General features: G+C 27.1%; 2 protein-coding genes across 2 annotated transcripts; both read left to right on the top strand.

The window, feature by feature from the left end:
* Positions 1-14,799: 14,799 nt before the first annotated feature.
* LOC111032946 (diuretic hormone receptor-like) lies at positions 14,800-66,106 on the top strand. Its single transcript, XM_022313439.1, has 12 exons — positions 14,800-14,983; positions 48,001-48,106; positions 48,282-48,444; positions 51,097-51,295; positions 51,379-51,466; positions 52,653-52,746; positions 52,974-53,054; positions 62,938-63,002; positions 63,080-63,214; positions 63,337-63,525; positions 64,675-64,832; positions 65,842-66,106. The coding sequence occupies exons 2-12, from the start codon at positions 48,068-48,070 to the stop codon at positions 66,038-66,040; spliced, it is 1,410 nt and encodes a 469-aa protein (XP_022169131.1). The 5' UTR covers positions 14,800-14,983; positions 48,001-48,067; the 3' UTR covers positions 66,041-66,106.
* A 14,749-nt stretch (positions 66,107-80,855) lies between these two features.
* LOC111032949 lies at positions 80,856-102,287 on the top strand. The gene is made up of 11 exons (XM_022313447.1): positions 80,856-81,016; positions 93,261-93,328; positions 93,404-93,467; positions 93,556-93,666; positions 94,063-94,577; positions 95,318-95,494; positions 95,553-95,696; positions 97,169-97,432; positions 98,684-98,776; positions 99,769-99,964; positions 101,923-102,287. The coding sequence occupies exons 2-11, from the start codon at positions 93,275-93,277 to the stop codon at positions 102,054-102,056; spliced, it is 1,752 nt and encodes a 583-aa protein (XP_022169139.1). The 5' UTR covers positions 80,856-81,016; positions 93,261-93,274; the 3' UTR covers positions 102,057-102,287.
* Positions 102,288-118,868: the final 16,581 nt, after the last annotated feature.

Here is a 118,868-nt window from a genome sequence, read left to right as displayed (position 1 = left end):
TGCTATGATTTTATTCAGTTTTACAAAACTGACGTAACTTCCGATTTAACTAGTCAAGTTCTATCTTTAAAGGAATTTATAAAAAACACTGATATGAAAACAATTAAAGAATTATGTTTATATTTAATAGAAAACGACCTATCATCTTTGTATAGTGAAGTTGTTACATCTTGTATTATATTTTTAAGTTTACCAGTGACTGTAGCATCGGCCGAACGGTCATTTTCTAAACTTAAACTGATTAAAAACTATTTAAGAAACTCGATATCTCAAGACCAACTAACAAACATAAGTATATTAAATATAGAAAGAGCTCGCACTGAAGAACTTGATGTAGAAAAATTAATTATTGACTTTGCCAATCAAAAAAGCAGAAAAAAAAATTTTTTAAAGTAATTTTAATATTATAAATATGTTATTATTTTTGTAATGTAAATGTTTTTATCTAATGTAAATTTGTATTTTTTTAGTTAAAAATAAATTTAAATTGTGGTGGATACTTAACGTTTACATATATAAATATATTTTTCATGAAAAAATGTTGTAAAATGTTGGTAAGTAAGGGGCCCTATTATTTGGTATTGCACCTCGGCCCTATTAACCTTAGTTGCGGCACTGAATTCACGTCATGGTTCATAGAAAAATACTATAATTCAATATTTTATTTTTGTTCTAGTCATAGAACTCAATAAATTGTTATAAAGCTACGTAGAGAATATCCTGTCAGATTGGAAGAAAATTAATTACTACACGAAGACAATTAAATGGCGAAAGAAAAAAAGACATAAAACTGAAATATAAAAATATATTTTTTAGTGCATCACTAATGCGTAATGGTTTTAACTTTTAGAGTAGGTATAAGTAATAGTAGTTATAATGAAATGTTTTTTTTGAAAACTTATGACATAAAAAATTCTTAAGGCTAATTCTTTTTTTTTTTTTAATTTTATTTATTTGAAGAAATCTACAATCTATACATGGTTTTTGTACAATAAGTAGGTTTGGTGAGTGACAAGTAAAAAAAAATAATATGGGTAATTAGATTAGGGAAGATACCTAGTGGTAACACCCTATGATGGCTAATACTTAAAATTAAATTGTAGATGTGATACACTCAATAAAAATATTTTTGTATTTTTGAGAAGCATTAAGAAAATTAAAAACAACTGTAATTAAGTCATGATCTTTATTTAACTATCCATTGTTTTGTGGTAAATTTTCACTTAATACGGTCTCAGAAAGCATTTTATGTATTTATGGTTTGATTAATTATTAATATCAATACAGTTATACGTTCCTTTAAAGTTTAAACTTTTAAAAACATCCGGCTATACAGTGACGCTTACCAACTATCAACCACCAGTAGGTTTCGCATTTTGTATATTTTTTCACTTTTATAGATTATAAAAAAGCCAGACCACTTATATTTAATTAGTAATATAATAAATATTTCATATATTATTTTGCTTTTGAAATAAAATTTAAAATGTAAATACCAAAATGTTTTTTTTTTTTAGTTACTTGCTTTTAAAAATGTATGATGTCAGTGAACAATAATTAATTCGATTATTGTATACTTGAAAAATGTGCTTCAGAATAGTAAATCAATAAGCTGTTTTTCTCTATTTATTAAATTTTGTATAGTAATTTAAGTTAATTATATTAAATGCTTCAATTTTTACATGTGGAAATAATTTGATTGATATTAAAAAGGTATAAAATAATAATAAGAAAGAATTACGCTTTTAATCTCTGCATATTTTAAACCCATATAATATCCTATAAGTATCTATCTAAACTAAAAGTGATCAATAGTCAATTATTTTAACTCTATAAAACCTATTTAACATAATATGTATAAGTATTGTACATTCTTTAATATTATTTATTTATGTATGCAATGTTCTTATATTGTCAGTTTTTTCATTATTTTAGTTTTTTAATACATATTTAAGGTGTTCTACACAATTACTTTACAAGTAATCAAAATAGTTATAAATTATAAAACATGCACTTAATACTCTTTCCAAAAAATCAAATTCAATTACATTGTAATAATTCGGAAATAATACAAATACAATAGTCTTTAGTTTAGTACCTATTATGTTTTTGATGAAGTATTGAAATATTAAAATGTTAAGTTAATTTTATTTGTTTTTGTTTGTATACTTGATATTTTCTGTTTTATCTTATAATATTGTAACATTAATTGGTTTTAGATTTTTTTAACAGTTTAATGCATGCTCTGACTCTGCTCTGTAATAAGGAAGTTTCTATACTAGTAACCATTTAAACTTTGTTCATAGCTAAGGGAAGCTGGTGGATACAAATTTGTTTTCGTTCGGTGCCAAACCACCAGCTTCCGAAAAGTTGCTATTTTAATCCTGTCTTACGATCGATATATATGGTACTAGTCTAAGACTGTGTATTATCATTTACCATATTGTCTATTGGCTATTGCTGTAGATGCAGAGTCCAGAAACGAAACATTCTGTTCAGACCATGAAATCTCGACAGTACTACAGTAAATTGTCTTAGTTAATCTAGTAATGTTTGACTTCGAAAAATATTGCGTATAGTACACTTTATATATTAGATAATATTATACTTTTTTAAAGAAATTGTAATTTTAAAATATAAAATAATTCACAATCTAAATGCGATTTACTGATCTTACATTTCCGAAAAAAATATTTGATACTTGCCTGTCAAAAGTATTACTAATCAAGAAAATTCTACAGCATTAAAGTATACTATTTTTTATTACATCAATATTGTAATAATTTCAATAGTAAATGATTCGTTATAATTTATACAATACAGGACAAATTATACAAAAACAAAAAAATAGAGTTTATTTTATGCTGACTTCTAGACATTTCAAGTACTTAAATATGATACCATACACCTGTCGAATATACTACAAGTCGTAATTAAAAAAATTTTAACAATAAATCTATGAAGTATTAGTGGGAATTGAGCAAAATGAATAACTAGTTCTTATAGGCCATGCATACAAAACGAGTGCGATGAACAAAATAATTGTTCGTATTATAGAAATCCATCTTCCAGACAAAACCAGGGATGTCGCTATTTTGATATGTTGTTGGCAGGATTAATGTGTGCATGTGCGTGTCCAACTACATAAAACAATTCTTCGTTCTAACGTCTATATCATAAAATAAAAATATCAGTTTAAAAAAACTATCGTTTACGATATTTGGCTAAGAAAAACTGCTAATTTCGGCACAACTCATCCATATCGTTATTATATCTTAGTACTGACTACTGGAAATCATTTTTCATTGTTTCATAATTTATAAAATGTATTTTTCCTGTGTTGCGTAAGCAGTTATCTAGTAGATATTAATGAAGTGTATTATAAATGCAATTACCTACTGTTAATACGTTTGATATTATGTATACAAATTAAAAATTGAAAATTGTAACACATACCAAATAGCGTCCAGGCTCTGTGCCATGGCCAATCATGTTCGATATTAATGAGTGCCCTAATGGCCATTGATAGAGTTATGAAACGTTAATATTGAATGAGATACATATAAATATATAATGAGATTGAATGCAACTAGTTGTCTTCCCGTTATATTTCCTGACCACTCATGGTATACATTTCTTTATAAGTTAAGGAATAAATTCCACTTTCATTGGCAATTCAATTTGTAAAAAACGTTATTTTCGTTATTATTATAATATATTCTTTTTTTTTTTTAATTTAATCACAACGGAAAACTTTTAAAATATATAAGAATAAGAAATAAGAATATAAAAACTTAATGTATAAAACGTTTGTTGATAGAACGGAATTTTACAGAATATGACTAGTTACTAGTAAGAACAATAATTGTTCATAAAACTTAGATGGGTCTATATTTTTAATATTATTAAAATACTACTAGGTAGGTATATTATAATAAAAACATTTATGACGGCACTATAGATAGGCAATTTACGACCATATTTTAATCATAGTTATTTCATACTGTTGTAAAAAAATGTAAACAAAATATTTTTATACTTTGTATGAACAACGTTCATAACTCCTCTGAGTAATAATTTGTTGTACATAATATGTGATTATAACTTATAATGTATTAATATTAATATATTATTTAGGTATATAATATGAAACAAGTTCTATGACCATTTTGAAATATATTGGATATATTGAGTTAGAATTATTATCACATATTATAGATATTACTAGAGCATATAAGTTAATTTATTGATTTTACAAGCTACTTTTTTAGACTACTTCGATTTTCATCCTTGAGAGATTTTTGTAATGAAAATTCTTATATAATTCTTTTATAAGAGGTCAGAATTGAAAATTCCTAGTATTTTTCAAAATAGCTGGAAAAAAAATTAAAGAAAAACAAAAATACTGAAAACCAGTTTTCAACATTTAATTTCATTTATTGATGTTCCTAATTAAAAATAGTTACCTTGACATTTTACCGAATGTTTATATTAACATTTTCAACTTTCAAAATATTTGAACTCTTTTTGAACTATTCATCAGCAAGATAAATTTTCGATTTTTTCCTCAAGTACAAAATAATAAAAATGAGAAATATTTTTTAAAATAAAAGTAAGCCAACGGATATTGAGAGCCTTGTTTGCAGGCCTATTTTTTCATAGTCTGGTACATAAATGCATTTTGCAGACTGTAATAACTTCAACTAGGGACGCAAGAAGAAAATCACCATTACCCAAATGTTTTAACCATTATAAGACACTAAGGCTTTCAGTTAGCCCTAGGGGTCTTGTGAATCTACATGATCCGTGAATAATGTTAGCTCAATGTATAACTGAGCGTTGTGGTAACAAGTGTTCGCACCCCAAAAAAGCGTCGCCAGTCTGACTAGACTATGATGACAAATGCACGAAAATAGTACATAATTTCTTTGCTCAACAATTAATAAACACTATTCAAATTACCAATTTCAATACATGTGTTACCATTATTTACAACACAACCGCTACAGTCTATACAAGGTTTAGTCAGAACTGGTTGGTTAAAACCGACGACGAGCGAACAAACCAAATAAGAACTCTGTGACCACTCTGGGTTCAACTGAGGGTCATTACTCATTAATGTTTTATCATTATATTATCAAACAGACGCCAAAAAAATTACTGCCACTTATTACACAGGTCGTTGATTCATTGATAACTCCAAGAAATTTGATGTTAGTGAAAAATGCAATATAAAATGATAGGATTAAATATTTCACCATACTTTTTCATTAAAAATTCTCAAGTAATTTGTTCGATTCATTTTTCTCTAAAGTTTTGAGAAAATGTAATGTCATTTTTTCACGAATCGCTTATTTAATTATAATAATCTTATTATAATTTATTTTATTCATCTGAATAGGCATATTGTAAATAGTTACAAAGTGCAATAAACATTTTTTTGTATTCATTTGATTTGAAAATAACATTAATTGTACCTTTATGCATTGTATATGGTACACCTAAAAGTTTATAACTTATCATTTTTAAGCTTAATATTTTTGAGCGTGCAATTATTTTTTTTTAAGTTCATACTTCTAAACTTAAATTTACCTGCAACGTTTAATGGCCAGTTATTGAGTATGTGATGTGAAACATAATAAGGATGAAATGGGAATCAAATGAATTCAAATACATATGCCAGTAGAATGGGTAAATACGCTGGACGAGCTTCCGAGGACGAAAGAATGTCGAATGCAACAAAAATCAGAAAATAACTTGATAATCAAACAATATTTCCAGCTCTTAAACATAATGTTAGTTATTTTACTGTAATTCAAAAACATTATCTGTGGGGTCTTAAAGCTTTTACCTGTATTATCGATTTTACTTCACTCAATGACATTTCATAAATATTTTGACATATTTTAAGCTATTACCTATTTATACCATGAACATATTCAAACAATTCTACGGTAAGGTTGTATTTACTCCAAAGTAAATAACAATAATATAATATAATATAAATATTCACTATTATAATAACTTTTTTTTTACATGACAACATATGCAATGTTTTCGGGAAAAATTAAATCAACCTACCATAATACATCTAGTAAAACAAATTAATTTAAAAGCAATATCAAAAAAATACATATCATGAAAATTTAATTTACTTGATACAAACTGACATACCGTCTCCGCTAAGAATCATTTTTCGTATACAATGATGATGAATCATTGAATTCAAATTGAATACATCCATTACAGTTGACCCACTCGGCATTTACTGAACACTAGATACACCAGAGAGTACTCACGTGCCCACTTTTCTTTTTATAATTTTGAGCCGGAGGGCAATATTCGCAAAATTATGGGCTGTCTCTGCTTAGAATCGTTTTTCGTATGCAATAATTAACCATATAATTTGTTGCAGTGACCTACTCAATGAAGAGATACATTCGAAACGTAGGTAAATCTAGATGCAACAATGAACAATGTAACGTCTGAAGTTACTAATATTTGATTTACAAGATATTTTTGATTATAAATTGTTCGGTTACTGTGGTTAATAAACATATATTATCAAAAAATAAACTATGGCACCTTGGAAAATTATTGTAATTGTTATCTTGTAATGTACCTACATATAAATACACATAATATGTGTATAAATTAGTTAAGGCTATTTTACTTAAAATATTATATCAAGTATAATATTTTCGATCTATTGAAATAAAATATAAAATACTTCATAAACGTTATATGAATGGGTCAATTTTAAGGTGAGATCATTGCATTCTATAATATGGTCACTTTTTTACATAATACGGAGGTAACCTATATTATTTGCATTTATCAGAGCTGTGAGGTAAACTTTACCATTTCTTTTAGACTGCTATTTGATGTATTAAAAGCTAATGGATTTTATATTATTTTAAATGTAATGACTAAAATGTAAATAATTTTTGTTTGAACTAAACAAGCTTTGAAGTTTATGCAACATGTGATTTGATTTATTCCAGAGTTCAACGTTCAATATCGAATTTAAATGTTGACGATTAAAAAACCATACGAATCAAATGAGAAAATTAATATGTAAAATTAATTGTTTATTTGATATGTGGAATGTATCTTATGACGTAATACTCAGAATTTTAATGTTTTTGTGGAATCAAACGATTTAAATATTCGATTTTTATCAAACACTGCTTCGCACAAACAAACATTTTTGTCAAACTTAAACCACTTTTTTCATGATAGATTTAGGTTAAGTATACTTGCCTACTTTACTTTTACTATGATCGTCCATTGATTATTCATTACTATACTTTATTATTATTCATCAATGAGTTTAGATTATATATTCAGATGGACTGAGTTAAATCTATATTTTATAATATTATAATTTATAATTTATATGTATATTTTTCTGTATTTATCTTGCCTTCCAAAACGACTAGACCGATTTTGATGAAATTTTTTGTGTCCCTATGTGTAAGTGGTTCCCTGGATGGTTTATATTCACAATTATACCCGGTAAGTCCAACTCGAAGAGTTCCTCAAACAGGAATTTTGAGATTTATGGAAGAAATTTTTGCATATAAATGATCGTTGTTGGTTATAGAAGAAATAATTGGGATAAGTTAGTATTTTTTTTATATATTGGTTGCCAATGTTTAATCGGGTAACAGCGTGGCAGTGAGTCTATAATCACAAGCGTGTCTACAACAGGTGGATTGCTTACCTGATGAACTGCTCGCATAATGACAAGCGAGTCTCAAGGGCAACGTCGGATGGGATAGCTATACATTGAGTCATTAAGATGTAATAAGACTTAAAAGGACATTGCTTTCACAGCGAGTTATACCAAAAAGTAGTTCAAAATCACAATTTTTTTTCCGGGCTACCCCGGGTAATTCATCTACTAGATAGTATTAATTAATATTTTTAAACGATCGAACGTTATAAACATGAATATATTGTTCATAAACTTAATTAAACAAATTCTTATAAAATTGTCACCTTACTAATTATTAAAAAATGTAATGTGTAATATAGTTATAGTTATAACGTTTTTCATATAGCTATTATAACCGATTATGCTGAGTTTATTTTTTTTAGTTCATATTTGTGTTTACCTACTTAGAAATATCAACAACGATATAAAACTATACAATTATTTATAAGTTCTGTACAACTTATGAGGGAAATAGAAAATAGAAATAGAAACTCATTTAATTACTAATAATATTATACCAAAACTTTTCGTTCCGATATATAATATTGTTTTTACATAATATTCACATGTCATTTGCAGCCGAGACATTCGTTTATAATTTGGAATTATTACTTAGCTTAATATACTGCTATAAGCGCTAATGTATTACTAAGCTTTCATAAGTTTTACTTTGATCTCTTTGAGGTCAAAACTTCAGTTAAAACGATGGTCTTCAACCTTTTATGATTCATATATTACTGAATTTCGGGTAAGTAGGTACTAAAATGCTTTTGTATGTGAAACTTACAGAAAAACAAATCGTCTATTGTCATTTAGATGGTAAAATGCTGTATGTAGTACGAAATATAATAAGTGAATTAAGATTGTGCTACTATAAATCGTAGAGTGAACAACTAATTACTAAAAAAATACTTATATAGTCACTCAAATTAAAAATAAAAGAATTACATGTATTTAGTGAGTAGTGACTCAGTACTAGATTTAGTCACAACAAACTAGTCACGACCCATAAGTTAAAATGTCAATACATTGAAACGCATACTATGCACTCTCTAATAAGGGTTTTACATCAAACGTTGACCAATAACTTTTGGTTTCAATACTAATTACATCAAATAGATGTTAAGTACATCTATAAACATATATACCTGATTTATATAATATATACCTATTATACTACTTATTACCTATAGTACTTAAGTATTATGCTCTTATCGTAATAGGCAAAAATGGCAATGCATAATTGTTCAATCGAATTAATTTCGTGTTTCGTTCGGATGATGTCTGAGTGTTGAGTAATACTGTACGTAATAATATCCGACATGAGCAATATGTGCATGGTCTGATCCATATTACAGCCTTGTTATACTACCGCTGTAAATTCACTATAATAATATCGAATCAATGTAATGAATACCAATATAAACATATTATAAAATATTAAATTGATCTACACCAGTGTAACATTTAAAACGTTATCCAGTTTGAGCGTTCTAAATCGTGTTTAATACGATGCACAGGTACGGCATATTGTTCGTAATTGTTTACCATCTAGAACTCTCGAGGATTATAATTATATTCTCGACAAGGCTTTATAATTATTATTCATATTTTCCGCTTAACACGAATTGTTAACTTGACTTTATTATAAAATATAGGTTCTGTATGTATACCAGGAAGGACTCTCGCCTGCGATTCGGTTGCTTATCTGTTGACAAAGACTAGTAAATTAAATTCACATTGACATTTCAGTGTGGCTTCTAAAATGCCGAATACCCTCATATTGAATGGTACATCAAACGTTCTGATTCAATACTCATGAATTAATCGAATTTAAAAGGCTATCCAAGAGTTGCTGATCACCGCACATCAGACAAATTATTACCCAAACAAAGCTATTATAAACACGTTGAAAATCATATTAAATAAACTACTAAAATCATATACCTAGACAATAAAATATGATATGATTTATTCAATAGTGTTGAATTGCTAGTAAGTGATAGGTAATTTTTCTTTTTTGGTGCTTAGTCAAAATCTGATGAGAATTTCACAATATTATGTGTTATGCCTTCGATTACAACAACGAGTGTCAGTTTTTCAGTCGATTTTTAATCAGTACCATGCTGCAGAAAAAAAACGTCTTAAGTAGATATCGTTTATTACTCAAAAAATAAATTATCCACTACCCCTTCTCTGAAAAAAAAATAACCTCATACTTATTAAAAGGCTTGCAATGTACATAACTCAAAATAAAAGTTTCCTCCCAAATCTAGAATGTCAACACCGTTATGTCTTTGTTTATGTTGTATTATTGTTAAATATAGGTATAGTACTTAAACTAAGTTTCAAACATTACAGGTGTTGTACGCATGCACGGTAGCATATTATTATCGATACACACACAACCATAGAATACATAACAATATTATTGAGATTATACGTACAAACATAACAAACATTTCCTCTGTAATTAACTAATGTACCTACCTATACCACAGTGTAAGAACGTTTTGGTACAAACGAGCGATTGCGTTAAGTGCATACGTTACAAGAACTCCGCAGGTATATTATATTATATTTTGCTATTGAACTCAAAGTTATATTATTACCAAGCATGTTCTTTTTATGTGGTCGGGTGCTCCATCTTGGCATTGCGAGCAATGATTGTACACAAGGCCAATATTGTTTACGGGGCGATAAGTTAGATTGGCAATTATTATAAAAGTTTAACTGCATAGAAAAAATGCGTGATATCTTAGGTTAGGATAAATTTAATTTAATGGCCATAATGGGTTTATGACAATGAATGTTCTTACTAGAACAAAATAAATTATATTACCTATAACTATATTATGATAGTGTAATATTGTGAGTACTAATATAACTAGAAAAATATTAAGTCGGATATTAAAAATAAATTAACCATGTATATTAATAAAGATTATGTCAATCGTATATATAACTGTCAAAACTCTAAGATTGTAAATGTTCTTGATTTGTTATACAAGAGAAAAGATATTTAAAGCTATAGTAAGCTACTGTTATAACTTATAAATTCCTTTTGGTGAGACTAGACGTTTCAACACCGTCCATAAATATATCTAGTTAATATATAGTCCTGGTTAAGAAAAAAATGTATTTTGTTTATTCCTTTTCACATATTTTTAGAAAATAAAATTCGCTCTAACACAAATTATTTTTATTCTAAATTGATGATAAATAATAATTCATTATGTGGTACAACATAAAAATAACTCTAATCTTAAATTGTATTTTTCTGGTAATGCTTACTAAATAGATACCTTTTGAAACGAGATGTCTTAAATTAATTTTATGTCCAAAATTAAGGTTATGAGTTGAAATGGTTTCAATTTATATACATATTTTATAATGTATTTATTAATTTGAATGGTCATATTTATATTTTTGATTGAATTTTTGAACTAATGCTAATACACTTAAACCTACATTTATTCTCGTTGAAATGTTAGCAAAATATAGCTAAAACTGATCTACCTTTTTTGAAATTTAAAATTTAAAAATTACAAAATGTAATGATACTTTTTAAGTTTTATCACTTACGACATTGAAAATTCAGATAATTTCGAAAATCAATTTATTTAAAAACTATTTTGATTATTAGTAATATGTGAATTCAAAATATATCTTTTATACCGAAATATCTCCTAACTGTTGAGTTTTAAATAAATATTACTCAAATCAATTTATTTAATGAAAATCATAAACTATTTTATAAAATTATGACGAAAAAAATATTTATGCAGTTGTTCACCATTGATTTTAAATATATAGGTATATACGGAGAATTAAGAGCGTAACATATTTGTACAAGCAATGGCGTATTTATATTAAAACCATTGGTAATGTATGCAAATAAACTTTTATTACTATGTATACTATTTTACGGACGTAAATATTATAAAATAAAAAGCTTGTGATGTAAAACCTCATTAAGCATTTCTTCAATTTGAATTATTTTTAAATAACAAAGTCATATTGAAGAACATTTATAGATAGTAGATATACACATATAGTTCTATAGTAACCGTTAAAATTCTATCCTAATAACAATACTATAAGCGAATCACAAGATAACAATTCTTGTTTGTTAAACCTTTCATGTATGTATTTAGGTAGTCATAAATAGTGTAATATAAATTAAAACGTTTTCAAATGTTGAATATTTATTGATTTACTTAAATATCTTACAGCCAAATTATTAGAAGATAATACGCACAACGAAATATAAGGATGGAGGTAGTTTTACAAAATATTTTAAAAGCTATAATTTTACTCTACCTATTAATTTAACTACTGACATAATACTATGCATTACTATTTATAGTACTTAAATTTGCAAAAATACGTAGTTCAAGTATTCAAATATTTTACTAGTGTTTAATATTGATAAATCTAATAATCACTTCAAATGTATGTCGAAATTTGAATCTGCTAACATAGTAACAGCTATCACTTAGCTGAACACAGGACGTGTTTAAGTCAAAAATGTAAGAAAAATAAAATATTTACTCAATAAATAATAACCAACTCGCATAGATTATAGATTCTACAAGTGAATATAAACTGCTGTTTAAAATGTTAGTTGATTTTCAAGAAATTATTGTTATTGTTACTGTAGCCACTTAAAAAACAAAAACCGTGAAAAATATACTAACCTAGGTGTAACCAAATTAAAATTGAAAATATGTGAATTACGATGAATTAATATAAACATACCTATAGGCTATAACTAATACTGCATTAACCATGAGTCCTTCAAGCTTCAATACATCATATTTTAATAGCAGGAAATAATAACTGCATCATTCCTTATCAATAAATCATACGCAGGCAAACGGTGGATGCGAAATTAATATCCGCTGCACCCTTAATATTGTGAAGAGTAAGCACGTTCAGCATTGCATGTTTCATAGTTTATGCGTCGCGCCCACGCTTCAGATCGTTGTATTAATTTATTTGCCGTATTTCGGACGCGTCCCGTCGATCTTTCAGTACCTATGTAATAATAATTTTTTTTATACGTTTTATGGTTGATTTGCAGTTTTTGATGAAACATGTTTGGACCGTTAAATAAAACTTAATCCTAACCCAAGAACATATATTGATTTTAGATAAAGAAAAAAAAATAATAATGCTTTCAGACCTACCCCGTTTAGGATAGATGTTCAAATTAACCCTTGTCTCCCTATCAAACGCATAAAGCTCTAGTTCCATTTCAACCAAGCTCGAACTCTAGTTGCACCAATGTCATTATTTTTCCCATCAGATGAAACAGTGATTTGAGTATTGAATGATAATTAAACGGTGGTCTACCTTTTTTATGTGAATCGTAAAAGCAATGTGATTACACTAAAAGTTTTTTTCGTATATTTTATATTTTCATGCATAATTTATTTGATTTTTTTTTAAATGTATAATAAGAGAAATTCTTTGTTTTTTTTTTTCAAACCATCTAATACTGTTTTTTTATTTCTTATAACACTTAACTTTAATGAATAATTTGAAAATAGGTTTGTTGTCGGTAGTTGGTAACAAGTTTGACAGATCTAGATGTAGTTGTATAAACTTTATCAGAATACATGAAATAATTATTTTTATCAGTATTCCTGACCACGATAATTATTTTGATTGAATATATTTTGTTAATGTGCTCATATATACATGTCATAATGTTTTCAAACTTTTCTATACACGCATATTAATTATATTTTATCAATACTCAAATACGACAAATAGTCCATTCAAATCTACTCTCTACATAAGAATAAAACTACAGAAACCAATTTGAAAAAGATAAAACAATAAACTACTTACTCGTACATAGTTTATTTGAAAAATCTAGTCTGTGTATGTATGAAATCTACTCAGTTGACCTATTAAAATTATTAACCAGTCAACCGCTAAATATTGTAAAAGTATTTTGCTTGGTATTACGCGCATACACGTTGAACAGTACAGTTTACTTTTTGAAATATTATTAAGATACTGTCATCAATAGTTTTATGATTTTGTTATTCTGTATTTTTTTTTTCGGATGTTCAATATCGAATATGTTGAGGCTACTTTTTGGTTTTAGTGATTTTTATGATCTAGTCTAAACGTGTATCGTTTGAATAATAATAACCGATATTATTTTGCTAAATGTGGGTCAACGTTAAATATTATAGCCATCCATATTATCTATAGGCCATATTATATACTCTACAATTATATAATTTCGTTGAATCAAAACAAGTATTTTATCGTTTTGTTTATAGCTATTGGCATCTAACGATGTATTATTAATAATTACATACTACATACGATACTGAGTGACATTGAATTTTCCCCTCTAACTTGGAGTATTATTCGTTCCACTAAAATGATTGAAAAATGTTATCAATTATAGTACCAACATCCGGTTTGATATATATATTTTATAACAACTTTTTTAAATGTATATCAATACATTTTAAGAGTTTGTGTTTACATTATTTTATAATATACCTATAATATAGTAGATACCTGTTAAATATAATTTAAATTATAAACAGACTATTATTATATAATATAATTATACATAGTATCTACTTAGTGGAATTATTTAAACATTATGCATCTAAATAAATTTGTTATAGCTAATAAATAATAACGATAGTCAAAAACTGAAAGTCAAAACACTAACACAATAAACATTATAGATATATACCAACCAAAACTAATATTATAAGGTTACCGCTATAATTTAATATGATATCTCACAAAATTCACCTATAAATTCTTGTATTTTTTCCCCCCCGGTATGAATTATAATTGTTGAACTTGTGAAAAATATTACAAATTTGAAATGGTCAGCTGCGGTGTTAATGTTTAGTGATTTATTATACGGAAAAATGGCAAACCAACAACGTGAATCCTGTCGAACTTGAAAACGTGAAACCGGTCGCAATACGCGTTATAGCAGTAAATAGCGTTTTTATTGTGAATGGTAGCAGGGGGGAGAGCCGTTCGTCTAAAGTTAAAGAATAATTTTAAATTCAATTTGAATTGTTGATCAGTCGTATCGCGTGTACACGAGCTAGGCGGTTTCGCATTGGTTCCGTGAGGGTGTTTATTTTTCATCAAGTGCGTTTTGTAGTCTTATCGCCTCACGTTTAAATTACCCAAAAAATATTTCCAATAAGATTTTGTGGTGTTATTGAAGTTTGGGATGCGAGACAAAACGATACAAAGAGTAGTGTAAGTCCATGATTTATAATATTTAAATTTTTTAAATGAAATTCCAGTGCTTGTATATTGGTGTGCTAACGAATATTTTCGTGTTTGAGGTGAGGGGGTGTTGTAATTATGAGGAATAATTTTATAAGTCACTATAAAATGTTAAAACATAAACTTTTGATCCCCGTTATAATAAATGTAAATTTTATCACATTACGAATTAATAAAACCATCAGTATGGACCAAACAGATGAAACATAACTGATTTTAAAACTATAATAAGTACCTATATCATAATTTTATATAATGACATACTTTGTCTGCATCGCGATACCAAATGTACTGAATACAACTATAATATAAATATTTTTTTTTTATTTTTTTATTCTTTAAAATTCAAGAAAATGTGTAGGAATATAATAAATTCCCTGGAACGGCTCTACACCAACCCCTTGGAAATACGTCATTGGACAGGTGGATGGGTATCATATTATAGTAAGTTTATAACCTAATTTAATTCTATTACGTTGTAATAGTAATCGCTGCCCTGAATGGGTTATTGAGTAGTATTTATTGAATCGCTATTATTCATTGGGTTAATATGGGTGTTAAGTACTAGACCAATACTGAACTAGGGTCCAGGCAAAACATTATTTGAAAACGTTGTACCTTAGACACTTAGAATATTATATCGTTGCCGTATTAGGTACTAATTAGATATACGTCTAAATCAAAACCAGTTTATTTTATTAAAAAAGTAAAACGTATTATAATAAGCACGTCGATTATGACTATCGAATAAACCATGAAATAAACATGCAAAAAAGAACATAATACTCCATGAAATACTTTTAAAAAAAAATTAAAGGGTTACGGTTTATTCAGGCGTTGTGGAAAAAAATCATTCAGCTAATATTATGGGTTTTTATAGATTCCTGTTAATTCAGATGCAAAATCTTAACACAATTTTTACGGCTAGAGGAGTATGTTCACTAACATAGCCAAACTGTTTGTACAAATTATGATATTAAAAAAAAAAAAAAAATACAAATCATGGAAATCTCATATTTTTTATTAATGCTCTGGTTAAATAATTCTTGGGTCAAATTAATATTATAACCATGATAAATACTAAATATAAACCTCAAGCATGAGTAGTAACTTATAATATAAGTACGATATTAAAATGTGTTATGAATACCGTGACATACACTCAATACACATTTAAAAATATATAATTATACGTTAAAGTACAAAAGTGTTTGATTTTTATATAATATTGTATATCTGTGTAAGTAATGTTATATTTATCATTCTTTAATTATTATTCGAAACGAAACTTAAAGTTCTATCTCACTTTATATTATTATTGTAAACATAAAATCATATTTAATTAATGTACATAATAAGTTGATCATGAAACGATATGACGTAGTAATGTTCAAAATAATTATAGATATGAATTCAAATAAATGAAAGACGCTGAAGATTTGTCATTTATTATTATTTGTTGTATTACCGAGAAGCGCGATGAAATGTGTATAATAATGTTATAGAAACTGGTTTTATTATTACTATACCTAATGCTAAGTATATAGGAGGAAGATAATACTATTCGCAGGTATCAAAATGAGTAAAAAGTATACACTGAATAAAATGTCTATACTCCGTGGTAGTAACTGGGTATTGTGTCTAAAATATGAGCCAACGTTGAAGTGGTAGGGTTACAATGTATAATGGAAACGTTATGTTACCCCACTAAGATTTTATCTGGCTCGTATACTTAGTGAATCACCCAATAATATATGAATGTTTAAAAAAAAAAATTTGAATTTTCAACGCTGATAAAGCTTCATCATCGCAGAACGAGTTTGGAGGAATGAAACGTGCTTAAATTTTGTAAATATATATCTTACTGCATTCTGCACTTACTTGTAATACTCGTAGGTAGATACTTTGTACAATTTGTATCTAGTACCTACTACTAAGACGTTAGGATACGAGAATACATAGCCTAAATCTATTTGACGGAATATATGTTACCATAACGACTCTACTTATTCTCGTAACGACTATGTTTCATCGCTTGTGCATTCAACGGTTTCATACACAGCAACTAAAACCAACTCTATAACCACACACACATTAAGAGGACAACATATTATTATCCATATTTCAGGTCTTTGTCTCGCATATGTGCAACAAAGTTAAATTATTTACCAAATTAGTATTATTGCAGTTTAGTTTTAGTTAATATTAGAGTGAATTTAACTATGGATATAAAAATAATGAAAAGAGGAGAACATTAAACGTACTCTAGAGTTGTGTCTATTTGTTTTATATTATTATTACAAGTTATGAATATTTTTTCTTTATAAATAAAGAACTTATCTGTGCACTTTTAACTGGTTTTAAAATGTTTAGGAAAATGCATAATATGCTTAAACCCAGTTCACAAATATAGTAATTTATAAATATTTACAAATATAAATAACTTTTTAACTGTATTAGTTATTACCATTAATACAATAATGTTTATGATAAAAAATTAAAGAAATACATTATATAAAATTATTATAATCCTAGGTGTACAACCAATTTTTAGTTAGCTGAATTACAAAAAGATTTCAACTAAAAAAACTATTGGATTTAAATAATAATAAGGTGTTTTTGTTCTTAGACCCAACTGGACAATAGGTACATAATGCACATGTGCATATATTACAATAACCATCAATATCAGAATATTTGATGTATTATTTGTAGTTAACACAAGTGAAATATATTAATATGCTATATATAGATTATAGATTCATAGTAAAGTAGCAGTCAATAATTGTAGACATAATAATTCGATGTAAATAAATCAACCCTAAGAATATTTCCCTAATGTCATTAAATTTGAATTAAAAATAAAATTAAATATTATAAGATAAGGGTAGAAGTTGTACAATTTTTGAAATTTTTTTTTTAATTCACTAAAACATTTTGTCCAGCTATAATCTGGACATTTTCCAAATGAAAATTTTTTTTATCGAAACTTTTAGTAACATTGAAAAAGGTTTTAAAAATGTGGGAAAGTGGGTAACCATTTTGCTGTACAGTAGGGTTTGAGTATCTCAATAAGTCACTGTGAATTTGAATTCAACGATAAATCTAAAATTATTGCATATGAAATTCAATTCTGAGTTAAACATTGCTATAAAAATGTATGAAGAATACAAATTTTAAAATTAAAAATTAAAATTTTTGTATAAATAGCCCAAAAAGTGTTGAAACATTTTGTTTTATTATACCATTATATTCAGAAAATGCTAATATACACATTTGGTGAACATTTCAAGTTTACCTACATGGATATTTATTTTAATATTAGGCACAACAACAACAAAAAAAAATAAAACAGATTTTGTCGACAACTAGTTGGGTGAAAATATTCAAGATTCCCTAAATTGTTTTGTTCATTATTTTGAAAAGTAGAGACTGGAGAATTTTCTATTTTTACCTCAAATCAGTATCAACTGAATCCAATATTTATCTTGAACCACCATCAAAGTTGAAAATCGAATAATTGTTCTACTATAAATCATGTAGGTACACATACACAAAAATTACTTCACACTCTTAGTAATATCGGTTCATTCATCGCTCCACTCAGAATCTAAAATTACATAGTTAATATATTCATACGTATTAATCATTGTCATTTTTCCAATTTATCGGTTCTTGAGGAATTGATTTAGCTATGTGATCATTTTCGAGTAGATTAATATTTACTCAAGTTTACAAGTGATAAAATTACAATTTTTTTTCATCCATATTTTATCTTTCGTTGTCAATATGTTTCAACGTTTACCATATTAAGTACGTACTGAATTATGTATGATTGTACAGCGTATTGTATTGGATATTCGGCTACCTACTGGTTTAGAATATTTTACTGTCATCAATCAATTTAATATACTTATAATTACTTTAAAACATAGGTACATACGCAGATAACCTGTAGTATTTGATTTAATTACCAAACATTTTAAATTCATTAGTGTTTTAAAATACATTACAGTCCAATTATCTCAAGGTCATGAATAATCCAGGATAATTACCATCTTTTATACATGATTAATAATTATTTAATTATATAAACATGATTTATTGTAATTGCTTACACATTTTAGTTTCAAGCACATAGCACGTAGTTTTATTTTTAGATTATAAAGATGTCATATGAATAAATAAAGTTATTGAGATGTTTAATACTTGCTAATATAAATTTGATTTGCATTCACTTACGCACACGCATCGATACACATAAATAAAATATAGGTAAACGTTATTAATATTTAATTAAATAACTTACATAAAGAAATAAGTTTTTTTATAAATCCACAATATAACATATATTTTCAGCATGCATTCACTAGATCAATAATTATTAATTTTTTTTAAGGTGTATCATTCGGTTTATACCAACAATGACTATTCCATTTTATTCTTAACATATTTATTTAAATTGACTTATTCTGTGTAATACACAATGATACACTTCCTAACCTAACCTCAAATCATTTGAATATTTTTTTTCCTTTATTTGAATTACACAATCTATAAAATTTAGTACAATAAGCGTAAATGATAATACGAATAAATATGACATGAAGATTTGAGTTGGAGAAGCCGCCCACTGACGACACTCCTTAGGGCATTATGCTAAAAACATATACAAGTGTAGGGAATTAATTAAAAAGAAGGTCGCAGCACCATTTTCTTTTCAGCCTTTTGGGGGGGTTTCCAGGGATAGGTAAAGCCAAATCTTTTGCTAGGACATTTGAATGTGCATTAATATTCAATACTGCTTTTTGGAATTTGTACACGCGTAATATTTATTATTTATGTTCATTCATTTCAGATATTAATCTGAATTCCATAAAACTGTATCTTCGACAAAAATTCACATTTCAATTGCTAATTTTTTGCATTTTTCAATAACTAAACAAATATCATGTCCATTACACAAATAAACAATATAAATGTTAAAATGGGGACTTTCTTAAACACCATATCTACTCTGAACTTAAAGAATTTATGGTTGATTATGTTTGTCATGATTATTCTCTTAATTTTTGCTCATTAATAATGATATAAAATATATTATCATAACAAAGTACATACGTTTCATTACTAGTTTTTTTTTTTTTTTTTGATACGCATCTCCCGCGTACTTCATTTATATCGTAGTTCTCCACTAGACCAAAATATGATTATAAAACGTTAATATAATTAAGAAGGTAAAAAATATCGTGACTAGGTCATTGCAGATTAGTACTGTAGGGCTAGAAAGCAGCCACAAAGGTTAATTTTTTAAATCACGATAGCTTTGCTGGCAATTTTTTTCTTCAAACAACTATATATATATTTTCTTCTTTACACATTCTAAAATATTATCAAATAATTAAACGCGCTAAAAATAAACGACGTTGATCGATAGGCAAACGAAACAATATTCTAATCGACACAAAACTGGTTTTATTCTTTATAGTTAAATACCAACCTAAACAAATAAATGTAGAAAAATATATTTCTCATTGTCTTATAATATACATTATCAACAATCAAATTATTTATAATTTGTTATAAATTGATTTTTCACTAAAATTTATTTCATTATGTATGGAGCATGTTAAATTGATTCTCAGTGATTTTTGAAAAAAATTGAACACTAGACTCTTGTGAGTATAATAATACACTCATGTCTTAATAACTATCGAACTTAAAATTATATTTTTGCACATATAAGCAGTTTGTAAATAATTTTCTTTAATATAATAATATGCATATGGCCGAGAGCACATCGGTTCCCGATTATTTTTTGGATTTTCTTGTATACAATTTGCCGAAACAAATAATATTCAAGAGTTGAATATTGTGCTTGAAAGACGAACATACGTTGATGCTTATTTCTTACGATGAATAACTTACAATCTAACATATAAAATCTGCGTACATACAATTGCTAATCAGCCGTAAAGTACTTTTACGTTTATTACTATCATAAGCGTACTTATATTTGTGTTACAATATTCAACAAAATTAATATAAAACGTGTCGGGGTCTCCCATTGTACCTACGCCCGGATATCCGACACAGTGGCCATATTTTGAAATTGTCTATTTTTGTTTAACCGTATAATATTTTATGTTTTTATGATTATCTACAAAATATTCAACTAACTAATTTTCTGATAAATCCATTAATAATACAATGTAACAAAATGTTTAGTAGATAAACACAGTTTTGCTCAGAGCCTGATTGATATTTTAGAATATTCTATAACAAAAAACCTCCACAAAACACCACTAATCCATGATAATGATATTCAGTGTTATCCACAAAGTATTAAGTTGACAGTTATGTATAGTACATACAACATTAAATACTTCAAACATAGACAGTAGTACAGTACAAATGTACAATACTAAAATAGCTAATGCACAAATTAACATAAAGGTTATCATCGTCTACGACGGAGTTTTGGTGAGATTTTTTTGTATTATTTTTCCCTTTACGATTTCGGAATTGGTTGCAAATAATAAATACCATATAGGTACCTACTCGAACTATTGATTTTCATGCTTCTTATTCCTTTCAATGGCAGTAATTATCATTAAATGCCGTAATGGTTCCGCAATCTTAATATATAGATATAATGAGCTACGCTATTACATAGGTGCCGAACAATGTGCACTATAGTGCACTCGACTTTTGATTTAACGTATACTATATAGGTGCATACAGAAAAGCTACACAGACATTATGGGAAGCGGTGATTCTAATCACCAATTCTCAATCATCGGCTCGTATAGAATTCCCCGTATGCTGCAACGACTATAAAGCCTCGAACGATGATGGTGATGAATGATGATGATTATTTTGATCACGATGACGTTATTAATAACATAATGTGTTGTTTTTATTATTAATAAAATAATAAATTAAGAATTTAAATTGGAATTACGTCCCTATACAAGTATAATGTATGGAATATTGAACATAAAAATGTTGACTAAAACACGCATCACAGTAAAAATTTTAATTAAGTAAAAATTATTTTTAATTTAAAAAATATCAAAACAATCGGGAACCCAATCGGAACTACCATCTAAGTCTGCGTTCTACGTGTTTAATTATTTGTTACGACATACGATCTATGAAACCCCGAATGCGGATATAAGAACAAATACATATGATATTATAATATTTTAATATAACTGAAGGTACGCTGCAAAGGCTATGGGATATAAAGACGATTAAGTTTGTCGAGTATGCACATTGCATATAATACATACACATTGATAAACAGTGTTATGTTGACACTACGGTTTGTATATACACATCTGGCACACACTATCCGTCGCATACAATTTAAAACTTACTATTGAAATATACTTAATGAAAATTAGCTATAGTTTAACTTTTTAAATATTCACCGATAAATAACTACTACTATATATTAAAAAAATATATAAAAGGATATTATAGAGACTTTAGAAATCCAAAGTTTGAGAAAAATGCATAAATAAGTAGGACTGAAAGGTAGAACAAATTAAAATTATTCTTGAACGTAATAGAAGACAACCGAATATTAACGGACAATTTATATTATGAAAGAAGATGAAAAATTATTGCGAGCATACTAAGGCATAGTGACGAATTACACAGCTTAATAGCTGAAAGAATGGGGAAATGAATTAACGAAAAAGATTAAAAGGAACACCCTGAACGAGGTACAACAGTAAAAAATAAAGGACGTGGGAGTTATTTCCTACAAAGAGCTCAAAGATATGAAAAACAGCAGATAAATATAAGGGAAAAATCATAGTCTGCTGTAATTTAACATGACATACCTATACCAATCTTCAGATTGAAAAAAATAGTAAATTAACTCTGCATACATTGACTATCTCTAACTAATTGTTCAAAAAAGCGAAACCATGATTTTGTTATTTTTTTATTTTGAGGTCACGTCAGTTAACCAAAATATACTATACATTTTAATAATAAAATTTTGGACATCTCCCCGTCTGAAAAATACTTTCTAAAATTATATTGCAAGAATATTAAATGAAAAAAAAAATCTTTTGCTTGTGCTAATTCAGAGAGACACTGTATCATATTCCATATTATTTAAGTCTGATGAGCTGGGCACGGTCGTACATACACAAATCAACTCGTGTAACGAATCGCATTGCTCGAGCAGGTATGTGTGGCAACATATTATAATAATATATTATACGGCATTAACGAATTAAATTAAAGGGTCGGAAACACTGTACTTCTTATGGACGTTTAGGGGTAAGTTATCGTATGCGATTTATACAGTATTAGCTACATAACGTTGTGCTCGTGTACCGATGAACGCATTCGAGTACAAACATTTTTTTTTATACGAGTGAAAACTGCGCTCTCTGGTTTATATCATTTTTAAATACATAAATTATTATTTAATTATACTTATACAGTTGTATATACATATGAATGTAACATAATATATGTACCTATATATTATTTGCAAATTTATTATATTTTCAACTATTATTGTCGTTCCATGGAATTTACCTAAATGTATACTTTCGATTTAATAATACTCATTTAAATTCAAATTTGATTTAAGCGTCATGATACTCTTCGACAAAAATCGACAACCTCGGCTGTGTATAACGTGTGTAATCCCCCTTGTAATTTCTTCGCTGGCATTGCATTATAACATTATGTAGGTATAAATTTCTAATGTAAACTGTACACCTACTATTACCTAAAAATTATTATAATTTTCAATGACTTTCTGGTTACTGCAAGTCGCATAATAAAAATGTACAATCCTCTCAAAATGTGTGACGCTCAGCTCACCGTTGCAATCTATTATAGGTTCAAAAAATAATCATTGCGCACGTGAATACAATTACTGATAAAAGTAAATGTTATAGAATATAAATAGATAGGTATTAATAATATAAATATTTCAGTAATCTGCGACGGAATATATGATCGCTTTGCTTATGTACTAAAATTAAATTCAATGTACCTACCTATACAAAAGTAAAATTTATTGGCGTGGAAACATCTACAACAAATTGGTTAATTTAGTATTATCATATTCATATTTATATGTTTTATGTAAATTTGTAATGATATTCTTTTCTAATATTATAATCCTTCATTATGATTAATTTTTCGTAAAATAAAAATACGAAAAATCTTTTACTTTTCTTGTTTTTATTTCAATATCCTTAACAAGTTATTGATTAAATTGAACAATGAACAACAAACTTACAAAACCGCTAGAATAACCATGGTTATCAAATTATTAAATGTATTTTGTTCTTAAAGTATAACGAATAGTCTATAATTAAGTTATACGTTGAAAGTTAAAACCATCCGTATTATTATACATCCTGTCTAATAATATTGACCTATTAGAAATGGTTTTTAGAAATAATGATTATTAAGGCACGTTATAGTTAGTTTACCATATACTATGTATGCCAAGAGTTTTTTTATTACAATGAGTAGTATTAGTCGGATGCAGTATAAAATTTAAAATATTAATAATTTGATTTGCCGATATGGTACTGAAATACTATTGATCTTTAAATAGGTTACCCAAATACAGTTTAATTAATATTTTTTTTTTTTGTATTATTTATATAATTGTTTATACCATAATATCGACACAATCCTACTCAGGTATGATTTTATTATGAAAAATAAATTATACAAAAAAATATTATTATTTTTAAACTGTCTATTTTCAATTTTTAAATCATGGGTTGAGCGATGAATGTATTGATTTTACAATAATGTGTGTTTTTATTTTTATTTATGAAGACACTTTTTCAATGAAAAAATGTTCCATTCCAAAAGAAAATAAGATAATTTCTTAACGTTGTAGTATCATTATTTAAATAACTGGCTCGGTAACCATGGTAGTTATAATAATAATAACAATAATTATTACTGAGTTTATATTATTCTCCAATAGTAATTCAGATTAGTATATTAAAATTAAAACACTTTAAAATATATGGATACAACGTTTTTGGAAAAAATTAAATTTAACATATTAATTTATTATACTTTACAATAATACAAAGTGGTTACATACTTATTGCCACATTATTTTATTTTTCTTCTAATTATATTTTATATTAATAATATTGATCCAATCACATTCAGATGTATTATTTTTATCACCCCAAAGGTGAAAGAGGTAATGAGAATAACCTGCAGGCTGCAATACAATGCTACAGTATAGAGTAAATTAAGGTTCTTACATAAACAATAAATGACAATATTGATTTAAATTACTAAATTATAGATAAAGAATAACTTAATTTAAATTTATTAAATTTATTTTAGATTCAATATATTGTGAATCAATAAAAAAATTAAAATTTTTAAAAGTATCACATGCATCTAGAAACCAGGTCTCTGGACTGAATATGATTTGAATTAGTTAATATATTATTATTATGATAAAAAATATAATATATTTTTTTCAAACAATCAATTTTTAATTTTTTTAATTTATATATTTTGTTCTATTTTAATCCAGCACGATATTTTGAATATTTTGACCTTGGATATTTTAGTACTGAAATTTGATCTAGATTCCTACTATTTATCACTTGTTAATTTGCTTACTTCATTTGCTAACGAACTTCAGGGACCCTGAATACTAAATGAACTTGAAATTTCACCTATACAACTATATTTTCTGCTGATTTCAATTTTTTTTTTTATATTTTACTTACATTTTTAACATTTTCGTGTATTTAGTTAAAATAAATGTGCATATGTATATAAGAACCGTTTTAGTTGCTAATAAGATTCCCCATGCGAAGGACATTGGATTTAAATGCTGTCAAAATCATACTAAAATATTTATTTCGTGACATAATTCTTTTCCTTACTTTTACACTTAAAACCCGTAAATGTATAGTAATATGCAAATAAACACAATGTATTAATATTAAAAAATAAATGTAATTAGTTACATAACTTTTAATTGTATAATACTTTAAGAGATTATAATTTTTATACACAATTATAATGAACAAAGTAACAGCCTGATCACAAATATTTACAAATAGCAAAAACTTTTTGACTAGCTCAAATACTTCTTATCATATTATAATTTTAAATCAAAAATCAAAATACATTAAAGTTTATTTACTTTAAATAATAACAATAAACTATAATGGTTTTAAAATAGAATTCAAGAAGTACATTTTTAAATAATATTTTAATACTTTAATCCAAGAAAAATAAATAAACAAAAATAAGGAATTACATATAAACTCCTAGATTTCTAGTACCTATCGACTTTTAACAAAATCTTGACCATTTTTTAGTTAACTAATTTACTGATTAGCACACACACTTAAAATAGTTTTCCAGATCACAGATTTATTACACTATATTGAGTAGTAATAACCAGTTGCACATTACTATCTTGTTTAAATAATATTTTTTTATTTCCTTGAATCGCCTTGAATAATTTTTATATTATATATAAGTATAATGCCTTAATACTAAATCATCTGTTAAAATAATGAATAAGAATGTCATAAAATATTGCCTATACGTAATACCTTTAGTCATTATACCCACAAGTAGGTACATCGATAATATAACCTACCGTTTAAATAATATTTAAAACTGGTTTCTCATACATATAAGTAAAGGTACATGTAAGTTGTAGCATTTCATTATCCCGAGTTCAGAATTACTAATCACAATTTATTTTGTGAATAGTGTGAACGTTATCTAAAAATCTAAATTTTAAAAAAAATTATGGAAAAATGATACATGTCATAAAAATATACGCCTGACCAATTTATGATATTCAAAGAAGATAATCTATGACATATAACCTTCACCTTGATAATATATATTATTATCTTTAAAGCAAAAATCTATCGCAACATTTAAATAGTTTAAGTTGTACAAACAAATAATGAAATCACATAAACGAAACGTTGCATGTATAGTATATTTAGGCATATTTCATAAAATCTTAATTTAACAATGTTTTAGAATTCCTATAATATTTTGATGATTAATGATAATACATTTTAAGATCCGAGCCTAAAATTGCAAACATAGGTAATAAAATACATTTTTATTTCTAATTAGTATGATTATTATTTCATCGTTTATCATTCATAATTCCGTAAATTTTAAATGTCAGTTTCTTGCGAATACCTACTAATTTTTAAATGCTCTGGAAATTTAATCGTGTGAATTAAGCAACTGTGTGTTATGCATTAGTGAAAAATGATAAATGCTCAAACTGCCAACTTCAGTTATTTAGTTTCAATATAGATACTTATACGGTTTATCAAAACAAACACTTTCTTCGCAATTTGTTCGTTTAAAAGTTTAGCTGTTCTGCGCTGAAAGTTGATTTCATAATAATTATTTTTTTATCAAAATAACAGACTAAAAATAAATTTCAGTAAAATCAAGAACACATTTAAAAGTATTATGAACTTTTTTGCCTTATAATAGTAGGTACCTACTACAAAGCATTAAGCAATTTTAGATTTTTTTTTTGTTTTTCTACAAACCTTACGTGGGTCGTGAAAAATGTAGGCAATTTTTCCTAAAAAAGTGGGTCACGAGTCCAAAAAGATTAAATACCACTCTTCTAGAGAATATTCGGATTTCGTAATTTTTTAGATTCTGAGCGAAGCGATGAATGTATTGATTTTACAAATTGTGTGTGTTTCTTTTTTAACTTTGTTTTTTTTTGTCGGTACACAAGATAATTGTTTAAGATGATACATCAATTTTCAACTTCTAGAATGTAGCTGGTGAATTCAGGAGGTCATAATTTAAAATTCCCTGTAGTTTCCAAAATCGCCGGGAAAAAACAAAAAAAAATCATGTGAAACGGTTTTGTTTAAGACATTTTCTATTATTACTAATTTGTTTTAAATTAATATCGATTGTAAAATGTTCGATAGGTCCAAAATCTTGAGAATTCAATACAAGGTTCCTCATGAGATTTATATACCGGGTTAAAAAAAAAAGAAGAATATTTTTGTACAATATAAGCACAATTTCCACAAGCCACATAAATTAATTTTACACACTCGTATTAACACGTTTCTTAATAATAGTGAAAAATAAAAAATAAAATAAATTACATAGCAAAAACATTTGTTTATATACGAGGGGGGTCAAACTCCAAGAGCCAAAAGCGGCGCCCTCAAACACTCGTTACTATAAAACGTCATAAAATGTTTACGTTACGGTCTGTGTGAACAGCTCCGCAACAAAGTGTTCGCCGTACGAATCTCCTTGTCCGGCTCCACAGTGAGCTTCGGGGTCTACAAATAATGGTTTCTATCATATTACGCCGTACACGATCGTCATTCGACAAAATTGTCAGTATACTGTCACCGTACCAGATACTAGCTTCCTCGATCTCATCAACTTCTAATGTGCCTGGCGGAAATGTTCCGCTACAGACGATCTGGCTGACGGCGAAACCGTCGAAACTTGAAACTCTGTGGATTCGACCCGCGGAAACCCGATCATGGTGACTTCTCCGGCAATGCCACACTAGGCATAGAATTATATCCTCCGTGGGACTACAAACTCTTAAAATCATACCTTTTCAAAGTTTTTGGGCGATTTTCCCTAAGGTTGTTAAAAACCTGTAACATCATTTTGGTCTTGGACAGTTCTTGGGTCTCGGTTACATCGCCGGCAGATTTCATGTGCAATACCACATCAAATACATTGATTATATCTCCTGTATCACTAGAAACTCTTAGCCTTTTCAACTTTTTTTTTTTTTGGGGGGGGGGGGGATTCGTCAATAGATCGTTGACAAACTTGGGTATGATAAAATCCTCCAGTACGGGTATTATTCGTCATATTACTCTGATAAGTATACGTTTAATTTTAACTTTCTTACTGTATTGTAACTTAGCAGTCATATCGTTGTAACAAATATTACATACTGAGTACTGAATACTAAATGCTGTGACTATAAGTTTCAAACACTTACGTTGGCCATGGCAACGAGTTTTTTATAGTTTCTTAAATCAAAAATATGTTTCTAGATAACATCAACACTGTTATTTTTTGTTTTGCAGTGCACTTGTTTGTATTTTTTTTTTTGTCTAGAAATGGTAGACTCGTTAAGGTTAGGTCATACATTTATTTTCTTTGGTACAAAAATGAATAACTTAACACAAAACTATTTTACATTTCTATGATCTATAACACATATAGTTATTGATGTGACTATTGGTGACTATAATAATATTAGAATTGAGTGGTACAATGATATTTAAAATTATAAATAAAGTATATTTTCACATTGTACTGAATTAGTTACTATTAAATAAGATCATTATATTGATAAGTTTTTGAATTCAATTTTTAAAAAATATATTTTTTTAATTTCGTTGTACCTACTGAAAACAATTCAATCCATTAAGAACAATTTTATTCCGTATTTTGAAATAATGAACTTGTCTTATTCCGGGTAGATTAATTCATACACTTTTGACAAACTTTCCAATCTTAAAGTGTTGGACATCGTCACATTGAACATATAAATTCTCATTCAACACAAAACACCAAACACGTTTTATGTACATTGTATGAATACCAAAATAATACAGCTGTTTACATTATAAATTAAAAATAATTATTGTTTGTGTTTTGATGTTTTAAATTATTATTATTTCATTTTAATTAATTTATGAATAGAATTTTTCATTTGGATGGAGTCTGGGTAAAAGGGATCAAGAAAAAAATTAGATTTTTTTTTGCAGATTCCTGTAGATTTTAGTGGTCTGCATTTATTTGAGTTTGGAATTTTATCATGTTACATTGAAGAAAAAAATTAAAATATTGACTAATTTGCATTTTTATGCTTTCGTCAACATTATATCATCAATACGTTCTTATATATTTCAAAGTTTTATTATTTTTATCAACATTTTACCTACTGTATTCAAAATATACACAATTCAATTAATTAATTAATGAGACTATTGAATAATTTGTATTTACGTTTAAAAAAAAAAGTACAAAGGTTTTAGGTTACTTATTACTTATGAGATGATGACAACAGTTTGTGAAATTACACAACTTTATGAATCATAATATTATTATATGACAATTAAGAAGATCAATTTTTTTTCTGCACATTTATCAGAAAGCCATTAGCCAAAGAATCTATACACTAACGTAACTCAATAATAATGACATATTGTCATATTTGAAAGGGAATAAGTCAAATTAAATAAACCCCAAATGAAATAGGTGATAAAATTCCAAAAGTAGGTATTTAAATATTTGAGATACATTTTTTATTAAAGAATCATTTAAAGCATTATAGTGTCACCTCGTTGAAACAAATATATTTGGGAGTCGTGGATCAAATAAGGTTGCGCACCAAAGAATAAATGCATGAATAAATAACAGTTAACACTATATTTTAACTTTTGTATATTCTGAATTGTTTTTTAGTTCCACGAAAGTAATGTTTTTGACTTATTCCCTTTTACCCACGCATAGTCCAATTTATTGTGTGTTTATATATTTTCAAATTGAAAATAAAAAAATACAATACAATAAAATATTATTTTTGAACAACTCTGAAAGAATTTAATACAAAATCCGAAAAGAGATTACTGTTTATTTCATTCCAAACGAGTTACAGCAAAACTATCCACATTTGGCAAAATAGAGTAAGGTCCACATTCATTTTCCTATAAAAAATATTTCGCTGTATAAAAATAATATACTTGGTAACTGGTAAGACATTAATGAGCTTTAATTTACTCAGATCGTAGAGTTTAGTAACGACGATAATAATATACATTCGTTTAGTCGACATATTATAATATAAAATATATCAATATACATTTCCTTTTTTCAAACTTCAAATATATAATTTTATTTATACTTAGGAATATTTGTGCTTTCATTTAAATGTAAATATTTTTTTAGTCTAATAATAAAATTACTGACTCTATAAAAATGTGTAATTTAAAAACTATATTATTATAATAAACGTCAGGTATTTGGTTTTACCAAACGTTGATGGCTGAACTAGAGATTATGTGACATAGTAGTCTCCTTGCTCCTTTAAAATTAATTTAGTATTTTCTTTCTTAGAAAATTAGATATAGGTTATGAGATTTGAGTGAGTATGTCGCTTTTTTAGTGATATTAATCGTCGAGCTCTGAAGAGTAGGTCTAATGGTTTTTTACCGTTTCCATTATTTTTCTTTGAAAATAATGAGAATTTTCCAATTTGTACATGGACATTTATATTAAGGCGTAGCTGTATTTCCCGATCAATAGCATATTATATATACCTACGTGTGGCCACGTGAAACTTTTTAACCATTTTTATTGTTGTAAAGAGTGTTGATTCAAAAGCCAAGCAGAACGACATTTTTGTATCCAACACCATACAACAAAGTGTGAAGTGCCAAAAGAAAAATTAATGGTTTAGGGCTATCATGTATCAGAAGTGTTCTTTTATTGAATTGCAATTTTTTATATACCAATGTCAGTTTTTTAAATTTGTATTCTTATTTGTAATATATTTATTAATTTAATCAGTATTTTAAATGTTCGACCAAGGGTGTGATAAAAACGATGACGCTATTACGTTATCCATACAACGTGATAGTAATAATTATTGTATGTGATGTAGGTACAGCCGATATTATGAATCATTGTTTTAATTATCCGACAAGTGATGGGTCTTTTAATCCCATTCAAAATGTAAAATGATTAATGAAGTATCGTCGTGGTTTGGGGTTGGCAGAGTCTCTCATTTTTTTAAACTGTAGTGAATTTCTGAACTCTCTGGTATGTTTGCTAAGTGCCACCAATATATATATACTATATATAAATGAATAAATATAATATTATATGTAATTATTATAACATATAATCATATGAACCATATCACTTGAAACTCATTGACGCGCACGAACCGCAAACCTTGCTGTGACTTATGTATCAGTGCTTCATGCCGATTTTAATGTGGATATTATTATAATGACTGTACGCATACAGAATTGTCAGGATTTGAGTACTTATTTACGAATTCTTAGGTAACGACATTTCAGTTTGAAGTATGGATCGATAGTTATTCCTTTATTCGTACAGGAAGAACATAAAATAATAAATAAAAATGTTGTTGTCGCTTACATCTATAGTGATAAATAATAATACTTAAAATAATAATAATAATAATAATAATAATAATAACTGAATTTAGTTTATTAATTATTATAAATTATAATATTATATAATTGACGAGTTGTTTACCCACATTTTGGTGCTTACATTATGAATAGGCTCGTAATTAAACGTTCTAATTGAGTTTAACTGCGTCAATTTAATATGTATAATACTATAATTATTTATGTATGAAACTATGTGACAAGGATTGTAGTTGACGTTATATTATTATTATTTTCAAATGGCACATATTCCATGTTCATGCAAATGTGAGTTAAAATAATCTAGCCATTTAATTTATCAACAAAAATGAATAAACTAATAATTTTTTAGATGGACAGGCACTCTTGGGACAATACTACGTATCTATAATATAATAAATAATTTTGGTATTTAATCCTTAATTTCTCTCATAATCGTGTGTACAATAATTTACTTATAATAGTTGTGATCATTTGACCATTTATATTTCAATTTATAATTTCAAAAAGTTTAAGCTATTTTAAAATTGTTTTTACACAATTTGATGCTATTGCAATACAGCATTTTTTTAATGACTGCATATATTTTTAATTTAATATTGCAAGGCAGAATATTTTTTTAAATATTTATAAACATATCGGATTTAAAACCAGTAGTTATACTAATATACTATTAGTTTTTAAATATCATGTAAGTGTAATAGTGTCAATTGGGTAACACGAAAAATGTAGGTCAATTAATACGCTTATCTATACTTAAAAAGTTATAACAACAATAAGCTCATTATTTGAAATTAAATTTGTATATACCAAAGTACTAAAAAAAAAATATATTCTGTTTTGGAACATGAAATTTAAAAAATATGTAGTCATTCAAAAAATAAAAACATAAAATTGTGAAAATTCTGTTTTTTGATAACATTGAATAATAATCTGTTCATACAAATTTAATGATTTCGAAATAATGAATGAACACTTAAATGAATCACTTAGTATATATACTTTTGTCAAGAGAAAAAAAAATACGTACTTATAGTTTATATTAAAAAATTCAAATTTCAAAGTAGGTTCTTAAAAATACATTTTATTATGATTCATGATCAATAATATTGTTTATAAAAATAAAAGTAGTGTATGACATTTTTATATACAATTTATAGATTTTAAGTAGGTACATTTTACAAATATCACAAAATATTGTATTGATAAATTAACTTGAAAGTTATTTGAACAATTTAAAAACTATGTGAAATTAGATGAGTTACAAATTGTTATTAAAAGATTAAATAAATAACCTAGTGTTTACGGTGGTTAAATGAATTGTATCAGTTAATATGCCAGTGGAGGTGAACGTGAATAATTAAACCAAAATGATAAAAGAGAGGTATAGCCGAGACGAGAAAGCCGAGTAAAAAGGATAGTGTTCATGTGAGAGAGCAGAATAATGCAGTGAAAATTCTTGGGATATCTCCGGTCGGAGAATCTGCAGCATTTTTATACCTACCTTTTGTTTAATCTTTAAATAATAAACTTAATAATATTTGTTCAATGATCGAAATTTGTTAATCAAAATGCTTAGAATATTATTATATTTCAAAATACCAAAATATTGGAGTATATGATGGTGACATTAAAAAAAATAAAAATAATTCAACTGTTTTTCAAAAGGGATATGTATAATTTGTGCCCAAAAGCCAATATTATATGCTCTTTAAAAATATTTGATAATTGAATAAGACAGTAAATTGCTTAAAGCCACCTTTGATAACACTTCCTATTATAACTTAATAAATTATACATACGAGATGAAAAAAAAATAAAAACATTTTTTCAAAGACATTATAACTAGCTACTTCAAGTTATGATATATTTTTGTGGAAAAACATAAAACAAGTTTGAAGTCAAAACAATTTGCCATGAACTGTATGTATACAATATTATACATACCTATTATATATGAATGGAATTATATTACAATCTTGTGACCATCTACGGAACACTTATTTAATATCTAGATTTCATGGTCAATTAGATTTGGCTTATGAGTGGTACGACTAGATTTTACCAACTGGTGAGATAAATTTTTTTAGTCTAACAATATAAGATTATCACGGAAATGAATAGTTTTAGAATGATTTATTAAAATAACTAACAACTTTTATATCCGATGTTATCGTTATTAATTAAAATTTTGAAAGAGTAAATGCTCATGTACGATTGTAGGAATAATGATAACGAGAAAACAATGTTTAATAAAAAATTCTATGCTACAGCACCAATTGGTTTTTTTTTTTTTAAATATTATTTTAAATTCCATAGAAAAATTAAAATTGAACACTAATGTTACTGCAACTATACACCAATAGTATATTGAGATTATTATGGTATATAAAGTAAAATCTAAATATTGTTTGAATAGTTATGATTTATAAGACGTAGCTAATGAGGTTTCAATGTTTCATTATGAATCAATAAAACTCAATATCAAAAAAGATTTTTTTTTCTAATACTGTTCAATACTTACCTGTATTATATTTTTTATTATAATTTATAACTACCAGTGATCGTCATTTATAAATTAAAATATATAATTATGCTGCTTGTGCAACTGTAGTGAATGAAATAAATGCTAGATATAGGATTTATTTCCATCTTTACGGAAGGCAAATTTGATATTATTTAGTTAAGGTTTAAAAAGTAAATATCACACGAGTCACGCAGTATTTATACTGGTATATCTATTGCACCTCCCATTAAACGTAAGCACTAACCACTAAAATAATAATGTGATATTATACCAAGGTACCTACTAAATTTTAATCGCAAACAAAATGCACAGGACTAAACGACAAAGAGACTTACTAATAATAGTTATGGCTGGAATATGAAATTCACAAACTCATCCGTTTTATTTTCATGGAAAAAGCAGCACCTGCTACGATTTCAGTATTTGACTCTGTCTATGAGTATTGTATAACTTGATGCGTCATCTCTTCGATCGATGTGATCGTAATGCGAAGCACGTATTTTAATAATAGGCACGTTATTAAATAATATAATCATCTTATATTGTTTATCGTAATAAATTGTTATTGTTCGATTCGTCGTCTAAGGGTATTAATTATTTATCGGGACGTAGATGAAACTGCGGCCATAATAATATTATGTTATATTATGTACGTTTACCTTTCCTAATCAAATGTATCAAACACATCTAGTTTTCGCTCAATTATAAAGTATAAAATCTCGATGTGTTCTAAGCGTGTAAAACTTACAAGACGGTAAAACGGTAGGCGCTAGTGCTCGATAATTTTGTACTCGGAGTGTTTCCGCAATACAAATAAAATTTTTAGAAAAACGTGCTCAAGAGATCTTTTTTCAAAACTCTGATAGTCTGATAAACTTCTGTCGCCGACACATTTCCATACAAATGAAGAATGGTTAACGCTTGCCTATTATAAGACAGTGCGTTGTGCATAGACGATGAGTAGGTAGCCTGGTAGTGTATACTATATTGCATCATTCTGTTGAACATTTTAAAATGTTAACATCGATCGGTTTAAGGGGTGTAGGTGTCTAAGCATACTATGCGTTACGAATTTCGGACAAAATAATTATTTGTTTAATTATTGTTATATGATACGCTACGAAGAGAGGCCAAAAACTTTTGCATACGTTATGTGACTTTTAAGTGCTTCATTCCTAAATAAACGTCTTGTATAATATCAAACCCGTACTCCAAAAATGTATACAACTTATCACTGAGTTACCTAAGTATATAACTATAGTGAGTGGTGAGTCAAAAAAATAATGAAAATTGATGCGCACTACGCCACTACTACTTGTTTTCCTACTAACAAAATTATTTAGTTAGAATTAATGTTATGAACTGTTGGGTAACACGTAGACCTATCAGATATTAATAAATTATGTAAATTGTATGTATATATGTATATGTGTGATTACATTATAGTATTACCTACATGTACTTTTATAAATTAATTTTATTTAACGAACATTTTTGACACGTTAGTGATATAGATATCACGTGAATTATAAATTATAAATATGTTTACTGTCACTGACTTAGTTTGGATATTAAGTAATATTTAATATGTTATTACTACCTCGTAATAATGTTTTTAAAATGTCTTTATTAATTAATTATGTATTCATTTATTTTTTTATAAACTATTCCATCTATACACATAATATATATTAAATACAAGTATGAACTTGTCCTGACTTGACTGACTGACTGATTAATCATAGCCTAGCCAGAACAGTCGAATCAATGAGTATGAACTTTGGTCAGTAGTTTCATTTTACGTTATAGAGATAACCCACTAAAAACGAATTTTCCAAAATTCGTATTTTAAAGAGGCCATCTCAAGGATTTTGATAAATTAAAACATTTTTGTTGCTTATAAATGGTTGCTATTGGTTACAGATTATAATAGTAATAGAATAAATTAATATATTTTTTGTATATACATGATTTCTATGGTAACTCGAGCAGATCAGGTACAAGCATGCATCGCGTTTAGATGGACTCTATTAGAGAAACAATACACTTTAAAGCCAAATATAATATGTTTGTTGCTTATATACTCAAAAACTACTACACCTATTGTTTTTTTACGAAAATCTCAGAGATTGTATTTAGAGATATCAGAAAAGTTTAGAAATTGAGAAATTTAAACTCGTTAAAAAATCTGCCAAGTGCTAAATCCAATCCGCGACTTGCTGTAGCCGACCTGGGTCGAATTATTTCACAAAGCTGGTACACTGGTGCCACGTGAACTGCACTACACTAAAACTGAGATACACTAAAATAGTAAAAACCAAGATGCACCAATATAGGTATAAATACTATACAGGATTTGCGCAACGAAAAAAAATTTCACATGGACTAAGCCTATATAATACATTTAGTTAACACAATTATTATATACTTCCATTTCATATTAAACATAACATTTAATGTGGATTACCTGAAATTTATAATTATAGTCAGATTAGCTTGAACCATTTTTAACATGCATGTTATACATGTATTTCGTAAAAAAGAATAAAAATGTACTGCTATAATGTAATGTAACTAAGGATTTACACTTTAAAAATTTAATTTCGTCCAAATTTGAATTCAAAATGTCTCAAAAAAAATATGTAACTGCACATTTTTTTAGGTAAAATTCTTATGATTAACCTTGTAAAGATTTTTACACTTTATAATTTTTAACTACTAAATTATTTGAAAATGTTCGGAATTTTGACGAAATGCGTCTAAGATTTTGAAATAACTATAATAAAACTTACAAGGATCCTAGAATACATTTTCAATTTTATTGACCCAGTATAAAAGAGTACCATTTAAAGAAAAAAAATCAAAAATTATTTTACCTATAAATAGCTTAAAAATAGTCAGAATATTTAGAAACATGTGTATCATGTGTGAGAAATTATCATATAATTATTTGGTGAAAATATAAAGTATTTACTGTAATTCGTTTTTGAATTATTTCAACAAATAAGAGAGGCGCCGATTACAGTTATATTGACTAGAATAGAGTACCAATATTTATTTCGCACTCTACCTATTATTATCGTAGAGTTTTTTTAATTTTAATTTCAAATTTAGATTTCAATAATGAAACTGTTAGGTATTTTTTATTTCATCCAATTCCTTACATGCATTGCAATGCAACGAATGGTAGTTTTTTAATTTATTTAATTTTCAAAACACTTTAGAACCCGTCTATCGACCTTGGAATTTATTAAAAATAATAATGTTGGAAAATGTTCCATTGTTAAAAATACATTATCAATATTTTAGTTTTTAATCGAAATAAGTATGTAACTAATAATTAATCAAATTTTTATTCTACAAGAAAAATTATTTTTTATAAAATGTAGTTTATTTCACTATGTGGTTCGGGTTATTAAAAAAACATACTTCAATTTTATTAAACCATCAACTTTTCAAAGCGTTCCTAGGTAATTAAAATTGTTTATAAAACTAATGTAATATATATATAATATATATATGTATATATAACAAAAAAAATCATAAAAACCAATAAAATTGATCAAATATTGTTAGATAAGTCTGTATAATGTTTTATTTCAAATAGTATTAACCAACGTTTTACAAAGTGGTTATAAAGAAAATATAGGGAATCAACGAGACTTTAATATAATAGTCGTTGTGTATAAAGTTTATAAATGATTATTTTCACTGCATCACAAAGAATTTATTTGTAGTAATTTATTTCACAATCAAAAAAACGTTATCAATATTTAAGTTATATTTATATTTCATACTTTTATGCATTAGAACTTCTTTGATATAATATATAATTAGCATAATACTGTTTATACAAGTTTTCCAATATTAATTATCCAATATTTATTTTTATTATCTAATGTAGATAATATAAATTATTATACATTATCACGTTATTACATCACAGTAGCATTACCAGGATTTAATCAAAGGGCTGGTCCAGGAACTAAAAATATTTTTTTAACATAATATAAAAACAATTTTATAAATTGTAGTTTATAAACACATACTATCTACAAGATTCAAAATCAGAAAAAATGTAGATGAAAAATAAAAAATATTGATTTTGGTTTTCGATTCTTTTTACTCTACATGTGGTCCAAAGAGGCCAGACCAGCCCCAAGTAACACTCTCTATTCAGTGAGAAACAGTTATATTATTTGAATCTTTTGTTGAAGAATATGTATAATGATAATATTTAAATATAAATGTATAGATGCGGTGTTGTTCATATTTTAGTAAATAAATAAATTATTGCTATTTTCGAAATGATCTTAAACGCAATAATATACGTTTTTAATAGTGATTTATACTGGATAAACCATTTACATTTTCAACTTTTAACTTTCAATCAACTATACCACAAATAATAATATTTATAAATATTATGTAATACATACAGCATAAAAAGACAACGTATAGAGAGCTTGAATTATTATGCTAATGAAGGTCGCCCAGTTTAATACTACCGATTACCGAAACTAGTTACTATAATATTAAATACGACGAGATCGCAGAGTGATTAAACCACTGAAGAATTTCTGAACACCGCTTCAACAAAATAGCAAAACGTAGGGAAACAAGAGTTTAACAACCTTTACATTTTGTGTGATTCGTATAAAACCTTATCTGAAATATCACAATAAAAATTATGCTTAGAAGTTTTTTTTTAAATGACTGTTTAATAAAGACTTGTTTCAACAGTTGTAACCAAAGAAATTATAATATGATAAAACTAATTATTGTTGAAAATTTTTAATATAGCTTCATGCATACAATTTTTCATCTGCATTTTAAGATGTATATTATATTTTAGCATTCAGTAGGATAAAACATATACTTATACTAATTTGACAAAAAGCGTACATAGATAGCGAAATATATAAAAACAATAAGTGAATCTGTTAGCGCTTTGGTTTGATAGGTTAGTAAACAATATTATAATAAATGGAAAAAAAATAGTTAGAAACTTAGAAAAAAATATACAAATTTGCATCAATCTTTGAGATGGATGAAAAATATCGAAATGTTTTTAAGTTATTACAGGAGACTAGTACTCTGTTATTAGAGGAAAAACCCTTAAAATATGCGTGCACAGAAATATGAAAGGTCGGCATGTTTCTAGAATTAAATGTGAGAACTGATATATTAATAAGACCGAGAAATTGTGCCATGAAGGATTTGTTAAATAAATATGGCTTTAAAATATGCAGTTATTAGGAATTTTCATATAGATAAATCTTAGCAATTTATTCTGAACTCTTTCAATTTTGTTTATCCATATAAGTTAGTATGGGTTCCATAAGATAGAGACATATTGAAGTATTGAACGAACTACATCAAAATGAAGCGATTTCATGATATTATGTTGTTTAAGTCTAGGGTGTTTCTGATAATAAAGCCAAGTGACCATGATGCTTTTATTGGTATTGATTAAATGTGAGTTGAAAAAAGAGTGAACTTGAAAAAACAATTCCAAGATCTCTTTTATTGAGTCGACTTTAGGTAGTAGGTAATTATCGGAGTAATAAACAATAATGATCAGCAATTTGTTTCGATAAAAATAAATAAAATTACATTTATTAATGTTCACTTACACAATTATTATAACACCAGGTTCTAAAATTATTAAAATCCTCTTTTAATTTAGAGCCATCATCTTATGAATTAATGTAGTTAGGTTTTTCCAGTGCTTAAAAACTTCTTGCATAGTAATGTCGATTTTCAAGAGTTCAATACAATCGGTGATCTAGCCCCTTAAATCATCAGTTGATCGATAAAGGTATGAGTAGGCTGAAGAAAAGTGTGCTGCAAATAAATTAGAAATATTTAACCCGTCTTGTGCTGTTTTATTATTTAAAAATATGATTCTTGGGAAGGTGTTTAATTGTTTGAAGTATAATAAATTGAATAATAATATAATATAGGAACGGTTGTATCATTTATGTTATTAAAATAAATAAATAACTTTCATAATATTTTTTTTATATATATTGATAATATAATAGTAAATAAGTGTTAAAGAACGTATACAATTATAGTTGTTATTAGAATTATAATTATTATAATTTTATAAGATTATTCAACCTTGTTAAATACTATGGTCGAGATTTTCAGTCGCTTGTAATCGGTTGACTTCGAGTCACGTCGCAATCACGAAGAAGGTCTATGATACACAAAAACATAAATCCTTGTTTTATATGTATACGTTATTAATAATTACCGATTATTATTCAACGTTTTTTCCCGATCAAGTTGTCCTAGCAGGAGGTCAATACCTTAGAGGTACCCAATATTGTACGGAAAAGTTAGAAAAGGTTTATAAATAATTATTATAAGTTGGAATATATCCTGTATAAATGTAAATATTTTATGATAAAAAAGTATAGGTACGTTTACAGTGTGTTTTCAAGATAGGATTGAAAACAAAATAATATCGGATTTCAAATAGCGATTTTTGGCATGTACATAAAAGTGCAAAATGATATTATGAATAATTAAACATAAAAAAACGATAAGAATCTATCAATATTTAGTGCCTTAGTTATTTACATTATCAAAGTAAACTTAAACATGAATTATACATATTACTTTTGTTCGAGAATTATTGTTTCAATATACCGCTTAACCTTTAACCCTTAAAGTGAAATATTTTATACTTTATTTTGAGCTGTGTATTTTTCCATCGAAAACAAAATATATCATAAAGTGTATAGTAATATGTCCGTAAAAATATATGTGGTGATTGTGAAATGTGAGTATTAAAAGTATTCAAACAAAGTATGGCCTAGAACGATGTGTTATAATATTAATTGTAATATCATAAATGTTTTAAATTTCTGTTTAGGAATTTAACATGATTATAAATTACATTACCATAACAATAAAATATGTATAAAATATGGTAAATTTAGTGGTTTAATTTATTATATCAATAAATAAATTATAAAGTTGTACAAATATGAATTAATTATAATTTTAAACTTCGTATAAAATCACAGGAAAGATATACCTACGAATACTAATCAGTTTATTTTCAACGAAATCGTTTGAATTTTGCTAACATATTATATTATACCATTATTATGAAACCATCTAATTATAACAAAAATTATGGCACTAAAAAAAATGGCTCTCAGTGAAGCTTGATTAAAACCATGCTTTCAGCATTTATATATTTACATACAATTATGACAATATTAATAGTCAAATTAAAAAAACAATATATATATTAAATATCAGTCACCTTATTTTATGATGAAAGACTTAACGACCTGTTAGTAATTCCTTAAATGTAAAACACAGACGTGGTAAATCAAAATTATAATTTCACAATAACTTAAAATCTTTGTATCATAGGCCCAATGAGTAATATGATTTTCCTAATACCTAATTACCCTCTTTAAAATTTCACTATTGTAAGGAATATTTTAGTTTCAAGTCCGCAGTCAACTATTGATTCCAAACTGAATGTCAAAGAAATCGGTATTACAATGCTATGTGTTTTTTTCTTTGTCAATCAATAATTTTCGGAGCAAAAAATATGCTTCAGTTTTCATCATTAAGTTAGGTAGTTGGTTGAAAATGTTATATTTTTTCTATTTTGAAGAGGTTAAAAGTAGATAATTTTCCATTATTTTTTTAATGATTGTAAGAAAGTAGAAACTAACAAAAAACAGTAAACAACTGTTATATTAATTATACAACATCAGCTTTTGACAAAATCGATTTTTTTGTATTGTTGTAGTAAAAAAAAATCGTAGAAACTTACTTAAAATGTTGATGGTTTAGTCTAAAAAAACTCAACATATTATCAACATTTGAAAAAATAACATTGTTTAAAATTACAAAGTGGGTTTGGGGTTTATGGCCCTCCACGGTTTTGCTTGAAAAAATGTGCAACACCTTCCTAAAGAAATTCAAACTTAATTTTCTCCTATAGACGAAATATACCGGCTCGAAATCTGATTTACAGCAAAGCGATAGTTCATCGGTTCTTATTTATTTTAACAGTTGGCAGATAATAATTGGTAGTATTAAGCTATAAAATAACTTTATTAATTTATGAGTGTAAGTTTATTATTCATGTTTCACTTTATAAAACAGTTTCGCTGCACATATAATGTTTGCTTACTCTTATATTAAAAATGTATTTATTTGAAATTTGAATGTCTGTCCATGAAAATCTTAAAACATATTTATTTAAAAATTAGATTTTAAATACTAAAAAAAGTGAATTAAATTCATATTTTTTTTTTTTAATATCTGGTTTGTTAACAAAATATAATAATTTTTATATTATAAACATGGAATACTATGGATTATTGTTACATTATTCGTAGAAAATATTAGAAACATAAATTTAGAACGAATTTTGGAAAACAATATCTTGGTATACCATGTATGTGAATACTAATTAAAATTATTTTTCTTAAGTATTGAATTTTAGAGTATTTAATTATTTCGCTTTAAGTTATTACATGAGTACACATGTTATATTATATTAATATACAAACACAGCTAACAGAAGTTATTCTTTAACGGCTTCCAGTCTCTTCATCTAACCTATTTCAAGTGGACCACCAAGTCCTCTTATCTTAATCCTCTTAATTCTCTTAGTGCTCTAATCTTGGTAGTTATCTTTATAATTCTTTAGTTTCTTTATTTACCATCGATATAAAAATCTACATAAGAATCAGCTCAATTAATGATTCTCTTTTTCTGGAGACTGATCTTTAGAAACGTCAAGTAATGTATTTCTGAAGGAGACACTCCCTTTTACTCTATTCTGTTTTGGCTCTTCACTCGAGCGTGTATCCTGCATCAAGTACCTCTACTATCTGGCGCATTCTTTTGATCATAATATTAATTTCACTGTCGTTAGAAACCTGAACATTTTGGGCCTCATTTAACGCAACACCAATATATTATCATCCAGTCCATACTCCCCTGCTCCCTTTATTTTTTCCCGTGTTCACTCCATTTTGGAATATTATGCGATTGGAAGACCATCCTTATTTGACTTAGTGATTAACTACATATATATATATATATATATATATCGAGTACAAACCCGTAATTTCTAACCATTAAGCTACCTTCATTATTAAAATTCTTCACCTCTTGTGACTTTTCCATTTAGTTAATTTAATGTATTATGTGCTATGTGTATATGCATACACACCTTAATTTTCTTATGCACTCGCAGCTGTTATTTTATGCTTACTATATATTATACATTGTACTCTACATCAACCACCTTGTGGTGTTATTAAAATTTTATTAGTTATAACATAATTGTATAGTTTCAGCTTTTAATAATTTAACCTTGATAATATGTAATATAGCTGTTTAAATGTGTAAATCATCGAATAACTTATAATCCTGATTTTTATATAGCAAAGATTTGGATTTTTAAGAAACATGTAGGCACCCATCTAGTATTAATATGTTGTTGAGTGTATGACTAATGTGCCTAGGTATGCTAATTAAATTCTTTGTTTAGTATTTATTAATCACAAATTATACCTATACATGAGTATACGTGATCAGTGATTCCTTATTTTAAACGATAAAATATCCTTAAATACACATTTTTTTTGTGCATCATGTAATTGTCAACCTAGCCGTATGAACATAAAAAACATCACAAGTGTGAAATATTTTGTATTTAATTTTAAAGCTTTTAATTTGTTAAACAAATCAAAATGGGTTTCAAGAAAGTGTTGAATACTGAAAATATACATTGTAGGAGTTCCAAAATTAATGTATGATTTTTTATAGGCTTAAGAAGATTAATACTAGAAAGGTATTATCCTCTTAATGCTTAATTGTATTCAAACACAAAAATATCTATTTGATAATTGTGCAGATAAATATAAATTCTATCCAACAAGGCAACAACTTCTATCATTTAAATTATTTTTTAAAACATTAATTTACATAAAGTATAAGTATTGATAAATAATCATGCTTATTAATATAACATATCAAATAATACAATGTCAAGGTAATTCAGAATTGTTTTAATAACAAAAAAATAATACTTAAATAGCTATTTTATCTACCCATTGGAAGTGTTTTTAACATTTTGAACTAACAGCCTTTCTACAAATGGCTCTATAATATTGTATTATTGTATTATATTATAAATTATACTAGTTGTTAATTCACATGTGCCATAATCCCATTAGTTTAATACAAGCACTGAGCCGCATTTTCACATCACCTGTCTATATGTATTCTTGCTGTGACTACATTCAACACTTTATGACGTAGTGATTTATTAAATTGATGTTAACTTCTGATACATGCCAAATAGAATAACGTATTAACAGCTTTAAGACGACAACTCTCACTACGTCACTCCTAATCATATAAAGTAAATTGTCTTGGGTCCTCAATGGACCAATATTATATTATTTAAATTGTCGCGGTACTAAACTGATGCCTACCTTAGGTATAAAAGATAAAATAAGTGTTTTGATATTGATGGGTTTGTTTTTAAGTCTTATGTTATTATAATAATAATAGTAATTGTTATTTAAATTTTTTTGTGAATTGTCGATTACGCGAGTCAATAATATTGACCTTGTTTTGAATTTTGAAAAAAGCAGTTCCATCTGTTCTTATTATTATCATAAATTATCATAACAATATCTGATATAACTTTTAAATTTACACTACACAATCAAAAACAAAATTCGAGTAATCTTTACTGAAAATAAACTTTGGTGAAATACGGTTTTAATTTATAAAAGGGTTTTTATGATAACCATTAGACATAACTACCAGCCCATAACATAAAAAATAACTTGTTGCGTAAACGATTCCCAGTGAACTTAATCAAACAGAAGTTACTTTTACTTTTTAGTTTCAACTTTTGACAATTCATGCAGACAGTTTAAAATTGTTTGTCAATTTTTTGGTACAATTTCAACCAAAGTCCTTCTTAAGTCTTAACATTTTGCCTTTTTTGAATGCATGTCAGTAAATTTTCCCAAAATAGTGTTTTCGAATACATTTTTATATAAACTTACTACATTGCTTAATTTATTTTGAACAATATACACTAACTATAGTAAGTGAAAAATTATTAATGAACTTCAAGTAACGTCTGTAGTAGGTCTTTTTAAAACAAAATATTATTTAATATACCTACTGTTAGATTCTGCGTGCCTAGTTAATATTACTTTAACTTAATGAATGTATAAACCATTTCTATACACACTATTAGAAACAAAATGCTATAATTTTTAAGTAGGTACATATTGTTTTAATTTATTCGATGATTATGAAACACAAAATACATATTCAAAAGTAAAAATTTAATTTTTCAAAAGCATCGTGTAAAACAAAAACAAAAATAAGAAAAACTGGAATTTTTACTCAAAATCGATTTTGTTCTTTTGTTATAACTCAAAAACGAATAACAGTACTTTACATTTTCACCAAATGTACCAATTCACCATTTTGTATGTGTCATAATAAAATGTTCAAAAGTAGTTTGATTCTTTTCACGCCATTAATAGGCATAATAAATTTTAGATTTTTAGTTTTTTTTAAATTATTATTGTTGATACATAATTTAAAGCTTGGTCAAAAAACTTGAAAATGTTATATAAGGTTAATTCCTCATAAATAGTAATTAGTATGTAAATCAAATAAAATTTGGTTTTGCTGACTTCAGAAATAGATTTAATATTATTTTCTATCTATTTTCTAGCTACCATCGTTTGTTTTAAGAATTTATAACATCCTCGAAAATGATTTACTAACTTCAGCGATAAATTTGATAGTTGCAATACATTTAAAAAAAACTTGAGTTGTCCCTAGAAACGCAAGTCAAGTTGCACTTTGATTTGCACTTATGTCACATCCCTATCATTTTTATATAACATATTGTCGACCTCATCATATCTGTGATATACGTATTTAATTAATGCTTTTGTCATAAACTCATAAACTATATTAGTTACAGGGCAGCTGGAAATTACAACTACCACTTACTATAAAATATAAAATTAAGTAACAATTAAAACTATGATATTTTCTAGTTATTGGATAGTTTTGTGTTTACAATCCAATAGGCGATATTAAAATAGATACATTATGCACAATATTAAAATTTTTATTAAGAATGACATTTTAAATACCTATTGTCTTGTAATTATCCTATAATGGTTAGCTTATTGGCAATAGGTATATTTATTATATTATCATATTATGATTTATTATCTTCTATAGATATCTGTATTTTTAAAAATATAATATATTATAAATAAATATTTGGCAGGCTATAGATTACTTCCTTTTAAAGTTGTGAATGAGCTCATAATTTAATTTAGTGTAAGGTACAACAAATCGTTATATTATTTTCACCATCTTCTTATCAAGTCGGTACAATATTGTTATTAAACTTATAAGTTATTACGAATCATAGTATAATTATACGTTATTCCCACATATGCGTGATTGGCCGAGACACGTATCACAATAAACATGCAATTATTATAACCTTTAGGTAGTAACAGTCAACAAACTCGTGGTATATATTTAGTTGCTGAATTAATTATTTATGATCAAGTTTACATCTTAACAATATCTTGTAGAGTAGTATCTTATACTAAACAAAATATAAAATTCAAACTTTTAATTACCAAAGTTTATTCATGTTGAAATTATCTATAATATAATATTGTAATGCAATTTGTCTTTATATATTTATAAACATTATGACTTAATGAAATTATAATTGAAATATTAAATCAGCTACTATGACACCACCAGTTAGTATATAGGCCACAGGAGTAAAATCAAGACATAATATTAGAAATAATATCATTATGGCTAAGCGATAAGTAAATTATATTTATGACGTTGATTTATGAGAAGGATTCACTGCCTTCTGTACATTTAGTTTTTCAGGTGCATCGTGCATCGTGATAAAGTCACTGTAGATTATCTTTGTTGATTAAACAGTTTGCTTCTTCTATATTTAGTATGCTTATTATGGTATATTTTATGTATTCAACATACGCAATACGCATGTATATTAAATTGGATTTATATATTATAATACATTTGAAAAAAATATTTATATACCTTCCATTAATATTCGGGTTTTGACATTTTGTATACATTGTAACATCCTTGACAAAATACAATTAATTTAACCGAATAAATGGTTTTTTTTTTTTCAGAAAATGAATACGCAAAGATAACATTAATTTTTTATATCCATAATTAATTTCAGCATGAGAAATCAGTATGGATTATTTCAATGAAACTTGGTCACCGAACGAAGAAGTAAAAATTTTGATATTTTCCATTATTCAAAAATTAAACATTGGTTATAAGTGGGTGGCTAACATTAAAGACATTTCCACGTTCCACTTTATCCCACAAAATTTAGATATGATATTGTGATTATATGTTGATTGGATTTAAAATGTAATAATTTGTATCGATGAATAATTTCCAGGCTGCTTTGAAATGCAGGTCTTGGTACGAATGGGATGATCATTGGATAAACGGGTGTAATGCATCATCAGATTCACTGATATGTTGGCCTCCCACACCGGCTGGTGTAATCGTATATCAGCCATGTTTTCGAGAGCTCAGAGGAATATTATATGATACAACTAGTAAGTAAACGTGGAACCCGATTAGTTAAATATTTATTAACATTTATGACCATTAAAATGTTTTCACCGGACCCGATTAACTTGGAATAGCATACAAACACAGATTAATTCACCAATTACGTTAAAATTACATGTCATGTTCCTTAAAATAAGAGAGTAAAAATAATTAACTTTTATCAACGTGCAACAATCACATATTAATATCAAATAACAATAAATGGTTTTTTGGGAATGCACTAATATTATTTAAAGACTGAAAAACTAATAATATTTGATAACAACAAAAAAAAACCTGTAATATCTTTCCTAGTTTTATTTTTATTTTTTTAATATTTGTTCAACATTTTACGCAACACACAATTACTTATAAAGTTATAATTTGTTTATAACAGTTGGTGACAGCGGGTGTTATAATCTTTGAATACTATTGAACAAAAACAAAAATTGGCCAATTTACATAATTGTTCAGAAGATGAGTAGTATATAAATCTGATTCCGCCCCTAAACAAATGACGCCCGGGACGATCACCTCCTCTAGAACCCCTTCCTAAATATGTCACTGAGTATTTATTCACTAATATAAAACGTGTAGGTACATAAATACAAACATTTAACACATTATCATGCATAAATTTATGGCTCCACTCAGAATTTAAAAAAATAATAAGTAATAATGATAATACACAATCATAACGTAAGAAGAATTATGTTATACTTTACCTAATCATTGTTCGGCATAAATTTATTTAAAATATTTTATATTTTTCTATGAGAGTTAAAAATTACAATTTGCTATCACTATTCAATAGATATTAAAATGACAATTCCTAATTAAATAATATTTAACTAGATATTTAAGTTTGCGCTCTTCTAGTAAATAAGTATCTTTAACTAATACATTAATAAGTAACAATATTATTATTAATGTTTTTTTTTTTTTTCACAAACAGAAGTGTCTATTTTATATTTGTATGTAACAAAATAATATATAATGATCATCATTTTGTATCTGCCTTTCATTCAAACTCATAGATTTAGTATATCAACTACCAAAACATACAGCACGTATTCGTAGAGTATAAACTATTTTTATAAATTTGACACATTTTTATATAGTATTGTGTAAAAACAAAAAACACGGTAACAAAACTTGGGTACGTATATTAATCAGTGACAACGTAGGTTACAATTATACAATATAAATGGGTACCTATTCTCAAAACTCTCATGTGTACCAGCACTTCAGAAACTTGCAAAACTATGCAAAATAGCATTTAGATTTTATGAGTAGCGCAAAAAAATGTTTAATAAAAGGATTTTATTACTACACAGTAAAAATTAAAAGGAAAATGTTTCTGGTATACGTCAAAATTATATACTATTTGGCACAAAGTCTAAAACAGTTTCAAAATGCTACATCCACATTAATTATAACAACGTAATTATACCATTTATCTCATGAAAACTTTTTTTACTTGATTTTTTTCAAATAAATAATGTCCAAATATTAAGGAATTAGATTTTAATATAAATTTACAAAAAGTTTTTAAGACCACGTCCATATCAGAATTTATTTGATTCTGTCACTTACCTATGAAGGGAAATTAGAAACACGTTCCCTGCAAATACATCTTTAGTTTGGACACAGCTTTTTGTAAGCTGTTGTGAGCAATATAAACGAAACAAGGAATTGTCATGATAATCACCCGTCTCGCTTTATTCAGATAAAAGGACTAATTTTTTATATTCAATTTAGAAAGCAACAATATCAATAATTTTGTATTCATACAATTATTTTATACTTTTACTGACAGTTTTTTGGACTTGGGTAGATTAGAGGACTTGATTAAATAAAAAAATTAAAATATAAAAAAAAAATATAAAAAAAAAATATAAAAAATTCAAAATATCATATTTTACACTCAATTTCTGAGCTATAAAATCTAAACACATTGACATAATATTTGTCTTGGACAACGTTAGTTACGAACCCACAACAAACCATTTTGATTTTCAAATGCGTTATGCGTTTTAAACTTCCTATATATACGTGATATCCTTTGTTATGAGTTCTAATGTTAATAGGTTAACTTAAGGTTTGTCTATTGGTTTGCCTTGTACATTGTACATAGGATAAAGTAGTTATGATAATACATAATTAGAATATTTCCCCGGAATTCATAACTTATGACTTTAAGTGTCTTACTTTACTATTCATATGTGATAGCCATGAAGACTGTCTTGTCTGACAATTTGAGTTAGAATTTTTATGTTATAAAGTGGGTTCTTAGTATTTTCCAACAACCATAATTTAAAATGTTTAGAACGCATGGAGCCGGAAGATTTTGTACTTTTTATATGAAAGTAATTTATAACTAATAAAGAGTGCCAATATAAATCAGGCGCGTAGCCGGGGGAGGTGTTTTGGATGTCAAGACACCCCTCTTCGGTGGTATTCCAAACATTTAAAATATATTAGATGTGTGAACAGCATCTCTCTCAAAGTTGTAATAAAACATTAAATTAAACAACAACCCCCCCCCCTTAAAAAATTCAGGCTACGCACCTAATAGAAACTAATTATATCTATAAATGTGAAGAATTATTATTGGACAAAATATATAACTATTTTTATTTTTAATTATTGTTTAGAAAATGCAAGTCGGATATGCTACGAGAACAATACTTGGGGCCTAACCGATTTCAACGAGTGCACGATTCTTGGTGATCCGAAAGCAGTGACGTACGATGAAGAAGGCACTGTTGATATAATTATTTATTTGTATATAGCTGGTCATTGTTTGTCATTAATAATGACATCACTGGCCATTTTTGTATTCTGGCGATTTAAGTGAGAAGTACAATACAAACTAGTTACTTTTATCGAACAAAAATATTTATAGTCTGTGTCTTTTGTATATTATTATTCCATAGAGAACTGAAATGTTTGCGCAACAAAATCCATTCGAATTTGATGGCGTCGTACTTATTAGCAGGCATCATGTGGATACTGAACTACACTGTATGTCAACAATATTAATTAATCTGTTTTTCGAAATATAATCTATTTGATTTCCTAGCTCAAAGTCCAAAGTACTAGTAATGCGTTTGTAAAGTTGTTTAAAATAATTTCACTTTAATTTGATAATGTCGTGAGACGAAAATTAATTCAAAAATTGAATAATTACATTTTAAACAAATTATGATTATTGATGAAAATGCATTTTCAAGGCTTATAATTATTTTATTTATTGTACTAAGTTCAATATGTACAATTTAAATTAAAAATAAAACCTACATCGTACGATTAAAAATATGATAATTTTTTTAATATTTCCATTGTAATTAAAGTAACGAAAATTCAGACAAAGTTTTAATAATGAGAACAACCGTTCTTAATATAAAATTATAATATGCCCAGACTCCGGATACCACTTCGTTTGTCACTGCGCTAAGTTTATGTTGATTGTTGATTTTTATATATGCGTACCTAAAGACTTAAACTTGATTGTAATATTATACTAACTTAATTTTCCATGTCTTTTCCATATTTTATATTTTTATCCGACGAAAACCATCAGGATATAATGTATTAGTACCTACAGAAATTAGTATCTCCGTGAGATTTAATATGTTTGAGTAGGTGTTCCTAAACAAATTGATGAAATAATATTAATACTAATCAACATTTTGTTTCATTTTAGAAGAAAAAAATATATTATACAAATAAATTTGCTGATTAAATAAACTTTGATCGTTAAAAATCATAATACAACGAAATACAAATACATTTTATTAAAATGTTAAAAGATTTAAGTATAAACAAGTTTAATTACATATTAAATATACCAAACCAATATAATTTTTTTTTTAAATTATATAATATTTATTACTGGGTAATATTCATTTTTCAGGTAAAGGATTATTTTTTTATATAATATATTGGTATTCTAGAATAATTCTAATAAATCAATATCCCCATTTTTGCGTTAAGATTGAAATTGTATTATTCAATAAATAATTATAAGCTTAAAAATATAAATTATAATAAATTATATTATGATCATCGTAATAATATAAACCTATATATAGATAAAATATTATATTTGATAAAACTAAATTACGAACCATTTTTAATTAGAATAAATATTTATACATATAATATGGATATTATAATTGTTTTAATCAGAAAAACGTTTATTTTGCAGAACTTGACCAACACGGGGACATTTAAATGTGCTTTGTTGGTGTTACCACTTTACTATTTCACCATGACGAATTATTTTTGGGCGTTTATCGAAGGTAAACATCGTAATATAAATTAAATTATTATGACTAATCCTAAAATAACACGCGTTCACGACTCAAGAGACACAATAACCGCGTGTTGTTATTTGTTTTATTTATTTGTGAATTTTGTTTTTGTTGAACAAACGACTACCGTGGTCAAATTTAACATCAAAACTCATAAATTAAATGTGTGCGTAAAATATTTACACGATTTTAATACCTAATGAATTGGTTTTCAGGAATGTATTTATTTATAATAGTCGTAGATACATTTTTCCCAGACAGAGTGCGGTTGCGAACATATATGGCTATCGGATGGGGTAAGTTTTGTATTTTATGTGTCACTATTAAGTGAAATTAAAATGTCTTATCATAGTTTAGTTATAAGTTGAATGCCATATTATTCCAAGGGCCATAAAATAAATAATACAAAAAATTAAAAGTGTTTACAGTACCAACTTATATTAAAAATAATTAATTTACATTAAATGTATAATTAACTACCTACTTTAATTACCTCTATGAACAAATAATAATAGTATAAGTCATTTTTAAAATTACATTTTTACATTTAACTTTTTATATTATGTATACAAACAACACAGGAATGATGGAATAACACATATTAATATGATTATTGATTGCTAATAATAAATAAAAATTAATTCTTATTTTTTATACACAAGCACAAATCAAATGCGATGCGAATAAACCATTTTATTCTTTGAGATATTTTATATTTTAATACTAGTTTAATATAAACGACTACGCAATTCGGAATTTGTTAATTTTAAACATTTATAACGTTAACGTTATATTTAAGTAAAGATTTTTCCTATAAAAGCGTATATATAGGGTTCCTGATAAGGTTCAACGTTCAACAAGTTGTGAATCCTATAACCAAATCACTATTTTCTCCTCCCGGAACAACTGGGTATTTATGATTTCTCATGATCGCTTCACTTGCTTGATACAGATACCTATCTTTGTTCTCAGCAAACAAATTATGAACAAATATGGTAAGTATAAATATTACCAGACAGTAGAAAACGAATATTTATTTTATTTTTTCTCAAACATTTTCTTATAATATTTTACTATATTTCAACGTTTACCATATATAGCTGTTTACAAATTTCAACAGATTCGATAAAAACAAATTTTTTACTTAGGTACTCGTTTTTTAGCTTCTTTTGTTTACAATAATATTCATATTTCAAATTCACATAAATCAGTTGACTGAGTCCATGTAACAACGACGGTAATGGACGCTCATCGATTATACATATGTAGAGGTTTTGATATTGATTTTATTAACGTGGAAAACAGGAAATTGTTTTTGGTACAATATTTTTTTAAATTTTTGTTTTTCAGACCACAGTTTCATACATTCTACCTGCACCACTCAAATTATATACCCCAGTACTTCAACTAAATTTATTCGAAATATGGTTTTATTGATTTTATTATTTTACGGACGTCTTTAAAATTATGTACTCGTAATAAATTCACTTGGGTACCTCAGACAACTACTGAAGTACATACTATTATGTAATATAAGATCTTGTGAACATCAATTGAAACCATACGACTAGTAAATCATCTTATAATATTATATTAGATAACCATTTTATTTTGCTATTTACTAATGTGTATATATTTTTTTAAATTATAAAGTGTTCCTGATAGGGTCATCCAATTTATTGATAACTTATATCAACATTTTTTAATAGTTTAACTGTTGATAATTGTATTAAAAATGTAATATAAATTCAATGTTATGGTAGATAAATGGTCATAATACAAAAATTAAGCTATCTTTTCAACCGAATTCAAGATTGGTTTTTGTATTTTGGATATTTAAAAATATTTTGATTACTTCGAGTAGATGGTTAAATTTGCAAAAACTATACAAAAATAAATCAAAGTGATAGCGAAGTATGAAAAATGAAGAAGGCTATGAAGAGTTTCAGATACTTAGTCGTATTACCATAATATTTTAAAGTTTTCGTTGACCGTGGTATTTGATTTAGGTTTGTTGCTGTTTATGTTAGTGTTGTCACTCGAGACCGCTTGGGTTGTATGGGTATTAAGAGTTCTTATTAATTCTGATGCAAAGCCTTAGTAAGTCGGTTTAAAAGTTGAATTTAAGTTTAAGCTAAACTATTATTAGGTGTACCTACCAATATTATTTGTTATAACAATGTATATAATATGTATAGATAGGGAAATGTAAAAAAAGTTGACTTAGAAAAATTCATATACCTAATTTTTTCATAGATATTTTGAACTCCATTTAATTCACTTTAACCAGTACATTATTGCTGTTGTTATGTATATTTTTTATTGTTAATATGGAAAACAATAATAATTGTATTAAGAAATAAGATACTATGATATTACAAAATTTATCTAAACATTATCATTAAATATATTAACTTTAATGGTTGGTTTTAGTTATGATAGAATTCGAATATTACTATAACGATGAACTATTAACCGATTGGGAGAAAATAGTTTATAATTATTAAAACTCAAAAACCATAGGATAGCAATTTAATATACTTCGGAGCATTACATTTTATATTAATAAAAACCAATATATATTTCTTCCTCTATCAATCCGCCCCATTTTGTCCACGGACACACTAGTTATGTTTACTTAAGAGCGCTACCCATAAGTTTATTGTCTCCTTGCAAAGTTGTGACAAAGCAAATTTCGTTTTTTCTAGTTTCAATAGCAATTCTGTTAGTTTTGATATTCGAGTAAATTAACCCATCATCAAACTTTTAGATAAACATTATCTATGCTTAAGGCTCAAGCATCAGAAATTTGTTTGATGTTTTAATTATCAAGCAAGAAATAGGTATGTGAAATATCATAAATTATAAACTCTCATATCGCGCATGAAAAATTAAAATATCGAATAAGACTTAAGCATAGATAATGTTCTTACCTAAGAGTTTTATAATAGAAAATTTCACTGTGATATCAAAACTAACAACACACTATTAAAATTTAAAACTAATAAACGAAAATTTGCCATGTCGTACTGACAGAGACAACAATGCACGGGTAGTGTCCTCTTAATTGTATAATTAATTTATAAATATAATATAAATCAATCAATATTAAGTATTTCGTCATTATTTTTATCAGTTCCCACTTGCAATAATTCTCATCATGGTGTTTTTAATATTTATACAAGAAAAATTATTATTATTGAAATTATTGACATGTAGTTTTTTTCAAGACATCATACCAAATCGTGTATCACTATACATTTTTACTTCCCAAATTGTCGAGGTAAAAATTGTAATGACCAATTAGTTAGAATAGCTAATTAAAATATTCTATTGTATTTTATGTGAATTCAATATTTTCCATTCCAATTAACAACACCAACAAACATTTTTAATAGAAATTATTGAGATTGAACGAAACTAAATATTTATATGTTTATTACCTTTTTCTTTTTTTTCTTTTTTTTCCTTTTTTCCCCACTTTTTTTTAAGTGTGGTATTTAGATAGTAGTTATTGTTATTGTCTCCATCTTACAAAGTATGTAAAACATATCAAAAATTGTTTCGCGCGGGACAGAATCGAGAAAACTACAGTTATAAATAAGAAACCAAATTTTCACCACGAATAGAGGGGAATTTTAACTGTGTCATAGATTTTTATTTTTTCAATAGCACTAATATATCAAAAGTTATTTAAGTTTAGAAAAGGCAAGAATAACAAATGTTTAAAAGTATTATAACTTTTTTCTTCTTAATTATATCAAACAAATAAAAAGGCTACGACACAGAAAATATTATCTTCTATATTGTGTAAGCTTTTGGAGTCGCTACTAAGACTACAGACTGAGTGGTTCTAGCTTGCGCCAAACAGTTTTTGCTCTGTTGTACATTTGTAAGGCATAGAAAACACATGCAGGTGTGGCGTCCTCTTAAGTGTTTGTAATCGAATTTATATAATTAGGTAACTAAAAAATATTATTTTATTTACTACCTATAATATAATATTACAAAATTAGACATTTAAACCTGAAGTATTAGGCTTATCTATAATAATAAATTGTATTCATTTCACTCGAGAATTGTACTAAAGAGATTATTGATACAACTATTCAATTATCTATACTGATACTGGATTATTATTTATAACTTCAAAATTGCCTAAGGGAATTTTATATTCAATATTATTGAATAATATTTGTGTTTATATTTAGGTAATAATAAATACTCTACTAATACATTAAGCTGAATATATTTCGACACAATCCTTTCTTATATAAAACAGAAATATAATGTATTAATATTAACTAACCTTTTATGAAGAATCGATTACTCAACGTGATCGTCTGTGAAATTGTAATTTATAGTTATTTATAACTTCATTAAATTATCAAAATGAAACTTAATACACTATTTAATCATTTCATTTTAATATGTTCTCAATGTTTTATCATTCCATAACATGAAAAAGTTAATCCTCGTGTGGTTCGATTTTTATAACAAAATATTTGATTTTATTAATGATATATGCGTAATATTGAATTAATAATTAATTACATTTTTTTTCTTTTTGGAAGTCAACTGAAGACAACATTTTGGTTATTATACAATATAACACCTTTGTGGATTTAAGAAAAAGAACAAGAAATAAAGTTTAAGATAGTTTGATTTTGCACCGCAATAAAACGCTGTCCAATATTTGATGCCAAATGTTCTCATGACCCTATAAGTGCATTGTCCCGTTGTTTATTGTCAGTTATGTGAAGTTAGACAAATGTTTATCATTCTGCACTGTCTTTCACTACCACTAGTTTTCCACAAAAAATCTCTTGGAAACCATTTATGTATCATTTTTTTATACAATGACAAATCCATATTGTAATTGAAATTGCTCATTCTTTTAAAACTAAAATCAATATTTATACTTGGGTAGATAGCAAAAACTAAAAAGTAATAGAATATTTTGTTTTTCAATGGAAGTTTGGATTTTTCTAAATAATCAAGTAAGTAGTACAAATTACTGTTATAATACCTATAACCGAAACATAATAATAGATATTTGTGGAACAGAGTGAATTAATTATAGTTAACTTAAGATCAATGATACCAAGTAATCTAAATATGCTTTTTAATGTTTTAATACCAACATGATTAACAGTGTTAAAAATAGTTATTATGAAATAATTGGTTTAAGAACATATTCCAATATGTTCATTTTATTTATTATACTATAGACCGGCTGTTTTCAAAACCCTAGAACTACACGGATACATCCGAATTAAATCATAATTTATAATTTGTTTGGTTTTGCATTTATATCCCAATATCGTGTAACCATATAGCTTCGTATTTTTTTAAAAATAACTTAAGGGTTCTGTGAGCTAAAAAGTTTGAAAATCGCTTCTAAAAACAACAGTTAAGGTATATTTCATATTTTTATTAATAATTCACTATTTTATATACTTTTGCAACTTATAAAAGTATAATGTTTTTATCTTATTTTTAATGTGACATTTATACTTTCGCATCTTATACTCTAAAGAGATTGTTACATATTCGTTAGCTATTGCATATTTGTGTTACTTGTATATATGTTATTGAGAAAAAAAATTAGTCTTCCTTTGTAACGTAATATTCGTAAGCATCATTATGGTTTGCAAATATGAAAGCAACTGTATTTGTAAGCAATATTTTCACATGCATTTGTATAAATAACTCCAAAATTAGTCTCTAATTATTCCAAGATCCTTTCACACTATATCTATGATATATTATTTTATCTCTGAGTTCCATACGTATTTAAGCTTTTTGATTTACACACAAAACGCAAAAATAAAAGGATTTTTTAATAAAAATAGATTTTGTGGTTCTTTTACAATGCTTAAATAAAAAATAAAAAATAAATTAAAAAGGATTTTATTACATTGAAGATTATTCCTAAAAATATGCTCTTAAAAACAAAGATCGGAATAGGTTATTTGATTTGAATTATTATTTAAATTTAATATTGTTCATAATATACTCTGGTGAGTATTATGCTCAAAATCTAACGAAATTGTTCAGAATCTTAAACTGTTCATAGCTACTATTATGTTTTATAGTTTTTTGAAGGTTGTAGTAAAGTTAATAAATAACGAAAAACTGAACATCTTTATAAAATTATATGTGACGGTCAGTCGTTGAAAGTGCAGGATTAAAGGGTTAATATGTCTAATTAAATTAGAACAATTACTACACACAATTTGTTTTGTTTTTTGTAGCTTTCGTGTATTTTTTCTACATATTTATTCACAAACGGCTTACTATTATTTATTTAAATTTAACTTGAATTTTGAAAATAATGCTATTCATTCCTATAAATATACTGCATTAGGTTTATATTTACAGTTTGTAATAATAGAATATACAGTCATATTTACATTAGTCATTTAGGGGTTAAAGTGGCGCAAAATAGCTACGAGTACTGTGATTTATATTTTATTTTGAGTGTTCCATGTAATATTTTCTCGCACATGTACAACAATTCATTAATTTGTTAAACCAAAAATTGTTTTCTCGAAATATTAATTGCTTTTCTTAATATGTAGCAAAAATATCCATATTATATAGAATCATAATACCTATATATATTTAATCAAATTAAATGTGTACAAATGACAACAAGCCGAAAATTGAATTCAATATTTTTTTTTGATCAACTAAAAAAAGTGTACTTATAAATACTGAAAAATATAAAATGATACATTTTCGAAATTAAATAATTAATTTTAACGGTTGAAAAGTTATTTTGATTAAATTTCAAAGCCTCGGCTCACCAAAATACATTACTACATTTACCACGTCCTCCTCCGCATTCACCAATTTTAACCCCTAGGCATACTAACAGAGGTGGTTAACCCCCCCCCCCTCCTAATAAATTTTCCCCGATTTTCAATCATGACAATTGTTGTGGTCAGTCTTGTCACCTTATTTCAATACTTAAAATCTTCCTCAAAATGAACGTTTGGGTCTAAGTACACAGCTAATGTACATTGTAAATGACACATATATATATCCTGGTATGTAAAATGAAGAAAAACATTAACATTTTTTATTCTGTTACAATGTACAATTTAACACTATTTGATGCATCTGTGAAATTGTTCTATTATATGCAGGATAAAACTAATTTACTTAATTATTTCGTAATATTTTGTTGTTTTTTTTTGTTAATATTTATTCCTAAGAGTAAACAATTACATACATAATATATAAATAAATTTAATATCATTTAAAAAAAATAACTCATTTTCTGAGAGTGGGTGTAAATTGATATTTTTTGAAGAATTATAAAATCCATTAAACTTTAAAATGAATATTCAATTTTCATGTTATAAATGACAACAAATTACCTACCTATTAGTTAAATAAATATTTGTTAGTTCGTAACTATAAAGCCTGCATATTACAATACTTTATTAAATGCTTTTTATATTGTAAAACCAAAATTTAATTAGTGATCCAATCATAAAATGTAAAACAACTTGTATAAGTGTAATTAGTTTATTGTTATACACCTGTGACTTAAAAGAGTAAGACACGATGGTAAATTTATAATAATAAATAACAATATCGTTTTTTATATTAAAATAATTTGCAGTGTACTTAGGTAAGTCATCGTGTTATTGTAGCTTGCAGGATAGTTTTAAGTGTTTAATTAAATATTAATATTTTGTAAAAACAATTGGTTGCAATTTATTTTTATAAAATACTACAATAACTGATCCTGCACGGAATTGCCCGTGACAAAATTAAATAACACCAGTGGATTTACCCTGCCTTCAACTTCGTTAAATGTAAACTACACATATGTTTAACTAATTAATTTGGGTGGTTTTCGCAGTTTATAAAATATAGAGCTATGACTATAACCAATTATGGTAACTGTTTTATCTTGCGTAACCAATGGATTACTAAACAAACAAACAAATATTCGTTTTTTGTGAGAAACAAAATTCGTGTGAGTAACCCACCTTAAAAATGCAAAAATTGGAAAAATTGGCTTTGATGACCATCATATATACAGGATATATCCTTGCGAGTATAGGATTATCTATGTACCGAATTTCAGAACCATAAGTGAGATGGACTTAACTGTGGATAGTTTATACACACCCACGCATATTCTATCAATTATTAATATATATATATATATATATATATATATATATATATATATAATATGATGGACTTGCAAATAATTATTGTAATAAAATAATATGATAAAAACACATTGTAATGTTAAACGCCTTCATGTGATTATTATTTAATAAATAATAGTATTTATTGTTCCATAATATGGACAATGGACATATGGTACTAATGGTACTATTAAATATTAATACTTTAGTTATTTTTCTCAGTCTTTAGTGCCTATATCCATATGGAATATTAAATGTGGTTATCATACTTGAGCCATCAAATTTTCAAGCGGTAATAACAACACGTACTGAATCTCTATTTTCGTCGATGTATTATGAATAATATAATAATATATTATTGTCCTTGTCAGATTTCACAATACATCTATTTTCAATGATTTCGTTAACTCATATATAGTCTTACTTATAAAAAATAGAATTTCCGTCGACAGAACATTCCCTAACAGTACCCATGACTGTGTATAGGACACTGTCACACCGACACGTGCATTAGGTACTATTCTAGTCTCGGGTAACAGTGTAACAGAGTAACAGGCGTAATGCTATATTCAGCGAAATAGCAATAGAGTACTCGATCGGTTATTCCGTCTTATAATGCAATAACATACCGAGGATGTAATATACGATGCACATAAAATGTTTAAAAAAAAATGATAAAAACGAAAACCTTCTTGAAATGCCCGTGCTTGTCTGCTTCCGGGTTTCCAAAGATATTTATTTACCTTGCTGTAAGTATGTTTACAAACTTTTTTTAATATAGATCGAAATACTCACTGAGAATATATTTTTCCGTTCAAAATCGACTCATACAAAAATATACATTTATTGGTACCTATACCTGGTATAATTGTGACTCGTCAACTAAATGTATAATAATACATTCTAACAAAAGGGTAATCGTTAGCGACCAACCATTTGGGTTCCCTTGATATTCTGTAATATTGTTTGAACACTCGTTAATGAGTCTCGAAGCGCGTTCCGTTATCGGTGCATGACATCTATTCTGCTTGCGCAGAATACTCTCTGTCGATTTATTGCCACCCGAATTACGAGGGTTTATGACACGCGACGCATTACGCCTGTACGCAGACACCATAGTGAGAATTAAGTTATATTACTAAAATTTAGGTCGTAGGCATAACTATTAACGTTTATTTTTATTTTTTTTTTTTTGTGGGGTTGTCTAGATATTTTTAGTTTTTCGTTTTCCAATAACAACGTTCTATGTATCTTAAAATTAGCAATAATTATAGTTTTACGACAAACCTACCTCATATCTTTTTTTTTTAATTTGTCTTTCAAATAGTTTTAACTTTTATAATACAAATAACAACAGAATAAAAACAAACAAGAAAATGTACATGAATTAGTACATATTTTATACATTTAAAGAATCTTTTTTTTAAATGATCTAAAAAACTAAACATGTGTAATATGCTCTTAATTTTAAATATATTATTAATATTATAAAATATAAGCAAATTCAATTAAATTGACCTATTTTAGATTCTGGGGGTAGTGATGAATGTATTGATTTTACAATGATGTGTGTTGTGTCTGTGTACACGATATCGAAGTAATGCTTTGATTTTCAACTTCAGTATCTTTTTTATGGGAATTTTTACGCAAAATCGATTTTTTCTTTTGATAACTCAAAAACTTATTCAATATTCACCCTATGTTTATTTTAGCATTGTCTGTACACCATAAAAGTTTTAAAATATTTTCTATTTTCGAGACTTTTATAGGCATAAGAAAAGTTCAATTTATATTAGTTTTTTTTCAATCAATGTCGATAAAAAAAGGTTTCACTGTCAAAAAAAAATGTAACCCGAACCCCAAATTAATTGCACCTATGTACCATAGCTGCAGCAGATGATACTGTCGATAAACATTTACCACAGTGATATTGTCTCGATATCTTATAATATAATATATTAACCACAATCCGTATATATTATTAATGGTTTTCACATTTTAGGAATACCATTGATCATTATACCCACTTGGTGCGTCACAAAACTTTTGGTGCCGACTAAAAATGACGTAAGTAGTCATTGGACACGCACACGTAGAACACATAATAATGGTAATAATACAAATTGTTGTTCTTTTTTTCTTAGTTAGATTTGTACAACCAGATCACATACGAAAGATATTGTCCCTTAATGGCCTCATACGTAGACGATTGGATATATCAGTCACCGATAGTCATCGTTTTGCTGATCAACTCTATATTCCTTGTAAAAATTATGAGGGTAAGTAATGTCGACAAAATCAACAAAAATCTATGGACCTTATATAATACAGTCTATGCAATAGTCTGACGTCATATCACTTTTATATTATGAAGTTCATTTTTGTCACTGGTTTTTGTAAGGTGTTGATAACAAAAATAAGGTCCACCAAATCCGCAGAAACTCACAACTACAAAAAAGCCACCAAAGCTCTTTTAGTGTTGATACCACTACTGGGCATTACCTTTTGTTTGGACATGATCAATCCCAGTTCCACGGGATTACTGGTTAATATTTACAAATTCAGCAAAGTTGTAATAATCAGTACTCAGGTAAGCACTCCATTAAAATCATAGATCTGCAATACCTATAATATATTATGGTTACAACTTACAACCCGATTGAGTACGACTTATCTTTTAGCCTTAAGGTATAACATGATATCGTAATATCGTATGTGTTTTGTCCAATACAAGAACCCACGAGGGAAGGGGGGCAATGGGACCCATTTTTTTTTCTAATCTGAGTACTGTGTATGTACTTATCCCTTATATTATCAAGCACATGGCAACTACCAGCTATATGTCTAAATAGTAATAATAAAAGACATTTTGATCTTGACCCGGATGAAATTGCATGGTGATGGGGAGAAGAGGAGACGATATGTCAATATTCCATAGGTCGAATATCAAATTTATCCCTTAAATACGTCAAGTTTACTTACTATTTACTATTTGGGCTTTTTATTGGAATATACAAGATTAATCCACCAATAATTTGTGATATTTTTATTTAGTGTCTATGTACTTTAATTTACATTTAATTGTTTGAATGCGTTGTAAATTAGCACGTTTTTATCAATATTTCAACTTAAATGTTCATTAAAATTTAACTACTACATATTATTGTGTATTTGAGTTGGATATTAGGAGATGAGCAGTTGAACACTATGAAATTAGCTACTGTACATTTTTTTTTTTTGGAAACTAACTGACCAGTGTGTTGTTCTATTTAAGTATTAATTGTATTATGTTAATTAGGTATATGTATTTTAGATTGTAAATGTAAAATTAGTAAAATCAAACCAAAATGTAATTAATTTAACGTACGGAATAGTGTTATGATGTAACAGTTAAGTAGGTATCACATATAAGCACCTTTATCGTTACCGTTGTCCGTACGGACATTGGCTTCTAGGGGCTTATCCCCCAGAAATTTCAATAGCCACTCAATATGGAATTGTGTGTATATCCATTTGAATAATTCTCGGGATCCAGGCCACTTTACTTTGGATAATGCTATCCCCTCCAAAGACTCAATCAAGTGGCCCCTCATTCCGTACGTGGTCGTCCTGTACACTAATACAAACATTATGTTTGAATCTGTTACTATACAACTACAACAATTTATAATTTGAATTACAATAATCATATTTGAATATCACTGTACAATTTATTATTGTGTATCAATTTATCTGTTAGGGGTTCACCGTCTCGTTACTGTATTGTTTCTTTAACAATGAAGTTCAAAACACATTGAAATACCACATTACTAGATGGCAGACAAAGCGGAAATTCCTCGCTTCGAGAAAAAAATATGGCCGGTCCTGGTTGTCGGTAAAACAAAACAATATAATATGGTACGTCTATTATTAAATTATTAAATTAAATAAATATCTGTCTTATACTCATACTATAAGTTTATAATTACGAAATTTGTACGTATTGTCGATAGAAATCATGCTTAGATACCAGCTTACTAGTCTTAAATTAGACTACTTAGTTAAGTATATATTATTTATATTTCCATAGTATATTGATAGCATTAACTAAAAACTATAAGAATATTTTTGTTAAAAAAAAATTATATTACATCATGGTATAATATGTAAATAGTAAATACCATAGCCATTACATTATGTATGTACCTTTGCGATTCAACTAATTATTTTTTTTTACATAACAAGAGACAACAAATCATATCACCTACGGATAGGGAGGTGTTATTTTAATTAAAACTATGTTCCAGTCCTTCTAAATATATAAAGATTCTGCAGTAAAAAAGTTTTAAACATATGAAAAAAAAATGCTATTTAATTACAATACTATATACGAGTAGGTATTCATATAATGATTATAAATTGTATGTTTAAAAAAATGTTTATATATTTGCCATCATTTCGCTCCTCATTATTTACCATACTAACATGATAGTATTCAGCAACAATTATATTTTAAAACATCAAAAACTTAATAATAAAAATGAGACAAATATCATTTATTTCGAACATTTTGTTTTAAAATAACTTCAAACTAAGTAAAAATAACTATTTACTAATGCTATATTAATGATATATTAGGATATTAATGGGTAATATTTTCTCTAAATATACGAACCACATATCATATTTTTGGCACTAAGCAAATTTACTTATTACTCCCATATACTTAATACTATAGATTAGGTATAAATAAAAAATAAACTGAAAAGGAAGCCTGTCCAATAAAAAAATTAAGTATACTATACGTTATAACTTAGAGCCATACTGCGCTTATGTGATGAAACTACACTGGCTTCGAGCAGAATATCTATTGAAAACCAATCCTAAATAATAACTGTTGTAGTAATAAAATGAATTCAATACACAGTGATCAGCTGGACCCAAAGGAACTGATGCCATGGATACCAGCAAACAACGTTAGATCGTCTTCTTGCATCAGCAACGGCACGACTACCTCAGCGTTGTCAAACATGAGACTGCCCCCGGATACGACTATCGAAATACCACCGGATCCAGAACAACAACATTTATCTAAGGATTCAAATGATGATGGAGCCGAACCGTGAACCATACTATAGTCGTTATGTCGGGTTTAATTATATAATATCATAAATGCATAAAATATTTAAATATTATATATTATTATACGTATTACATTCACAGATATTACACATATATCTGTGAATATAATAAGAGTGATATGTAAATATATTTGTAACTAGCTTTTATTATTATTATTTGTATTTATTTTATTATTGCTGAGGAGTAAAGTATAATATATTAATAATGTAATTTTTTTTTTTACATCGTCAAAAAATATTATAATATTCGAGACGCTATTTTTTCGATGTTTTTTTGATTTTGACTGCTATTTAGTTTCAATAAAATGTCAGTATCCTATTTCTATGTGACTTGAAATACTCATTTTATTATTATTATATAAATGCTGTGTTCTTCTGAAATACTTATTATTTTTGTTACGATAATAATCTGTTAATTTACCATACACTCCCATATAGTACTCTGTACTGGGTACTGTATATTGTACAAGGGTACATATTATCATAGTAAGTTTTAATTAATTAAAAAAGTGTAAAGCTGCATAACCATCTTTATGCTTATTATTATATCGTGTTCATTTATCAATGAACAAGTGCATGTGTATGAACGAGTATAACAATATTTGTTTCAAACGCCAATAATAAAATGTAATATTTACTTTTATTCTTTAACTCCCTAATAATATATACAACTTTCGATGACGATGTGTATGAAATATGAATGGCCTTAAGTAAGAAAGTCCACCAAAAACAATAACTAAAATTTAACATATTCAATCATCTGAAGAAAATATATTATGTACGCTATTTAATTAAATGTTCATATTATTGTTTATTTTATGGACAAAATAACGAAGTGGAGGGATAAAAATAAATATTAAAAATACCTAAGTATTGTTTTTTTAAGCGTTTGAAGTTCAAACTATGACAAACTTATTAAAATTCACGAACATTTGCAAATTATTTTATAGTTAAAAATCTTTAATGCTGCTCAATTTGTGTAGTTCATGCTTCATGTTTGACAATTTAATTCAGGGTTACTTACAATTAGTTTATACTGGAATAAAAACATCTAAAAAATATTTTAATATATAGTTTTTTCTATAGGCATTTTTAATTCAAATTAGAAAGAATTATGTATTTAAATGAAGAATAATGATTTCAATTATTTTGTTGAAATTGAAAGATTCCCGAGTTATTGAAACTTTTAATTTTTATTATTTTATACACACAACGTCATTTTCAAAGCATTAAGATTTGACCTATTTATAGCTTATAACATATTACTATATTAGCTTTTGTAAAATAATAGCCAATAATAGCTAGCGGCTAAAATGTTCTACTATACTTCAATATCAAACCATAGAGTTATTAATTTAAAATATTACTGAATATTATATTACTCATTTTCGAATACTCAAACTCAGACAAACTTCGTGGAAATTGATAGTTGATTATCTCATATATATTTTTATATCAACGGAATCGATTTAGGTACTTATTATTTTTTTGAATCGACATCTGTGATTTGTATACACCGTTATAAACTGTTATATAAATATAAGCGAAATAAAGAGAACATCTGATAAGTGGCACAAACAGTCTAAATAGAAAAAAACGAATTAGTTTTAAACAGACTAAGAATATGCCATACTAAGCTAACACACCATTTCTTAATGGTTGAAGAAGCCCCTAAAATATGTACTACATAATATGAAACCAAATTACAATCAAATATATTTTAAAGACTGTTTCAAATATGAGGAAGCAAAAAAAAACAATACAATTTACTTGAACACTTCTTTGAAATCCTAGGAGACCAAGTAGAAATGAACAATAAAGTAATTTTTCTTTTTTAGGTCTGATTTATAAAACTTATTTAGTTATATATCTATGTAAAAAATGTGTAAAAAATAAAAACTTATAAAGAGTTATTTATTAATATGTGTTTGATATTTTATGAGCTTTAACTATAATGCTCTAACAATATAATTTTAGTTTGTACCTATATAATTTTTAAAATATAAATTAAGTATAATAATATATGTAAGTTAAATACAATGTATTCTAAACGTAAGATAGTTGGATTTAATTAGTTGGAGAAATACAAAAAAGAAGAGTTAGTAGGTACCTCTATTTTTTTTGTAGTATTCCTAAAATTAGTGGGAGTCAATCAAATCATTACATTCACCCATTATCTACTTCAAAGTTTTATAAATAAATTATTGATCAACAAGTCTAATATTGAAATATTGTTTCATTTTTACATATTTTATACATATATTTTTATACCAGCGGAAAAAAAAATTGAGAGACCATAATATTGGATCAGAAAAAGCTTCTGTGAATACAAGTAACCCTCAGCAGAACGCTTCCAATTCGTTGTCAAGTGAAACTATAACAGTCACCAATTTTATGGAAATAATAATATAAGGTATAGTATAGCATAGTCACCTATTTATTATTATTTTTTTTTTATTGTTCTATTGCTGCTGTTCGGACCTTTTCAATACCTTAATATTTTTATTAAAATACAAGGATTAAATCTTTTTATAATAGTTTTTAAATTCAACTCAATATTTATACAAGTATATTAAAATGTTATTATTAAAAAGTTTATAATATCGTCGAGTTCTATCATTTTACTATCTTTAAAGCTTTAAGCATATTATATTTTGATATTATAAAAGGTATATGAATATATGAAGTTTTTTGAATTAATTTTTATTTTGTTATCTCAAGAATACTAAGAAAACATACATTGAGTAAATCATCAATAAGCCCTGAAACAGAAAACACTTGACTGTGTAGCATGTATATACATATTTTAATTAAAAAATGGAACTCTCTCGTGCGCATTCAGTAAAAAATAATTTTTTTCCGTCCATTAAATATAACATATAATATCAATAACAAACAACTCAAAAACAAGGGTGGTAAATATAATAATATGTTGTGTTACGGGCTTAGTCCTTCAACTTCACGCATAATAAAACGGCATCATATACAATGTAATAAAGTTTATTTTTCGCATTAATACGTTGTATCGATGATGATAACAATCACTAACAAATGTATATCATTATTATTGATTTAAATCGTTTTGAACGGCGGTGAAAAAAAATCTAATCCTAGTGAGCGTGTGTGTACGTTAAACGTAAAGGGTCGCCAGTGGAGTTTAATAGGAAAAATAACCAACCGAAAAACTTTGGAGATCATAATTTTACAATATTATAAATTTGTAAAAATATAATATCGTAATAATAACACGACAACGTGTCGTCGTCCACCACAGATCTCGTACAGCGTATTTACATACTACGCGTATATAACATCGTTTGTCCGGCGTGCTTGCCTACATAATAATCGCCACCGGAGCTTTATTGTTGTTCAGCAGACTATAAAATTCGCGGTGGTGTCCGTTTCCACGACAGGATTAAAATTATATTATTATTATCGCAATATATTATTGTTATTATTATTATTATTATTATTATTATTATTATTACTATTATTACTATTATGTACACAGTTTGAGCGCCTTGTATTTTGCGCCGCACGCTCCATTACGTGCACGGGTTTGTTGTGGTCGTTTATTATCATATTATAAAATACACAAGGCGTTGTTGTTGTTGTCGTCGTCGCCGTCGTCGACCGCATAATATACCTATTATTGTTATTATTATTCCTATTCAAAAGCTGTGATCGAGGATATGATAAATCCGTGTACAAAAATATAAATGTTTTTTAAAAAAGAAGGGTTTGTTGACTGTTGTGCTGACTCTGTTCGAGTATAATATTAATAATAACAACATCGAGTTGTCCGAGTAGCCGAAAATCGATATTCTGCTGTGTTCTAGCGGGGTTCCGAGGACCGATGTACACATTCGTATGATTATCATGAACAGTGTAAAGACTATAATAAGGGTTCATATTTTCTTGATGTATTTTGCTCTTACATATCTTATGTTAACATTTAACAATGAAGGTATTTTATTTTTTGTTTTCGTTTACATGACTTTTTGGAAAAATTTTAACACACAAAAATAAATACTAGATAATTATACATAATTATATAAGTAAATGTATTGGATTATGCGCTTGTTGTGCAACATTTAAAATATGTTTTGATGTTATTAAGGAAATATCCTTTGATACCAGAATATATACAAGATTGTCTTTTTTTATATCTTATAAGAAACATATCATTTGACTAATTCAAGGGTTCTTTTTGTCGTTTGACTTGTTTGATTGTAAATAACAGTTTTTTCTTATCGTAGGTTTTTATGTTGTATTATAATTAAATATAAACATATTATTTAAATAATTTTTTGAGCTTAAATAGCATGAATAGCTTTATGGCAATACATAATTATATACAACTAAGAGAAACACTATAATGTAACAGTACAACTATAGTACTTACTATATTATTGTAACAAGTACCGTAATTACATTATAATTTATACCCTGTAGCCTACAAAAGAGCAATGTTTTTTATTAATGTGTAACTGATAAATTACAATATTTATTATGAAAGAGAAAAGCATACTAAGGGAGCTCAAACAATACCACCCGTAGGCCATGAATATTGTTGTGTGTTTAATATTTATACCTTGTCAAAAATAATAGTTGCAGCAATAATGTACGTGTAAAAGTTCTAGTATATCAATAATGTTCATTTGTCATCCTGCAGACTATAGTGGTCAAAGTAATCATACAGCGTAATATGGTCATTCTGATCATCATCAAATCAATCAGTAATGAGTTTTGTGAAGATTATTTAAAATTGAAATTCTCAATTGCATCTATCGATATTAATCGGACGGATTAAATTTAACCAAAACGAATCAAACAACCATTGAACCATCATTAATCAATATAATAGGGCAAGAAAATAAATGTCTGGATTAGAATATAATATTAGGTACGAGTATAATATAGGTACTATTATCATACGTTATTACATTGCTATCGTTAATATCGTTCGTAGATATTTAAGGAGAATCCATATTCACATGCTTTGTCTCAGCCTTACTAATACTTAACATACCAAATTTTATGTTCTAAATAATTAATTTATTAGCTCTGTTATGTAATGTTAGAGTGAATTAAACTATTATCAAATTTAGACGTAAGAATATATAAAATATAATAATATAATATAAAAATATAATATCTAAAAGATGACATACGGTTTTTTTGTATTTCAATTTTAACCCTTCGCAGAAAGAATTAAATTTTGTATTGATCACTCTGATAGTGAATTTTTTTTATAAAAATATCGGTATACAGCTTAAAGTAAAGATGTAATTTGGTATTTTGTGTTAACTGCTTTTTCCTTAGATATCCAAACCATAGTATATTTTATCACCTCGTACATATTGGTAATACCGACATAAATTTCTTAAAACTGTGTTAAAGACAGGCACAATGAAAATCTGAAATATTTGATAAGCACCAGTGCCTATACTGTTTAGGCATACGGCATTATTCACTACTTCAGTAGTCATCACTGCAGTCCAGAAAAAAAAGAGTAAAAATGATAAATATGACACTATAACCTATAATACTATACTGGGGGTCTCCAATCATAAGTACCCTATCGGCCAGTGGTGAATCTGAACCTCAACCAGGTTCGGGGGAAGCGATAAAATTGTTTTAATGCAGCTCTTGATGAATGTTGATACGAAGATTCCCATAGAAAACCCACAATATCATGGTTTTCTTTTTAACAGTTATTTTCATTTATTATATTATTCAACGCTTCTCATATGACACTTTTATTACTAAAGATATAGATAGGCAATATAAAGCATAAAAAAAAACAATGTATCAACTCCCGAGGGGAATTGGTGATCCATCCATTCAATCCCAAATACACCACTGCTTTCAGCAAGCCTGGACCTTAAAATATTTGTTTCGTAGTATTTATTTAGTGTTTATTATGTAGTATTTACGCTGCAGTGAACCCTACGCATTTGTGTACCCGCATAAATGTAAATTTTTTATCAAGATCTAACCTTTGTTTCTATTATAACCTACAAAATTAATTTATCGACCGACCTATTCTTAGAACTTGTGGTCAAGCTTAAAAAATAATTAATAGATTCGTGCATTTTTTTAATGTAATTTACGTTATCGTTTTATATCGTCCTTAAAAATAATATGCTTGTCTTATAGGTACTTTATGTCTTTGTCCAAATCATAATGTCGTATATCAAATGAACATAACATCCACTTTTAAACAATTACATTGCAATCTAAAATTATATTCTCAGAATGTAAATGAATGTAAATCTTGCTTTATATAATATTAAAATTCTTTGTAAGAATTGTTCACTTTTAAACATAAAAAAATAGTACAACAACTAAATAATTAATTCAAGTAATTCCATAGTTCAATAGGTACCAATTTAAAAATAAAAATCATAGCACGCTACTCAACATTTTTCCTCTACGAGGAATATCTACGAATCATAAATATGTTTCTTTTAATAAGTAACCACGACAGCATAAACCTTACGAAAATTCAGCCAGAAACAAAAAATGTGTATCCAGCTCAAAAATATATTTATGTTAAGAATGATTATATTAATGGACATTGTGAAAATTACACTTACATTTCACGCATGAACTGATATTATATAGATATTACTTTATATGTGTACAAGCAACTATGTAGTTTTAATTAATTTTTGAATACAAATAGTTTAAGCATTAATAAATTATTTGAAATTTAAAATTCTGGTAAATAAAAATTTTAATAAATAATATTTTAAAAAACTTTTTATTTAATAGAAATTAAATGTTGAAGTATATTTGTTTTCTTAAACATTGGCTTTTGAAATATAGTACTTCAAAGAGAAAACTTCTGAAAATAAATTCTTCAGAAAGTAAATTTACTTGGGATTTTTTCTTAATTCGTCAAAGACTATAGCAATTAGGAAAGCGAAGAATTCAAATTTACTAAGTACCAAGTAAAAATATGGTTTTATATCACATCACTAGATTAATCTGTATACCTACAACTTACAAGTAATTAAACGTAGGTATGTAATTTTAAAAATACATTGCCGTATTATCATTCGTAGTATTTAAGATAGTACCTAGTATGAAAATATGAAATATTTTTTAATATTAAATTAAATATTCTTTACTACTTTTAGATAGAACTGTCAGGGTGCGATATTGATTATGAGTACTGAACAGAAGGCACTTAAAAAAAATTAAATATATTTATTAAAATATTTTCTTGTCTGATCATAATTTTTTCCGATTTCTTCTCTGGTTACTTTTTATAGTTATAGTTAACAATTAAAAAATAAACCCGATAAGAAAAGAAAATAATGTGTTTATACTTTCATAGTATAGACTATGCAGGCTCATAATTATAAAAAATATAATCACAAGTTGAATAATAGTTGGTAATTAAATTTACTTCTTTCTTTCTCTCTCTCTAAATTATAATATATTACAGAATCGTCTGTACGAAAATTGAACATAATTTGAAGCAGCTTAGCATATTGATTTGTGATGGACATAAAAATAGTTACGTCTTGTTGAAAGTTGGAGAATATCCATAATTATGATTCGTTTTCCTCAAAAATAATAACAGCAATATAATAAACCTATAATTCAATTTGAAGTTATAGTTTTGAGTTTTATAATCTTAAAAATTGAAAATAGGCATAATATATTTTCAAAACGAATAATTTACTTTTTAATACGTAGTACGATATTATTATTTATGAATCTATAAGTTCCTAACAGTAGTTACCAGTATTTTTCTATCTTAAAATTTTATTTTTATAAGCGTTTGAAGGTCTTTTTTGACGAAATATGATATCTATTGAAACAAAAAATAAAGATTATTTCTATAACAATTTTAGTGTCTTTGTTGTGAATTAAAATAAATTCCTCGTAGAGACTTGAAACTTTTCACCATTAATACTTACATTATTATTTTCTATACCTATGTCCTATATTGTATATATAGATTAAATCTTCAAAATATTTTGACTAACTTTAAGCTATTTGATCATCATCATTTTGACTTTTTCACACTAAGTCTTGGTACATCGATATTTACGCATAAATTATAAGTTAGTAACAGTAATATGAGATGATATGATATTATAACAGTAATTTATTTTAACTGTATAATATTTTTATTATATAATGTACCTATTCGATATTTTTGGCAAAAAAAATCACTATACGCGTATTGCTAATAGAAAAATAGATAAATTTCTAATAATAATTTAAATAAATTATAAAATACCTTAAGAAGTTATAGAAATTAACAAACCGTTTCCATTTGTCATTGTTTTGCATATGCAATGGCTTATTATTTAATTTGATCACATCCATTATCCATTACAGTGACCTATTAATGACGAAGTACACTTTAAATCTACAAGAAAGCGGAGTGCGTTCGGCAATTTTTTTTTTACCTTTATTGTATACTATTAAGTAGGTAGGTGTTCATGATGTGTTTTCACAATATATAGGTATTTACTGAAATATTGGTATATGACACAAACCGGAATACTTGACATGATTGGGTAAAAAAAACTGCTAAATACCTATATAGATCATTGTATTCATTAATAAGGTATTTTAAAACATTTTACGAAGAATCTTAACAACTGCAGTCTGCAGTATTTTGCATTTACATTTGCATTTCTGCAGAAGTATGATGCATGAGTATACATTTGAAAGGACATCAACTTATACTAATCAATCGAATACCATTAAACGGGCATTATTCAGAAATTGAATAGTGGAAAATGCAGCATTCCTCTTCAGACCCAGGGTAACAAGTACACAGCAGCAATTTTAGTCAAATTACCATTTACAGTTACAATTATTTTAGCATATTATGGTGTAACTATATATTTTCTGTTTGAAAGTACTTTCATCCGAACGTCCGGGTGACAGAATTACGACCGACAATTATTATTTTGTGGTTGTAACAATAGATAATGGTTGTATAAAACTGGAGTTATGTACAACAACGCGAAAACATGACATTTTTAATAAAAATAACACAAGTCGGACATAACAATGTAAAGTTACCACGCTCATTTACTCGTCTCGCTTCGTTTACAAGCAGGGTGTAGGACAGTGAAGATAGTGGTGTAGCCATTTGTAAATTTATAACGTTTTTTATAACAAAAAAATCCATTTTTTACTTTTTTACAACCTTTTTGGATTCTGGATGTAGCTGATAACTAGATATACGAATATGTGTTAACTGCTTTATTTAGCATAATTGTCAATATGCTTACATTTGAACCTTAAAACTCAAATTGTTACCCAAAAAATGAATTGATTTCCCTGTAATAATTCAATAATTATCTAAGGCTTGAAGGATTGGTGTGTAAAAGTGAATGTGAATATAGTAGGTTGAAGTCATATAGTAGGTTGAATTTAAAAAAAAACTGTGTCTTTATGTATCTTTAATAATTTTAAATTTCTATGATATCAACTTATGAAGAACAGTGTATAAAATGTGCATACTTTTTAACTGAACGAACAATTTCTTAACGAAATGTATAGGAAAAAAACGTTTATGTTTATATATTATATTTGCCTTAAAAAGATTCAAAATATATTTTTTAAAGTATAGAAAATGCTTTTATAAACATTTGTTGAAAATATAAAGTATCTATAGTGATTTGATTTAGAATTAATACTGAGAATTTTTCATTTTGCCCTCTAAAAAGTACAACTGGACTCAATTTTTTTTAAGGAACATCCTCAAAGTTAAAAATTAAAAATTCTGTGTATTTAGATAAAAAAAAACTTTCATTATTTATAAATCAATATATTCATCACTCCGCTCAGAATTTAAAAAACATAGTTTTGTTGTAAAACTGATACTGTCTTCAGTGCATAACAATGTATCCACGGAATATCTGAGTTGTTACGACGGAGAATTACGTATATTAAATTATTGTGTTCCAAATAAAGCCGAAATGATTCAATTTTGTTTATAAAACTGTATTGAGTTAACTGTTTGGTTGTTTGCTAAACAATACGGGATCTGCTGGGCTCTGTATTTAGTCCCTAAATACTTATAATGTTTCCAAGGGTACGTTAAGTTAATTAAGAGATCTCAACTTTAATCGGTTTAGACAAAGTTAGAAAACTATTCTGTTTCCACTTGTATTGGGTAGATTTGATGAAAACGAAAATGTATTTTAATTCATTGCTATTCATCTTAACAATTTTTTAAGTACTACCTAAATTGAAAAAATGTCTTTTTACTTAAAACTTTTTCATATGTAACTACTTAAGTATTTTAAATGCTTATTAAGCACATTTTTTTCAATCTAGAATAAAAAAGAATTTTTGCTTCCGTAATATTTTAAAGATATAACTTTCATGAATTGCAATTTCATTTAAATTAAGAACATCTTGATAAAGACACAAATACTAAGCGATTTAAAAATAACCGTTTAGGAAATACTGTTTAAGGTACAACTGTTCTTCAATATAATACATTCAAACTAATGAAATGCGTCTTTTAAATTTATTACACAATTCATCTAATACAAGTAAATTTGCATTTTATTTTGAAGTGACAACATTTAAATATTCTTCAAAAAAGCTGCTAAAACGATCTTAAGTTGTCCGCTGAAATCATATTTCGAATGCGATAACAATCGCTTTCTATTTAATATGTAAATATTGAAAATAGTAAATACGCCCATACATATCGTTAACTCAATGACAAAATACTCGTACAATTTGTATTAGATTATGGTATAATTTATATCTGCATTAACATAAATATGTTCTTATTTAATATTTTTCATTTGTTATACAATTCAATACATTTATCATGTGCATTATTCACTATTTAGTATCTAAATACGATACAATATAATAGTTAGACAAATAAAATATACCCTAAATCTTAGTTAAATAAAATATATTTTTTTTAAAGTTCAATTGTTTATGCATGATAGCATATAAATCAGTTTTGAAAAATGTTCAGATAAAACTGAATTCCACAAACATTTTCGAAAATAAACTGAGCATAATTTTAACCATATAATATGGTGTATAAAATCTGTTACGACATGTATGAATATTCTAGATGAACATTCAATACTTCAAAATGTAAAAAACAATTAGAATCTAGAAAGTATCATTAATGCTAGTGTACTCGTAACCAGCAATAAGCTTAATACCGAGCAACTATTAAAAAGCACTTAATATGTTTTTAATTACCTGTTTTGTTAAAATAAAATTCAACGTGCTAGTAGGTACTGAAATTTTTTTATATCAAATATATTTTAACAAACTAAACAATACCGTGTGATAAACCGAAAATAATATAATACATTTTAATCTAGTTTTTAACCTTTTTAAATTTCGGTTATTATGTCATACTGATTTACGGTGCAACATTCAATATTGATGCCTACATAAATGTATAGAATAAATCATAGTTTTGTTGAACTTTTGTAAAGAACTCTGACTAACACAACACAACCATGAGCCAACTAAGCCAATTAAGTTTTCTCTGCTTATTTTTCCATAAAATAGCAATTTTATAGGCAGAAATAAATAAATATGCAAAACAACTGGCCGTTCAAGAACTTTGTGGAATAAAACTGTTAAAACTGTAAAAATATAAATATATACGTACTTATAGTTTTTAATATTGCACCGTAGATAATACTCGTATAATATAATACGAGTGTACAATAGTAGTAGTTTAAAAGGAACACTCGAATGACTCTCCTTCGATGTTAATATTATAAAATTGTAGTTTTCGTTGGTTCATCTCAACTTAAAGTAAAATACTAATTTGCATCCTACTCAAACATTTCCAACTAAGCAGTATTTAATATTAATTTTCAGTTGTATTGATTAACTAGAGATATTATTTGTCAAAACACATATATTTTGATTTTTGTTTTAGGATTCAGAAACGTGTTAAAAGTAACAAACGATAACAATCGTTGCAAAACTTACAAACATTTTAAACTCTGATTACAGCGATGAATGTATTGGTTCTAAAATTGTATGTGTCTAAATTAATAAATTCCAAGAAAAACAATAAATGTATTGATTTTACTATAATACCTATGTGTTTTTTTAATTTTATTTTTACTGTTTTTGTTCTGTGTATACGAAAAGTAGTAGAAAAAATAATTTGATAATCAAAATTAAGAGTTGTATCTAATAGTTAATTGGATATAGTTGGTTCTTTCGAGAAGACAAAATTAAAAATTTTGAATACTTTTAGAAACAAAAAATTAAAGAATAACTGGAATTCGTATACAAAATTGATTGGTTTAACTCATAAACAAATAACCGCGGATACTTGAAATTTTCTCCAAATGTTTATATTAGCATAATAAAAAAGTAAATGTAATACAAAGTTTTTCATATTATTATAATGTGGTTCTTGTAGAAATTCAAAAAGAAAAGAAAAATTGCATTGACACAATTGTTTTTTTTTATTAATTTCGAGATATTGAAATTTTAATTTTCAAAAAAACCGCTGTTAGGTATTTATATGAACAAAACAATTTTTCTAACAATTGGTTTTAATTTCTAATTGAATTATGTTAAACGTAACAAGAAACAAGAAACTTTTCATCATTATGGCATTATGTGTTTATGCCTAATGTTTTTATTATTTTATATACACAATAATATTTTCAAAATAATTAGACAGACTAATTTTAATACCACGAATCTTTAAAAATAGGTACATACCATTCTACGTTACGCTGTTTTTCATAGTAGAAGTAAGTTCTTTTGAAATTTTGTTCATATTATTACTAGGGATTTTATACCCAAATCGGCTAATTCAAAAATGTCCACATCTAAAATGTTTTTATGTTTTTTGCATATGTATATTCAATGTAGAAATATAAAAATAAGGTGCATATTGCATTATAAGAAGACATCCTGTAATATATACTTTATGACGTATACCCACTGTGTTATAAAAATACTATTACTTTGACCTTTGGATTGAAATGATGTTTTGAAATAAAAACAATTTTATAAAAATAATATGTAATAATATTATAATTGTATAATAATTAATTTTGTAAGTTAAAATTGGTCCATTCGGTATAACTTTCATTTCATTACTATAATGTTTATTCCTATTGGATAATCTTTCCAAACTCTAGTTTCTCACAGTTGTCTCATTTTATTTACGAAGTTTCATTGCAACATGGAATTTCATAATTTTATTTTCAGAAGTATAAAATAGTTTTTATATTCATGGCTGTGACTAGATTTTTGTAATAAACATATTACACATATGTCTAAACATTTTAGGGGAAAAATTGAAATGTGCATATCTATATACTTTTAAGTGCGAAAATTAACTTAGGACATAACTTAATAAATGATTATAAGCCAACATTGTCTTCAAAATTAAATGTAATTACCTAATATAATATAAAATACGTAATTATATACTGATAATTACAATGTTACATTACATTGTTCAATTAATATACATGATTTCAAAACAAATGGAAAAAAATATTTAAATAATAATAAAATATTAATATTATATTATTATAAATTATAATATAACTAATGGCCTTTGTTGTCGATGTTATGTTTGTGATCAATAAAAAAAAAATAATAATAATAATTGTTTATTATATAATATATTGTGATTAAATATGTCATCAAATTTTAGGGCTAAAAGCTATCTACAGTAAAACCTAGGTAAAAATTGCAAAAGAAAAAACCACGGAAAAACTGAAAAGAAAAAAGACAATTATCCCATAATAATTATTTGGAATGGACTCCGTAATACGTTATCAGAAGTGCTTCACCAAAATCCATTATTGTAAACGAAGCATATATTTTTCTGCTCCTTTGATATTCGTTATAGTTTTTTCATAATATTGTCATTGTCAGATACCAATTTATATTTTCGTTTCATTTGTAGATACATATTACAATTATTTTAAATTCAAAATAATACTTTTAAAATATGCTCATTTGTAACCGTCAACTAAATATAAATTTATTTAAAAATACCAAAATAATTATGTTAACAGTATTATATATATATATATATTATTATAATAATACTATGTGAAAAAACACAATCACCATTCATGAAGTCGATGTCAATTTTATTAATTTTTTGAAATTTGAACGTATATAAGGTACTCGTAAGGTGAATCGACCTATATATTAAATGATATTAAGTAATTAACTAAGACTGTATGATATTTAAATCTTCCTATTATGATTTTATGAAAAATTGCTTTTTTTTTCATTATTCCTAATTTTGATTTTAGTATTATGATTTAGATTTTTTATTATATTCCGTTCTCGTATTTCGGCTTTATACATATCACAGTATTTAATACGTAAATTTGTATGAAAATAATGTGTAGTTATACAAACATTCGCAGGTATATAGAGTTTTTACGAGAATCGATAGAATTTTTGGATAAAAATATATCTTGGGACTTAATGGGAACTGTTATTATAATTTTACTGAGTATCGGACGACAAATCTTGATAGTACTTGAGTAGATTGTCCCTGCATATAATAATCTACAGTTCATAAGAAACTATTAACATCAAAATAAAATGATAATTATTAGTGTGTATTGTTATGCATTGTTATTTGTTTAACTGGTTGTAAAACCCACGCGATTATACCTACTGTACCTACCAATGACAGTGAATAAAAGGTTTAACATCTATTTGCTTTTCGTATATTATATTATAGAGAAATACTTGAAAAATGAAAGTCCTTACCACTCCGCTAAAAACATCTCTTAAGAGATGGCTATATAAAAACAGATGCCTGCGAATTGGATCCTACCAATTGTGAAGGTGAATGCAAAGGAGAACATCGTTTTCAACAGTATTTTATTTTTTTAGTTTAACTTAAATTTACAAAACATTTTTTGAATAGTGTTTGTGCTCGTCAGAATCACTTGCTTTTAACAGTATCTGAAAAAGGTAAGTAAGAAATTAAAAATCAATCAACATTTCCATTAAAACTTATCTCATGATAATTTCAAAAAATCATTTTTTTACTCAATATTTTACATAAATCATCATGTTATTGTCACTTTGAGTTCAGATTTTGAACACTACATTCTTCAAATAATAATTTCGAGATTAATACATAATATAGAATATACATTATATTGCTTCAATGAAAAACGCCATGAATATTAGATAAAAATAATAGTATTAAAGGGATGATTTTTCTTGCACAACTGAAAAACAACCAGCTTTATTATTAGTTGACTTTAAGCGCCTACCTATAACGTACTATAAGTTGCTAGCAATTCGAAGAATTTTCCACATAACTATAGGTATTTAAGATAGAAATTCGATTTATATATTACCTATACTACGTTCGTGTAGAACGAAGCATCTATTATAATAACACCTATGTATGTAATTTCGCTACAACTTAGACTATGACATCATAGAATGTATATACTTTTAAAGTATTTCCTTTGCTTGGCAAAAAAAACTATGCAAATGTTTGAAACAGTCTCTCCTCGATAACATTCGACACTTACATTTTAAATTGTTCTCAGTAACGCCAATTTTAATACTAACTTCATTAGTATTCTGCAAACAGTTTCTAGAGTTCTATATTATATGTATAATAATTATATTGTAATTAGTTTAAATAATTTTTCACTATCCTCGTTGATTAATTTTAATTCAAGCAATATATTTTAAAGTAAAATTCTCCTTTAAACTTGGCAGATTTATTTATATTCTGAGAAAAACTTTAGTTTTACAAAAGCTAATTGTTTTTTTTTTGTGGTCATCATAAACTAAAAAGAAGTTTCGTCTTGCCATCTTAATATTATTGAACATGAATGTTTTACCCATATAATATTATTTTTTAACATCCCCGAAAGGTTTGAGAAATTAACGAAATGCATAAACAAAATAAAAAAGGCTTAATTCAAAAAGTTTTGAATAAACTAGCTAGGTCTATTCAGAACTGGATTATTAATAGAATAATTATTGTCATGTTAAAATTTAAAACAATAAATATACAAAACATATTTTGTGACGAGATAATTTTTCGCTTTTTTATGCTATAAGAATATTTCTTATGAATTCATATAACCAAAATGAAGCAACAACACAATCATTTTTTTTATTCCTTATTCCAAATTTAAACTTTTAAACTGTTCTGACAATATTCAATAATTAGTTTTGTGTATTGATTGTACTAATAAAGCCGAATAACAAACTATAACTAATTAGAAATGTGATATGTATAAATAAATATTTTTTTATCAAATAATTAAATAAAAATAGTTTTAATTCGATTGAAATTCAACATTATATTATCAACCCAGTTTTTAAAAAAAATAACTTATATGATAAATTAAATAGTCCTGTCGTGTTATATTGTTTAAACTTAAAACAATTCTAAAATCTATAAAATAATTTAAGATAGTTTAAATACAAAATATTAGTTAAGTTTAACACAACATTCTTCTTAAACCTTCCTATTTCATCTAAACTAAAAAGGTTCATATTAAATTATTTCATATGGATTCTGATTGACTCGATTTTATAAACTTCTCTAGATTATATTCAAGCATTTTTTTTCAAAAAGTGTTATTTATTTATATTTTAATGTGTTGGTATTTAAAAGCCGATGTAATTGAAACATATTATACTCATATAAAAATAATTTTACCAACAAATCTGGGATACATTTATTTATTATTTATAAAAATAGTATAATAATTTCAGTTGTTGTAAATTATGAATAAATTAACATATTTAACCATTAATAATTGCATAATATTATGTTATGTAGCGATAGCCTGCATAATATAGGTATAGTGAGTAGTAACAATCCTTCTGTGGTTGGATTCAATGTAATAATGTTTATTATCAAAACACATCATTTAGCAAGTTTTAGGTACATAATATTAAATACTGCATCTACAAATTAAATTTTCTTGCTTTTAAATCAATAATGGTTATATTCAATTAAAGTTATCATATTTCTCTTGTATACTTGTATTTCATACAAGTATACAACTAAGCAATTTAATGTTCATATCTATATGATTTTTTTTTTTAGAAGGCTAGGTTTCAGTATTTTAGAGCTTAAAAAAACACAGTATAATTTTCTAAATCTGTAGACATTATTTTTTATTCAACCTTGATTGCATTTTTAAATTACGAAGCCTCATTGGATAACTTACTAATGAATGAAAATCATAATAATAAAATAAGATTAATTCAGCTCTGTGTACGAGTGATGTTATTATTTAATAATAAATAATTTTGAAATGTCGTTAGGTATTCATTTTGTTCAATTGCGTATTTGGATACTAACTCCAAATTGTATGAAAAAATAATTAATTTAATGGACTAATAATGAGCCACTAAATTATATATAAGTGCTTAATTTTTTAATGGTTGATTATGCAACCTTGTATAATTCAAAAACAATTAAATGTTTTAAGATTAGGGAATAAATAAAAAAACCAATTTTTAAAATCAGTTTTTCTTAAGATCAATACAATAGTCAGAAATCAGTATAAATATTAAATAACTTTGGTAAGACTATATTACAGTATTTAACTGCTCATAGTATGTTTAGTAGTAATTAAATTAAAACTTCACCATAGACATAGGTAATATAATATAGTTGGCAATAATATTTCCTCTCCATAGATCTATAGAATATGTGGGAAAACGTTCCATTGAATTTTTATTCGTTTTCATATTTTAATTATTTTTTTCAGAACGTTAGTTTTTCTTAAGGCCTACATCTATTATAAGTGAAAATTCAAAATTCCTTTTAAGAGTTTACTTTGTATCTTTACCTGGGGGTTCGACTTAGTTTCGTCAGTCAAAAACTATTTCCATATAAATCTTCTGATAAACTAATCGATTGTTGATAACCAGTGTAAAATATTGTTGTTTTCATTGTTCCGCAAATAAAACAGTACTCAAATAATTAATGTAAAAATAACCAAATCGTAAAACGTTTTTGTCTGGAATAATAAATTATACCTATATTTATTTGATTCATATTTCATCAGGAATAGGTTACCTACCAGTTTTTATACGTCGTACGAAAATGATTAACCTTAATTGTATTTAAAATAACACCGGTCGTTACGTCAAAACATGAACATTTATTATATTATTGGTAAGATAACCTAAACGTTTGAAGCTCGTTACGATTTGCGATAAGAAATCGCATGCCTTCTAAAACACCAAAATAGTACTATGTGCATGCACTTTGGCGTTTCTGTATTTGACTTTGATAACGTTTTACTTTTACCGTCTTGAACAGAAACATTCTTGATCATCGGTTTTAATATTTTTTTGCCCCATTGTTTTCCGCGCACGGAGAGTGCATCTGAGAATCCGATATTGAGTAAGATATAATAATAAAATGTGTACGGTGCGCCGGTGCATGATATTATTATTTAATATTATTATCTTTTACAACGACGACTGACGATTTAACGCCGATCGATGGGAGAAAACCGCCGAGTTTTTGACAGCTTCCGTGGTAATAATGCTGCGCCCCACAGCACGCAAATAACGCTCACTTATCATCGGGTCGTGCGATGTAATAGTAGTAATATTAGCAGACGGTAGTAGTGTGGTAGTAGACTTTCCCCCCGACAAGAGGTCGGCGTAAAAGTTCGACATGCGTTTCGAAGGAACGAAGAAGCAACGACATCAAAAAAATAAGCCCGTCGAATCGCCGAGCACGACCTGACGTGCCATCGGCATCGTGTTTAATTCCGCGTTGCATTTAATAGCCGAATCATCGATTGATCGGTTTTCCTATATTAGGTATACTCGAGCACTACTGCAGAAAATACGCATAGGTGCGGATGCGGCGGCGAATCACATCGTTGTCGTCCCGCATAATATTGACATATCCACAAGCCTTATTATAAGAGACGTATTCGACCTTGATACGCGCGAGACCTAACCGCCGAAAACACTCGACTCATCGATTTCGTATGATCTTTACATTATAATAAAAAAATAATAAAAATGTATAAAATGATTCAATGTGTATAAGACGGTTTACAGAGCGCGCTACAGTGGTTATTATTGCCCCGAACGGTTTCGCGTGTTTGCCGCGAGCAAACATTGTCGGCGAATTTTCCGAAAAACCTCGTCGCCCATTGCCGATCTATTCGTATGTAAATCCGACGAAAATGGCCGGATCACGATCACCCGCAAGTCAAACACTCTGGGCTGATGACAAATCAAAAAGGAGAAATATGACTATAATATTATGCACACGCCGCAGCCGCTACGTATATATGTAATATTATATTATAACGCATACCTACACACTTACCTCATATATAATATAAAGCTACTTGAGTGTGAAGTTCTTTACCGTCGCCAGCCGGCCGGAAATCAAAACGTTACGAAATACCATCATCGCGGCGTAATTGGTCCCGGCGGATCGTGATAATCCGAAGACGCTTTCACGGAACGACGAGAATGACCTTTGCCCAATGGGGAGGGGGAGGGGGTCAAGTGACTTATGAATTTTCACTTTTTCCTTTGCTTTACCCCCTCGCGTGCATCAAAACAAACGCGCCGCTATAATATATAATATTATGTATGTACATTGTACATATAAGGCAGAATAGTAATGGGAAGTTTATTTTTATAATTTATTATTTGTGTATTATACACACGCATATACAGTTGTATTGTTTCTACGCGAGATTCCATTTTAATAATATTTGCATAATAATAGAAACGGATAATTCCGTCTGTGTATTATTTAAATGATATGCAAAAATCGTCTGAAACGAAAAAATTGTTGATCCCCAATAGTGTATAGTTACAGTTTTCGATTTAACGTTATTGTAAATTTTTGTGTGGACAATATTATTGCTGTTTTTCAATTCGATATTATCAATGTAAAAGCAAGATTCCGTACAGTTATTGGATTACTGTAGTGCTCCGCCGTTGACGTGATTTTTTTTTAAATAACAAAATCAAAGTTAATTATAAAACATTTATACAATACAATCGCATTGGTAGAGATTATAGCAAATGATTCCATACACTACGCTTATATAATTCCTTTAATAAATACCTATCATTTTCCAAAGTATATCTGATCGTTAGAACGTACCTGAAATATAATTATAATATTATACACAATATTATTCACACGTAGTCATATACTCACAAAGTAATCACAAAGTGATGTAAGAGTTTTTTTTTGTTTTTGCGAGCATTTCTTATTTTGAAAGTGATGTTGCGGTTTGGAATTTCCGCAGACTGGGGCAAACGAATCAAATTTAGGATCGGGTACATTAGCCATTAGTGTTCTATGGGTATAATAGGTATAGGTAGTTACCTCCAGAATTATTTATATACTCTTCCTGCAGTGTAGCATTATAGTTATGCACGCACATCTTGCCAAAACATCTCATTAATTTACATAATATTTATTAAGCATATAATAATATATAGCATCTCGTAATGGGAGACTTCTTATTAGTAGCGGTACAAATGTATTCTTACCGGAGAAATGTCCGTGTAATTCTCACAGCCAAGTAACGAAAAGAAAATTATGAAACGTGTTGCATTTTATTATTTAGATGACCTACAAACAAAAATATAATTCGGAGATTATACTAAATATTGCAAATGTGATGCGTCAGCCGAATGGTCTAAACATTATTTAAAAATAAATTTTGATATCATTGAAAACGTAATTTTGTACTTATTACACAAAATAAATAAATGACATTGCATAATATAATATTACTTTATGTACGATGATTTAAAGACAACATTACAAAAACAAACGAATTCAATTTTTGCAAATACAATAATTAAAATCTTTTAAAAAAAAAAAACATTTTAAAAATGATTTAAGTACATATTTAATTTTATAATTGTAATTGGCTGATATCAACTATACATCATAATATATTTTATAAATAAGGTATACACTGTTTTAAGTATTTTATACACATCACTATTAATCGTTTGTGTACGAGATAAACTTAAAAAAATATTTTAAAGCTATAATTTATTAGTATACAAATATAATCTTATAGATAGCAAATGATTAGGGTGTAGATTTTAATGTACTGAAAACCAGAATAATACCTTAGATAAATACGATATATAGTGCACTAATAATATTATAAAACTTAAAAAAAATCCCTAAAATGTTTTTTAATATAATGATTAAACATAAATCTATTTGTATTAGGTATTTAAATTTACGTAATTTAGCGATATTGCGATTGATGCAAGTCGTAAATTAAACTATCTATCTATATACATGCATATATTATATCGGTCGGGGCTGCAAAAGACCAAAATGTCGTTTGTCAGAGTGTCGGTCCATTGTGTAGCCACTGCCATTTTTTTCCGGTACAATTCTGTACAATTCTACTAGAAACATGAAACGCAGTAAAAATAATCCGATGAAGCAAAAAAAATAATAGCTATTGAATTGTTATAGTGTCATAGTTTATGCTAATATTCTATCAAACTTCATCTATTTTTGTAAAATATACTAAAAAAATGTGTACTAAAATAAAAAATAAAGGTTGATTTTGAAGTTCTTTGATGTATGAAACGAATTTTGTGCTTGGAAAGCAACGCCTTACGAAATTCAGAAAAATATGATTTTCTTTTAAATCCGCTTCTACTAATAAAATATACAGACTTTTCTATTATAAATAAATAAAAATGAAAAATGTATTTTAAGCTTATGTCAAATGAGATAGTATATGTCAACATTGAATATTTTGAGCGTACACTAAATAAATGCTTATATTAAATACGTTTATTTTTTTACATGTAGGTTCATTTCTCTGGAATTGGTTTTTTTCAATTTAACTTTCAAATTAACATTAATCCTAATTTAAAAAAATCAATATATATCAAAACTTAAGGCTTCCGCAATAAATCCACATCAACAAAAACGATTCAAGGTAACTCGAACTTCGAGAGAAATAAAATAATTGAGAATATCGGTAAGCAAAAAAAATTGCGTACCAATAATTTATTGTATGGAGGTTAATTTTGAGATAGGTACTTACAGAGAATTTTGAGGATAAAATTTTTGAATGAAATAAATAAAAAGTAAACATGTTTGGGTTTCTAGGTTTTTCGATTGGTAACGATGAAAAATCTACTTAAACTTTATTACAACGTTTATTGTTCAGTGACAATGTGACACTTGTTTTTCCTTGGTAGGTAGGTATCTATGGTTTATTACGATGATATTTGTAAAATTACCAACTACCTACCAGTATTTATTATACGTAGCCATGTGCCCACGTAGGTATTATCATTATTTATAATCCTTGACTGTCTTGCACAGTTGCACGTTTTATTTGGAAAAATGAAAAAATATTACTCTAATTCACCGGCATTTTTTATCAAGGTATAAGGACGTAAGGTACGATAGGAAAAACAATAAAAAAACACATTATAGGAAACGTTTTTGGGTTTTCTGACCACTCAGCTTACTTTTCACAACGAAAACGCAAAACCATGCATACGGATACGATAAAAACTAATTTATTCGGTCAAGATCAGCCCCTCGTTTATTTGTTTGGTAAATACATACTGCAGGCAGGTACTCTGAGCTCGAATGGTAGTTTACATTTCGTCACATCGCGATGCATATTTGGCAGATACCTAAGTATTCCGCGTTGTGCAACAATAACCACCGACTGCAATGTATGAGTTCGCGTGCAGCGCGGACGCAGTTAAATAACGTGTTACACGTCTGATTGCTATTGTTGTCCAAATACGAAAAACGTAAGACAAAAAAAAATGCAACAATGTAAAAAATAGGTTTATAAAATAACAATAAACCAGAGTATCCAGTAATTAAATGGATTTACACCGTATACGCAAATGCTTCTCACGGATTTTACTCCCTCTTTTCTTACTATGTTCGTTATACATTGCGTTACGCCTTACGCGGTGGAATTAGTTGAATGAAAAATAGGTAGGTACCATTGTAGTATATGTATATTACAAGTGTCTTGTTTAATTATAAATTATAGTGATCCTACGAAAATGCAAGTGATATAACGAGTAAATTATATCACATCTATATACATTATGATTACACATTTACATCCACATAAATTATTTCAACTGTAGTAGGTATACACGTTATTATTATTATTGTTATACATAATGTACGTGTGAATGGTAAATTTATACTACGTAAAATGTATGGGTATCATTATAAGTTCGACAAACATGATGAATGTTACACTGTGAGCCGACGAAAAAACTTATAATATTTATGCGAATTCCTTACATTTATATATAGATACTATGACAAAATGTAAGCTCCAAAAAGACATATATACTTTACCCTGAAGATAATACAAATTTTAAAACTTTAAATTACAATAATGTGTTTCATGATTTTTTGCTACGATGCCAAGAATATTATTTTATGACATTAATCTTTTATTTAGATTCGTTAATGTTTTATTTATTCTGGACTTCAGTTTATTCTTTTATGATGATTTATGAACAAATTTTTTTTTTTTAAATGTAATATTCTTCGACAATTATAATATAATTAATGTCATTATACGTCTAGAAATAAATAAGTTTATTAACCTTGAATCAGTTGGTATGAACTTAAGAGCATATACGGTATATATACTTAATAACTATAACACTATATTATGTACCTACACTAAGTTTAATAAATAATATTCTTGTAATTTACATTTTAGAAATTTTACTTAGCATAATAACTATTTAAAAAAATGTACCTTGAAGCATAAATGGAGTATCTAGAATCTTTTCGAAAATATTTCATGTATCTTTAACTTGTGAATTTGTGATACTTTTTCTAATATCTTACTCATCTCTGTATATTTTATATGACTATTATAAAGCGACTACTTTCAAATATACGAGTATAATATTTTGGTTTTTTTTTAATTTTGGCTTATGAAAGATTAACAATGGTCGTTCATCCAAATATATTTGTTAATAGTTAAGATCTTTATTTTTGGAATTGATATAGGTACAATGGTACATCAATAATTACTCATATTTAAATATAGTTAATAATAATAATAATATGAATACCAAAGCAAAATAATGATAACAAAAAATATACCTTTAAGATACCACAAAACATAATATATTTTATTAATAAAAAATACAGAAACTTACTAATACAACCTAATTTAAAATGTTTTTAATATAATCTCGATATATTGTAAATTGTACTGCATTTATCTACTTGAGCAATTGTATACATGGGTTTTTCTTAAGATAAAAAAACATTTTATTAATTTTATATATCCCATTTACATACTGACATCTCATTTTAAAAATATTGAAAGTATTTGGTTATTTTGCAAAAAATCTTTTGAACAATTAAAGGAACTAATATAGATTATATATAATCTAAGTTAAGTACCTAAATATTATATTCCCTTTTATTAAATAATGTTAATATAATATAATAATGATCAATATATTATTACTCAAACGGGATTTCTATTTAATTTCAAAATATAAAATATATAGAATAACTACCTGTACTTTCTTGATTATTCGTCCTATTAGGTACTAGTAGTAACATCGTTAAGATGAACAAATATAATATAAGGTATATTTATAAGTAACTAAAGAATATTAAAGATACAATAATATAAAAATGGTAAAAAAATATGTTTATAATTATTAGTAAAAAATTACATAATAATACAAGTGCAGATCATTGTCATATATTCATATGCATATTTACATGAGTACGTATTTTTTTTTTTTTTTGACGTACAAATTTCGATAAATCGTGTTCGTGTTTACTGTCTTGTATTTGTTAAACTAAACATATAAATATATATGAAAAATAAACAGAATTGAAAAGTTATGCATCTATATATACTACCTATAGGTACACAATTATATAATGTTATTGGAAATATGTTTTGATACGAGTATCAGCACATCCACACTGGTAAAATGGACTTATTTTGTACACACCACACGTGGAAAACTATATCACGTTTATAAATTTAAAAAAATACTGTTAGAATGGAATGGGCTTTTAGGGTTTATTTTCGGGACTAGTGGCATGCAGAGGTCGAATAAGGTGCGTTTTTTTATCGGCATAACTGTGTTGGTATAATTTGCATTGATATCTCCCGAGAGAAATACCAAGCCACAATGTATACGTGGTACGTAATAATATAAACCTAGTAGCAATAAAATTAAGTTGAAATGCTAATGAATGACATCACGACGGAGAAAGAGCGCCATCAATAACGGTGGTAATTCATATTACAATGACGATCCCAAACACAAAGAGTATTCTTCATCTTAGGAAAAAAAATGAACGATGTAATGATTCTCCTTCTGATAATGATCTGCAATCACGTGCAAGGATTTTTTAACATTCCTTTCTATGTTTGTTTCATTTTATACCAAAAACCACGGTGAAATAATAAAATAATAATAATCTCCTCGGGATGTATAAGTTTTTATTTCTAAAGATTTTTGTGGTAGTATATGAAACGACGTTTAATAATTTATGTAATCCAATTAAATCAAATATTGTACCTACCATGAACTCCGTTTTTCATTATATTAAACAATAATTTATTTAGCTATTTTAAGTGTAAGCATATATATTTTTTTTGTATACATTTCATAATTGAATATAAAATGTTTTCAATTAAATATTTTGAATAATTTACATAATTACATTAAAATAAATCAACATTTATTCAGTTGTCTTAATTATAAGATAATAATTTATCAGATAGTAAAAGATAAATAAAGATTAATAGAACTAAAATTAATAATAATAAGTTGATCTAGAAAAGTAATACTTCTTATATTCAAAGAAAATTGGGCTTCGAATGCATTTTAAACTGCTCATAGAGTATTTAAAAATAAGAGTTAAGACTAATATATAAGCGAATTATAGCCTATAGGTATCAAGAAGTTCATAAATTTTAAAAAAAAACTAGTTTTTAAATTTAATCACTTGTTGTAAATATTTTTTGATACAACCGCCTTTTATAAATAAAAAACCGTAATATATATATTATATACTTGTTTGCTAAGCTTTCCTTTAACCGTCAAACTTAATAAATATGAAAATGTTTCCCAACCAATGACAATGCTTTTACAGTTTTACATCGATTCTAGAGGTTGGTATATAATAATAATTTGATTTAAATAATATGACAAAACGACGAATTCTAACTTATACAATTTAATAAAATATTTTTAAACATGATTTATTAACCAGGAAAAAACTGTTATTTCATTTAAGGTATCTAAAAATATAAGTATTAACAGAATAGGTTATTCGAAACAAATCAATATCAAAGTACACTGCTCGAGTCTCTAGTAAAATTAATATTATATCTCATAATACTATAATATTTTAATGGTGGCATTGAAAGCAACAAGCTAAACAAGTGTTAAGATGTATACGATATTATCAAAAATACTTGTTCGTTTATGTAGAAGTTAATTTTTTTTTAATGAAACCTTATAAAATTGTAAAAAAAGCAGTAGGTTATCAAATATAATTTTGTACCCGATATATGAAGCTTTAATATTTCTATTAAACTGGCTGCTTGATAAACAATAGTCGAGTTAAAATCGGCACAAGTTTTCCTGTGTGGATGTACTCAAAAATTATTGTAAATGCCTATACTTTCTTTCTTAGATGTGAAAAAAAAATCAAATACTTTAGAAACTTTCGTACGTATCTATAATTAACCACGTAGAATCTCGCATAGTGGTATTTATGGCAAATATTCATGAAATTATATTCCCTGGGTGTCTACAATCCATCGGCTCCCACGGACTCGTATCCCATTCTCTTTCTTCCAAATTCCAATTTCAAATTTATTTTCTAACAATAATCTTGTTATTACTGTTACAATATTATAATAGTTAGTCTGGTTTTAAATATTTTTCATCAAAAAAAAGTATTGAACCACGTAATTTTTAAGACTATTAATCTTTGAAAAACGAATTCTTTAAAAAAAAAAAACCCAGGTGAAAGGAGTACAGATAATCCATCAAATTCGAATAAAAACGTCGGTAACTCGAGTTCCCACTATACCCGCCTGAAAATTCGATCTATAAACCTATTATTGGAAACTGTCTCTATGTATAAGCAATATGCATAAGGACTATTAATTCATACATATATGTATACTTATAGATCGATCTCTCACGATGACCCGTCATTGGGCGACGAGCTTGTTAATCATCGCACAGATATGCAACGCAGTAAGAGAAACCGAATGACACCACTTAAAATAATAATAGCCAACATTACCATAATATAACGTAATTGTCTTGCAGGCATTGGGCGTGGAATACGATCGAGCTCTATTCGTCAAATCCGATGACTTAAGAAAAGCAAGAGGTAAACAAAGTGGAAAGTGCAGGAAGCCTTCGGCTATCGGCGTACTGTCCATTATTTGTATATTTTATTTGACTTGTTCACATTTCAGAAATACACACGAAAGTTGCCCAAATAGCTCCAAATTCTATGGACCAGACGGTAGACCATATACTCACGTGGTTACAAACAAGATATCAAAATCAACAGTTCCAGCGTTTGGGTAATATCATACAAGTTGTTGAAATACTTTATGTTGAAAAATGAAATTGACTATTGTAGTGTTGTCTTAGCATTATATACGTAAAGAATGTGGACAATTTGTAGTAAATTATTCATCTCATTTCTCTCGGTAACTCTGTTCTCTGAGGCTCTGACTACTGTTTATAATGGTCTGAACGAATTTTAGATTGAAATTCTTAACTTCTTAAGACTAACCTATAGTTCGATTTACATTATTTTAATAAATACTTTAATTATACAATGATCTATTTGTGATATTTTACTTAAACATAATTACATACGGTAACTAAAAGTTAATAAATATTTTGTTCTATACTATACTGAGCTTAAAGTCATAACAATAACGAATTATTACTAACGAACTACGATTTTTTAGCTCGCCAGGACAACAACGAACAGCGTCCGCGCCCGTTTGTAGCCTCATCTGCTCAATCGGACTACCGAGGATACCTACCCCCACAACCACCACCCCAACCGGAGTTCATCATACCTACGACCTCGTCACAGTATCAACCCACCGCAACCCCGTCCGTAGAAATAAGTCCCTTCTTTGGACAGACCTCCGAACCCAGTCAGACGGTACCACCCCCATCACCATCGGAAAACACTTCACCTCAGCCTCTGGCACCGATTGCGGGGTCCGAACCATCACCCTCATCCTCACCAGACGTCTCACCACAGACACCAGGTTTCGTGGACGAGCCAACCAGTTTCCAAGTCACTAATCCATCACTGCGACCAGAATTGAATAACCCGGAAACCCTCCAAATCAGCACTAATGACTTTGTACACCCACCACACATACACGAGATGAACGTGCAGTGTTCGAAAGACATGATGACCATCAATGTCGAGTTCAACAAACCGTATGATGGCGTCATTTACTCAAAGGTTAGTATGATCAATTATCCTATGTAAGTTCGTCAAAATCGCCAAAAACCGCGATTTAATTCCTACCATAAATCTGGGATTTCCCGGAACTTGCAGGTTTTTAATTTATCATTGAAATCCGGAGATACCAGAACTTTCCACCTTTTTTGCCAGTCAATTTTCTGAAATATGAGAAATTAATATTATTACATATTAATAGAATATGATTAATATAATATATGTATATTGTCATCTCGCCCAAATATCGAGTTTCGTTTAACACTGATGTAGTGATATAATAGGTATATGCAGGATCTATCCACGACGTGCCTAGTGTCTGTGCATCTGTAAACCTAAATTAATCATTTTTTGACTTAGTAACTTTCGTAATACGTATAAGTTATAAGTAATACGTAAAAATAAAAACTATTATTTTTCACTTAAAAATTGCATACAGCTTAATTAATAAATGTTTTTAATCATTAGACAGACAATCTATACGTTTATAGGTACATATTTCTATACACAAATTGTAAATTATCCAAAAGAAATCATGGAAACCCGCCACTAGCTAGTGCGCTGGCATAATAATGATTATTATTTATTATATTGGGACTGTAGGTACTTGTAGCGTTCGGTGGGTCGTCCGGGAATTCCCAGAAAATCCACCTACCGACCCACTCGAAATACCGAGCGCTTTATTATTATGTTATTATTCGATCACATGCTGATAAAAGCATAATTATTATTGTTCCACACAGGGGTTCTACAACACACCGGAGTGCAGATATGTTAACCCGAATTCCGGCCAGACAAAGTATTCGTTCAAAGTGATGTTGAACTCTTGCGGGACTCATTTCGTCGACGAATTCTCTTCGGGCAAACAGGCATATTTGGAAAACGTATTGGTCGTACAAAACGAACCGGGGATACAAGAAGTAAGTTTCGGTCATCGTATTTTTCGTAAAACACTCATAATCATGGCAATTCGTTTAGGTCTGGGACGTCATACGTTCTGTCAGATGTTTGTGGGAAGGTAATTTGAACAAAGCTCTGTCTATCGCGTTGAATATTGGTATGTTGAACCAGGAAGTGGTGACGTTTAGCGGAGACACTGCTACTGCTCGACTCGATATCCAAGTAATGAGAACCATATTATTGTTTTAATCGGATTTTTTGATAACAAACATAAAACCTGGCCAATGAAAACAAACAATGTATTACGTTCCCTGAACCTAATATTCTTAAATGAACAATATGCATTTCATTAGCTGATTACAAATTTACAAAACGAGCAAGTTTAGATAAAAATTGTGTTAATAGTACATAATTAGTAGATCAATAGCATGATAATAATAACTTGAAAACTCTGTCGATTAATTCTCCTTTATTAAGTATTTATTTTGTAAAATATAATTTATGCAAGAGAAATCGTTAATAACATTTAACATGTAATTAACTTTTGAGCAAAAGTAATAATAATATACTTTAATGGATCGACATATACATGATTATATGTCAACCCACTGGTTGTTTATTAATATTATGTTAAATTTTAGTAATTAATTCAAACTTCATCATGGTAGCTTTCATAATTATTTTGAAAATCACTTGTTTCGATCAAAAACTTAGCTCCTACGCGTTTTCATAAACCTAACGATAATCGTTATTAATAACATATTTTTACAGGGTAAGACTTAATTATAAATGGTATTAACTATTTAAAAATGTCCGTTCAATTTTTTTCTTGAAAGTAGTATTATAGGTACAATGAAATTTATAATACATTTATAATACAATTTCCCGATAAGTACCTCTATATTATGTATGGTGTATCTGGAAAAAAATTATAGGTAAATAAATACTACTCGTAAATAGTATTGTTATAGAAAGTACCATCTAAAAGTTATTAAAACAAAATGTAGGTACTTGAGAAAAAACCAATTCGAAAAGAATATGCTTGTACGTACAAAAGTAAAAAATAATTTATATTTTTACTAATACAATTATTTAATCTTTTGTTTAAATTGTGGACATATTATGTGTTATGACTTCATTATAGTTTAATAGTTAACTATCTATAACTGTACATTTTAATGGGTAAACTCGTAAAAAATACAGAATGGTTAAAAAACATTTTGTGAACATTTAGTTAGTTAACAAATTACCTACGTACGTAACGTTGATTTTGTCAAGCATAAGCTATAATGCATAACAATATGTATTATAATATGCTATACAGCGATAGAAAATGGTTTCTATGAATTATTACTGTTACGTATACGCGTACACTTACGTTATAAATTTATGACTATTAAACTAAATCATTATTATTTGATTTATTTTTTATGTTTTGTTGTTTAAACATATTAAGCAGATATAGTTGCAGTGTTTTTGTTTTCTACAAGTATATACTTTTTTCTGAATGCTCTGTAGCCATTACTTTTTATACCAACACTTTTCTATTGTTGCTTTTTTCTAAAATGCTCATGTTTAATGCGCCAAAATACTGGTTTACGTACGTTTGCTCTAATATGTATAATATTTTTTTTTTTTTTTTAATATTTTAACTTTATCTTTATTAACGCTATTAACTACGCATGTCCTCACAGACCGGGAAGGGACCGTTCGCTCCCATCGCTAGTGGTTTGGTGAAAATCGGAGAGACCATGACGTTGGTCGTAACGGTGGATGGTGACCCCGGATTCAACATTTTGGTGAGGGAGTGCGTGGCCCGAGACAACAACCCCGAGTCGGGCAATCAACTGCAGCTGACCGACGCCCAAGGATGCGTGGCGAAACCCAAACTTTTCGGCAGCTTCCAAACAACGACAAACCCAGCTACTGGTTCTTTGATAGCCTATGCATACTTCCAAGTACGTATATAATAGTAATAGTTAATTTTATTGTACCGTACTAAGTCATTGAATATGTATGTATTCACTAGACCATATAAATAAGAGGGCATAAATAGTTATAATATAAGCATAACAACTTTCAGACGTTATTGATATTTTCTAGAACATTAAACTGAGGACTTTTATGAATATATAAAATGATAATTTAAAACCATTTTAATCGGTAGTAGTGATAATACTGATTGTAATAATTATATTATACGGTGTGTAACTTATTCATAAATAATATATATTTTATATTATCAATTTTATATTTTATACAATACATTATCAGTGAAAAATAATGTTTTTCATATTTTTGAAGAACCATAATTATTATTTAACCATGCATGCAACAACATAGCTATAATACATAGGTAATAATTATAATTATATATAATAATATAAATAGGTTTTTTTTAATTCTTATATTCTAAAAATTTGTTTATACTTATCAATAATATTTATATGCAACAATTTTTTTTTGAGTGTTTCCTTTTTGTTTTCCATATCCTTCAGATCTTTGTAGGAAGCGACTCTCGTATCCTTTGTAAGTTTGTTAATGTACCTTGTTCTGGGTCTTCCTCTTGAACGCGTTATTTCTATAATTTCTTCGGTTATTAAACTTTTTGTTTCATACCATTTCTTTACCATGCATCAGTGTGTGCCCCGTGGAAAATCCGTCTCCTTTACTCTTAGTATCTGTTAATGTTAATTTTTGTTCAACAATAGGTATATGTATTAAGATGTCTTCGTTTGTTTTTCTTTCAGTCTAACTTATTCTTTGCATATTTCTCCAACACCCAATTTCTAGAACACCTAACATAATATCCTATTTTTATTATTATATTTATTTTTGTTTATTTCCCTTGTCTCACATATATTATTCATATTATAATGCCACACTCCAGATATACATTTTTACTAGCTTATTTTTTGGTATTTATGTGATCATATGTTTTGCTGTCAGCAATTTCTTCTTTTTGAGAAAAATATTTTTTAATTGTATTACCTATATAGTAGATGCTAAATGTATAAATACGTTGTGTTATATTTAAACCTTCGCACATTACATTTTCGTTTAATACAATGCAAGAGGATCAATCTTAAAATACTTTTCATATTCCTACCGTCGCTCTGTCACTATATAATATGTATATTGATATTGATAACTTGTAAATATTATGTGCAGTTTGTCATACTTATACAATTATTACTATTACTTTATAGGCGTTCAAATTTCCGGACGTCATGGACCTGTTGATCGAGTGCAACGTCGAACTGTGCAAAGCCAACTGTCAGCCGTGTTCAGAAACGAATCAAGTGAGTATAATAGATTCAATAAATGTAACACAAATTAAAAATTACAACAATGATAATTTCGATTAAGTCCAACGATAGATATTATAATACCTACTTGTCGATTTCGTTGAAGTAGCGAAAGTAACCTGTCAAATTATAATAATACAAGCGTTAACATCGATCGTCTAGCTCAATATTTTAGACGCGATTCGCTTTATAGACAGCTTCAGCGTCGGTAATCGAAGTTTAAAATGGCTTTTAAATCTGTGATGATATTTTTACGCGTTTAATATAAAATATAAATTGTGTTTTCGGAAGGTGCGTCTAATTTGGAATATTATATTGTATGGTATTATTTATCACACAACAACCGTCAGAAATATGTCCGGAGAAAATAATTCCAACGCAACCGTATAGAATCACCGGATAATCACTCACCTGCCATACGCATACATTATAATTATATATTATGCCGTGCGATACACAATTGCATACTTATTATAATATTATACAAGTATCCTACCAGATCTTATAAACTGTAATTTATATAATTATTGCCTACATAATATATACTTATATACTGCCGGTGCAGATGTCCACCGGACTTTTGCCAGTTGTTTTGGCGATTCCGCTGAGGATCGAACATTTTTTGAAACCATCCACGTGTAAAAAGTGGAATGTATCAATCAAGGCGTCGTTATTATATCCATTACATAATAACAATCACCGAGAATCGAGAGATAATGCTGGTTTTGTTTTGTTTTTTCTTCACCAATTTCTCCGTTCTCTAGCGAAATAGATATTTTATTTTTATTTCTATGCTCTGCAGTCGGTTAAATAATTTTTCCTACGCACAATACCTATTTATAAACAATACTGCGCGGTTGCAGTAAGCCGCACGACCGGCTGGCTGGCGGGGCTTTCACTCGTGGATGTCACAGGTCACGATCACCGCGCATATAGTAATAATGATGATAATAATAATAATAATAATAATAATAATTGTTCCGCAGAAAATCGATCCCGGTCGTAAAAGACGAGACGTGCACAATATTGCGACGAACAATACGATCAATACGTCCGACGACAGTGCGGATTCCATGATGTTGGTCGGCCGCGTACACGTTTACTCGCCCGACGACCTGCTGGCCGACAATTTCAATCAGACCGCCACCGACGTGCTGGATCCGCTACAGGCGTTCACGATGGGTAATAAAAAAACAACGACAACGATAATAATAATAATAATAATAATAATAATATCAACAAAACATAATACGACAGCGATATTAGTCACCTAGGTAGTATATGATATTATTCTGTCATTAAATGCGCAAATTAAAACTTTATGTCGTCGTTAATCGTACAACATCGAAATAGGATTTTTTTTCGCAGGGTAGTAGGATTTTATGCAATTGCCATATTATTATTAGACTAAAATAGTATGCAAATAAATCATAAACATAATGTTGCAGGCATTCAAATAAAAATGGTCGAAAACTATTCCGCGCAGAGATAGCTGCAACGAAATGAAACCATTTTGGTTTTATTTTAATTAAAACAACTACCTACGAGTTATTGTTATAAAATTGAGCTTAGCATTTTATTTTGTTTGTTACATCATAGCAACGTACAGGTATCTTTGATGACTTGCATCATCAATCGACAGTAATAGTTAAGAGTACATACGAAATGTTTAAAATCTGTACTTAATATTATAATATTGTATAATAGCAGCTTTTAAAACTCACATGTACAATTAAAAGTTTAATACCAAGAAATTTTAAAATCTGTTTGTAATCTAAACTATATTGACGCCCAAACATATAATGATGCAATCGTATCTAATAACTATTACGGTAGTTCAGGTAGTTGATAAAATCGTTGAGCAAATAAATAATTAAACTTTAGCGTAGTCGTTCAGCACTTTCAAGGGGGGATAACGTTTGTTACTTCTGCAAGGAAGTGTTATACTGTGTTAAAAGTTGAAAGTGGTGTCTATAATTTATAAGTAACATATTGTTTTTGTGTTATTAATTAGGTTCTCACCACCAACGCAATCATTAATTTAAAAGATTGAAACAATTTCTACTGATAGTTTGAAAACTTGTATCTAACAGTGAAACTGCATTCATAAATAAGTCAATTGTTAAGAATAAAAAACTTCTATAATAATATATTATTCTTAAATATGTATTTATTTGATTATACGTAGTATTTAAGTAATGAATAACCATCGAACTTATCCATTATCATAGTGTTCTTTACTTATATATTTTATAAAGTCAACAGTATTAACTTTCACTTAAAAACATAATAATTAAGACACAAATAATATATATTACGCGAATCTGTAAAGAAGATAACAACTTATATTATAGTGAATTTTTATTTATGACTTAATATAGGAAGCGTGCAATTCGTTTTTTTTTAACTCGAGTCAAATTAATATTATCATTAAAATAAATGAATTATGCGCATATTTTTAATTTTGATGCGCTAGTATATACAATATACATAATATACACTTATTGGTACATTCTATAAGGGTTATGCCACTTAGTATAATTAAAATTATAATATTATATAGATACACTCATAACTCGTATAATATAATAGTTGATGATAACATAAGAAAGTTATTTTTTTATTTTCTACTGAAGCATTACATCTTCTTTTAAATATATTTTCAACTCTGTGTGATCTATCCACCATACATTTTTGACGTAACAAATATTTTTTTTTCCTTTTTAATATTCACTTAATCGTTTAATATAGGTTTAGGATAATTACGAAATCATAATTTTATGTAATTCTAATCATCTGACTACAGAAAGTCTACTGGAACTGGAAGTTTTTTTTTTTGCACTATAATATTAATAATAAGTAATAACAATATACTTTGTAGTTTGTACTATAATAATTATGTTAACAATTTTAATTTCACATACAGTTTAAGTATGTCGGTAGTATTTATCTCGTTACATTACAATATAATTTTTTAGTATCTAGTATAACTCAAATATAGGTCCATTAAACATTACAATATAACTTATAGATATACGCACACAACTACTGTAGGTACATCGTAAAATATGCCGAATATTATGACGTTTATAATATTTTTGTATAAAATAAATACATCATCAATTGTCATCTGTTTGCAGGCGACAGAACTTTGTGCATCTCATCAAAAAAGTTTTATATGACGTATTCCTTTATGGTCGCAGTCACATTAATATCGAGTGCAATGAGTATGGTCCTGTGGATTCGATTACAACGCAAGATCTATAAAGATTAAAGGGTAACTAAGTATAGAAAATGTGTTTTAAATGATTTTATTTCGAGATTGAATTTTATCATTTTTATTACAATGTGTCTCTTGTAAAATAAGCGAGAAGACCTGGACAGAAAACAGTTTTCAATTGCTTTATATTACTGATGATCGATCATTTAAAATGGTTATTATAAACGTATATCATGTTATTTTTTATAAATGTATAATGTATTTATATATATACGAAATATTTACTATTTTTTTACATTTTTTTTATTATTTTTTTACTTTTTCAACAATATATATAAATTTAAAACGATTTATGTATTTATAAATTATATGACACTATTATAGTATTATCTAAACTATGTATTTAGCACTTAATTTCTAATTTTTAATAATAGCATAAACTATACAGTATATAGATTATAGATTTTATGAAGTGTACATAATATGAAGAATTTTTGTAGGATGTGTGATGTGTATGTATTTTATAAGCGAAATAAACTCACATTTATAATAATCTAATTCATTGTTACATAATCTAATTTTACGTACCTACCTATTTCGTTTTATTAAATGGCTTTTATTAACTGTTTAAAGCACAATAATATTTGTGTATGATGAAATATAGTTTGTGCAGTAAAACGGAACAGTTGCTTTTAATAAGTACTCATTACAGTGTTACAATTATTTAAAAACAATGGCGTATCTAAATTGAATTTTTCAAACGTAACACATCGTGAAATTATACACGGAGAATGATCTATGAGGTACGGGGATGGTTGAAAGCGCCGAAGACTCCAAATTAAAAAATCAATTTATATGTTTTTTGTTATTATAGTTTGTTTAAAAAACATATTTTCTATCTTTTATGTCTTTAACATTTTTCATGACAAAAGAGTTAGATAAAATTCATTATGTTACACTTCTAAGTCAAACTGTGTAAATTTCGGTATGTAAATCAATTATGATTGGATATTTTGGAGTTCTTGAAGTTTTTGAGTTTATATCCACTGACTTCAATCAAAGGAATGCTATTAAACACGTCACAAAATCAATTACCAATTACCATTTTAATTTGACATTTGTCTTTGACTTCCTACTATTTGTTTGGACTCCCTTCTTAAAAATATTCGACAATACTTCAAAGAATCTTCAACCAATTAATATTGGTTTGACATGTTTCGTGCTCTCGTGCTCTATTATATGTCATACTTATATTATATTAAAAATCAGCAAAACAAATTTGAAATATTTTAAAATGAAGTTCAAGTAATAAATGGTGCTAACGCATTGTCGTGGAAAGAATCTAGAATTAAACGAAGAAATATTTTTTATGATGAAAAACTTGTTGCTACAACATTATTTTTTAATAAGATTACAATATTAAGAGCGTAACAGTTATTTTAATAATGAGCTCGTTAATTGGAAATAATTGGTCGACTTATTATAATAAAAGTGGCGTATTACCATATTACCATATTATAAATGTATATTGTATAATACATACAAATTTATGTCATCAGTTTGGAGTTTTTCTGGTATTAAAAATCAATTGACCTGCATAAAAAGCATTAAAGGTTCAAGCTAGTGAATAGGTATTTATAGAATAGATATTTGGATATTTAAAAAATATTTTTCTGACACAACGTAAAAAATATAAAAATATCTTAATAGTGCGTCCTTAAAACACAACATTCCCTAATTTCGAAATTGTATTAAATACTAAATCGAATGCCATTGAATTGTATCAATTTGAATGCCATTTCTAATACAAGTTTATTCTAATTGTTCATATTTTGTATGGTTGACACCTACATTCTTTTTTTGGTCATTTTTTCACATACCTAACGTATTTATCCGAATTGTTTATTTTTTAATTTTTTAATTGTAATGATTTGTTGTGTGCTCAAAAATTATTACCTATATTGAAAATATAAAAGTGTTTAAAAAATATATACTAATTTATCATAGGTACAGTTTAAAAAATGTAGTATTTTATCAGATTTAAATAATATGCATATTGTTTAATGAAAACATAGAATTATTACATGAATGATGAGTTATTTTCGAGCATACATTAATCGATTTTGATAGAGGCTTAAATGTATGTCTTGGCCTGGCTAGAAATTATATCGAACGTCATGTTGAATAGGGGCACAAAGAGTTATTGCCCTAGGGCAGTAGCGATACCAACGATAATTAGCAGGCCAACGATTAAACTGTATAATATTGAACATATTATACAGATTCAAGATCAACGGAAAATATAAGTACGCACGAAGATTTCATACTTACTAGTTACCACGATGTAACCTAATTTCCAAAATGTAAAACATTTTAACACGTGCCCTCTTTTTAATATAAAACAACACTTGACACTGCAATAGTGCGAACAATCTATCAAAATGGACTGTCGGTTCGGCGTTGCGCCTTTAGTTAGGAATATTAAATTCATAAAAGTGCTGCAATATCGGTCAACGGATCGAGAGGAAGTTTTTAATACCTCGAGACTGAGAGATAACCGAACATTTTTATTTTTTTTAATTCAACACTTTCAATCACTCGAGATTTACAAACATTATGTCTCGTCACGATGCACAAGTTGGTGATATAACGAAACGTAGGTATAATTAATATGGGTTTAATAATTACCCATGAAAAATATAAAAATATATATTGCACGTGAAACGTGATAATCGACAGACACGAAACTTAACTATCCTCAGTACAATCGGTTTATTTTACTAAAATATTTAAGCATTAATTATCTTTAATAATAGTTCATTATTAATTATTATTACGCCCCAACAGACAAGGGTCACACCGTTCACATAAAAAATTGATACGCGAAATCTCTATTAAAATAGTCTACGTATTATTATATTATACTCTTGTTCTATGTGCTGAGTATTATGCTCTACTTGGATCTCGCCGCAGTGGTAACAATATAATTTATAAATTATAATATTATGTTAAATTTTTCTTTAAGGTATCCAAAGATTTGATTAGAAAACATTTCCAGCGATATTATTATTTCCTTTTTTTCTTACGAATCTACTGCTTACAAACTTTAATAAAGTTCAAAATACCATGGAAAGTTTACCAAACATTTTAAAATATTTAAATTTCTCATTCATAATAATTTATTCTATACAAAATATCTTGATTGTTGTTTGTCTTTATTCATAGGTAACCAGAGCAAAATTAATTAAGAAAAAAAATCATATTAAGACGCATATACCCGCGATCATAATATAACGCAGCATAATATGCATTTACTTTTAATATAAATAAATAACCAACATTTTAAATTATATTTTTCATCGCACATAAACATTATTTAAACATCAGAATATGTATCTATTCTATTCTTATTTTACTATGGTTTGAAGTGTATATAATATTATGTCTTGGAGATCATATAAATAAATGTTCTCTTCTTGTATTGTGATTATAAGGGTAGCTAATGCTCTTTTACCGCCCCATAATTATTCACCTGCGAACAGTATAAATGTCCGATTGGACAACTTATACATTATTGTTTTCCTGATTTCTCTTCGAAAATACATAAATGATAACTTTCTTTTTTTAATCTTAAAAATTGTATTCGAAAAAGTAAGCACGCTCATGCATTTATTGCACCACAAATATAAAATAAAACAATAAAATGCAAACGGACATTGGTTTCGAGATTACAAAAGATCCATTTTTATGAACTTAAAGGTTATTCGGGAACTTTTATAGAAAAAATAAGTAAATACAATTACACGGAACATGCTTTGCTAACAACCAACGCAAGTGGTTCATTAACCAAGAGTGCCTTTTTAATTTAAGAAAAAGCACTTAAACTTTATCGTAAACCACAGACAGATTATAATAACGACAGCAAAAACAATGAATGACACATGAAGTTTTTGTTTTAAACGTATTATTCAAAGTAACTTATAAGTAGATATTTAAAAAAACAAATAAAAATAATTGTATAATATTTAATAAACTTGAGTAGTTTTCAAAAAAAAATTAAATATGATCTATATAGTATTATTACAGTATACCTACTACGTGCCTAATATGATACAGTGCAGAATGAAACAATAATTAAATTGTAATCATATAGAATTACATCTTCAAAACAAAATTAATAAAAATTATTTTTACATTTACATTTAATAATGTCTTTTAAATATGTTTATTTAAGTGTAGAAAAGCGTAATCGTTGAGTGAGGTAAATCATTCGTCCGGTCATTATTTTAAATATGGATGTGGCAGTTATTAATTATTATTAAGCCCCTTCATATTATGCAACGAGGAAGATTATCAAAAAAATGTGACTTGTTAGTTATTACTTATTACTTATTAAATGTATTTTTATTTTATTACCACTCTCAGAAACATGGTTCCAAAGAAGTCTCATAAATATTTAAAATCTGCGATACCTCTCTTTTCTACCTATTAAATCAGAAAATAACAAATTCAATTTTTAATGTGAAAAAAACATATGTTAAAAGTATGGCATTTAAATCATTTAAAAACTATAAGACAATCTTGATGTTGTAGTAACATAAATTACCTACGCGCAAAATAATGTCATTGCAGAAAGTGATCCTTTTTTTTAAAGAATTAAAAATCAAATACCAATGTTTGTTGTTATATAGCACGATTGTTTTTAAATTACCTACGTGTAATATAAGCGAGCACGTACAATGAATAATTTTTTCCTTCCTATTTCAGTGAATCACGAATGGGTTTTGTTAACGAAAACCCCTGTAAAATGAGAAGAAAATATTTTAGTACCAATCGATGGAATAACATAACTTGAAGTCGGCTTGTATAAAGTTATGTTGTTATTGTATTTTAAAGATCTTACATTTTTTATACAATATATACAATATAGGTACCTACACAGTAAGACGTAATAATAATAAATGGATATACACATTTATGTTTATTTGCTTGTATGAATTTGTTCACACTAAACAAAAGGATTTTTTTGCAGTAAAATACTGTACAAAATTTAATTTGCTCATAACACAGTAATAATGTGGTTTTCAAAGAAAAAAAGGTTCCTCAACCCTTTTAAACTTATAAAACAACTATTAAAATATTTATAGCCCAAAACACATTTTTACAAATAATGTAATATTTTAGTATTTTACCTACAACCTACTTGAGTACAAAGATTTAACGTAACGTTAAATATAAAATGTACCTAAAACGCTATTTTATTAGACTTATGTACAGTTTTTGTTCCTAATAGGTACATGTACAAACTACATATTATCTTAAAAATAATCTTCCAAATATTCTCACTAACTGTTACAAGAAATCTCACAAGAAGGCTAAAGATAAAAATACACTCAAGTCAATAATGTTACGTAATTTAAAAATTATTAATACAATTACGTAACACTAATAATAATTCAATGGTGGTAATTGGGAAGTTTCCTCTCAGCTGTATCCTTATTAATTTTTGGAACTTATAATTTTTTCTTTTATCAAATTTATTTTATTGTAATAATATAGCATTAAATATTGATTGTAACCATTTAGTGAATGGGGCGTCGCCTAAGAGTACTTTCTTCTCCGATCAATTAAATCTCATCTAATTGACTCGTTGTATAAAGTGTAAATTTAATACAGAATCTAAATATATTAAATTTTTTTTTATTTCTATGTTCTAAACATAAATTAAATATACAATTAAAAATAATTTAATAGAAGCGTAAATTTTATAATTATAATTAAATCGATGGTAGAAGAAATAAAAGTAATCAAGATGAAAACCAAACAAATTAATTTTTTTTAAATTAGAGTTCGTTAAATAAACTTAAATTTAGTAAATATGGTAAATATCGTTTTACATTTAATTTTTTTTAACTTTTAATTACACATCATAGCTTAAACAGTGACAGATACAGGGCTTCACTAACCTCCTTACGTGACATATGAATGCTTTCTACTGGATACTGCCATTGCTTATAAATACTATAAAGACTATATTTTTATGATAAATTTATATCGTATTTGTGATGACGTGATGTAGCAGATTACTAATGATTAAAAATATTAAACATCGATGCGTATAAATGTATAATGAGCATTGATATTAAAGTAATGATGTGTACCTATTCAACAAATAATGACAATTGAATAGTAGTTAAATTAATAAAAGCTAAAGATATACATCTAATATTATTAAGTAGGTAAATATACTTGGGTTATTGTAACTAATACATATTTTGTTATTTTACTCAGAATATAAAATAACATTATAAAATCAATAAGAATTTGTGATTAGTATTTACTATTTTATATGTTAGATTCGAAGCGAAGTAAATGGGAACTTTGTGAGGCTGGGGTGCAAAACGTCTAAATTGCGTTACAAATACTGAATATACGCTGCTTACAATGTAAATAAATAATCATATATGCTTGCCTAGACTTTTATGGTCGTGTATAACGAATAGCGACTATCCTACACAACCCTATATCTCTGATTTTCTACCTCCGCGTGACTATAAAAAATAAATAAATAATTCTTTTATTTTCTGAAGTACCCACCAACCAATTTGAACTGTTGTAAAATTTGAACACAGGTATTTTTTCCTGCACATTTTGATTCACAACAAACGTGTAATTTTAATACATTATTAATTTGTGTTTCGTGTAAAAGTATTATAATATTATATAAATGTGATTAGTCCAAACTCGAAAGAGAAGAAATAATAAATACATGTAGGTAATAATTTTATAAGCATGCAATCATTTTTTCCAAAATAATCATACTTAAACTAAAACTCCTAATAGTTTATGCCAATATTATTTTCGAATTCAAAACAAAATAGTCTTTATTTTCATAATAAGCAAGGGTTGTTTATCAAAATATTAGTTGAACTTGAATATTCTATTCATAAATATAACTTCAAATTTATAACCTAAAATTATGTAAATATACCAAAAGCTCATTTTACTCATTACTCTCACAAAGCAAAGACACGGGTACGCAGACCATAGGGTATCTATACATAAACATAATAAGTAGCTGGATATCGTGCACAAACTATACGCACAGAGTTACGTTTGAAGTGGTGATTAGTAGGATTTAAAAAATTCCTTCATGTAAGCTGAACTGCATGCATGTTGTCGACACTTGAAACATTGTATAGAACTCTGGCTACGCGGCCAAGAGTAATTTTAGTAAGGATTTAATCTCACTTTGTGGTTCAATCTCACATTGAAAAAATAAGACACATGAAAATCGACAATTTATAAATGATGTTGATTGTTAATAAAGAAAAGTAATTACACGTGAATTTCCTGCATATTATTATAGCCACGACTTTCATAACTTCAAAAAAGTTTTCCCATCCATACAAGTGGTTAGGTTAAAGGACATAGCCTATAGGTCATGTATATTATCTATAAACCCAATCAATTACTTACTATCCTAGCTGAATGGCTAAGTAGAAGTCAAATGTTCACCATCTGGTCAATATTCAGTTCTGTTCTCGCCAAACATGAAATCAAATTGACGTCTTATTATCTCGGCTGACATACAGGAATTATAATATTGCTCAGTAGTCAGTTCTTATTAGTTCTGAAATAACAAATACAATTTATGATTTTAGCAGACTAGATGAGAAAAAAAATTATTTTTATTTTTATCAGTTCTATCCTTATCATGATCTTAAAATTCACCTGAAAAAATATAAATTCTATACTTTTCACAATTTTTTCATAGGTACGTATTGCGGAAAAATTCTATGACCTTAGATGTTTAGCTGAGTAAATAGTATACAGTTATTAGTTTTGTTATTATAGATCTGAAATTAATGATTAAATAATAAAATTATTGTATATGGAATAGATATATTATATATATTATTCTATTCATAACATAAAATAGGCTCAGGGATTCTAATCTAACTAGATTTTATTACCTACGTTTTAATTTAAAATTATTTATTGTGTTGTAACGTTTGGCAAAAATATACTAATATAGGTACTAATATAATAAATATTGTTTTTATAATAATACTAGGTAAGAGCTCTACCGCTAAAATCCCACCGTCGACTTTGTCTATGAAAGAAATTAAGAAACTCATCTTCGCTCGGGTTTTAATGATACACCAACCTTGGTATACCTACATACAGCAAACAATATAAATGAAACAAATAATGAAAAAATAATAAATAACATTTTTGATTCAGTTAATTCTTTTTTACAATATTTTTAATTTGTTTAGTGCTATTATGTTTGCTTTGTATTTTGATTCCCGATCTGGATTTAAAGCGAAACAATATCCTCTATAGCTGAGTATAGCAAGTCCGTGAGAGTCATCGTCGATAACGATAAGGCCAATTTTATCATAACTCTGTTCTTGTCAAAAATCTCATTCCAATATAAAATACTTTCCGGCAAATGGCACACGTGACTCAAATATGTCACGTAAAGTCTTATCAATCATATCGAACACGGTCTGGGGGAATCATTGATGCATCATCGTCCCTTATAAATACATGTGTAGTCTGCAAGATGTAGGCAGTCGTTTCTTCAGTTATCTTTCCAGTCTAAAGTTTGTGTACCGCTACTGTGGCAACAACATATTGTATCTAATAATATGTGCATGACATCCCAGTTCAGATAGATAATAAAAGTGACAGATAATTGTATTAAATAAAGAGATATATTGGTGTAGTTTTTATTATATTTACAATAGTTGGCAAACACGTATTTAATCCATCAAACCTTTTAAATCTCCTCGAACGGTAATCCACGTATATAATTTTTATTTGTTTGTAATAATCCTACATTTCTGCTAATCCCTTAATAAATTCTGTAGAAATTGATGTGATTTCACTAGAATTACATTTAACTCAGACGAACGTCAACGAAATTATTAATCTTCAAAAACATTATTTCATGAAAATGTAACTACGTTTTTTTGCAGTCCAAGCCATACTTTTTAACGAGATCGCTTCGTAAAAAAATTACTATTTTGTCGACGGTTTAGTTTGATGATTAATACTAGCTACTAACCTGTTATTTTCATAGACCTGTGATTATCGATATGAAATCTTTGTACATGTTATAGATTATAGTTACGTCCAATAAAATATTATTATATACCTACAGTTGCAATCACGATTCTATGACTTTCCATAAACCACGTGTTGCATTCGTTGCTCATTTGCAATATGCTGATTGATTTTTTAATTCAAACCACCAAATTGGTATACTATCTCAAGTACAATAATAATTTATTTAATGTTTATTTCTCTGAATTTCCCGATCACCGATCACCACCGGTAAACAAAATAAAATATTTGTATAATCCTTAGTATATTATATTAGAGGTACCTATATTAATAAACATGTTAATGTACTTTATACTTATACTATATATATATCTGTTATAGGTACCATCACCTTAAGGCTTAAGCCATCACCGAATTCGGTCCGCAAAGAAAATTTTATCAAATATTACTATTAGATACCATCTTGTCTGCACACTGGACACACTAAACAATTAAGTTAGTGCAGTGGTTCCCAAACTTTTACGACCACGGCACCTTTAAAAATTTGTTTGTGTTTAGAGGAACCCTAATGTCTAATCCAACTCAACCACAATTTTTCTAAATAAAAAAAGGAAAACCAATTCTCTAAACTCTCAACTTTAAATAATATTTACTACTGTTAATGAATTTTCAGTTTTCCTTATTAAACTTAGTTTAAAAAAACAACTTGAGGCTTTTTTCTTCTTTATCATTTTTATTCTACTACATTAGTATTAAAGATATGAACATTTATAGAATATACTGCAGCTTCTGCACGTAATAAGATCAAACCTCATTTTAGTCAAGTTTTCTTCCATTTTCTTTTAATAAGTAAAATCGTGAAAATACGATATACTATAAAAATTCTTTCAAGCCTTAGTACCTAATTGAGCTTCAAATAAAAAAAAATGTGGACAAGTGGGTAGCACTCTCTTGTATACATTACAGTTGTCAAACATGTTGTTGTAATGGATGTGTTATATTTTAATTCAATGATAAATCATTACATACAAAAAACTATTTTTAGCTGAAACGAGTCATTCTAGAATATACTTGTTGAATAATCAAATTTAATAATTTAAAAAAAATGAATAAAAGTAAAAAATATCACATGGCTATAAATAGCATAACAATTTTTTTGATAGATTTAGAAAAACTTGTTCAGAGCATGCTATTAAAATTCCTAAAGTTATCTATGAAAAGAAAAACTTTTATAAATTACCAACTAACATTTTTTTTTCGGGATTTTGATGAATTTTGTCGAAACTTAAACTTTAAATGCATATAAAAACAATCATGTCCAACTATCTATGTTTTTGATCAGCCATTAAAAAATCGTATGAGAACCCCTGAGTTAAATTTTGAAGCTTTTAGTTTAACTAAGGTGAAAAAGTTTTTATCAAGCATAATTTATTTATATAAACTAATCATATCTATTATTATTTAAATCCATCATTTTTAGGTGGAAAATGGAAACGAATTTAGTAATTGATTCAAAGAAGGTATTATCAAGATTCTATAAAGAGGTACAAGAACAATAACTATTTCGCTTAGTTTGCTATAGGTATTTAAACTTTTATAAATATTAACTATTTAAATTTGTGGCTTAAATTTAAGTTCTACTTAAATTAGTGGAAACTTGTCTTGGTGTATATGTACAACACGTCTGTAAGAATTTGCCAAGTGGAGGAGGGTGACAAATTATTTTTATTTTTCAATTTTTTGTTTCACTATACTTATCTGATTAAAGATAAAATGTTGTTTCATGTTTGTGAAATGTTTTCTTTTGTATAAGTAGGAACGTAAAAATTATTTATGAATTTTAGTAATATGTCGACTGTAAATACTAAATAGTTAGTTAAAACTTAATCTTATCCATTAATTTTAATTAATTAAAAAAGGTACTTTTGAAGTTTTAAATTTTTATATTTAAAAATTTATTATTTTTTTTTAATAAATAAAATGTCACTTATTGTTTTGATAATATTTTGGTTTATTTATGAAATACAATTTTTCTAGCTTATTCAGCCATTGTCCATTGATACCACAAGTCCACAAACCTGAAACGGCTGAAACTATATATTGTATGCACTATGCAATTTTAAGAATATTTAATTTTTTTATCAAAACCACTACACTACAATTATACATAATAAATACTATACATTTATAAAATCAACGCTCTTAATTCTGACGTTCATAATCGAGTGTAATAAAAAAATTTGTTCGCTATATGCATTTTTTTTTTTACCTATCTTACAGAATTACGAACATTTATAGGAACGAAATAATGTATTTTAATAACATACATGACATATAATTGACTTTCGTTAGTCCATTATTGTTGGCCGTTGGGTCCGTCCATCGCTATAGTTTCGTTACCACGGTTACCAACGAAAATGTTTTGATTCTATAAGCTCTATATGTGTGTACCGTAGCTAATAATAATATTAATATTTAATGATACTTTTGGCTTACATTATTATATACGTATACAATATGCTGTATAAGCCACAAGGTACCTACCGATATAATAATATAATTAGTGATAACCTACTTATTTCAGACGTCATACAAATTGCATGTGGAGGCGTTCCTACTTAGCTTATGTGATTTTTATGTTCGTTGTAAATTGGAAAACAATTAATCATCTGCTTTAAAAAAAAAACACTGACTGTACCTACTGGCTACTGCAATAGGTTTTATTATTTTGACAAAGCGTGTTGTATGTGTGGGATTTCAGGTTAGGCTGGCCTGATCGTTATTTAGTCTTTTTTAAACGTTTTTTCGGTGAAAAAACGGAAAGTTTGGTATTTTTCAATAACCCGAGTACTTACGTCCCGAGTCTAACTTATCATCGATTGTGCATAAAGTAAATACATAATATATTGATATGTATCATAAATACGTATGAAATAAACTTTTGAAGCATTTTCATCGACAAAATAAAAATAAAGTTGTACAAAAATAACGCATCATATTGCGTAATAATAATAGGGTAAAAACTGTAGCCATTACCTATATAGGTGGTTGATACTACCTATACGGCTATACCTATATATATTTACATTATATACTCATCTACAGGCGATGTATCTTATGTTGTTTTGTCTACACCTACTCCTTATTAAACATTTCTATAATAAACATCACTGACATGTTGTTTAATTCAATCTGTCTTATCAATACTCAAGGTTAGATTCAATTGAACTATAAGAACTAAGGAGTCTAGATTAAAGAAACAAGCTTCATTTCTAAGAACATCCAGAAAAGTCACACACAATTTAAAGATTGAGCAGCAACCGCATCAGTTGCTCAGTAGGTACTTAGACCTGAGTTATATATAATAGGAATCATTCGTGTTTTACTTTAATTGGAAAATATATGCAAATATTATACATGAAACATTAGCAATAGTATACCTACCTAGGTAAATAGCTAGTACAGATAGTTTTTCAAATAAGTAGGTACGTACCCCCTTTTTTAATAGAAATTAATTACCTAAGTACCTAGAGAATAATTTTTTGAAAATGTTCATAAAATGAAGGATAATAGTCCTTAAAAATGATTTTACAAAAATATCTGTTAGATGTAATAATATTGGATATAGACATACCAATAGTATTTATTATACTTGGGCTATTTTTACAAATTATAATTGTTAATCGATTAATATTACTAATACAATAATTATTTTCAAATCACCATAGCACTTAGATCTTCCAAACACATTATCCTTAGTAGGTATAGGTATACAATTAAATATCTCAAAAACGACTCGTACAAATCTTGATAAGTTAAAATGGTTTGAAAAATTATCCGCTGAATAGTTTTGAATAAAAAAGGGGAATTCTTAATTAAAAAAATTAAGCTTAAAATCCACAAGACATGTCCTCAAGAAGTTTAAAAAAATCTGGTTTTTAAGAACCCACTAATATTATAAAGTTCCAAAAATCATATTTTGAACAACAACATTATTGAAAAAAAAGGGCGAGCACGCTTGATGAATCACTCTGTATAATATATCATATATTATAATGGATATAATAAAATATTCATAAACCTAAAATTACAAGGTATACCTATTTTTGAAATAAATAAGCTATCCGTTATCACTGTATCAATACTAAAAAATATAATATTTAAGTCTATAGATTCTAGGGTCATTGGTATAGGAAAATGCATTTCAAAAATAAAAAAAATGTAATTATACATAAAACTATGTTGCTGTAGAAACCAGAAATTGCACTATATTTTGATTTTAAGTCCTATCAATGAATAACTAATAAATTCATTAATAAATGATTATTCAAAATGCGATTGTACTCTCCTGATTTTAATGACCGGCAAACTCTCCCGAGTCTACTTAAGTACCTACCTACTACCTGAAGGGAATAATTCATAGAAGTGTCCAGTGGTTAGGCCTGGGCCTACCCTGATTTTAAACCTTTATAGTACGAGTATACCATAGTGTAATAGTCTATATAATTTACCCAAAATATAAGTCTTAAAATGAATATTTTTAAATTAAAAAAAAATGTTCTATATTTTTTTTTGTATTTACACATGGAACATTGAAATCTGAATGTGAAATTTGCCATTTTACTATTTATTTAATATCTATTAAAATGACTAACAGATAACAATTAATCCATTGTATTTTTTTGTATGGGGGAGAAATTCCAGTGAGGGTTACAAACCTAGAAACCTACCCTACTGACCATAATCGTTCATTAGGCACACATCAGAAACAAAAAAACACCACTGTACACAACCAGTTTATTCCTCCAATTTTGCTACCCTTTTTTCTGTTCAGGGTTTAACTCTGAAACTCCAAACTACCGACTACTAGAACGCTACAAAAAATATACATAGAGTATCTAGTATTACGTGTTATTATTTCTTATTAATATTAATAATAAATAATAAAAATACAGGAGAACTCCAGTCACCTGGAATACTTAATGTCAAAGCCATATCTGGGGGGGGGGGGGTCAACCCCCCAAACTTTTTTCGTGTTATATTATGTGTTAGTAAAATAACTATATATTAATATACTAAAAACTAAAATAAAAAACATTGTACCTAATACTAAGTAGTCTAAAATGACATCAATGTGTGATACTCTGTGGGTTGAAAACCACAACGGAATTCAAAGATTATAATAAAATTAGAATACATTTTTTTTTTAGCTTACAACCCCCTCCCCTGAAAATAATTTCCAGTTACGGCCTTGCTTAATGTCAATGGTGGCACGGATAAGCTAATATCCGTATGATTGGCATATGATATCTCAAAAGTTGAATTGTAATAATGTGTGTATTTATTATCTATATGTATATAATATAATTTGAAATGTGTAACAATAAACAAATAATTTTAACTGAAAACAGTACGACAAAATACGATTTACTAGTCATTAAAAGACAGATCTTTTTTTTTCGTCCAGTTGATTGGCGTTTAGGTAATCAGAGTTCTACTATAAATTAATAATAATAATAAATATTTATTATTTTTTTATTTTTTATATTAATATTTATAACACAACTATAATACAACCACACCAAATCCAAATTTATTTTGATACTTAAACGCACAAGTTGTGTTAAATATAATTTTATAATAAAATTTAGCTATTTTATTATATTTCGCTGAAAAATTCTTATACGTATACTAAACACATCATGAGTGTACTTAACTTGGGATTCATAAAATATTTTTTTTATTTTTTGGTACAGTGAATTGTATCTAAAAAATAATGATAATAATAATATAATTATTAACTAATGATACAATTAGAAAAAAATATAGAAAAATAATATTATGTTTAAGATTAAACAGAAATAGAACAGCACCAATTCCAATTTGTATCTAAACATCCAGTATTAGTTTTAGCATTTTTACAGGAAAACATTTAATAAAAGTGAAGGTAGGTTATTTTTATGGTTTTGATCACTAATATCACTAATTAGTCATAGTAGTACAACAGAAAAAGGGGTTTTTAAAAAAAAAAAAAATATATAACAATGATTTTTCATATTAAAAGTAATTGTTAAAATAAAAAATTAGTGAACTTAAAAATAATGATTAACATAGCTAAAAAAAGTTGAATTAAATTGTGCATACAACTTGTAATGAACAATATAATGTACGATAATATTATCAATAATTAATACAAAAATATAAATAACAACAATTCGACATGCGCGACGAATAAGGCAGTAACTCAAAAAAATGAAAAATTGAGTTACTGCTACATCGTAGTAAACATTTATTTGCACTATCTCCTACAAAGACGGCAGTAACTGTATCATGATTTTCAATACAGTAAAAGTTGGAAATTAGGTTTTATTTTTTTTACAAAAATAAGTAGTGATCTATTGGTATTGTTAATGATTATACAATATAATATTTTACTATATTATTAAAGGTTCCTATTGTTATTATTATTAATTACTATTTTTAGTTTTATTTTTTTTTACAAAAGTAAGAAACGATTTTATAAAATATTGGTCAGAGATAGGTATATGAGTTTTGTCGACCACACGAGAAGAAGAAGAGGACAAAAGTAAGAAGGGATCTATTGGTATTGTTAATGATTATACAATATATTATAATAATATTATTATTTTATATTTGCAAGGTTGAAAAAGATATTTTGTATTTTGTTTTATATTAATAAAGAAGTTACTGCTTTATATTGGTCATATTTTATCCCCGAAAATGGTGGTAACTTGAGTTACCTCCTTTTGTGAAAGGAAGTAACTCAAGGAAAACCCAGGACAATCCAAACTTTAGTGAAATTGATATCAGGCCATATCTAGTTCTACACAAATAAAATGTTGTTTAAGTTTCAATAAAATCTAAATAATTTAAGGATAAGAATTGTAATTCAAACTTTAATTTGCTTCTAGTGAAAAGTAGTGAAAACTGAGTTACTGGCTTATTCGTTGTGCATTAATTATTGATACTTTTCATTGGTTTTGTTCACAGACTACGATAGTTGGATATAATGAATAGAAGAGCCATATTACCAGGCTGCTTAAGGTTTAGGCAGTCAAGGTTAGGAGTCTTGTACTAGAAAGTAAACAGCATGTACCAAGCACTACTTATATTCATCTTACAAACTAGAATACTAGATGATGAATATAGTATTAAACTTACTCGGCATTTCTATCACATGCCTGTCTGTTCATTTCTAGTAATTCTATTTTAGTCATTGGTTTTGGTCATCTACACTACTTTATCATTGAACTTGTTGATACATCAATAAGATCACATCATATAATGATATAACTGATAAAATTACATATAATATAATAATATTATGTTTATAGTATATTTATATATAACATAATATATTGTATAATGGTAAATTGGAAAACTAATAAACGATAATTATTTATTTTGGATGCACATAAGAAACAAACAGGTAATTGTTTGACAGAGACGTAACTTGTTATCCCTATCACCAAATTTAACTTGTTTCTCATTGAGTTAAGACTGTTAGCCACTCTCCATTATTTCTTCATATTAAAGCCCATTTTAACAATACCTGTGCAGCACTTGGAATGTTTTTTAACAGTACAATTTATTACTTCAATATTAAAGAATGCATTTTTACCAGAAGATCCTCCCACAGAACAATATTGGAAATATTGCATACTTTATGAAACTCAGGTCTTAGTGTATTAAATATAAATCCAAGTAACTGGTATGTAGATTATCAGGTGAACTTTGCCCAACTGCTATTACTTGCAGTTACTCATTTCC

This window comes from Myzus persicae, unplaced genomic scaffold, assembly GCF_001856785.1.
Source record: "Myzus persicae strain clone G006 unplaced genomic scaffold, MPER_G0061.0, whole genome shotgun sequence".
Classification (NCBI taxonomy): Eukaryota; Metazoa; Arthropoda; class Insecta; order Hemiptera; family Aphididae; genus Myzus; species Myzus persicae.
Note: the sequence above shows the minus strand (reverse complement) of the source record. Positions and strands in the feature narration are given on the sequence as shown.

Bases quoted from the DNA above. Each gene is read 5' to 3' on its own strand.
- LOC111032946 (XM_022313439.1), top strand. From the start codon at position 48,068: ATGGATTATTTCAATGAAACTTGGTCACCGAACGAAGAA. The intron at 48,107-48,281 runs GTAAAAATTTTG...AATAATTTCCAG, and splicing joins CTTGGTCACCGAACGAAGAA to GCTGCTTTGAAATGCAGGTC. The intron at 51,296-51,378 runs GTGAGAAGTACA...ATTATTCCATAG, and splicing joins TTTGTATTCTGGCGATTTAA to AGAACTGAAATGTTTGCGCA.
- LOC111032949 (XM_022313447.1), top strand. From the start codon at position 93,275: ATGACCCGTCATTGGGCGACGAGCTTGTTAATCATCGCACAGATATGC. The intron at 93,667-94,062 runs GTAATATCATAC...ACGATTTTTTAG, and splicing joins TCAACAGTTCCAGCGTTTGG to CTCGCCAGGACAACAACGAA. The intron at 95,697-97,168 runs GTAATGAGAACC...ATGTCCTCACAG, and splicing joins CTGCTCGACTCGATATCCAA to ACCGGGAAGGGACCGTTCGC.